The 135,134-nt window shown below is 47.9% G+C and overlaps 3 protein-coding genes, 3 long non-coding RNA genes and 1 pseudogene across 8 annotated transcripts; 4 read left to right on the forward strand and 3 right to left on the reverse strand.

Moving 5' to 3' along the window:
• The first annotated feature begins 241 nt into the window (after positions 1 to 241).
• Positions 242 to 59,764, forward strand: SIN3A (SIN3 transcription regulator family member A). Its single transcript, XM_030576752.1, is given in 23 exon segments — positions 242 to 346; positions 20,705 to 20,929; positions 23,651 to 23,829; positions 26,853 to 26,957; positions 27,541 to 27,817; positions 30,799 to 31,010; positions 31,012 to 31,048; positions 31,705 to 31,857; positions 32,182 to 32,340; positions 34,078 to 34,167; positions 35,825 to 35,864; positions 35,867 to 35,942; positions 39,646 to 39,856; positions 41,546 to 41,662; positions 42,991 to 43,229; positions 46,153 to 46,336; positions 46,897 to 47,470; positions 49,202 to 49,371; positions 51,691 to 51,864; positions 53,128 to 53,220; positions 53,617 to 53,711; positions 54,299 to 54,506; positions 56,966 to 59,764. Coding segments are annotated over 22 exon segments (3,813 nt in total). The 5' UTR covers positions 242 to 346; positions 20,705 to 20,740; the 3' UTR covers positions 57,197 to 59,764.
• Positions 59,765 to 68,021: 8,257 nt separating this feature from the next.
• On the forward strand, positions 68,022 to 72,343 carry LOC115658226. The gene is made up of 4 exons (XR_004002209.1): positions 68,022 to 68,178; positions 68,591 to 68,879; positions 70,409 to 71,426; positions 71,540 to 72,343. It is a non-coding gene; the product is annotated as an uncharacterized LOC115658226 (long non-coding RNA).
• Positions 72,344 to 78,507: 6,164 nt separating this feature from the next.
• LOC115658606 lies at positions 78,508 to 81,928 on the forward strand. Of its 3 annotated transcripts, none has more exons than XR_004002355.1 (3): positions 78,508 to 78,547; positions 79,473 to 79,570; positions 80,121 to 81,928. It is a non-coding gene; the product is annotated as an uncharacterized LOC115658606 (long non-coding RNA). The 3 variants fall into 3 exon arrangements; XR_004002356.1 differs by lacking the exon at positions 78,508 to 78,547 and having other exon boundaries at positions 79,311 to 79,570; positions 80,121 to 80,251; positions 80,351 to 81,928; XR_004002354.1 differs by lacking the exon at positions 78,508 to 78,547 and having other exon boundaries at positions 79,311 to 79,570.
• On the reverse strand, positions 81,743 to 84,902 carry LOC115658607. The gene is made up of 4 exons (XR_004002357.1): positions 84,827 to 84,902; positions 84,241 to 84,309; positions 83,476 to 83,534; positions 81,743 to 81,829 (listed from the first exon to the last, which is right to left on the reverse strand). It is a non-coding gene; the product is annotated as an uncharacterized LOC115658607 (long non-coding RNA).
• A 2,605-nt stretch (positions 84,903 to 87,507) lies between these two features.
• Positions 87,508 to 97,512, reverse strand: LOC115658808 (maestro heat-like repeat-containing protein family member 1). Its single transcript, XM_030578262.1, has 16 exons — positions 97,276 to 97,512; positions 96,998 to 97,114; positions 96,666 to 96,791; positions 95,753 to 95,899; positions 94,720 to 94,800; positions 93,936 to 94,015; positions 93,327 to 93,465; positions 92,485 to 92,580; positions 91,862 to 91,966; positions 91,613 to 91,739; positions 91,129 to 91,223; positions 90,739 to 90,888; positions 89,885 to 90,039; positions 88,475 to 88,631; positions 88,219 to 88,385; positions 87,508 to 87,571 (listed from the first exon to the last, which is right to left on the reverse strand). The coding sequence occupies exons 1-16, from the start codon at positions 97,510 to 97,512 to the stop codon at positions 87,508 to 87,510; spliced, it is 2,043 nt and encodes a 680-aa protein (XP_030434122.1).
• A 3,058-nt stretch (positions 97,513 to 100,570) lies between these two features.
• Positions 100,571 to 110,741, reverse strand: LOC115658605 (maestro heat-like repeat-containing protein family member 1). Its single transcript, XM_030577809.1, has 12 exons — positions 110,722 to 110,741; positions 107,281 to 107,352; positions 105,836 to 105,889; positions 105,630 to 105,704; positions 105,141 to 105,248; positions 104,231 to 104,319; positions 102,997 to 103,077; positions 102,506 to 102,572; positions 102,271 to 102,384; positions 101,861 to 101,934; positions 101,444 to 101,566; positions 100,571 to 100,893 (listed from the first exon to the last, which is right to left on the reverse strand). The coding sequence occupies exons 3-12, from the start codon at positions 105,879 to 105,881 to the stop codon at positions 100,672 to 100,674; spliced, it is 999 nt and encodes a 332-aa protein (XP_030433669.1). The 5' UTR covers positions 105,882 to 105,889; positions 107,281 to 107,352; positions 110,722 to 110,741; the 3' UTR covers positions 100,571 to 100,671.
• An 8,377-nt stretch (positions 110,742 to 119,118) lies between these two features.
• Positions 119,119 to 135,089, forward strand: LOC115658809 (annotated as a pseudogene).
• The last annotated feature ends 45 nt before the right edge of the window (positions 135,090 to 135,134 follow it).

The following is a 135,134-nucleotide window of genomic DNA, read 5'->3' on the forward strand; positions in this document are numbered from 1 at the left end:
CATTTTACCCCCCCCCCCGGAGCCGACCATCCCTCGTATCCGCCCAGGCCCAGCCGCCCCTCACCCCCTCCAGTGCCCGAACTGAGCAGCCGCCGCCCCCGCCGGGAGGAGGAGGAGGGGCCCAGGGACCCCCCACCCTGCCCGGAGCAGCCGCCGGGGCCGGGGCGCCCTCCCACAGCCCGGCATCGCCAGGGACCGTCCCTCTCGAGTAGCCGGGGCGGGAGCAGCCGCCGCCGACCCCGCCAGCGGCGGGAGGAGGGGCCCGAGGGCCGCCCCCGCGTGACGAGAAGGGGCCCGGACAGCCCCGGTGGGGCGCGATCCCCCTGGGCACAGGGGCGGCTTTGAGGTGAGCGCCGAGGGGTCGGGCGGTGTGACAGTCCCGCCGGGCGCCGCGGGGGGCGGGTCTATCCTTTCCCTTCTCGCTCTCCGTATGGGGTGGGGACTCGCGCCGGTGGCCCGCGCGCTTCGGGCGCCACCGTGGGAGTGGAGCGAGACCAGCCACCCAGGTTGCGTCTCCCCGGGGGTTCCCTGCCCTGGCGAGCGGGCGATTCCCTACAGCGGGCTCCCGCGTGCCCTGGACACAGGTAACCCCCCACTCCCGGGTGCAGAATGTACAGGCAGCCCCCTCCCCCGGCGAGCGTAGCGTACAAGTAGCCGCCCCCACCCTCTGTCCCGGTCGGATTGTCTTCCCGGGCTCGGGATTAGCGGAGATGAGCTTCCCGAGCCCTTTCCGTCCCTTCGGATCGCTCGCATTGCACATGCAGCCGCCTCCTTGTCCAGGGCGTCGGTGCAGCGGACAGGGGCCCGCCTCCCTTTCCGCAACAAACTCCCTTCCTCTAAGAACCGAGTGCTTGGAGTATAAGCCGCACTTCGAGAGCCCGCGGGCTGCATCGCACTCAGCCCACCCCGTCGTTCCTTTACCGGGGTCCATCCCCGGTACCGAGTGCATTGCACACAGGCCCCGCCCCCGTCCCTGGGACACCCCCTTCCTCTCGGTACTGGACGCGTTCCACGCAGGCTCCTCCCTCTCCCCTTTTCTGCTCTCACTCCGGTGCTGGGAGGGTGGCACCCAGCCTCCTCCTCCGCGCCCGTCCGTCAATGCTGGCATTGCACACAGGCTCCGCCTCTGGGGACCCCGCCTTCCCCGGTAGATTGCACACAGTTAGCTCCGCCCATTCCGCTTCTCCGTTCGTGCCGGTCCTGGGTGGATTGTACACAGCCTGCTCCCCTGTGTGCTTCGCTTATGGGGGCGTTGCATTTAGACTCCTACCTCGCTCCGATCCCTTACGGGAGACTCGCGGTCAGCGGGTCCATTACATACAGCGCCCTTATTGGGGACCCACTTCTTATGGTCGGTCAGTCTCAGCTAGTTGCACGGAGCACTATTGACCCATGCAGCGGTTGCGTTCGTCTGGCGGTTCTCCTCGGTTGTATCCCACACGCTCCGGGGTAGCTGACTGGATTTGATCCCTGCAGCGAGGCAGCGGTGTTCGGAGGTCTCCTTCCTTAACTCTTAGCAGGATGGGTAACTGGACGTTAAGCACTAGGTCTGGCTGACGGAAGTAAGCTCAGTCAGCAAAGGCCAGTGACTTGGGACAGCCTGTCTTCCACGTGGCCGCGATGTGTGTCTGGAGGATGCCTAGAGCACATCCGTACCTCCAGCCGAGTTAGAGCTGTGTTGTCCACTGGGGCTCCTGCAGGCTCACTCGGTTATTTAAGGGCATCGGGGTGTAGTCGGGGCTGGGGTGTGTGTGGGGTTGTTTTGCATTTTTGGGAGAGAAGTGAAGACTGTCTAGTGATCCTTCTTTATACTGCAAAGTACCCGATCACGGGGGAAGGGCAACCAGTCATCTCGCATAGTAAAGTATGGCTGGAGCTTCTGCATTAATCATCAGCCTCTTGTGCCTGTGTAGTCTGTCCTTAAACGCTCCATGCATGTGCAGAGCTAGCTAGGAGATAATCAGGCAGAGTGAGCATGCTGAACTGCAGAAGATGGACAGAGTTACTACAGACTATTCCTGAGTGGTTGTAAAATATCCAGTGTGTAATACTTCAGTTTGGAGAATTTAAATCTCTTGTTACATTTCTGTGGTAATCAGAAACCTCAGGTTTTTACAGATTAAAAAAAAATACAGGCTGCCTTTTAGTACATCACTCTCACTTGATTCCTCATTGTACACTGCATATTGTTTACAAATGCTAAGGAACAGAGAGCTAAATAAAACACATTTGAGGTGTGGAAATAAACTGAACTGAGTTGCCTTAGTGTGGATGAGCAGCTGAAAATGATGACATCAATGGGGTTTGTGCAGATTTTTCACAGAATTTAACTAAAATCTTCAGATTTCTTCCTTCAGCCCACCTTGTTCATCACCATATTAATAGTGTAAATGGGGTAGTCAATTTTTTTTTTTGTCACAGTAAAGTCAAGGTCCAGCCTCTGGAGAAGAAACTACTAATAAAAAAGTAAATAAAAAGATTTGGGGGTCTGTTCAAAAGCTCCTGGTGGTCTGGATTTGTCCTGCAGTCCACTTATTGATTACCCCTAGTGTACAGTAACTGTTTCAAGGATTTCGTGTATTATTTTAAAATCTAAAAACAATATTTTACGTTTACCACAGTTCCTAACAATAAATATACATGGTTAAGTGCCTCTTTGTCTTATTCTGCTGCTCCTTTTTGGTTTTGGACACCTCATCACTTATGAGTAACTGGCCTATTCTGCTTTCACTCTTTATACCCAGTCTGAAGGGACACATAGATTTATTAGAATTTCCAGATTGCTTTTGAAAGAACTCCTCTTGAATGACTGTTGCAGTATTTCTATCTAGAAACTGCAAAGCTATGCATAAGAATCCTGTGCAGAATAACAGAGGCATGTAGGAGTCTGAGAATTACTCTTATAGTATTCTGCTTCTAGCATTAGTTTTTGAAATATTTAAATCAAGAACTGGCATTCTTCTCTACATGTGCACTTCTCAGTCTTTAAACTTACCAGTGGCCTTCACTGAGTGTTTTAGTTTCAGTGTCTTTGGTTGTTTTTTGTTTTTTTTTTTTAACTCCTTTGCTTACTTACATCAATAGAAACTGCATTAGGGTTTTACTTGGGGTTGTAGGTAACTGGGAAGGTATTCTCATAAACTGTAGAAGCATTAATATATTTTGTATTTGTCAAATGCCAGATTCCTTCCTTGAATCTGGGCCAATGAAACATAGACGGCAGAGTGTTTTTATAGTATTACCTATATAGATTTGACATCAGTACGTGCACCAATATAAACTGGTATCTGCTTAAGATATGTCTGCTGTATCAGAGCAAGATATATTTTGTTTGCACCACTGAAACTGTGTGTAAAACTGACAAACACTTGTTTAAATTGGAGCTGCTTGAGTGACCAAAAGCATCATGAGGAATGTGTGAGCTTTTTGATTACCATCTTTTTCTGAAAAACTGCAATCCAGAACTAGAACTTAGTCTAAGTATATTAGATGAGTGGGGTTTATTTCATAGAGCTGTGTTAGGCACAGTACCAACTGGAAGGGGTCAAAAATTATTTAATATAAGTATAGACTTACCTGTATTTAAATACAATTTTCAGCTATGGCTTGTTTAGTGTCTGCTGTAAGTGAACAAACTTATTTAAAAGAACACTATGTACAATGAAGCACTTTTTGAATTAATATCTAATTAAAGAATAGATGTTTAAGGTGGCCTTGTGGTTGTGTTCTGTACAGCTTTGCCTTGGCCCAGGCCCAGGTTTGATTTGGGGACTCTTCTTCTCTGTGCCAATTGTTTGAGCCAGCGATTATGCATCAAGTATGCCCCTCAGCTCCTCACCCCAGTCTTGCAGTGTGTTCTGGGTTCATGCCGCCAGCCTGCATGTCCTCAGCTCCCCACCCAGAGAGCAGGGTTTCCCCAGATGCCTGCTCACATGGAAGGGAGTCCAGGGGGACAGAGAGAATCTGAGTCTTTCAGAGTGAAGAAGCCTCCTCAGGTGCTGGCTTGTATGAGGGGCAAATGCCCCCAGATCCTCTCATACAAATACCAGGTGAGAATGTGGGGCTGAAAGGCTCACTACCAGCCCACCTAAGTATCACCAGTATTGAGTGATGGAGACCATTTTGGCCACAATCAGAGCTACAGTTTGATTCCCTAGGTCTGCTCAAAAAAAAGTTGGTAGAATCTGCGAACTTTAAGAAATGCTTCTTCCTTTCCACCCCCAGGGTTCTATGTCTTGAGAACTTCTTGCTTGGATGACCCCAAATTTAGATCACTAACACTACCCTGCATCCCCTTGAGGCATACTAAATTTCAAAATAATATGAGTAAGCATGTGGATTTTAGAGCATTGGAAGTCAGCAGAAATGAGTTTTCAGCCTTAACTATAGCAGAGCTGTTTTTCTGCAATAATAAGGGCTGCAGTATGGAGGGGGAAAAGGTGTGTGGTTAGAAAATGATTGTGTCCTCAAGAGTGTGATTGGGATTCAGTGGACTCTGTGTGCAAGGGTGTAAAGAAACTTTCAATACACTGAAAGGTAAAGTGTAAAAGAAAACTGATGCGGTAAAATAGAAAACTATTAAATAATACTCTATTAATGAAAATGTTTTAGGAAATTGAGTACTACCTTAAATCAGTGTCTAGTAGTAAGATTTTAGTGTAACAAAGATGCCCAAAAAAATCACCTCTGGTTGAACTGAGGAATTATCTGAAACTTGAAGTGGCATATAGGTAGCTTATCCATTAGTTGCGTATCATCTCAGTGCAAATCTGTGAATTCCAGATGTCCTCAGCAAGGATGATGGCACTTCAGACTCCATCTTAGCTTTCACAGAGCAGGCTTTAGGATAAAGTGGCACTGGTAAGGTGTGTTTTTTCCATTCCTACCATGAGTGACTTTAATTGGCCCTTTTGTGGGTTCAGTATTATTGATCTTGTGGTTAAGGCACTGCATTGGATCTCAGGAGATTGCAGCTCAATTCTTGGCCCTGCCACAGACCTCCTGTGTGACTTTGGGCAAGTCACTTAATCTTTCTCAACTTTTCAGTACAAATGGGGATAAATGCTTTCCTATTTAATGGGGCTGTTGTGAAGCTAAATTTGTTAATTGTCATGCACTCACTGGTGGAACTGATTATACACACCTAGATGGCATCTAGATTCACTAACAATTAGACACAATTTTGCTAGCTGGAAGAACAGTCCTGGCTGTCTCTAATCTCATACTGCTTGGACAGAGGTACAGGCCTGACTTCCCAAACAACATTGGGTTTAGTTAAAATATTGGTTTTCAGTGAAATAGTGTGGAGACTGTTGTCTACTGCCACCACTGGAGACAAGTATTGAAAAAATAAGAGTAATATTAAGGAAACTGAAATTGTTATTAAATGGTGGTAGAGCTATACATTTGCCAGCGTCTGCCTTGAACAGCATATGGATACAGTGCCACTATAACAAAATACCACAGACAGTGAACTATGGACAACTCAAATTAAGAAATACTAGACTGACTGGCGTTCATGAAGGCATGTAAAGAGTAGAGAAATACAGGATGTTTTTCACGTTGGATTACAATATGCAATGGATAGATCTCTTCAGATTTACTTTGCCTGCTGTTATGATGTGTCATTCATGATCAGGCCAGTCAGGGAGCAATCAGTACAGGCCTTGTTGAACATGTAGGTCTTGGAATGAGAAATATTGTGTTGAAATTGGCACACAAACCAGTTTAACTTCGAGGATTTATAAATCGTTTTCTGTCCAGATTCTAGTTTTGGTCTTCTCCAGTATTGGAAAACTTTTATGGTTGTTAAAGCCAGAGCAAAAAATGGAGGCCTATAATATGTATTTGTCTGTCTGGATGGGGTTGTGCTTGTGGTTGCACATTTGTATCTTTTTCCTCCCTGTTGCTGCATTTTTAGGTATTCTGAGCACTAATGATGGAAGAAATGTTCTTGTAGAAATTGGACACCGTGAAGGTGGGGAAATCTATTTCTTATGTGAAGTTTTGATTCACTTCATGTTTTTACAAATTATTGCCATGTAATTAACAGCTGCCGCTGTGACAATGTGTAAATTAATGCCTCACCACCACTCATCTCAACCCAGACATTGAAAGGGAGGATGAGAAGAGTGGGGTTTAAGATTGCCCTAGCTGCATCTAATCTCAGGTTTAGCTAAGATTCATATCTGCATAATGGATGGGCTGCCAGCACTTCACCTTGCTATCAATTCTCAGCGTTTCAAGGAGTTCATTTAATGTCTCTTCAGTATCATATTAGGTACATATATGGTTCCCACTTCCACAGTATCTGAGTGCCTCACAATCTTCAATAAATATTTGTTCTAGCATGAGGTGGGCAAACTTTTTGGCCTGAGGGCCGCATCTGGGTGGGGAAATTGCATGCAGGGCCAGGGCATGTGGTTGGGGTGTGGGAGGGGGTGCGGTGTGCAGGAAGGGGCTGAGGGCAAGGGGTTGGGGCAGAGGAGGGGTGCAGGATGTATGAGGGGGCTCAGGGCATGGGGTTGGGGTGCGGGATGCAGCAGGGGGCTCAGGGCATGGGGTTGGGGTGCGGGATGCAGCAGAGGGCTCAGGGCAGGGGGTTGGGTGCAGGAGGGGTGTGAGGTGCAGCAGGGGCCTCAGGGCAGGGGGTTGGGGTTCAGATGGGATGCGGCAGGGGGCTCAGGGTAGCTAGTTGGAGTGCAGGGTGCAGGAGGGGTTCGGGCTCTGGCCTTGTACTGCTTACCTGGAGCAGCTCCGAGGTGGTAGCAGCACACCAGAGCCAGGGAAGGCTCCCTGCCTGCCTGTCCTGGCCCTGTGCCGTACCGCTCCGCACCGCTCCCGGAAGTGGCTGGCACCACATCCCTGTGGCCCCTGCAGCGCACGGAGCCCTCTGCCCTCCCCTTTCCCCCCTCCTCCCCCCCGGCCTTGGGCCTGCGCTGCTACAGGAGTGGCAATCCCACAGGCCAGATCCAAAGCCCTGAGGGGCCGGATCTGGCCCACGGGCTGTAGTTTGCCCACCCCTGTTCTAGCAACACTCCTGTGAGGTAGGTCAGTGCTGCTTTTCCCATTATTCAAATAGAGAACTGAGGCACAGAGCAAATAACTAGCCCACTGTCACATAGAAAGTCTCTGATGGAGCAGGAAATTTGAGTGCAGGTCTTCTGAGTCCCACACACTAGCTAAGATTTGTTTCCCTCCCTCTACCTACCTCTCTTTCCATAGTCCAAATGAGAAGAAACTTTTAGTTTCTCAGGCTATTTTACTTTCTCAGGTAAAATATGTCCCTGTCTGACCCCCCTCACCTCCTCTCTCCCCAACTTTTCTGTCCCTTTTCTCTCTCCCCTCTACCCCCAATCCCATTTGATCTCTTGTTCCGCAATCCTTTTATTTCTGCTAATGTTTTAAATCACCGAACCTCCTTTCTTTTGTCTTTTGGATGCGTGCGTGTGTATAGATTTCTAAGCTCCACTTGTTTTCTCTTCATATTGGGTCCGCTTCTCATTTGGAGACCCTTTTCTCTCCCTCCCCTCCCTTCATTAAATCAGGTTTACCAACCTCATTCAGGCCAAGTCTATACTACACACTTACTTACTTCAGTATAACTGCATCACTCAGGGATGTGGATTTTTCACACCTCATAGTGACGTAGTTAACCTCCCAAGTTGACAGCGCTATGTTGGTGGGAGAGCTTCTCCTGCCAACATAGCTACCACCTCTCATGGAGGTAGAGTTATTAAGCCAATGGGAGAGCTCTCTCAGGTCGGCTTAGCGCTTCTAGTGAAGACTCTATATAGCGGTGGAGGTGTGGTGATGCAAGTTTGTAGTGTAGACCTGCCCTCAGTTCTGTATAGTGTCTAACATTTAAAAAAACAAAGTAATAATAGAAGTATCAGTGTTGTACATATTATAGTTATAAATCTGTATAAAACCTTTTAGGACCATATGTTAAAACTTCAGACAGCTTGTGAAAAGATGGGAATATATTGAGCTCTCCCATTTGTAAAAAAGGAGACAGTCTAGGGATACATGTACAGTATTGACTACACAGTTTGCATAGCCTTTCTCAGAAATCTCTTATACCTTTGGGGATTGAGATCTTTCTCTGTGATCACTGTTCCATGATTAGTTCTTGAAAAAGGAACTCATCTGCTAAAAGATTCCTTGTCCTGACAGGTGTTCAAATAGAAGACCTTTAAAAATTACGTTATTCTCATTACCATATTGCTCTTTTTCCATTTTGTGTTTAACAACTTATCTCAAATCTGTAGAGCTGGAAACCCGTGCTCAGATCATCTGAAAGCTTGGAATGACCAATATTAGTTTCTAATTCTGCAGGTTTTTGAGATCTCAGCTGGTAAAATGTTGGCATTGAAGTCTTCAGCAGTGGGTGAAGAAGCAGGATGATGATCGGGCTCTCCTGTCTCCATTCCCATGAGGAGTTGAAGTTAGAAACCACTTTTCCTATTTTTACTCCTAATTTTCAGTGGTTGAGGTCTGAGGCCCCTGTTCTGCAAGCTCAGTTCCAATCCCCCTGATTTGTTCTCTGCCTTTCTGTGTCAGCGTTGCTGCTCTTGCCCATAATGTTCCTTCAGGAGATGCCCTTGGTACCTGAATGGAACTAATGTGCGTCTGTTCAGTTTCATTTTGCTAGTCCTATTGAGCTGTGTGAAGGGTTGAAAGTGTGACAGACAAGAGAAGCCAGGTGTGGCACAGTGCTGCTAAAGAGAAAGGAAAGACGCTTTCTTTGTTCCTACCCTCACTTCAGCAGCAGAAGATACTGCCTTTGTGCATACTTCTCCTGCTCTGCATGTCCCATAAATAGTAGTAAGCAAAACTAATCAGCTGGGGAAGCACTGCGGGCAGGAACGACAGAGGTATGCTCTTCTTGTGGTCTTTTCCTGGATGGGGAATTTTAAAAAGTTTGTGGAAGGGAGGAGGATTTCATATCTTCTTGTAAAAGCCTAAACATAGCAAGATAGACTACAACATACTCAAATTGAAGATATTAAGGCTCTTTGGCTTTGAGTTGTGGAAAGAAAGAGTCTGTTTGATCAGTGGTTGCCATGTGTACTGGATCAAGTGACCTTTAAAGACCAGTAAGTTACCAGTTCTGCTGTCCTAGTCACTGTAACTTAATTTCTTTTAATGAAGTAATAAGAGTTCCTACCATCTTCTGGTTAAGTCCTACTGAGTATTCAACAAATTTAAAATTAGAGTTACTGGTATGTTGCACAGCTGACCGACTTCAGGGATTTAGAATTTCTAGAACTCTTACCTGTAAGCAGGTGCTTGAGTAAATGCTATGTTTTGGATATAGAGTCCAGACACAATCTGGGTTAATCTATTTCTTTGTCCTTTTAGTCTACAGTAGAGGCTTAGTATTAGATAAAAGCCTTTTTAGTACATTGGAAATATAAATAAAAATAATATAGTATTTATGTTTTAGCATCCTGAATCAGTGCGTTGTCCTTGATCTTTGAATCCTTGATACTCTGTCTAGGTACTTAAATGGGTCACAATCATTACACATGTATCCTCAAAACAACGTGTGTGCTTTCCCCTTTCACAAGGACATGGAGAGATGCTAGAACAGCCCTCCTCAAGGCAAATGCATACATTTTACAGGCTGTCTAAAAGATGGCACAAGTGCTGGGTTTTTGCCCTGTTATTGACTCTGCATTCATGTCTTCAACTAAGTGTACCTGCCTCTTGGAAGAGTCAGTGGCTTTGAAGTACCTGTGTGTCTGAAATTTGGAATTTACAGATTCCTCAGTGATGCCTCCCTGGTCTTGGTCACACAATCTTCTTTCCTTCCTTACCAATCACTTTATGGATATGGATGGGAGAGCCTTCTAGTAAAGCTCTTGGAGGGAGGATTTTCAGCAAAGCAGGAGCTCATTGCATCTCCCTTTTAATGGGGAAAAGTTGTTTGGGGAAGCACTAGATCAAGCCTTCAGGATCTCAGTGTTGAAAATAAAGTAACTCCAGAGCCCAAGAGACCATATTTGTCTTCTCACACTAGAGACTGGTTGGCATAATGAAGATCTCCACCCAAGCCTTGCTATAGGCCAGCATTCCAGAGATGGTACCTGACCAGAGCCCCTTGAGCCTGTCCCTCTCTCTCTCTGAAACAGACTTCAGCAGAATAGAGGTTCACCTGAGTGCTCTCTGATTTCTGCATGTTACTCTGTGGACTTTTGTACCTTTCACATTGCAGAAAAGTTTTTTCCCTGGCCATTGGCTCAATCTCCACAGAGTGTAGCGGTGGTGGAGTCACAAAGGAAACATCATATTCTTCCATATCTGGATGGCTGGCAGGTGAAGGTCTTCCTCTGCTAGGAACAAGGGAAGCTGTCCAGGAATCAACAAGTCTGTTGATGTGGCTGGGATTTATGATCAGATACAAAAGAGCAAAACCTGGTCCCATGTCAGCAGCTGAGTTAATATGGTGGTAGGAATGGGTCTTCCATCACAGAAAAGAGTACAGATGGCAAGACAGCTTAGCAGAGCAGATCAGAGCATCCTTCAGCATCTGAGCCAAGAAGATTTTTTCCTTAATTGATCTAGCTCTGTAGATCAGGAAGCATTTTGGTTCACAAGCTGCTCTTTCAGTGGTGACCAAAGCAATGGAGTGGGGACTACATGTGAGGATTTAGCATCCCTTGGAGCTCAGGCAGCCCTTGCAGTTATGGGAGAGATGTAACTAAACTCGAAGTTGGAGGTCACTTCAGGACCTGTGATTTGGGGTAATGACTGATGCCAGCCTCAAGGGTTGGGGAACCACCTTGCAGTCCTATTCGTCCCACATGGGAGAGATCTCTGCATATGAACTGGCTGGAGCTTAGAGCAGTCAGAGTAGTGTGTGCTGGTCTCCAAGGAGTAATCTGTGTTGCCTGAATTGCCAGCAAGCAGGTTGGTGCCAGGAGTGGAAAGCTGTCTCAGGCTGTAGTTATTTTTGTATATTGGGCAGAACGCAATTTGTTGCTCACTAAAGAGGTCCGTATGGCATGGTCCCTCAACATTTAGTCTGAGCTGCCGGAAATTCCATCTGAGGGATTGGTTGCTTAGGACAGGGTTTTTTCCATCTAGTCTGCCCTCTTTGGGATGAGTGTCCCGTCAATGTCTTGTTAGCAACAGCAAGTTTCCAAAACTATGCACCTGGATCAAGGAATCTTAAGCTTTTCTCCATAAATGGATCAGGCCTTCTGCTGTATCTTCCTTCCTCCTCCCTCTCATCTCAGTAAAGAGGCAGTTGTCCCAGAGTGAGAACTTAATCTTGTCCTCCACTTTCTTTGGGTATTGTTTAATACCAGTGTTTTTGCTTTGAAGGAGATTTTTGCATCACACTCAGCTGTCCAGTTAACTAGCAGAGTTCGTGTTTGAAATGATTATTGTGATGCAGCTGGGATTTTATTGTATTGTATTATGATGCCTAGAGTCCCGTACAGATTATTTTTAAATTTAAATATAAATAAATAATTGCTTTTGAACATGATGAGGGCATTGAAGTTCTCTTTGCATAGGTCTAAAGACCTATGCAAAGGGGAAATCCTTTTTATGGCTTCCAAAGGGGCTAGAAAAGATGACACAGCCTCTAGATCTTTAATGCATGTGAATAATCATTTTTCTATTAAGGAAACTTTAATTTGCAGATGGATTCCCTTGCTCTCTCCCCTTTGAGTGAAGGTTTATTTCATGAGGCATAGCCACTTCTTGGGCCAAGAGGAAGTTTGTGGATGAGCTCTGACAAGCAGCAATCTGGAGTTTTGGTCCACGTGCTCACACACTAACCTTCATTCTGTAATGGTGAATCTGTGGGTGTGACCTTTGGATATAGGGGTGTGAGCTGCTCTCAGACATGAGGTATCCCAATCTCCCAGATAGTGAGCTTGCATGGTATATCCCAATCCAAAATATGGGACCTCCCATCATAGAAATGAGGCTTTTGGTATTCTCTTGTAAACTCACTTTCTGCACAAGAGTACCACCAGTCTGGAAGCTCAGCCTAGTCTGAGTTCTAATTGGGTTATTGTCAGTTTTCATACTTCATTATACACCGCTACCTCGATATAATGCCACCCAATATAACACACATTTGGATATAACATGGTAAAGCAGTGCTCAGAGGGGGCTGCTCATTCCGGTGGATCAAAGCAAGTTCAATATAACATGGTTTCACCTATAACATGGTAAGATTTTTTGGCTCCCAAGGACAGTGTTATATCGAGGTAGAGGTGTATTAGCGTTAGATGATGAGTAAGCATTCAGCTAGAGAACAGAGGCAGCTACAGTGCTTGCAGGGGAATGGAGGTGCCAAAGCTTCATCTCTGCTATCTATTACTAACGGTATGTCTGCGCTACAAAATTAGGTCGATTTACTAGAAGTCGTTTTTTTAGAAATTGATTTGATACAGTCAATTGTGTGTCCCCACTAAGCACATTAAGTCGACAGTGTGCATCCACAGTACCGAGGCTAGCATCGAGTTTCGGAGAGTTTCACTGTGGTAGCTATCCCACAGTTCCCGCAGTCTTCGCCACCCATTGGCATTCTGGGTGAGCCTGATGGGGCAAAAACATGGTCACAGGTGGCTCTCGGTACATGTCGTCAGGCCCCCTTCCCTCCCTCCAGGAAAGCAATGGCAAAAAATCATTTCTTGCCTTTTTTCCTGGGTTACCCGTGCAGACCACATACCACGGCAAGCATGGAGCCTGCTCAGCTCACTGTCACCATATGTCTCCTGGATGCTCATAGACTCATAGACTTTAGGGTCAGAAGGGACCAATGTGATCATCTAGTCTGACCTCCTGCACAAAGCAGGCCACAGAACCCTACCCATCCACTTCTATAACAACCCCCTAATCTATGTCTGAGCTATTGAAGTCTTCAAATTGTGGTTTTAATACCTCAAGCTGCAGAGAATCCACCAGCAAGTGACCCATGCCCCACGCTGCAGAGGAAGGCGAAAAACCTCCAGGGCCTCTGCCAATCTGCCCCGGAGGAAAATTCCTTCCCGATCCCAAATATGGCGATCAGCTAAACCCTGAGCATGTGGGCAAGACTCACCAGCCAGCACTCCGGAAAGAATTCTCTGCAGTAACTCAGATCCCATCCCATCCAACATCCCATCACCGACCACTGGGCATACTTATCTGCTGATCATCAAAGATCAATTGCCAAATTAAGCTATCCCATCATACCATCCCTTCCATAAATGTATCAAGCTTAGTCTTAAAGCCAGATGTCTTTTGCCCCCACTACTCCCCTTGGAAGGCTGTTCCAGAACTTCACTCCTCTAATGGTTAGAAACCTTCGTCTAATTTCAAGTCTAAACTTCCTAGTGTCCAGTTTATACCCATTTGTTCTTTTGTCTACATTGGTACTAAGTTTAAATAATTCCTCTCCCTCCCTAATATTAATCCCTCTGATATATTTATAAAGAGCAAGCATATCCCCCCTCAGCCTTCTTTTGGCTAGACTAAACAAGCCAAGCTCTTTGAGTCTCCTTTCATATGACAGATTTTCCATTCCTCGGATCATCCTAGTAGTCCATTTCTGAACCTGTTCCAGTTTGAATTCATCCTTCTTAAACATGGGAGACCAGAACTGCACACAGTATTCCAGGTGAGGTCTCACCAGTGCCTTATATAACGGTACTAACACCTCCTTATCTTTGCTGGAAATACCTCGCCTGATGCATCCTAAAACCACATTAGCTTTTTTAACGGCCATATCACATTGGCGGCTCATAGTCATCCTGTGATCAACCAATACTCCAAGGTCCTTCTCCTCCTCTGTTGCTTCCAACTGGTGTGTCCCCAATGTATATCTAAAATTCTTATTATTAATCCTAAGTGCATAACCTTGCACTTTTCACTATTAAATTTCATCCTATTACTATTACTCCAGTTTACAAGGTCATCCAGATCTTCCTGTATGATATCCCGGTCCTTCTCTGTGTTAGCAATACCCCCCAGCTTTGTGTCATCCGCAAACTTTATTAGCACATTCCTGCTTTTTGTGCCAAGGTCAGTAATAAAAGGTTAAATAAGATTGGTCCCAAAACTGATCCTTGAGGAACTCCACTAGTAACCTCCTTCCAGCCTGACAGTTCACCCTTCAGTACGACCCATTGGAGTCTCCCCTTTAACCAGTTCCTTATCCACCTTTCAATTTTCATATTGTTCCCCATCTTTTCTAATTTAACTAATAATTCCCCGTGTGGAACCATATCAAATGCCTTACTGAAATAGAGGTAAATTAGGTCTACTGCGTTTCCTTTGTCTAAATAATCTGTCACCTTCTCAAAGAAGGAGATCAGGTTGGTTTGGCACAATCTACCTTTAGTAAAACCATGTTGTAATTTGTCCCAATTACCATTGACCTCAATGTCCTTAACTACTTTCTCCTTCAAAATTTTTTCTAAGACCTTACATACTACAGATGTCAAACTAACAGGCCTATAGTTACTCGGATCACTTTTTTCCCCTTTCTTAAAGATAGGAACTATGTTAGCAATTCTCCAGTCGTACGGTACAACCCCTGAGTTTACAGATTCATTAAAAATTCTTGCTAATGGGCTTGCAATTTCATACGCCAGTTCCTTTAATATTCTTGGATGAAGATTGTCTGGGCCCTCCGATTTTGTCCCATTAAGCTGTTCAAGTTTGGCTTCTACCTCAGACGTGGTAATATCCACCTCCATATCCTTATTCCCGTTTGTCATCCTTCCATTATCCCTAAGCTCCTCATTAGCCTTATTAAAGACTGAGGCAAAGTACTTATTTAGATATTGGGCCATGCCTAGGTTATCCTTAACCTCCTTTCTATCCTCAGTGTTTAGCAGTCCCACTTCTTCTTTCTTTGTTTTCTTCCTATTTATATGGCTATAGAACCTTTTACTATTGGTTTTAATTCCCTTTGCAAGGTCCAAGTCTACTTGGCTTTTAGCCTTTTTCACTTTATCCCTACATGTTCTGACCTCACTAAGGTAGCTTTCCTTGCTAATCCCACCCTTCTTCCACTCCTTGTAGGCTTTCTGCTTTTTCTTAATCACCTCTCTGAGATGCTTGCTCATCCAGCTTGGTCTACAACTCCTGCCTATGGTTTTTTCCCCCTTTCTTGGGATGCAGGCTTCTGATAGTTTCTGCAGCTGCGACTTAAAGCATTTCCAGGCCTCCTCCGCATTTAGATTCACAAGTTCTTCAGTCCAATCCACTTCCCTAACTAATTTCCTTAATTCTTTAAAGTTAGCTCTTAGTCAAAAACCCTAGTCCCAGATCTATTTTTGTTTATCCTTCCATCTAGTTTGAACTGAATTAGCTCATGATCACTCGAACCAAGGTTGTCCCCAACAACCATTTCTTCTATGAGATCCTCACTACTCACCAAAACCAAATCTAAAATGGCATCCCCTCTTGTTGGTTCTTCAACTACTTGGTGAAGAAATCCATCTGCTATCACATCCAGAAAAATGTGAGCCGTATTATTTTTGCTTGCACTTGTCCTCCAGTCTATATCTGGGAAGTTAAAGTCTCCCATGATCACACATTTCCCACACAGCAGCATCCCCTTGCCTTGCCAACGGCAGACGGTGCAATACGACTGTTAACCGTCGTCCCATGGGTGCTCCTGACTGACCTCGGTTAGGTTGGTTGGGGGTGCCTGAACAAAAATGGGAATGACTCCAGGTCATTCTCTTCTTTAAGTTTCTTCTAATGGAGATTCAGTCTGGAATATCATGCCAGTTGGAGGCTTCTGCCTCAGACTGCTCTCCCAGTCAGCAGCACCACACGGTTGCACCTACCCCTTGCTCTCATGGCTCATGAAGCCTGGACTGTAGTAAGGAGCAGTTCGACTATAGGCTGAGCATATGCATAATGGTGGTAGAATGTGCCTTTGGACATTTAAAAGCCCGCTGGCACAGCTTACTGACTCCGTTAGACCTCAGTGAAACCAATATTCCCATCTTTATTACTGCTTGCTGTGTGCTCCACAATATCTGTGAGAGTAAGGAAGAGATGTTTATGGCAGGGTGGGAGGTTGAGGGAAATTGCCTGGCCGCTGATTACACATAGCAAGACACAAGGGAGGTTAGAAGAGCACAGCAGGGCATGCTGTACATGAGAGAAGCTTTGAAAACCAGTTTCATGACTGGCCAGGTACGGTGTGAATGTTCTGTTTGTTTCTCCTTGATGAAAACCTGCCCGTTGGTTCACTCTACTTCCTTGTAAGCCAATTGCCCTCCCCTACCCCCTTTGATCTCCACCTGCAGAGGCAATAAAGTCGTTGTTTCAAATTCATGCATTCTTTATTAATTCGTCACACAAATGAGGGGATAACTGCCAAGGTAGCCCAGGAGGAGTAGGGGAGGAGGGAAGCACAGGGGTGGGTTTGTTGAGCTGCATGCCATTCCAGGGGGTGCCCCTACATCATAGAAGCGGCATGTCTGGGGCTCTGACCTGGAGCGGCCGTTTGCCACTCTGGTTATTTGGTAGGCTTCACGTGGCTTGCCTGAGCTCCTTAAGTTTCACGCAGCACTGTTGCGGGTCCCTGTTATTGCCTCTGTCCTTCATGCCTTTGGAGTTTTTTTTTTCCAAATATTCCAGCATTTCATCTTTTGGAACGGAGTTCTGATGGCACGGATTCGTCTCCCTGAACAGCGATCAGATCCAGCACCTCTCGTTTGCTCCATGCTGGAGCACTTTTGTGATTCTGGGACTCCATGGTCACCTGTGCTGATGAGCTCTGCATGGTCACCTGTGCTGATCAGCTCACCACACTGGCCAAACAGGAAATGAAATTCAAAAGTTTGCAGGGCTCTTCCTGTCTACCTGGCTAGTGCGTCTGAGTTGAGAGTGTTGTCCAGAGCGGTCACAATGGAGCACTCTGGGATAGGTCCACATTGCGTCCACATTACCCCAAATTCGACCCAGTAAGGTCGATTTCAGCGCTAATCCCCTCAGGGAGGAGTACAGAAATCAATTTTAAGAGCCCTTTAAGTCAACAAAAATGGCTTCGTCGTGTGGACAGGTGCAGGATTAAATCGATCTAACACTGCTAAATTCTACCTAAACTCGTAGTGTAGACCAGGGCTAAGAGAGTGAGGAGGAAAAGCCCTTTTCAGGTTGGACGGGCTGCCTACATACAGTGCTGAACAATTATTGTTTACTCTGGTATGCAAGGCAGCTATCTAGCTTATAGCATGCAGCTTCTGTGTGTAATTTGTGCAAAAGTGGCCTTTGATCTTTAGTGAAAATTAAGAGCAAACAGGGCCTGGTTTTAAGTTTACATCCAAAACATCCACATACAGTTTACTGTGTGGAACTTCATTATCTGCTTTGGGTAGCTAAAGGGTTGAGTTGACCCCATAAGAATTTTAAACTGGTCTACCAGGCAGTCTAGGAATTCCAGACTTGATGGTTAGACGACTAAGCCAACCTTGCCAGCAGATGACTTGTAGCTGTTTACTACAGTCTCGCAAAGGTGCATGGATGAGTTAATCTATAATCTGAGATCTTCTGTTGCTCCTTGGAAGAAAAGGCTGACCTTGTAGTCCCAGGTAGAATTGTAATCCTCATAACAGGTAAGTGTGTAAGACTCTTCTAGCAGTTATTTGGCCTTGCACAGCCTTTTATGCAGCTTAGCATCTACTTTAAACCTTGACTAGCCCAGCAAAAGTGAAAAATGGAATGTGTTTCTTTGGGTGAAGACACACAAACAGCAGAGCTTTGTTAGACGTGCATATTATATTAGATGGTCTCTGCAACTGTATCTTTCGCTTCAGTGTTTCTGTATTCTGGAATTATACCCCTGTGCACGTTATACATTAGGCCTGTTATAGCTGGCTCACTTGCTACTTGGCTGCAAACTGTGAATTTGGATTGAAAAGTTTCATGCCTGGTTTGTTGGGGAGAAGTGGGAGGAGAGAGAGCATTAACTTTATAACTGCTGGAAGTGCTTTTGTGGTGGTTGCATTACTATAGTATGCTACTGCTCTGTTAAAGGGGTAAGGAGTGAACTAAGCCTAGAGAGACTAACAATGTAAGAAGGGGAGGGGACAGAACAAAAATTAGGTGGGCACATAGGGACTTTTCTCTCAGCTGCTCCATATCCCTGAGCACACATTGTAAGTGAGTGCTATCAAGGCTTTGATTTGACTTGACTTAGGCCTGGTCTACACTACAACGTTAGGTTGACATCAGGCAGCTTACACCCGCCTAACTCTGTAAGCATCTAAAAATGTAGCTCCTACCAATACAAGTAGCCCAGTACATCAACTTAGTAACTCCACCTCTGCGAGAGGCGTCGCACTTAGGTCAATGTAGTTAGGGCGCCCTATTGTCCGTGTAGACACTGTGTTACTTACATTGCCTGTTGGCTATCAGCCCAGCAAGGGCTCACAGCTGGAGTCTCCTCCTATTCCTCAGGAGGGGGACTCCAGCTGTCACTGCCCACATGGTTAAGTCAGCAGAAGCTCCTGGTAAGGATGCACACCACCGACAGAAGGAGCAAGGTGTGGACGTAAACCACCGCTTTAATTACTGCAGCGGCTATATGTTGACTTAACATGTCGACTTAATTTTGTAGGGTAGACATGCCCTTATTATCACCATGTTGATGTGAAATCCTAGATGGGGCTTTTATCAAAAATACATGACCAAATTCTGCTGTTTTACTTGTTTAGATTCCAGCTATGCTATCTATAAAATATTTTTTTTACTAAGCTAAAATGTTTCTAAACCCTAGGAGGGTAACAGTAAATGAAATCATGGGGCAGATGCTGGAATCATTTGCAGAGGTCAGACCAAAAACAGCAGATAAAACCAGAAAAATCAACTCTGTTTCTCCTGGATTTTTGCCTTTCTGTTCTCCAGATGTCACTGTGGTCTGGTAGACTCAGAACCCTGTGAATTAGGTTTTAGTAATTTCCTCCTCCTCATTTCAGAGCTTATTGATCAGTATCAGAAGGCCCCTCACAATAGATATGGTAGGTTCCTGATGAGAGATTCTCTTCTGAGAGAGGGTGCAAGCTTTACAGAACAACTTCAACGAGTAAAAAAGTGAGATCCTGCAAGAAGGGGAGAGAGAGAAGAAAAATTGAAGGAGAAAAGAGGATCCAGGAAAAGCAGTAAGAAGTTATACAATTAGTCTGTACCTCCAAAGGCTTTCTTAAATACTAAGAACCTATGTGTGGACTCTTAATTCACCATTTGTTGTGCATGTACTTCTTATACATACATATATTGATGGTCACTGTTTGTCATCTGGTTGGCTAATTAAGCACTCAAACTGAAGAGTTAGTATAACTTCACAACTTAGAATTTTTTTGGAAGCTGATTGAAGTGAGCTGTGAAGGTTGTTGGTTTATGGGTGTTTTTGTGTGTGAGTGGGGGGGGAGGAGGGGGAGGTGTTGAGCCCAGTTACATCTGCTGGGGGACCGCTTCTGTTAGGTTCCTTGCTAGGAGTGAATCGTTCATTAATTACACTGAAACTGGCAAGGCTATATATTTGCTTAGGAAAGACCTAGGTGTATTCCAGACTGCAGAGAAAAGAGAGTTTCGCTCTTTAGGATGTGGTGCTGGATTGGACAGAGAGATTGAATGTGCTCAAACACACTCAGTGGTTGTATGAAGAATAAATAACTTCTCAGGAGTGGCATTAACTATCACCACCTAGAAGGCAGCAGTTGTTGAATATCCGGGCTGGAAAGGAAAGTTCATGCAATTAAAGTGAAGTATTTACAGAATTTGAAGGGGTGGGAGGGCAGAATAGTGACCCAAATTTAGAGTGAATTAGGGAAACACTATCTGGATTAGAGCAGGAGCATATGTCTTTTGAATGTGTTTTGCAGGAAGATCTTGAGGGAGCTGCACGTGGGTTGTTCATCATTGTCGTCTGATGTCCTGAGGAAACATTGGGGCCAATTTTTGACACTTAGCGACACTGGTGATCTGCAGTGACACCGGGGGCTGGGTAAAACTTACTGGAGAGGGATGTGGAATCAAAACTAAATTTACTAGCAAGTCTGCAGGTTTTTCTTTTTCTTCTGGATTTACTACTAACTTTATTTCAGTGTGTAAAATCAGAACGAACCTGATTTTGGTCCCTACATGATTTAGAATTAAATTTCCTACCCTCTCCCAAAGCTTCTTGAAACCCCTTCCCACAGGGCTGACTAGCATCCTACCTGGGCTGTTGCTGCTGCAGGTTCACAGCTGACATATACTGAAAGTGTAAAACTCATAGTAAGCACTTCAGTGGATAGCTGATGGCCTTTTAAGATTCACCACCACAGTGAAAGAAACAGTTGAAGTTCTGTTGCCAGAAACTCCTCAACCATCTCCAGTCTCTGTTGTATGGAAACGTGTCTTTGTTCAGAATCTACATGTGTTAACAATGTTCAAATTAGAAATGTACTTCAGTTTGTTGAAGAAATTATCAACTTCTACTTTCAGCCTGAATATTTGAATTTTAAAACAGGCTATTATCTAAAAAAATGCAATTTTACTCTTTTACCTGAAAAAATTAATCCTGATTCCAAACGCACATCCCCCCTCACAAAAAATTATCCAAGAAATAATTAAGTTAAATGGATGCCCAGAAACGTGCCTTACTTATGCTATGCCTCCTGTTGATGAGCTCAACATCATATTCATTAAGGGAGAATGATTAATCATTTGTTTGTTAATTGAACTGTTTTAGCAGGTTTTGTAGTGCTTCCCTGAGCATGAGTTCAGAATGAAGCGGCGATTGGATGAGCAGGAGTCACCGGTGTACACGTCACAGCAGAGACGTATCACCAGCAGCACAGAAGCTTTCCAACACCAGCACCGTGTGCTTGCCCCAGCACCTCCTGTATATGAGGCGGTTTCGGAGACCATGCAGTCTGCCACTGGAATTCAGTACTCCGTAACGCCCAGCTACCAGGTATGTTCACTTCTTACATAGTGTGAACCAGAGAATAATTCAATCTCATGTGAACAGCAATGACCATACAATGCAAGATGCATGTTTAATAATCTATGGTGGGGTTCTACATGTGACAGGAATTATTTTTTTGCCAACAATGGCCTCTTAATTTAAGACCTCAATTTAACAGTATATTTAAGCATGTGCCTGATTTTAAGCACTTGCTTTAAATCCCATGATTTTAGTGGCAGCTGATCACAAGCTCAAAATTAGGTATGTGCTTAAGTACCTTGTTAAGGCCTAAATTGGGTACCCTTGTGTCCTGATCTCTGAATTATCTCCTATTCAGAAATAGGCCAGTAAATGGGTTTTTTTCCCCCTTTTAAGTAGGATAGTTTGTCCTGCAGCCAGTCAGCCTTTTGCTGTGATCTTTTCAGCTCATAAACTCAGGAAGACTGGATTGAATCAATACCTGGATAGGAGACTTCCAGGGAAAATCCAGGTACAGCGGGAAGTGATGCAGGTGATTGGTTAGATGACATTCTTCCTTTTGGGCTCCTGACTTTGTGCTTATTAAAGGAACATTGCCAATTTGAAAATCATGTCATCTGAAAAATTTGTAGTACTTAATCTAATAGCATGTAAGATTTCTGTAAATGAAACACTAGAGAGAAGTATTTGTCCTCTATTTTTCCCAGTGTTTGTTTAGTTTTTGCCAGCACTCTATCATCCTTGCCTTGGTTTTGTTGCTGGTCAGTTGCACTTCCCATCTCATGCACTGGCTTGGGGAGCAACTCATGTGCACCGGCTACCCCAGGCTCTTCAAAAAGATGTTCACTACTAACAGCAACATCAGGCAGGCATGTACTCAGAGATGGGGATAGAGGTCTGGAGAGTTGGCCCAGGTAAGTTTAATGTTGCTCTCAGGCCTTCTTAAGAGTCTTCTAAATGTGAATGAGGGACCAAAAAACCTTGCTTGTTTTTGTTTTGTTTGAAGCAGGTGCTCTATTAAAAAAACTGGATTCTTTTAAATTTAAAAAAAAGCAAGCTAACTATTCATTAAAGAATTTTTAAATTGAACTCTTTTTGCATGTTTATGATGTATAAAGGAGGCTGAAAAGCGCATGTTCAAAAGAGTTTGTTCTGCTTGTCTTTCCGGATTTTTCTAAAGGTAATCATCAAGTTTGGGTCTTCCCACGTTTTTGCTGGAGGATCTCTGGGGGGTCCAAAGGATATTAATTGAGAGTTCTAACACCTAAGTTGAAGAACTGTGGTGCTGAATCTTTAACAAGGACTTTCTGTATCCAAAATGTTTGTCATTGTGCCATTAAATAGGTGGTAATAGTCAAACTCTGGTTTTGTTTCTGTATCATAGAATCAGAATTTAAGGGCAGAAGGGACCACCAGATCATCTAGTCTGACCTTCTGTATCTCACAGGCCGTCAGCCCTACCCAGTGCATGCACGCTAAACACAACAACTGAAATGAGACCAAAGTTATTGCAGCCCACAGGAGACTAGAACGTTGTGATCCATGGACAGAGAATAGGAGGGACCTAGGTGCACCAATGCCTGTGGGCCCCTAATATGGCAGGGAAATGCTTAAGTGAGAGAGACCCAGAAAATACTGGCAAGCGACCCACACTTGCACGCTGCAGAGGAAGGTGAAAACCCCCCAAGGTCACTGCCATTCTGCCCTGGGAGAAAATTCCTTCCTGACCACACATTCGGTGATCAGATGGACCTTGAGCATGTGAACAAGAATCAGCCAGCCAAGTAGCTGAGAGGGAATACTTAGTGCCACCTTTGGAGCCCTGGCCACTTGCCAAATGTCCCATCTCCAGCCATGACCATCTCTGATATGTCAAAGGAACGAGATAAAAAAAACCTGCCAGAATACATGTGAGGAAGAGAATACTTCTTGCCAGTGGCTAGCTGAAACCCTGAAGTGTGAGCTTTTTAGGAATGTAAAACATAAACCAAATGTTAGCCTTGGGGCTGTTGACCCCCTACCATCAAAAGTAACCCCGATCATACAATTGCACTGATAAATTTGTCCAAATCTGCCTGAAAATCGGTGTCCCGTCACTAGTCCTCCAGTCACCAGAGAGCTTTTCAGGCTGGACAAGACCTGAATTTCTATCATAAACGCAGAGAGGGTTCCCACCTTTTGTACTTCTGAAAAAAATCTTCAAGGCCTTTGTAAATCAGAGAAAATGAAAGAGAGCAGCCATTTTTTTTTCCCTTTCTGCAGGTCATGGTTAAAGAGCCCAAAATGTATTTAATGAATAAGTCTGTTAGTCTTGGTGATATGGTGAAAGTACAGACTTGGTGACATTCTGCCAATTCAAAATTGTAGTTTTGTATTTTTTCATCCAGAGATATTGAAGCATTTATTTATAAATAGCTAAAGTGCACAGCTGCCCAAGGAATTGGATAAAGGTTATTATACCCATTTTACAGATAGTCACCAGATGAAATTCATGCAGCATCTGTGCATTCAGGAATGGATAGGATTTGAGGTTGCTTTTAAACTAGCTTCACAATAAGCAGTAGTTGTTTCACCACAGAAGTGGATGCATTTCAGTACTGTGAGGGTTGCGCCCTGATGAAAGGCGCAGTGTAAGTCCATGTCCTCATTGAAGCATGAATTGTTAGTGTACACAGTTTTTCCAGTGGAGAATTTCCAAGAACAGATAAAGCCCTAACCCCCAGCTGCTTTCTTATCTTCCTTCCCCAGGTGTCGGCTGTGCCACAGAGCTCAGGCAGTCATGGTCCTGCTATAGCGACCGTCCATAGCGGACATCATCACACCACACCAGTGCAGCCTCATGGAAGCCAGGTGGTGCAGAGTCATGCTCACCCGACCCCTCCAGCAGCACCAGTGCAGGGGCAGCAGCAGTTCCAGAGGCTTAAGGTAACACCAAGCTCCAATTTATCATTCTGTAAAATGGGTGTTTTGAAGGGCAACATCTGCTTAGTTGGTGGTGGTTTCATCTGCACAGGTGTCTGATCTAACTGGATGAGATATCTCAGGTAATAGTTACTGATTTTGTAATAATGTTTTTGTAATGAAGGGTGGTTAGACTAGGTTTATGGATGACTTGGTGGGTGTTGGAACTTGGCCTTTGGCATGGTGTTCAGAACAAACCCAAGGAGTCTGGCATTAGCATTATGCCTAGGTAATACAGAGTTCCATGTAGTCTGTGCTGTACCAATGTTCGTCAGCAAAACCCCTGACGTCTGTGACCTGGTAAACTCTGTGGTTAGCTTCAGTTTGTGTAGCAGCAGCCTAAATGAATGGAAAAATCACATTTATTGAATGTCAAAAGTAAGTATTGAAGTACTGTATATTCATTCAATAAAATCTTTAAAGCTATCGACTTCTGTTTGTGTTGTGCTGCTGCAGAGCAGGCAGCAGTTTCTGAGGCCTGTGCCAGAAGTTTGGGGGTAATCTGGGGCCCTTGGCTATTGCATATGTAATACAGGCCTCCCAGAAGAGCCAGTTGGACTGCCTGTTAAAAGCTTTCCTGATGAGCCACAGAAGCTGGAATTCATGACTTGAAAGCTGGCCCTATACACTGTTTTAGTATTTCAGTATGAAGAAGGGGGTTTAGACTGTGTAAGCCAAAGACTCCCCCTCCTGCCTCCGTTAATGCATTTTCTTTTCAAATGCTGCAGCAAAATCATGAAATCTGGAATTCTAATCAACAGGTTTGGGGAGGAAAGAAGGGGGGCCAAGGGGCTTTAATGCAGAGCCCATGTGTGAAAAGGTTAAGCTACCACAGCATCTAGAAGCTTTTCTGAATGTGTTGCTTTTCGTGGGTGGGTGTGGAGGAGATGCTTGGGAGTGAGCAAGGCTCTGTTTATACTGTTTGCAATAATTTCCCTTAAACACTCTCCCCCCCCCCCACCCCAATAACACATTGAAGTGTTTAAATTCAGATCAGCTGTAGTAAGAATACATGTATATGATTCTATGTCTATTTCTTACTCCTCTCTTTTGGAAAACATATTGAAGTTTCTTTCGTTGCTCCCACATTTTAAAACAGTAAACACAGCAATAGAGTGCTTACTTTCCAGGGGACCTACTTTCCCATATTCTGCGATCGGATTCTGCTCCTTTTGAAATCAATGGCACAAACATCTGATGGTTCAGATCAGACTTTAGATGATATGGGTTAAAACTCTTTTAATTAGCTTTTAATTAACTTCAGTATTTCACATACAATAGAACAGGAACAAGTCCAGTGACAGTTTCAGATATTATTCCAGAGGGCTTCTATTGCATGTAGAGCTTTCATACCTCCAGACAATCTGGTAATAAGCAAAGTGGAGGATGAATGGTTCTTACAATATATTCATTTGTAGCCTGACTTTCAGACATAAGAAGCAGCCAGAATTCTCACTGAGGGCTGTGGTTGCTCAAACAGCACCTCCTGAAAATCAGACACATGGGCATGGATGTCATAACCTTAGTCCCAGATTGGACCTTAGCGTCCAAAATATGGGGGTTAGCATGAAAACCTCCAAGCTTAGCTACCAGCTTGGACCTGGTACTTGCTGCCACCACCCAAAAAATTAGAGTGTTTTGGGGCACTCTGGTCCCCCTGAAAAACCTTCCCTGGGGACCCCAAGACCCAAATCCCTTGAGTCTCACAACAAAGGGAAATAATCCTTTTTCCCTTCCCCCCTCCAGGTGCTCCTGGAGAGATACACAGACACAAGCTCTGTGAATCCAAACAGAGTGACTCCCCCTCTCCGTTTCCAGTTCTGGAAACAAAAGCACTTTCCTATTCCCCCAGAGGGAATGCAAAATCAGGCTAGCAAATCCAACACACACACAGATCTCCCCTGATTTCTTCCTCCACCAATTCCCTGGTGAGTACAGACTCAATTTCCCTGAAGTAAAGAAAAACTTCAACAGGTCTTAAAAGAAGCTTTATATAAAAAGAAAAAAAATACATACAAATGGTTTCTCTGTATTAAGGTGACACAATACAGGGTCAATTGCTTAAAAGAATATTGAATAAACAGCCTTATTCAAAAAGAATACAAATCAAAGCACTCCAGCACTTATATTCATGCAAATACCAAAGAAAAGAAACCATATAACTTACTATCTGATCTCTTTGTCCTTACACTTAGAAACAGAAGATTAGAAAACAGAACTACTTCTCCAAAGCTCAGAGAAAGCAGGCAGACAGAAAACCAAGACTTAGACACAAACTTCCCTCCACCCAGAGTTGAAAAAATACGGTTTCCTGATGGTCCTCTGGTCAGGTGCTTTAGGGAAAGAGACATTAACCCTTAGCTATCTGTTTATGACAATGGACCCTTCATAAATAGAAACTAAATTTCCACATGGTCTTCTTGCTGTTTGAGGTAACTCAGAGGTTAACATCCATGGTTAGCATTTTTTCAAAGCCTTATGAGCCAAATTGAAATGTCTGGCTCTTTTTTTTTTTTTTTTTTTAAAGTGCAAGTATGTACCTGGCAGGACTAGTACGTGGAATTTCCTTTTAGGGTCTCCCACCATGTTTATTTTTAGACTTCAATAATAATTTCCACAAAAAATGTAGGAAAAAATAATGCATGTCCAGCTCTGAGTTTTTACTAACAATCACCCAGCCAGTGATGAAATGGTTACTTTGAAGTGTGTTCACTGGGACTATTTCTGCTGATGCATACATTTGCATCATCACAGAAAAATACCAAGATCTTTCCAGTGTGAGCCAGAAATAGAATGTGACTGTGTCAAATGGTCAGGGAGCACTGATTTATAAAACTAGCCAATGTTATGACCTGGCTGCTACCTGATTACCTACTCTTAGTGGCTTACTGTAGGCAGGTGCCTTTTTCAAATGTGTGTTCATGCGCAAGAGTGGGCACCCACTTTTCTCTGAGGTATATTTTTAGCTCCTTTATTTTGCTCACAGGTGGGAGGATGCACTGTCTTATCTTGACCAGGTGAAGCTGCAGTTTGGTAGTCAGCCTCAGGTCTACAATGATTTCCTGGATATAATGAAGGAATTTAAGTCTCAAAGGTAACAACTTATGTTCTGCTTTCCTCATATTAGAGTATGCGTGTGCGTGCGCATGTGTGTGGGGAGATGCGAGCAAAGAGATGGTTAGCACTTTCCACTTGGGAGATTATCCATCTCTTGATAATCTCTAGAGTCCTTTTCCTCCTGTTTGTTCCATCCGTGCTGCTGGTTGGAAAGTCCTGGGAAGTGCAGTGTTGATCAGTATTTTCCATTCTGGAGCCCAAGCGGATCCTTTCATTTGTGCCAAATCTCTGCTGAGAGAGTTGTAAGAACTGAACCTGTGAACTCCAGCTGATTCATTTGGTTGTCTGCTTGCCAGTAGCTGCAGAGCGGTCAGACTTGTGACCAAATCACATTTAGTTAGTGATATATGGACAAATAAAATTGTTCTTACGTTACAGCCAAGTTAAATAATACATGAATAATAATCAGTTTTGTCTGGTTTCCTGGCTTTGTTGCAGGCTAATGATGGCTAGATAAAAATTTGAGTGGAAAGTAAAGTTCTGTTGTGTGGAGTTCCTGATTTGCCAGTGAGAGCCCTTTGCAAGATCTCTGACCTTTCTATCTTCTTGTTTCTTTTCAGTATTGACACTCCAGGGGTGATCAGCCGCGTGTCTCAGCTCTTCAAAGGTCACCCTGACTTGATCATGGGCTTCAATACCTTCTTGCCACCTGGCTACAAAATTGAGGTGCAGACTAATGATATGGTGAATGTGACAACACCAGGGCAGGTTCACCAGATCCCCACTCATGGCCTCCAGCCGCAGCCGCAGCCTCAGCATCAATCCCAGCCTTCAGCACAGTCAACCCCAACTCCAGCACAGCCTGCACCACAGCCACCACCTGCCAAAATCAGCAAGGTGAGAGACTTCGGATACCACAGGCAGAGTGAAACACCTAGTCCCTCTTTAGAAATGGTAGGGAACTAAAGATTGCAAAAGGCTTAACATTTCTTCAAAGGAAATGTAAAAACTGAAATATCTGTAAAATCACTTCTGCAGCTTTTTCACATCCATGAAAACTACAGTAAACATGTACCAGTTTGGCTCCGCAGCAGCAGCTGTGAGTGTGCATGTGAATGATGGTCTCCATGAGTGATCATCCTATCTCTGGAGAGCGGTCAGATTGCCTGGTGATATAATATGAGTGTGAAAATAATCACTCAACTGCCAGCACAATGAAAAGGACCACATGTGAATATAAATGATTCAACAGAATTGTTCAGGAAATTGCTGACTTTGGAGAAGTCTTAGGATGTACAGTAAATTTTAGGTGGAATCTGAAGTGATGGATTTGGTCCAAAACTTCAGAAACTCCTTTTTTTTATTTTAGTTTTGGAGCAGGCAAATTCAGGTATGAAGTGGTGACTCCATTTTTGTTACTGTAGCATCTCAAAACCCTAGTTTGTGCTCCTTGCCTAAATAGTCTCTTTGGCTCCAGCTTAGTTTCCTTTCTTAAAAGCTTTTACTTTAAAAAAGAAAAGAAAAAACTCACTAATTAGTTTGGAAATATTGCTTTGATTGAAAAATGAACTTGCTATCCAAAATCAATAAATTATTTCAAACCTCTCCATTGGAGACTACTAAAGGAGATGCAAGCCAATGTTATGCACTTATTTGGGGGAAGAAAGATACACAGAGTCTCTAACAAAATGTGGTAGAGGCCACTATCCGAGGATGGTCTGGTAGGCCCAGAATAAGTGCCTTTTTAGTTAGCTTAGTTGCACTTGATATGGAGCCCTGATAAAACATTAGATAAGCATTGAACAGTGAGGACTTCTTGATATTCCCCTGCAGTCTTTTTGTTTTCTGCTAAGAAACAGAAACCTTGATGGAAGGGTTGTCAGCTGTATGAAACTCTCATGTAGAATTTTCCATGTTGTTTGCAGTGTTGTAGCTGTGTTGGTCCCCAGATATCAGAGAAACAAGGTGGGTGAAATAATATCTTTATTGGACCAACTTCTGCTGGTGGAAGGGACAAGCTTTTCAGCTTCACAGAACTCTCATATGACCCGAGGAAGAGAACTCTATGAAGCTTGAAAGCTTGTCCCTTCCACCAACAGAAAGTGGTCCAATAAAAGATACTACCTTACTCACCTTTGTATCTGTCATGTAGAATTTTAACAGTTGGGGTAATTAACCACTGGAACAATTTGCCTAGGGACATGGTGGATTCTTCTTCTCTTGAAGTCTTTTTAATCAAGTTTGGGTGTCTTTCTAAACACGCACTCTAGCTCAACCAGAAATTATGGACTTAATGCAGGAGTCACTGGTGAAATCCTATGTCCTGTGTTATGCTGGAAGCCAGACTAGATGACCATAACCTTCCCTTTCTCCAACACTGTTAGCATGCAGCAGGATTCTCTGACAATTAATAGACCCTCAGAGTGATGAACTAATGGTAGTTCTCTTCTACCTTTATATAAAAATGGCACACCCAAAATACATGAAGAGAACATTAAGGTTGGTTGCAAAGTCAAGCATTCAAAAGTTAGAAAGTCTCAGATTTCAAGTCCCTGCTCCAAAGCGTGGAAGCCCTAGAGCGTCTCAATGAAATTGTTGTAAGCGTTTGTTTTAGCATTGGCAAAACATGCTGTTCCTTGATCTCCTCAGAACTAGCTGAACTGTTTATGCTGAAACTTCAGCCTGAGGCAGATGCTAGGCATAAGAAACTTGAGCTTGAAGGGTTAGTTTGGCAAAGTTATAAGCGACTGAAAACAAGGTGCTATAATGGCAGGCTTAGGGCAACCTTAGTCTCCAAAATATAGCTTTGATGCATATTGGAAGGCAGTGGAGGGTGAAGTATTTTCAGTTGCAATGAAAATTACCAGCTCCAAGTTGGCGCTAGACCCTTCTGTGATTTTTGTTGAGCCTCCCACTAAAGGGTAGCGACCAAATTTTAAAATCCTAAACTGATTTTCATATTTGGTAGTGTCAGTTTTGTGACTTCTAACTGAATATTGGAAAAGGAAAGTATCTTCAGATGCAGTTGCCTGGCTTTATGGAGTACAGGATACCTTCATAATGGAGACCATAACTAGCCACCATGGAGCAATCTAAGTCTGTGCAGTTTGGTTCCTGTTAATTTGAAATATGAAGAGACAAAAATGGCTCAGCTAAAATTGAGTTGCTCTGTAATATCAATATATGTTTCCTCACTGCTTGAAAGGTGAGGTATTACTTGGTAAACCAGAGAATGCTTTGTATCAGCTCTTTAGATGATTGTCATATCCTAAGTTAGTTTTCCTTTGTTTTAATTATATGTATTTATTCAGTACATCTGTTAATATTCAGAATCAGTTTTTGAAAATAAAAATAAAATTCCATCCAGGATCAACTATTAGGAAATTTTCTTGTGTGGATGAGCTGCTTATTGTTAAGATAGACAACGTTCACTTAGTTTTAGTGTTAGTCCCTTTCCTCTTCCATTTCCATCAGTGTAAAAAAAAAAATTTGCTGTAACACTCCCAGCTGTGGAGTTAAGTACACCAAGAAATGATCATGCCACAAATCCTAGTGCTAAAACATATGGGTGAGGCTATTTCACTGGGCATTAGTATCATCAGGGTATGTCCAGCCTACTCAGCCTCTCCATTGGTCAAATCAAAGTATCTTGGGTAGACTGAGAGCTTCCATCTCAGAGACACCCTGTGCATGGTGCTTTGCTGTTGGCATCAGTTGTGGGAACATCTCCACCACTGCCCCCACCAGGTTATTGTGCGCAACTGACTTTTGTTGAGTTCTAATACTACTTGTTCTCTTCCTAGGATTTGATCTGAATGAAATAAACTACTGCAACACAAATCTCTTAAGACAAAACTAAGTGTCCCTTTTCTTCTCAGCCATCGCAATTGCAGGCACATACGCCAGCCAGCCAGCAGACTCCCCCAATTCCTCCATATGCATCACCACGCTCTCCACCTGTGCAGCCTCATACACCTGTGACAATCTCTCTTGGAACCACACCATCCCTGCAGAACAATCAGCCGGTTGAGTTTAATCATGCCATCAACTATGTCAACAAGATCAAGAATCGGTTCCAGGGACAGCCAGACATATAAGGCCTTCCTGGAGATCCTCCACACGTATCAGGTTTGTGGAACGCTGTATACATGCACTACCCATGCAGGTGCTTTTGAGTGTGTATAAATGTGTGTGTTATGCCTTATCATAGAAAATTAACTTACATCTGTATTGTGTATTTGAAGGGGCTATGCGGAAGATTGACATACTTAGGGATTTCAAGTAGTAAACAGTTAGCTTGGGGAGGGGCTAGGGGGAACTTGTGAATTTCAAACCAGTTTAACTTTGCATGAGTTAACAGTGCCAAATCAGCATTTCCCTGTAGCTACAATTATCTGAAATAGTGAGCAGTATTTTTAAACGCAAACGTTGTATGAACCTGGGACATAGAGGGGTGATGCATATAATGCATCTACATACAGTAATGTGAAGGAGAGAGAACAAGCTAGGCGGCATCGATACCCTGTCAGTTAATGATTTCCCCCTGAGCATTTGGAATGACTCTTTGTTTTCAGAGGAGCTGCCAGCCACCATCCTCAATTTTTCTTTCGGTTGCGATTTTCCAGTTAGCAATACAGGAGCAACAAACATAAACTCAGCTCAGGGATGAATGTTTTGAGTTGCATTAAGTATTGCTCCCTAGAGAAAGAAAAGCAGAAACTAGGGAAAGCAGCTGTAATGGTTCTTGTTTCCTTTGCTCTCACACACCCCCGTTCCTGTGACAGAAAGAGCAGCGGAATGCCAAGGAGGCAGGTGGTAACTACACACCAGCTTTGACAGAGCAGGAGGTGTATGCACAGGTGGCACGCCTCTTCAAGAACCAGGAGGATTTACTCTCTGAGTTTGGGCAGTTCCTGCCAGATGCTAACAGCTCTGTGGTGAGTTCAACCTTGCTAATTAGTTGGTAGAAAGCTGGCTATGCAAGAAAACTGAGTTCAGAAAAGTGCACTGCTTTCCTATTTGCTAAGTGTATTTTCAAACAGTCTTTCATTGCACATGTGGAAAAGAGGGCAAGGAATACAGCCTCTGACAAATCTTTAAATGTGACTCCTGTGCCTCAAAGACCTGTTCTAGGACTATAATCACTGCTGTAAAATACACTGCTCAGCTAGAGCTAAGGTGATGGGGTTTCACAGGCACCTTTGCCCCAGCACCAGAAGTTCACATCACTAATAGTCTTGTGGATTTTTTTTTTAAATAAGTTGTTAAGCAAGACAACTGCAGAGAAAGTGGAGTCGGTGAGAAATGACCATGGTGGAACAGTCAAGAAACCCCAGCTCAACAACAAGCAACAAAGACCCAACCAAAATGGCTGTCAAATCAGACGGCACTCAGGAACTGGAGGAACCCCACCAGTGAAGGTGAGAACATGCATAGTTCACAGCTTTTCTCCAGGAAGTAATGGTAATGAGTGAAAACTGAGGACACAGAATAGAATGCACTTTACGTACTTGTTTGTATTGAGGCGCACAGTCCATGTTATGACTAGTTTGAGGGTGAAGGAGACCTGCCCAGGCTTCTGGTTAGACCCTTTAAGTACAGGATTTAGTAGTATCCATACAAAGAGGGCTAGAGACTTAGATGCAGCATATGTGAGCGTGGCAGTAGTTACCAGTGGAGAAAGAGGAACAGTGCTAGGTTTCTTCTCATATGTTGCTAGAGAATACACAGTGATATGTTTATTGATTATATTGTTTTATTTAATGAAGCAGCATTTGGAGGGAGTAGATAGGGAGAAGCCTCAGGAAATTTGACTAAGTGACAGGTTGTCTAAAAAGCTTGCAGTGCTGTTCTCAAGGCATTTGGGGAAGTAAAAGAGGGGACGAGTTACTGTGCATCACAGGGGCTGCATTAAATCGAAACTCAATGCAGGCTCTTGTCTGTTCTTCCCATGATAAAGGTAATTTGAGAGTTCTGATGAGTCTGTGCTCTGTTAGCCAAACCAGAGTTTCTGGCTGGATAAGGCTTTGCAATGAAACAGAAATGGCAAAGTGGTCTAGTGTTTGGGTAGTGAGGTTGTAAGGGTCAAGTTGGCCTCTTTTCTCCCTGTGCTGGTAGTCTTATCCAGTGATCCCAGACCTCTGCATTTTTCTTTGTAAAGGAAAGGAACAGCATCCATCTCTCTAGTAATTTAATCTCACTTGCCTCCAGAATGACGGAGCAAATAATAATAATGGTCCGCTTCCAGCAATCCTCCGAGAATGAGATGTGCATCTGTGGGAGGGAGGGATCCTTGAAGACCCTGGGAACAAACAAAAGAAGAGAGCAAAGAAATGCAGAAACTATGGGGAGGTGCAGGATTGGAGTGGGAGAGATTCTGGCAGAAATCAAAAGGAGTTTGTCGTTGTTGTTGTTGTTGAGTACAGAACTAATATATTGAGGTATATTCTGTTCAATGACTCTTGCAAGTGACTTGATGATTAAACATTATTTGAAGTTTTGCTGCTAGTGAAAAATAAAGCCCCCCCCCCAATGAAATAGGAATGTGGGGAAAGCAATTATTCAAAGTTCAGGGGAAACAAAGAGGGGAGCAAAGTGAATATTTTAATTTTGGGATACCCGTAGAAACTCAAATATAATTCTCCTAAAAACTTGATGTTGACTGCTCTATTTGAAAGTATAATACATTCTCGCTATAACAAACCTGTTGGGATCCAAGCCTTTTGTTCATTAGCCAGGCGTTTGTTATAGCAAAAAGACAATCAAAATGAATGGGGGCTGGGGCTCCGGGCTTTCAGCCCCAAGTGATGGGGCTGAGACTCTGGATTTCAGCCCGAGTAGAGGGGAGGTGAGGTAGGGGCCCACTGCTTAGTTTCTGCCCTTGGGCTCAACATATGAGGCTGGATAAAAACTGTGCAGGCATATGCAAAATGTTTTTGTTTTGTTTTGAATACAGTACAGTATTGTACTGCACTTGGGCTCCAAGAACCAGGTTCGTGATAGCCAAAGGTTTGTAATAATGAAGGGTATTATAGCAATGGTGTACTGTACATGGGATGTCAGGGAAGTTAAAACACATGCCCTGGCATGATAGATGTGCAAAACTTTGTTACTGCATATTTTAATCTTTTTTGTGGTTTTACTTTTGCTTTTTGCAGAAGAAACCAAAGCTGCTTGGTTTAAAGGACCAGTCATTGGCAGAAGCCAGCAAACATGGAGTGGGGACAGAATCTCTGTTCTTCGAGAAGGTGAGTAATGAAATTCTGAATAGACAGTTTTGCGCATCTGATTCATGCTCAGAGCAAATTGGTTTTCCAGTGTGAGTATACACAGCGAAGTTTGGTGGTGTCTCCAGAATGACACTTCTGTCATCTTTTAACTACGTGTGCCATCAGCTGGTCTTTACATCTGATATATATTAATTTTTAAAAATCTGTGCATGTCCCTGCCCCTAAAGTCCATCTCTGGCTCTTCAGCTGTCTTTGATCCACAGCTTTATCCTCTCTGGGAAGGTAGAGTTAGCAGCAGAGCATAATTGTTGAGGGTTGTTGCTACTAACTCTCATGGAAGACAAAAATCTGCAAGAAAAGGCTTTTTTGTTCATGGTTCACATTTATCTCCTGTCACTCCAGGCCCCCTATGCTACTGGTGACATGACTGGCCTACCTTGTGTTGATACTGCCACTCTTTCCATTCCCTTCCCCTGTCCAACTGCATGAAATGTGGGAACTTTGCTTAAATGAGTCAGTTGCATTGTAAGCTACATTTTCCTGAGTGGTAACATACCATGTTGTGGAGTTGTTACCTATTTCTTGCCACATCTCCTGCCACACGGACTAGACTGAGGCAGGTAGGCAGTATGGGATGTCTCCAAGTAGCCCCTTGTCCTCTTCCCTGATGTGTCCGCAATTTTCCCTCTCCTCCATTGCATGGAGCAGAGCATGTAACCCCAGGTAAATGATCATTTTAACTTTATATCCATGTGCTAGTGACACCATCCTGGCTCCTGGGACACGGCCCAGTTTTCAGGCCAGGTAATGATAACCAAAAGCCTACATGTTGCTTGGAAAATACTGAGGTGTTAACCTGAGTAAATGTAGAAATCCTTGCAATACAGTCTGAATCACAACGATGAATAACCTGATGATGCTGCTGCTCTATTTGATGTGTAGATGCAAATCGTTCTTATGTGAGAAGGTAATAGTGTTCTAAAGAATCTGATTCAGCTGTGTCTGACTGAGAAGAGGAGGGTTACAAACACCACTTTGTGGTGATAATGCAAGCTGAAAAGTCAGTTGTGACTATTGTAGCATGGATTACTGTTTGTTAGTCTACAGTGAATTGTTCTGTTGCCTGGACTTGCCGTTTGCCCTAGTGGGTAGAGGATTACCTGTGTCACATCTGGTTCTAGAAGCAGAACAGCAGACAGCTTGTTGTAGTCCCTGCTTGCAGTGTTCTATGACCCAGTTTTGACTGAGACTCTTCTCAGTGGTCCGATATTTTACTCTTCTCCTTATGGGTGGACACAAACATCTTGATTGCTTACCTCTTTTGGGTGTAGGAGGGTGTCCACTAGGAGAATGGCATCCTTGGATCAGTCGTCATTCTTGCCTCATGGTCTGTGCAAGTGAGAACCAGAGACCCAGTTTAACTTTTATGTTCTGTTCTGTTCTATAGAGGTTCTTATACCTTACCTGTTCACAGTAGTAGTGCATGGGCAGGGGAAATGTATTTAAATGCAATTGCATAAAACTCCCAAGTCTAAAAGAAAGTGTCTGTCTGATTTCTGGCTGTGTGAGTAACCTCATCTGTTCAGGATAACACTTGAGAGCACACTATTGAGTTTAGGTTGCACTCATTCTTAACTCTGTATTGACTGTTTTCTTCCTCCCATATATATGGAAGGTCCGCAAGGCTCTACGTAGCACGGAGGCATATGAAAATTTCTTCGCTGCCTGGTTATTTTTAATCAGGAGGTGATCTCCCGGGCTGAGCTTGTGCAGCTGGTTTCTCCGTTCTTGGGGTAAGTGGAGGATGGGCAAATCCATTTCTGTATGTGGTCAGTGCTTGGAGGTGGGTGATGTTAGGGGATCTAGTCTGTTTTGTTCAGGTTCTGGAAGGAAATGCTGACTTGCCATGGCTATTTAAAAGAAAAGAACATTCAATTGGTTCTGTTGCCCAGCACTCCAAAGCTTCAATAGTTTGACTGGACATCTGATTTCCTGAGCTACCTACAGCACAAAGGGTGTGTGCACCAGAGATGGAACGTTAGTGTGACTAGTTTATCTGTGTGCCCTGCTGCTTGCTTAATTCTTTTCAAAAAATAACTGGTAGGGAGTTGCCCTTACAGCAGTGAACTAATACCAGTTCACCTCTGAGATCCAAATGTGTCACCTCTGAGGTTCCTGTCTTCTCCAGCCCTGCCTGAACACTTTGTATTATGAATGTAGGTTGCAAGGTGCCACATGCTATTAGCAGGCCTATAGATAAAAGGAACACTAATTGTACTTCAAGATCCTTATAAGTATTTTATAAATTCAAAGTGCATTAGATTTTAGATTCTTCTCCTTGGCTGTCCTTCATTGAAGCAAAAGAACAGTCATTCTTATTCTGTTTTTTTCTTGCACATTGTCACGTGATTTGATGACTGCCATTTTTCCCTTTCTGGTGAAAATTCCTGGTAGAGGCAGCTTTGTGGCTTCCTAGAGACTCAAAGAATGAAATGACAGCTGAGAGGAGTGCAGAATTGGGGCTGTTATTACTTGCCCTTTTGCTCTTCTTCAGAAGATCAAACAATGGTGTCCTAGCAGCCTCTTGCTTTGCGATTTGTGAAATATTTCCCCCAGTAAATATAGTAATTTTGTCCAAACTTTATGATACAGAGCATACCCATCTAGTTCAGTCCCCAGTCTTGTTACAATGGTTCACAATCAAGCTGCAAGAGATATGAGAGGGGTCCCAAAGATATCAGTCCTGGGTCCGGTTCTATTCAGTATCTTCATAAATGATTTTGAAAATGGCAGTGTGTGTGCACTTATAAAGTTTGTGGAAGATACCAACTGGGAGGGGTTGCGAGCTTTTTTGAGGACAGGATTAGACTTCAAAATGATCTTGACAAACTGAAGAAGTGGTTAGAAATAAACAGGATGAAATTTAATAAAGACAAATGCAAAGTACTACACTTTGGAAGAAATAATCAATTGCACAAATATAAAATGGGAAAGGACTGCTGAGGAAGGAGTACTCTCTGAGTATACTTTTCCAACCAGTTGCGCACCCACCTTTTACTAGGTTCGTCTAAGCGTGTGTTCCCTAGTGTGTTTATGAGAAGGTCATGTGTGACGTATCAAAAGCTTTATTAAAGTCAAGATGCATCACATCTACTGCTTCCCCCCCCTTCCACAAGGCTTGTTGCCCTGTCAAAGAAGGATATTAAGTATGTTTGACATGATTTGTTCTTGACATATCCCATGTTGACTGTACTATTACCTTCTTTTCTTCTAGGTACTTACAAATTGATTGTTTGATTTGCTCCATTATCTTTCTGGGGACAGACGTTAAGATGACTGGTCTGTAATTCCTTGGATTGTCCTTATTCCACTTTTTACAGATAGTTATGATATTTGCCCTTTTTGAGCCCTCTGGAATCTCACCTGTCCTCCATGAGTTCTCAAAGATAATCACTAATGGCTCAGAGATCTCTTCAGCCAGTTTCTTAAGTATTCTAGGATGTATTTCATCAGGCCCTGGTCACTTGAAGACCTCTAACTTGTTTAAGTAATTCTAAACTTTTCTTTTCCTATTTTAGCCTCAGATCCTAGACCATTTATACTGACATTCATTGTGTTAGTTGTCCAAGCACTGCCAACTTTTTTGGTGATAACTAAAATGAAAAAGGCATTTAACACTTCGGCCATTGCTGTGTTTTCTGTTAGTGTATTTCCCTCCTCATTAATGGGCCTGTCCTTGGTCTTCCTCTTGCTTCTAATGCATTTTGTAAAATGTTTTCTTGTTACTCTTCATGCCTCTAGTTAGTTAATCTTGTTTTGTGCCTCGGCCTTTCTAATTTTGTCCCTATGTGCTTGTGTTGTGGTGTGACTTAGTTTTCACTTTCTGCGTGCTTTGTTCTGAGTTTCAGTATGTTGAAGATCTCCTGGTTAAGCCAGGGTGGTCTCTTACCATCCATCCATCCTTTTCCTATGCATTAGTATGGTTTGCTCTTGTACCCTTATAAGGTCTCTTTAAAAAAACTGTCAGTTCTCTTGAACTCCCTGAGACTTGTTTCCGACAGAATCTACCTACTAATTCTGTGAGTTTTCTAAAGTCTGCCTACTTGAAGTCTATTGTCATAAACTCTTGTTTCATTATCATTTTGCACCCAAGCTGCATTCCACCTTCAAATTCTCAATCAGTTCCTCTCTTAGACTCAAATCTAGACTAGCCTGTCCTTTTAGTCACTTTCTTCACCATCTATAATAAAAAAGGTGTTTCCTGTGCATTCCAAGAACTCGCTGGATAATCTGTGCCCTGCTTCATTATTTTCTCAACAGGTGGTTGGGTAGTTGAAGTCCCCCATCACTACCAAGCCTTGTGTTTTGGATAATTTTATTAATTGTTTAAAAAAAAAAAAAAAAGGCTTATCCACCTATTCTTCCTGGTTTGATGGTCTATAGTGGACACCTACCATGACATCACCCTTGTTTTTCTTACCCTTTTTTATCTTACCCAGAGGCTTTGAACAAGTTTGCCTCTCACTTCTATCTCATCCTCAGTGCAAGTGCATACAGCTTTAATATACAAGGCAAGCCTTTCTCTGTGTTTTTCCCCTGCGTGTCCTTTCCAAACAAGCTTATCTTTCTGTACCAATGGTCCAGTTATGTGAATTATCCCACCAAGTTTCTGTGATGCCAGTTATGTCATAACTGTGATTATTCACTAGTATTCTAGTTCTTCCTGTATTGGTTTTAGATTCTAATAAAGTCTTCAGAGAGTAAGATTATTTTCACAAGCAGAATCCTTTTCAGTTACCAACATCTATCTGCTTGCATGTCAGCTTGTATTTCTAAATCTTCCACCTAATCATGCAACACCCAACTGAAGCTTTGGTGGTGTGAGGCTCACTCTTCAAAGGTGGAATTTTTTCTTCAGTGGAGTCTGAGAATCCATGTTCAACTTCTTTACCCCTTTCCAATCAGGAAAGTAATGATCTGTTTTAAGGCTGAGTGCCCAAGTGGGTGAGAAACCAGCCAGCTGGCTTTCATATCTAACCTAAATGGTCAGAGATTTCAGTTTGAAAATGTTGTCAGAGTGCTCCTGGCAAGTCTTGCCTGCTCTGGGAGAAACTGCCGACCCCAGTTCCTCATATGAACAAAGCCTTTGAGATGAGTGAGGATGAGGCAGAAGAAAAGGGTTGATCTCAGACATCATGGCAACAGGCTCCCAGGTGGGAAGGCATTTGCCATCAAAAAATTAGCCTTCAAGATGAATAGAGGCAGGAGCGATCCAAAGAAAAGCAGACTGACTTTCTGCACTGGCATCCACTTACCAGGCCACCTCAAACTGGAATTGAGTGCCAAGAGTCTTCTATCTCCAGATGTGACTTCCAAGGGCCGTCTGTGGACTGTCTCTCTCAAGTGGCAGCTCTGACCCCAATACGTTAGAGACTGGTATTTGATTTCTAAGTGCTACAGTTTTCAGGGCTTTCTTGTATGTTTCTTTTCCCGTAGGAAATTCCCAGAACTGTTCACTTGGTTTAAAAACTTTCTGGGTTACAAAGAGTCTGTCCACATGGAGACCTTTCCAAAAGAACGGGCTACAGAGGGGATTGCCATGGAGATAGACTATGCTTCTTGTAAGAGACTGGGCTCCAGCTACCGAGCCTTGCCCAAGAGTTACCAGCAGCCCAAATGCACCGGGCGGACTCCGCTATGTAAAGAGGTAAGGCACTCTAGCCAGAGGAATTGCATGCTGGAGGAAGCCCCTCTCCAGTCTGCTAGGACTGAGTGGTAGGTGGTAGAAAGGAGCAATAAGGGGAGTTGACTGCATAACTCTGGTATGCTGAAGAGTTGTAAAGTCATGCACTCAGAAGTTAGGAAATGCTAAAGCTTGCCAGTGTAACCTTAAATTTGCCCCCGTGTGCATATGCATTATGATACAGTCTTTAATTTCGTCATCACATACTATTTTTTCTGCAGAACCCCTCCTCATTTAGTAGTAGTGCCGCTACCAGCTGTGTGTGTGTGAGAACAGATTCCTCATAAATTGAGAATTCCATAATGTTTTCCTTAGTTTCAGTTGTGGTGTGTATGTACATCAGAAAAACTTTATGGGAGTTTCAGAATACATAAAAGAATCTCTTTATTTTATAGAGACTTCACAGATCAACAAGCAAAGTTTCATTTTCTGGTCTCCTGGCAGGAGGTGCTTCAGAGTCAGGGAGTGTGCCCAGTCCTTGCTGTGCTCTATAGTGACATTTTTTTAGATCAGTGCAGAAGTGGTGCTGACTACTACTGTGTACCTATCAGCTGAGGAAAGCTAGTGGTTCTGATATGGGTGGGACAGAGACTTTTACAGGAGGTCAGCTAAGTTCCCAGTGGTTTATAAGAGGAATTAAGAGGATTCGCTGAAGAAGAGGGAAGCCCCAGAGCACAGCTAAATGTCTTGCCTAGATGGCTGTGGAAGTCTTTGCCACCATAAACGTTGCCACAAGATTCCATTTGAGGGATAGGCAGGGCTTTTCTTATGATGCCATGGAGTTAAAAAAGGCAGGATGTAGCTGACCAGTGACCTGCAAATGGAAGTGCTGTTTTTGTTGTAGGTGATAAGCATTTAGTTGGACTAATGGTAGGCTAGCTTAAAATAACATGGTGAAAACCAATTGAATCATTTGAAATCTTACTGTAACAAGTCTCTAAAGGATGCCTTATGTGGTACCATAACAAACCCTGCCTTGCAGGTGTTCAGTGATTCAGCCTCTCACGCTTCAGGGTCTGTGAAAACGGGCCAAAGTTTTCAAACTTGCTTAGCTGAAATTGGTCTCCCAATCTGTATTTTGGCACCTTGGCCTTCTTTTTTCAGAGGTTCTGAGAAACCCCAGTTCCCGCTGAAGTCGGTTGAAGTTCAGTTGCTCAGGACCTTTGAGAATGAGGCCAAGGTGCCAACGAATGGATTTAAGCACCTGACTAGGCTTATATCTATATTTCAATATAAAGTCCCTACAAAAAGCCATAGGCACTTTATGCTTACAGTAACCCAGTGAGACCACCCAGCATCATTAAACAATCATGTTCACAGAACAGATTTAACTCAGCCAGCCAATAAATCCAAAGCAGCAGAAAAACTGCTTTCACTCTTCCCTTAGACTTTCCTAGGAGAAAAACCTCTAGCTTTCCCCCAGACAATGTCAAATCAGTGGCTTTTGCAGCATGCCCAGAAGGTCGAGTTTTGGCTATAAGGTGTCCTGTGGTACGTACAGGAGAGAATGTTCACCAAGGAAAAGAGACAATGGATGAAGGGAATCTGAGATTCCTTGTCAGAGGAACACGTGATAATATAATTTGAGTGTCTGCTTCTCTGATGGCTCAGAGAAAAGATCCATCAGTCTTCTGCTTTTCTCCTTCACCTAAGGTTTTGAATGATACTTGGGTCTCCTTCCCTTCCTGGTCTGAGGATTCTACCTTTGTTAGCTCCAAGAAGACACAATACGAAGAACACATCTACAGATGTGAGGATGAGCGTTTTGAGGTAGAATACTTCCAATATCATTTCTTAGAAAGCCTGGGATTCTATGAACTGATTACCTACATGGTATACTACTGCTTAAATACTGATGCCCAGAATCGTTTTTTTCTGGGTGACCCATGTCTCACATGGTTATAGGATCATAGTAATAAAAATGTAGGGCTGGAAATGACCTCAAGAAGTCATCAAGTCTAGCCCCCTGCACCGAGTGGACCAAGTAAACCTAGACCATCCCTGACAGAAGTTTGTCCAACCTGTTCTTAAAAACCTCCAATGATGGGGAGTTCAGTCTTCCTTGGAAGCCTATTCCAGTGCTTAACTACCCTTATAATTAGAAAGTCTTCCTAATATCTAACCTAAATCTCCCTTGCTGCAGATTAAGTCCATTACTAGTTGTCCTGCCTTTGTTGGACATGGTTATGCTTCTAACTAGGGACTGTTCAGCCTTGATGAATACAAGAAGCAAAATCCAAGTAACTGCTTCTGATCACCAGCTCCTTCCCCTCCATCCCACTGACTTTTATTGTGGTCGATAGCTTTGGCACAGCTTTCTTTCTCTTATGTTTAGGTTATTCCAAATGAACTGTTCAATGGCAGGTGCATAAGTGATGCTTCCTTTTATTAGCCAAGTGGTACATAGAGGGTGAAATATATTTCTGTGTTAAAAGTCTGAAAAATGACATTCACAGAGTGTTAAATGATTGACATTCCAAATGGAAGTCAGCACAGCAATTATTTGACTATGCTAAGATTTATCACTTCCTTTTATAGTAATGCTGTCAATTGTGTACTGCCCACCCATGGAAAATCTTCTTATTTCCTGAAGGAAGCATTTTGGTAGCCTGTAACTTCTTGTGGAAAAATGCAATAGTGTATAGGAAGCAGATGAAATATAGGTAGATTAGAAGAACCAAATGTAGAAATATTAAACCATTTCTCAAGTGCCTCCTGTTTTACATGTAGAGCATTACAGAAGTGTTAAGTTCTTGTGTTGGTTCACTTAAACATTAGGGGAAGTCTACACTTAAAACACTGCAGCTGTGCTGATGCAGTGCTTAAGTGAAGAAACTCCTATACCAACGGGAGAGCTTCTCCCATCAGCTTAGTTAATCCGCCTCCCCAAGACATGATAGCTGTGTCAATGGGAGAAGCTCTCCTGTTGACATGACACTGTCTACACAGGGGATTAGGTCAATGTAACTGCATTGCTCAGTGTGGATTTTTCACACCCCTGAGCAACATAATTACACCAATATAGGTCTGTAGTGTAGACTCAACCTTTATTTCCAGAAAGTAATATTGTACCATGGCTAATGCATCTTCCCTTTCAGCTGGATGTGGTCTTGGAGACTAACCTGGCAACAATCAGAGTCTTAGAGGCAATCCAAAAGAAACTCTCCCGTTTGTCTGCTGAGGAGCAAGCCAAATTCCGGCTGGACAACACTCTGGGTGGCACGTCGGAGGTGATCCACCGCAAGGCGCTGCAGAGGATATATGCTGACAAAGCGGCTGACATCATAGACGGTTTGAGGAAAAACCCATCTGTTGCCGTTCCTATTGTGCTGAAAAGGTACTTTCCAGGTTTCAGCATTATTGTGTTTGGGTAAAACTCATTGTATGCTAGGCACTATCCAAACGTATAATACACGTAAAGGCTTCAGTTCAGGAAAGCATACAGTCTGAGAAATGCAGATGCTCTTTATGTTATAATAAGTTGTTGCGTTTCATAGTACCCAGCTACTAGTGTACCCCACATATAAAATGTCAACCTCTGGGGAAGGTGAGGAGGAGGAGTTTTTCAGTATTTTAAATGATTGCTTCTTGTAAGAGCTAGTCTGTAGCTACACAAGAGGAGAGGTTATTGACTTAGCCCTGAATAACACTCAGATACTGAATCAAGAAATAACTATGGTCAAACCATTGAGTGGTAGCGATCACAATATATAACCGTCCAGCATCCTTGGTGGAAGGGATTATACCAGAAATTAGCACTGTGCGATGAGACTTAGGAAAGTGGAAGCTATGTGAAAAGTTGGACAGTTTTACAATCTTTAAAGCATAGGTTCCTGATCTATAGACTACAGGTCGTCAGTGTGGTCTTGAATAGAAAGAGAGGTGGTTGACAGAATCTTCTTCTACATCCTCAGTCTCTCCTATGAACTGAAGCAAATACTGTATATTGAAAAAACTAACAAATCCCCCACCTAGCTGGAGTTCTGTGTTGTGGTCACCCTATCCCAAGAAGGATGTCTTGGTAATAAAGGGCTCAGAAATGAGCATGGTGGGGGGAGATGAGGCATGGAAAGATTGTGAGAAGTGATTGCTGGTAATGAGATTATTCCGGTTTGAGAGATGATGGTATCAGAGGCGTTTTTGCAGAGGCGTACAAAATCTGCTTGCTGCTGCTATTTACCTTTTCATATACAGACAAGGGGATGTGGAAATGTGAAAATGAAAGGCAGGAAATGTGAAATGGATGAAAGGAAGAGCTCTTCTCTAGTACAATCTGTGTAGGGCTTTTTCTCTTGTGCCTTAGACCCTTAGCACAAGGCTTTCACAACTTCCCTAGCTCTTCCTTTTTTTTACCCCTTGAGGGCAGCGATGGTAGAGCGGAGTAAGAGCCAAGCCCCCTAGTGGTCACCACGTGTTACTCCTGAGTTTAAGTGCTGTCTTCCACCCAGTTCCTTGTTGAGCATGGCCAGTGAGATGGAGAGATGAGTTGTAAAGAGAAGGTGGAAATTGAACTGTTCAAAGAATGTGCGGAATGTGCCCCTACTAAACTGGCTGAAGGGAACAGTCCATAAGTGAATGGAAACTAACCTTTGTGGTGTTTATAGTTTCTCTGTCCTCCTGGCTGGTTCTGGATTTATACAGCAAGAGGCTACAACAGTGTTTTGATGGAACCATGTCATCGTACATTTCCACTTTCCAGATACATCTCTAACAACGTAGACCAAAGGATAATTAGAAATAAAAGTAATTCCCTTTAGCATTGTAGTTGTGGATTGTCAGATCTTTGTTATGGTGGCTCCCTAATGTCCCTGGCAGAATTGGGGCCCTGTTATACAAATGCCGAAAGAGAATTCCTGTCTGGAAGGGCTTGCTTTTATGTTGCATCACGCTGAGGACCTCTGCAGTCTCCAGCAGGTTCTTTACTGAGGCAGGACATAATGTGAGAACTAGATGTAAAGAAACGAGAGATGAAAGGAGAGGGGTAAGACTGTGAGGATGTGGTCTTAGACACCAAGGTATGGACATGGTATAAAAACTAGATTAGAGGAGGGATATGGTTTTGAGAAGGGACTGCCAAGTAAGAGCTACTTCTGGGATCTGTGTGCTTCTAGACTCCTGGAATGTTCAGCAATTTTATCTCTGCAAAGTTCCCATGTCTCATCAAAAGTACTAGGTTGCCTAGATGTAAATTGTGATTCCTTAATCCTCAGTGAAGAGAGAGCTGGCTTTTCCATTATGTCAAGATGTGAGAGGTGGAGGGATGATCAAGTTGGTTACAGTGCACTCTTTGTGAAGTGACGGAATCAACTTCTTTCTTCTCGGCCAGGTATAAGCTGTCTGAGAGGTTCAGAGTTTTGTGTATGCCTGTGTTGCATGGGGTGAAAAGAATATCTAGTTACAGGATCTTAACAAGTATCAGAAGTTTTGAGAGATCTGAAATGTCTGGCAAGTGGTTAAACCCATGTATTAAATAAATTATGGGATGTCACAAGTACCAGGGACTCTTTGGGTCAACTGGTTACAACAGCTAAGATTTCTGTTATTTGTATCTCCTCACAAAGCAGAATTCTGGGATATTGACAGTGAACCCAGACCCAGTCCTGGGATTCTGTAAAGAGGTATACAGGGGGGGAAAAAATAAATTTGGCTTATGTTCTGTTGAATGCCCTCATCACCCTGGTTAGTGGGGTATAGCCATGCATTTGTGGCCTATTTAACCTTCTGTAAAATAACATCGCCTCAAACCCAATCTAAAGATTCATGGCCATTTCTGGAGAATTTTGCTATGCACGTTGTACCTCATTTGAACTCCTCCTGAAACTTTCTGCTGTTTCAGTGGGCGATGGGCACTGCCTCCAGCTTGTCTTGTCTAGGTCAGGGGTAGGCAACCTATGGCACGCATGCTGAATGCGGCACGCCAGCTTATTTTCAGTAGCACTCACAGTGCCCAGGTCCTAGCTACCGGTCCAGGGGGCTCTGCATTTTAATTTTAAATTAAGCTTCGTAAACATTTAAAAAACCTTATTTATTTTACATACGAGAATAGTTTAGTTATATATTATAGACTTACAGAAAGAGACCTTCTAAAAACGTTAAAATGTATTACTGGCACGCAAAACCTTAAATCAGAATGAAAAATGAAGACTCGGCACGCCACTTCTGAACGGTTGCCGACCCGTGGTCTAGGTTTTTATCCTACACCCATCAATGTGGTATCTTAGCATCTCTTAGTGCCTCTTCTGTTTTTTGTTGCTGATAAGATTAAAAATGAAAGAGGAAGAGTGGCGAGAAGCCCAGAGAGGATTCAACAAAGTCTGGAGGGAGCAGAATGAGAAATATTACCTGAAATCCCTGGATCACCAGGGCATCAACTTCAAACAGAATGACACCAAGGTCCTGAGGTCAAAGAGCCTCCTCAATGAAATTGAGAGCATCTATGATGAGGTAAGGTGGTCACTGATAATGTCATTTTATCAGCTGTCTGGCTCTGAGCATGTGCTGTCACCTCCTCTCCACCGCCACCCCTCCTTGTTTGCCGGGCTTTATATTAATGATATAGCATTTGTATCCCTCTAGGCCATTCATGGTCACCAGTTTCAGGGGGAAGGAGAGAATGCAGGCTTCTTGCCTAGTCATGGTAGGTAGTGGTGGCTGCTGCTGCAGAGTGACTGAGTTAGCACTTGAGGGAACTGATAACTTACCTTTTGGCAAAAGAGAACCTGCTGTGGTAAGAGCCACAGGTTTGGGAAGGGAGGAGATATGACAGAAGGAGATGTGGAGTGTGTGCGTGCACGTATGTAATATATGTAGGCCCTTGACATCAGAACTTGGGCTGTTGTGATGGATAATGTGAACTGTGGTCCTTCCCCCATAGGGCTTGGGATTGTAATGAGAGAGGAAATCCAGTTCACTGCCAGTGCTTTGTACAAGAGGGTCTTAAAGATGTGGTAAGCTGCATATGTGAGACTCACCCATGCTCTGTGTATTTGTTCTTCCTCCCTCAGAGGCAAGAGCAGGCATCAGAAGATAATGCTGGAGTTCCCATAGGCCCACACCTGTCACTAGCCTATGAGGACAAGCAAATCCTGGAGGATGCTGCTTCTCTTATCATTCACCACGTGAAACGGCAGACAGGAATTCAGAAAGAGGACAAGTACAAAATCAAGCAGATCATGTACCATTTCATTCCGGACCTGCTGTTTGCTCAGCGGGGCGAGCTCTCGGATGTAGAGGAGGAAGAAGAGGAGGAAATGGATGTGGATGAAGCCACTGGGGCTGCGAAAAAGCACAATGGAGTTGGAGGCAGCCCCCCTAAAGCCAAGCTGCTGTTCAGCAACACAGCGGCCCAGAAGCTACGGGGGGTGGATGAAGTGTATAACCTCTTCTGTGTCAACAACAATTGGTACATCTTCATGCGGCTTCACCAGATCCTATGCTTGCGGCTGCTGAGGATTTGCACCCAGGCCGAGCGGCAAATCGAAGAGGAGAACCGGGAAAGGGAGTGGGAGCGGGAAGTGCTAGGCATAAAACGAGACAAGAGTGACAGCCCAGCAATTCAGCTGCGACTGAAAGAGCCCAGTGAGTGTTCTCTTACATTGGTCTGAGTAGGGAAGGGCAATTGTGACAGGTGCTTAAATTTGCAGTGTGTGGATCTGGTACTTGATCTGTTTCCTGGTGTCTTGAGGAATCTGTGTTCCTCCCCCTCACCTGCCTTTAGGTCTTGTCTCTGTAAAATCTGGTACCTGCATTTTGGTAGTTTCCAAAAGGTGAAACGTAAGACTACTGGTGGGCACTGAATGTAGCCCAGAATGTTATCCAGGAGGAGATCTCTAGACCTGAACCTGGGACTTGGAGCATCCTACTTCTTGGGGCTGTGGGGGAGAGGCATGGTATTTTGTCTTGCTTTACCACTCCTTGCCAGCTGAATTTCTTAATTTTGGATTGTGCTCTTTTTCTACCTCAGGAATTTACAAGTTGGATAAAAATCTTCTCTGGCCTCAAGCTTGTTATAAAATGTCTCAGTGGAGGAGTCAGCCCCTGGCAATTGACAGTCAGTCAGTTTTGGCTCTGGTATTAAAAAGTGTGGGTCCTTTTAAAATGGTGTTCAAATGATTTACTGACTAAAGAAAGCAGGGCAGGGCAAACCCAAGTCTAGGCAGTCATATGTAGACCAGTAAAGAGCCTCCTTGATCTTCCATTTTCTGTTACAATGTTAGTGTGATCTGAGTGGTCTCAGGAAATGTATGTATTTAGAATTCTCCAAGGGATGGTTTCCTCAGTGGTGATAATGCTACAATACTAAACTGCCTATGCCTACCTGTTTCCTGCCAGCTAAAACTGGAGTAAAGTAGCTAATTTGGATTAAAGCGAAGGACGACGTGTGGACAGTGTCTGTTGGCCTTGAGGGATGTAGAGGTGTTTGAACCTGTAACAATTAAAAAACAAAACAAAAAACAGAAAACACACAGAACTTCTCAAATTCCCTTTAAAATGGCATTGTACCTTAACCAGTATTTTCAAAAACTTTATTTTCATCTTCCATTGATGCCTGTGCCACAGCGATGATTGTTAGTTGAAAACTGGGTGTACCCTGAATGGCTTTTTTCATTTTCCTTCCCATTTTGCTGTGTTTCTGCTGCAGCCCACAAAACCTTTTAGAAGCTACATTGGCACATTCAGCTTGGAAAGGCGGTAACTGCCCATGTAGCTTGCTGGATAAGATGCAGGAGAAACAGGAGACCTGGGTTCTAGTCCGAGCTCCGCTACTTAGTTACTATGTGACCTTGGGCAAGTTGCTTCCCCCAACCCCGTTGGTCTCTGTTCTACATTCTTCAAGATGGAGACTCATTGGTTATGTGTCTGAATGGTGCCAAGCACAGAGGGGTCCCAAATATAGTTTGGGACCTCTGGGTGCTACTGAAATACAAGTTAAGAATAATGTGCAATGGGTATATTTCTAAGAGCCTTATGACATATCTGCTTTCATATCTTTTTGGTGAGGTCTCTGCTGTAATGGTGTGCATAATGGTGTTTTGGTAGTAAGAACCTCTTTAGTTCTGAGAATTTTATCACCTCTGCCCTCCTCCGTGAGGTCTCTGACAGGTTACAGACCTGGTATTAATTTGAAAAGCTCTTACTCAAAGTCTTACAACGTTGTCTCTCATTTTATAGACCATTCTGATAATTCATCAGTTTACCTGAGACCTTCAGCATGTGGCCCTTTTGCTCCCAGAACTCATAGTGGGCCTGTAGGAACTGCCTTTGAGGGGTGTTACAATGTAGTTCATGTTGCACCTTCTCTTCCTCTAGTGGATATTGAGGTGGAGGATTACTACCCAGCTTTCCTGGATATGGTGCGGAACCTGCTAGATGGCAACATGGATTCATCCCAGTATGAGGACTCTCTGCGTGAGATGTTCACCATTCATGCCTACATTGCCTTTACCATGGACAAGCTGATCCAGAGCATTGTTAGACAGGTAACTTGCAGCATACTGCCAGGGGAAGGGAAGGGTGGTGTCCAGGTGATAAAAAGGAAGTAGCTGGAGCTCTCCCCAGGGTTTAAAGGAAGCTTGGGAATATTGAATGTACTTGCGTGATGTATTTCAGAGTGGAGGAGAGAACAGCAGGGGTTTCCTCCTGTGTCTCTAACATATTTCTGGAGATGGGGGAGGATAAGTGTTAGTGTATTTAAGTGATGAGGCTCAACAAGGAGTGTACAGATATTTAGGTTACCCAGCTACCTGTGGTGCTTTGTCTTCCCTCTTCAGCTTCTTCAAAGGTACATGTATCTGGCATAACAACACTTCCCCAAGTAATGTTGCTTTAACAAAGAAATTACTACATTAAGTGTGCTTAACACTATTTAAAATGCCCGTTTTTGAAGATTTGTAAACCTATAAAAAGCAAAAAGATGGAATATTCAGAGAGAGAGAAAATTTTGTTTAAAATACATGTCTGTCTTGAGGGCAGGAATAACATGAGCCCAAAGGATTTTTTTCAGACTGTAGCATGTGACTGAAATCATAAGAACATAAGAATGGCCATACTGGGTCAGACCAAAGGTCCATCTATCCCATTATCCTGTCTTCCGACAGTGGCCAATGCCAGGTGCTTCAGAGGGAATGAACAGAACCAGGTCCTCATCAAGTGATCCAATAATCAGGGGGATTATAGTAAAGCTCCTCATTCAGAAACATAGTGCCGCTCGCACTGTGTTGTAATAAGTGGTCCACCTAGAGTGTGACTGTAATACATTCCTCAGGTATGTTCAAGCGTCATTCTTAAGGCAGGTTTCAGAGGAGTAGCAGCATTAGTCTGTATCAGTAAAGTCCTTGGAGTCCTTGTGGCATCTTAGAGACAAACCAATTTATTTGGGCATAAGCTTTCGTGGGCTATAACCCATTTCATCAGATGCATGGAGTGGAAAATACAGTAAGCAGGTGTAAATATACAGCACATTAAAAGATGGGAGTTGCCTGACCAAGTGCAGACTGACCTCAGTTATCCAAGAGGTGCCTAGTATCAGATGGGCCCACATTTGAAGTGTTCTCTTGCTCTTAGAAAACCTGAAGCATCTGTAAACACAAGAACCCAAACTGTCAGAACTCCTGGAAAAGGTTCTGTATTTCTTTTGAATAACTTCCTTCAGGATTTCTCACACGCTGGCTGGCTCTTAAAGCTGATATATTGGGTGATTTCAGCTGCTAGTTGTCACTTGAACTCTGTAAGCCCAAGTGTCAACTCTCATATGCTGGCTACCTTGATGATCCCATTTCTATGGAGAATTATTAAGCACAAATTAGAGTCTGAAGACAGGGCTAAAATCAAGTTCTTAGTTTCAGTTTTGACAGGAAATTGGCAGTCAACTGGCTCGTTATTTAAATTTGGGAATATAATTAATAATTAGAATTGGATTTAATTATTTTTCATTTCCCCTCCACCAACAACCAACTAATCAACCTTTGGATTTGGTGTAGTGATTTCATGGCAAGAGAACTGCCTAACAAGCCCTTCCCACGTACTTCAATGGTCTGAATCTTTGCCAGCTGTCAGGCGTTTCCTTCATAATGCTCACGTAACGGTTATTAATCCGTAGTTACTTTGTATGTGTAACTGTACTTTGCCAACATCGTTATTTATTTAAAGGACACGATGTTTGCAATGGGTGTAGTAGTAATTCACAGTAGAAGAGGCTACTATGTTCGTAACCTAAATAATTGGGTTTTTTAGTTTTAATACTTAGATGGCTAGAATTTTATTTATTTATTTATTTATTTATTTTATTTATTGCTGTGGTTTGACCAGACAGAGGTTTGAAGCAGAAATTTTTAAGGGTATGGTCATTTCTAATCTGCATTGATGGACATATTCTTTAGCTGGTTCCGAGATTTGCATGATGCAGAGTGGAGAAGAACTGGAAATCTGACCAATTCTGCAGGGGAGTTAAAATAGTTTGCCTCTCATCAGTTATAGCTTTTGACATAAGTGTTTGCACGCAAACATGCAATTCTAGAAGTGCAGGCAAATGATGTAGGCTCAGCCTTGCTTATTTTGATCAATGTCAAACTCTGCTTGATGCCATATGGAGAAGTTTATTTTGGAGATTTTCTTAGTGTTCTGTTTTGTCTACGGCCTGACTGCAGAAGGCAGGTTGTCCATACTGCACATTAGTGCAAAGCCCTCTGACTGACTTGAGTTGGGGAAAGGGGCCTACTGCAGTATACAGTACGCTGAGTCCAGAGGCATTTAAAACCCTCTTCCCTAAGTCCTCTCCTCCATGTCCTTCCTGCTCCCAGCTTCAGCACATAGTGAGTGATGAGATCTGCGTGCAGGTGACCGACCTTTACCTGTCGGAGAATAGCAACGGAGCTACCGGAGGTTTGTTGTCCTCACAGTCATCTCGGGCCCTTGGGGAGGCCGCGTACCAGCGCAAAGCCGAGCAGCTCATGTCAGACGAGAACTGTTTCAAGGTAAGAACCATATCTGCTTGCACAGATGCTTGGAGGAGGACTTGTGGAGGAGCTTGCAGAGTGAGGAGGGGGAAGTACGAAGGCTCGCAGAGAAAGAATGGGCTCAGCTTTTCATTTTATGTAACTATCCAAATATGTCAAGGACCTCTGGACACCTGTGCACTCTGCAGCTGTCCTAGAGCTTGACAGGACGACTTGATTGTCCCTTCTAGCCTGGCGGAGCTGCTGAGGACCTGCTGTGTGACTGTCGGTCTTAATAGAGCCCTTGGCGGGGCTGACATAAATCCAGACAGGAACTGTAGAACGAACAGAAAAAAACAGATAAATATTTCTAAAAAGAGCTCCTCGGAAATGGGACGTTTGCAAGGAAAATGGAAAAATACGTATCCTGAAGTAAAGCTGAAATTTCTCCCTGTGTTTCTCAGTGTCCCAAAGCCAGAGTAATACTGGATTGATTGATTGCTGTCATTAGGCTTTTAATCTCTCTCCCTCCCTCCCTTCTCTGGGGTGGGTCACGAGCTTTCCACCTTTTTTCTCCATCTCATCCATTGTAGACTGTAACGGTCTCTTACTAATATTTGTCACCTATGCATTAAATAAACCTGACTCTCAGTTCAAATCAAATTCATACTTCTCTTCACTGTGAAATCAGAAGCGGCCAGGCCCATCTTTAACTAGTGAAATTCATTGATAATGGCTTTGATATTTATAGGGTATCTCTATTTTCCCATTGAGAGTCTCAAAATAAGCAGGAAAGCAAATAATTGAAACTGTACAAATTGATCAGAAAACAGCCTGCTGCTAAAAGATGTCCAGCTCCTTGCTTTGCCTTTATAAATATCCCAATTTCGAGCAAACTTTGTGGGTAACAGAGAGATTTTGTCTGATCGTTAATAAAATTCCAGTTGTTCACTGCAGCAGTTCATGCTTTTCTCTTCCACCTCTCTTTAAGTATGTCATGGTTCTCTATCCAGGAATTCTCTTCTGCCCATATAAGTAGAATAATTTCTTTATCCTTTTACCCTCTGTTAGATTAGCTTCTTAGTGATCTAGAACTTTCCACTCATTGTCAAAACTCCTTCTGTGTTCACATTGTATAACTGGGGCTAGTATCCCCCCGTTGTTCCCAGCAAAGTGGAAGGCACAGGATTATGCTGGATAGTTGCATGAAGTTCATTGGATTCTCCCCTTTTCCCTGGTAGAAAGGGATTTATTTTTCTGAATAATTTGTTACTAAGTCCCCTTCCGCATTCTGCTTTGTAGCTGATGTTCATTCAGAGCAGAGGCCAGGTCCAATTAACCATCGAGCTGCTGGACACTGAAGAGGAGAACTCGGATGACCCTGTAGAGGCAGAGGTAAGAGCCGATTGTCCTCGGAGTTCAGCTGCAGCTATTAAGCATGTAAAGTTTAAACGGGGGTATAACTGGATGAAGATGGCAGAGCTGTCAGTGTTACAGATGCTATAGTTTATGAGCTGCTTCCAGTCCTACAGGGCACATTCATTAAGTGACACAGTGCACTCAATGAATTGGGTTGAACAAGCCTTGTTGGCATCTCTTATTAACAATTTCAAAAAACAGACAGTACAGGTGCATGTCCGTCCATGGGGGGAGAGTGAGTGGGACCTGTGTGAAATATATGGAGTCTCAAAAGATTGCTTTTCCTTCATCCACTTCCAACCAAACCCCTTCAGAGTTGGTTTTGATTTGGCAGATGTCGGTTAACCCCTTGTGTTTTGTGCCCAATTTCAGCGTTGGTCAGACTATGTAGAGCGGTACGTCAACTCTGATTCTACCTCTCCCGAACTTCGGGAACACCTGGCTCAGAAGCCGGTTTTCCTGCCAAGGTGAGTGAACAAGCTGTGGCTGTGAATAGTGACACACAGGCCAGAAGTACCCATGTCAGCAGAGGGAGAAAGATCTTACTCCATCACAGTGTTGGCTGTTGCAGTCTCTTGTTTGTTTTTAGTACTCTGCCACTTTAGAAGACTTTAACCTGGGAGTAGCACATAGAGACACAGTGCTGCTGTTTATTCCAAGAGCCCACCCTGGGCTCCTGCTCTCCAATGACTGAGAGAGGGCATAGGCCACAGGCAGCAGGGAGATCAGAGGTTTGGGGAGTCACCAGCCCCCGTTTTTGGCAGTTCTGCCTTTGCTTAAAGAAGCCCACTAGCTGCGTGCGGAAGGTGCTGAGTCTAGTGCTTTTCACTAGCAGGGAGTTGGTTGCAAAATAGCAGCCACTCTCTGTAAACAGCTGAGGTCAGTGAAGTTGGCTTATGATAGGCACATGAGCCTAAACAACTTTAATTTGTGACCATTCCACTCTGAGCAACACTTTTTGGGTTCTGAAGAGCTGGCCTGGAGCCACCAGATACGTCCAGCCTAGTGGGCAGAGGATGAGCACTAATCCCAGCAGGGATTCTCTGGTTTACAGGAATCTGAGGCGGATCCGTAAGTGTCAGCGTGGTCGGGAGCAGCAGGAAAAGGAAGGGAAGGAGGGAAACAGTAAGAAGTCCATGGAGAATGTGGAGAGCTTGGACAAGCTGGAGTGTAAATTCAAACTGAACTCCTATAAGATGGTGTACGTGATCAAATCGGAGGATTACATGTACAGGAGGACGGCTCTGCTGCGTGCTCAGCAGGTAGGAGTTGAGTGAAGGGAATGGGATGAGCAGCTGGTGTTTCCCTGAACCTCTTGCTCCCAAAGGGCTTCTGGGGAGAGTCAGATAACGTTTCTGGGGTGGGAGGGGCGTTGTTCTCCTGTAACATTTAACACTCTTCCTATTGCTTTGAGGATGGGACATGACATGGTTTCGTCCACTGGACTCTGTAAACTTCCTCTGAATGCTCCTGAGATGTAACCCTTCCTTTCCTCCTCCTCCTCCATTTCCCAAACTCGCCTGTTAGAGTAGGCAGCTGTTAGCATCCTTTTACTCATCAGTTCCTTGCCTAGGGGCACCTCAGATTGGTTGCTAACCCGCTTGTCAGGGTTGGCCTAAAAAGGGAGATAGCAAAGAACTGAAAAGCTGACACATGTTCTGACGTTGCCCTCCAAGCTCATCTCATCGAGGAGCTGTGCCTTGTCCCTGCAGTCACTGAGAGTGGGAGTCTAGGGTTGCTCCTGGCCGGCGGAGCACTACAAACGAATATACCAGCTGCTTGAAAGCGCTGGGTCTGTGACTAGGATAGCCGCAGTGATGTCATAATTACAGAAAGGTCCAGAGTGGATCAAAATTGGAAGACTTTTTGTTTTAATTAAATAAAATTCCTTTTTAAAATTTTTTGTTACTTATAAGTTTTTCTTTTTAAAAATGAGCTAGTTTAAAATGAAATCAGAATTTAATACAAAATATGTTGAGGCCTAAACTTAGAAGATTATAATAAGATATTTAAATAACAAATAAATATGCTGAATCCATGACCCTCTCTTAAAAAACAACAACAACAACAAAAAACACTTTGAATTAAAGGCTTCTTTTCTATATAAAGAAAGAGTCAGGAAAAGCATCGAACTTTTGAGGTCAAGTTTCAAAAATATGGTACAATTGGTTAACCTAGATAATTTAGGAGATTGTCATCTTTTCAAGAGACATAGGCGAGACTGGAAATTTAAGCCCCAGTTACTTTCACTTAGGCATATTTTGAAAATTTTCCCAGACCAGCCCGAAATGATCAGTTTAATTCACTGACTACAATTAATCCCTCTATTTAATAAATTGTCAGTGTGAAGCATCTTTTGATAAGAGACGTTTGTGTCTAAAACATTTAAGGTTGTCTTGTCTAATACAAATGCATTTTATATACTGTTTTGTTTGTTTAAATTCCAGTTACTATTCTAAAGCAGATTGACACAAAATCTGAGCAAAAAGTTAATTATCTAGTAAATAAGCAATATATCAGTCACCATTTTCTAACATACTAAAAGTGTTTGGTTAATAAGAATCTGAAAATATTAAGCTATATAATTGCTTAAATGTATATAGTTATGGTGTACACTTCTAGGTAACACACAGATGTACCGAATCTACCATAAAGTGTCTATTTAGTTGTAAGTCAAAGAGTTTTAATGGTTATATCAACTAGTGAGTGCATCTTACTTTAAAAAATAGCTGAAATACAAATGGAAAAGCTGATTTAAATCAGTCTACCCTGGAAATGTCGCAATGCATTTTCCCAGGACTCAGAAGTTCTGGTTCTAACAGAATAGCACAGCTATCGGAATATGTATAGTAGTTACTGGGGCTTACCACTGTAATTAAGTCAGTGTTAAACTTCAACTAACCCTTTTTATAAATTACTCATAACTTTACTCAGATTCCTTTTTGGTTTGCAATTTCTTAGGCTCTGTTTCAATCCCAAAATAACTTTATTTTAGTGGGGTGGCGTGTGCATGCACGCATGTGCTGTGAGAGGTTGGGAACAAATATATCCATCTCAGCATCCCTCTCTTCTAATCCAGCTGGAATTTTTGCATGCACGTGAGACTATTCCTGTATTGTTTTTTATAAACACCTGCATTGAAGGCTGACTACAGTCTTGCATCACCTGACATTGCCATTAATCAGGGAAAAGATAGGAGAAGCTTAGCATTATTGCAGCATTAGGGTAAAATCAAGCAGTCACGTCAAACTCCTGGAAGTTACTTCTATTGAATTCTGTTCTGATGCACATGTATTTTTGTGTGTCCCTGTTTTGATCATTAACACAGGGTTGAATCCATGTAATAAAATATACAGGATAGACACTGTGGCAGAGTTAACGTTATAGTTCAGAGTTCAAATTCAAAAATCATCAAATGTTTGTTGATGACTTCTGAGCACTTGATTTCACAGACTTAATTTTCATTAACACTAGGCTTTTGGGGATTCTCAGTTGGGGAATAAGGATGGTTGTGCCTGCTTGTTCAGACACTGCCTCCTCCACTGCCTTTCCCTTGGTCAGTCGGCAAGGTCAGTGTTTGTATTGTCAGTTCCCCAGCAGAGCTAAACATCCCAAATCTGTTGGCCTAGGGAAGTGGATTTGTGTTTGCTTTTTAAGTGTTTTGTGATCCTGAATGTTGGTGGCTGTAGCCTTTTATTTTTTGTCTCTCCCGTTTCTGTAGTCCCATGAAAGAGTGAGCAAGCGGCTGCACCAGCGGTTCCAAGCCTGGGTGGACAAATGGACCAAGGAGCATGTGACCCGTGAAATGTCAGCTGAGACAAACAAGTGGCTAATGGGAGAAGGGTTGGAGGGTTTGGTGCCCTGTACCACTACCTGTGATACAGAGACCCTGCACTTTGTGAGCATTAACAAGTACCGTGTCAAATACGGCACAATATTCAAGACAGCGTAAAATCACTGAGTGAGGGAAGATCACGTGGTGTATGTATGTGTGTGTGTATCAAGGAAACGAGGAAGATGCCTTTCTCCCTTCACTGTGTATCTCTGTAACATGGCCAGTTGACTAGTGCGAAGCTGGTACAGTCTGACACCAGCGGGATTCGGTTTAGGAAAAAGAATCTCTACAAACCTAAGCTGGAACTGTTGCCATCAGACCTCTGACTTCAGCGTGCACTGTGGAGGGAAGGGCCCTTTCCAGAACTGAGTGATCCTAGAGAAATGCAGCTAGCTCGTATGCACCAGCAGTTTTGAGACTGACTCCTCAATGGCCTGAGCTTCAAGGGAAGAGAACTGGATGTTGCATACATCCTGACCCGGAGTGGTGCATTTAAAGTTACATGCTCAGATGTCGTGAAACCCAGAGGTGCCTATCACAACTGGATTCTCCTCTGTTAGGCTGCTGCAGGTTTGCCAGGATCTCACCGGGGGTCACCCATCTGTGCAGTCTGGCTGTTGAGAACACCATCTCCTGGATCTGACCCTCGACTCCTCCCTCCTTCACCCTGCTGGACTCCTGATTCAGCCAGTTCAGATTGGTCTGTCTTTTCTAGTGCCAGTGGGATTGTTTTGTACCTGCTTCTTTACTAGTCTTTCCTAGTGCCATGCACCAGCTTTTCACATACATACGCACACACAGCAGAAACAACACAATTTTAACATGTTCCCTTTCCTTTTTGTAAATAAATGTACATATTGTCAAATTTTTTTTTGTTTTTTATTAAAGGAAGTTTGCTTGATGTGCTAGCATAACTGTACCAGCTTCTTGTGTACCATAGTACCGGGTGGCTTGAGAGTTAGTACCTACAAACAGACCTATGGAGACATTTATTACACTTTTTACCAAAGGGAGTTATCATTGTAGTGCTTTTGTGTGGAAACTTTTCTCTCCTTTCTTTTGTAAATAAAAATATGTCTTAGTTCTTATTGAGGAAGACACTTGCTCACCCACGGCCCTGTTCCTGTTCTGAAAGGCACCATGCAGCATGCAGTTTGCACTGTGCAGAGGAGACATTTGACCATTTTATTATTGGCTTCACAATCTGAGAGGAGACGGCGGAGGCAATGTGTGTGTTTTGTGGTGAACATGACCATGTTCTAAGCAGCCTGTTAAGATATATAAATATATATTATATAACTTTTATTTTTTTTTATTATTTTTTTTTGGGTGGGTAATTTTTATCCACCTGGTCTTCCAGCTCAGAGAACCTTCGCTTTTGGGAAGTGTTGCTGAGCTACCTAGCTGGGGATGATTGTGCTTATGTATTTTCCCTCTCAGTATTGGAAAAAACATCCTAAGTACCAAACCAGTATTTCACTAGAGCTGCTTTGTGTGTGTATGTGTGTGTGTGGGGGGGGGGGGGGGCAAGGCGGGTAGGCTGTGTGATGCATTTCATTAGTGAAATCCACAAATGGGATATATATTTTTTTAAGTATAAAAGTTTAGTGCTGGCAGATATTTAAGCATTGGAAAATTTTGGTTTTCAGACAAGTTGGCATGGACTTCGTAAGCCACAACAGACCCAACTGCACTGTCTCTCCTCCTCAAAGGAGGTATCTTTTCCTGCACAAAACAATGCTGCCAGTTGTGCCTGAACAGCTTCCGTTGTCTCAGCTGGAGAGCTGTGAATGCAGCTTTGCTGCTTTTCAAAGTCCACTTCTGAAATCTGTTCCAGGGATTTCAAGACAGCTGGTTTCCCCTTCAGAACTGAGTTCTCTTCCCTTCCCGGGCAGAGAGATGGAGAAGTTGGGGAGAGAGAGAGCGGGGGGAGGGCAATCGCTCCAGCCTTTGTGCAGCCTGGGAGAGCAGAGTGGTGAAAATGCATGGCCTATAACGGTCGCTAGTCATTGGCAGCCAATGTACAGAGAGTAGTTTCAGCCATGGTGATGAATGAGAGCCTCCTATGGAGAGAGGAAAAGAGAGTAAAGAGCCCGAGGGGGAGTTTTCAGAGTTTGCCAGCAATAAGTTACCTGTCCCGTTTCTCCTCCTTTTGCTGTGTTCAGACAGGAAGGGGGTTTTATTGTGTCCTCTTCCATTTCAAAGGTTTTACACACACTCCCCTGTGCCTCACCCCACCCTCAGGTGTTTCTTCTCAATGTATGTTAAAACTGATCTGGAAATGGAAGTCTGGATGATTTAGACTTTACCAGCTTGGAAGTAACAGCTGCTGCTGCTTTGTGGGTGTTTTGTCCAAGAGTCTGTGCCTGCATGTTCTTTGAGCGGAATGGGGTTAACATGGCGGGATTCCTGCTGTTCAAGGTACCCAGGAAAAAAACCCAATAAAACAAGGAGATCTCCTCCTGCAGCAGGGTTTTCACCTACAGCTTTCATCCCTCCCAATGTCTGACTTCTGAGCTCCAAGCTCTGATCCCAGCCTGTACAATAGCAAAGATTTCTTTTTACTTTAAATTGCTTTTTGTATTCTGTAATGTGATCCTTGGCCACCTATCCATGTGATGATTTCTATACAAATGTTGTAAACTTGACTGTAGTGCAGTATTTCCATTAAAATATCAGGGCTAATCATTGTGTACAGATTTTTCTTCCTTCTTGATCATACACAATGAGATTTTGGCACACGCTCTCCAGAGGGAAGGGAGGAAGATGCATCTGACGGAATCACTCCTTTAATAAAAACAGAATTAGAGGTGGTGGGAGAAGATAGTAGACCTGAAAGTTTGATCTCTGTTTAGGACACTCACAAATGACCAATGTTTGACTTCCCCTTTAATTTATCTGCTAGCCTATCGCCTCTGGATTCCAGACACTAATTTGTTAGCAATTCCCAGTTCCTATTCAGAGGTGTGAAACTCCTTTTTATTTTGTAGCAGTTGCAACATTTTGTGGTGGCTGAGAGACAATTAGCCACTTCTTCCCCTGGAGTTGGGAGGTCATCCCAGCTGCTATAGATCAGAACAAATAAGGAAGTTATCAGCCCTGTAAATTTCAGCTCCACTAAAGCTGCTGGGGGAAGGGGTTGCCCCCCTCCCACCCCTTGAGTCAGTCTGGGAAATGGGATAATACAATTTACCAGCCAGTGGAAATGTCCAACCCCCCCCACCCCCAACTCTCTCCCTCCGTCCTGTTAGCAGCAGGGCTGAAATAACAAATCAATCCTTTTTGGTTCCTTAACACATTAACAGTTGTCTTTAGCCTGATTCTTTGTTGATTTAGAGATGTCTTCAGCACTCCCTTTGCCTACATCCAGTGCTTCGAGGTTGAGGTCTATCAAATCCACAGTCATGGTGTTTAGGCCACTAAACACGCAGCCACCCTGACGTGAACCTTGAATTTTTTTAGCCTCAGTGGTAACACTGCACTTTATATTGCTCAGTATTTTGTGGAACAGTTTAATAGTTTTTGCTCCCTGCTTTCTGTCTCTTCCTGTTGGGTGAGCAAGCCCCAACTACCAGAAAAGCTCAACCAGCTGTCATTGGGTATCCCAAGCCACATGCTAAGGAGCACCAAATACAGACTGTAAGTTCATTAATAATGAATGGGGGATCCGAGATGCAAATAGTGGCAATGTCTGAAGGTGCTCTAAGGTACTGGATAGCCTGACTGGTTTTCAACAGTGCTTTGAGCCTCCCTTTGAACTCATCCCTTTTGGACTCTGAACTGGGGGATGTCAGCAAGCAAGGGTCATACACCACAACGATCCCTTCTGGCCTTGGAATCTCATCTGACTGCCTGTATTACCCAGAACTTCCCGTAACACGTTCCTTTGGAACTGCAGCTTCAAAAAAAAAAAAATCCAAAAAAGATGCGTGTGTAGAAGTGCAGCCCACAGGCTTCAGTTCAGCTGAGTCATTCGTCCATCTCCTCCCGTTCTTTGAGTTTGGGACACTGCCCCACATGCATGTCTGTAAAGCTAGGCCCTTGCAGTACTTTCAAGGAAGCCAGAACATCTGGCGAGTGCTGTCTTGACTCAGTGATGCTGCCAAGCGCGTTTTGTGTGGCCAGACCAGGAGCACTGCAGCGTGTGCAGCTTCCTTCGCCAGCAGGTGGTGACAGGTCAGCAAAGGTTTGTGACTTCAGGGTAGTCATTATGTGTCTCCAGGCAAGTTCTTGCTTGTCTCTGTAAGGGCTGCCACATCTTACTGAAGGCTGAAAATTTGAGGAACGCTTTGCCTCTGATGCTTAAAGCTGCAGCGCTTTCAAGGAATCTCTTGTTCCTTCCCGTCTCAGGCAAAACCAGATTTCTGTATCTAGGTCAAGCAAAACAGCTGCTTGTAAACCACCGCATTTGCCTTTGCACTCTGTGATGTCCCTGGCATGATGGATTAGTAGCATGGTACTTGAGGCAGTTAATCCTGCCATTGTCTGGTAATCAGAGCAGTTTCACCAAGGGGTGTTTTCAAACCTCTCACTCTTAGCTTCCAGGAATTTGACGTTTCGGCCTGTAAGTGGTCCCGTCTTTGACACATGTGGAGACTCTTCCCAGTTGGGTGGTAGAGAATCTGTTGGAAGTACATGTTCCCAAGGCAGCTATAGCACCTCTCTCCTTAGCTGCTTTCTGGAAGATGTCCCAAATGAAACCTAGTCTCTCTGGATTCCCCTAAGAAGTGGCTGTGTAGTAGAAGCAATTTATTGGTCTTCCAGGAGCATGTTTACAAAACATCACCTCCACAACTGCAACCCCACCTTTGTATCTTCACATCCAACCAGCAGAACTTGCATGGAGGGAGTTGGTTTTGTATTGTCTAAGCATTATTAAAAGTCTGCCTTGTGTGCATTTACCCCATTTTGGACCTGGATGGTGCAGACACCGTATTCTCATTCTAGATCAATGGTTCCCAAACTTTAACGACCTGTGAACCCCTTTCACTAAAATGACAAGTCTCGCAAAGCCCCTCCTCAAAAGGAATATTTCCAGGGATTTTCTCCTTTACTTGAGTATAAATTATAAAAACAGTGAACTTGGAAACATAAAATTTGTTTTTATGACATGCTCATTACACACTTTATTATTACCGTATTTTCATTACATTATAAAAATGGCAACACTCTTCCAAGATCTTACTTTCATAGCTTGTATCACTTTGAATAAACCTGTTATAAGACAAGGCTCCTGTGTTTCATGCTGTTTCACATCTGATACTCCCTGATGAAGGTATTTAAGAAGCCACCTCAAAGAGTTACTCCTACACATGGATTCAGGTCTTGAGCAGTCCAGGCAAACAATGCATGTTAGAACAAAGCTTAAACTTGTTCTTCCTAATACTTTTAAAAACAATACTACCTGCCTATTTAATTTTAAAAACAGCAAAATATATCTACCTCCCTTTCCATTTCTTATAAGGAGTTCTGAAGTTTAAATCTTCTCAGTGTGATAAATATGCTTGCTCTGATCTGCTTAGTTCTTGGAAGTCCCTAGGGACAGCTCTGTCCGCCACTAGAGAATTTTTTCCTGAGAACCCCTTGTAACATTTCACGAACCCCAGTTTGGGAACCATTATACTAGATTAATTCATCAACACTGCTGCTGTACATCTGATGTGTACCGTGTAGTCTGCTGAAGAGCAGATTCGATACGAGCTATTGCTTCACTCTTTTCTTCCCTAAGCTCTCCTACTGAGAGGTGAACAAGAGAAGTTAGTTCTTGCTTGAGTCCAATAGCTTGGTGCATTGTTCAAGGATCTCCTATATAAAGATGCTACTGTTCATCTATCTACATCCTTACAAGGCCCCCATCAGTGCAGTATTTGGATGCCTGTTTCTGCCCAAGCTGCATAACCTCGCTGCCTGTTTACACAACACAGGCATCTCTCGCCGTCTTTAATGTAGAGGAGGTAGGAGTTTGATTTCAGGTTTTGGATGAGGACAAAATGGAGACCTGATTACATGCCAGGCATCTGCTCGTGGTGAGGCTGAACATGATGACGTTGTCTTTTGGATTTGCGGTGTTAGCCTCTGCTGCAGGTTGCCGAGCTCTACTGTCCAAGAAAGGAAGCTCATCTTGGGCTCATGTAATTCTAATCTCTTCTCCCCCACCTCTGCACCCCCACAGGGCTGCCTGCTGGAGGTGAATTCTCACTGAGCGATACCCTCCATGCAGCCTGCATGTAGCTCAGAGGTAGGTTCTAGGGAAGACTGTTGAAGGGCCAGAAAAGGCCATGCCTGACTGCTGCTGCTTGGCAGGCCACTAGCCTTTTCTCCCAAGCCTTGGTTCCCAGAGGGTATACATAGCAGCCCTCTGTGCCCTTGGCCACAATCTCTTGTTTTTCTGTTAGGCTCCACCCAGAGGTAATGGATTGCAGAGGGCAAACTCGAGAGGTTCTGGACTCCTGGGACCTGAATCTTAATATTTTTCCACCAGAGGCAGGTCGGGGAAATACCCTTGTCTCCAGGGTTCCCTATGTAGTTCCCCAAGAAGTCGCTGGTCATCAGTGGGTGTCCCTAATAGCCCAGTTGAGGAGTTGGAGCTTCCATCCTCTTCCCCTCTGTGGAGGAGGAGAAGATGGAAAAGTCCTAGACATACAAAAGGGAGCCCTAGAGGTGAGTGAGTCTGACCGCCCGTTCATTCTGTATGGGGCAAACGGAGCTCACAGGCTGTGCTTGGCTGGCAGGTGTATGAGTAAGGCCTGTGGAGCCAAAGAAAGGCTCCTGTCCTTGAGATCAGAGCTGGGGTAGATCTTGGTGGGAGTGAGACCCCTCCCTTCTGGAACTCCACAAGGTAGTAACCTGGGCATCCTCCTTTCTCACAGGTCTCTGCAAGTGTGGTCGGCAACCTAGGGCATTTTGGATGGCACACGGGGCGTGCTGAGTCCCGCTCCCAGTCCCACTCAGCACCTGCTGCTGGCCTGGGGGAAGGAACCCCAGGCTGGCAGTGGGCTGTGACCCCAGCTGGGGACTGAAACCCCAGAAGGGGGCAGGCGGAGACACCCAGCCCACCACCGAAACCTCAGAGCTCGGCGGGCTGACCCACTCAGCCTGTCGCCGCTCTGGGGTTTTGGCTGCTGGCCCCTTGTGAGCTAGTGTCCCGCTGCAGCCCCACTCACCTTGCTGCTGGTGTGAGTTCCAGCTCAGGCCCCCTGCCAGACAGGGTCCAGGCCTCCAGCCCTACCAGCCGCCAGCTCCACTCTCCTCAGCTGCCAATCTGCAGTTCCAGCCGGTTAACAACTGGTTACTCAGAAGCCTGTCTGCAGCTTAAAATATCCAAATACGTGCCCCCAGACACTGGAAAACTCAGCAAGGAAAAGCAAGGGCAAGGATCACACTAAACTGATAAGATCTGCATTTTAATTTAATTTTAAATAAAGCTTCTGAAACATTTTGAAAACTTTGTTTACTTTACATATAACAATTAGTTTGGTTATATATTATAGACTTATAAAGAGACCTTCTAAAAAATGTTAAAATGTATTACTGGCATGCAGGGCCAGCTCCAGGCATCAGCTTAGCAAGCAGGTGCTCAAGGCGGCCACTCTGGAGCGGGGCAGCACGTTCATGTATTCGTCGGCAATTCAGCGGAGGGTCCTTTACTCCCGCTCAGAGCAAAGGACCTCCCGCTGAATTGCTGCGGAGCACGATTGCCGCTTTTTTTCTTTGGTTGGGGCAGCAAAACCCCTGGAGCCGGCCCTGCTGGGACGCACAGCCTTAAATTAGAGTGTCTACGTCAGCGGTAGGCAACCTTTCAGACGTGGTGTGCCAAGTCTTCATTTATTCACTCTAATTGAAGGTTTTGCGTGCCGGTAATACGTTTTAATGTTTTTTAGAAGGTCTTTCTCTACAAGTCTATATATTATATAACTAAACTATTGTATTGTAAAATAAACAAGATTTTCAAAATGTTTAAGAAGCTTCATTTAAAATTAAATTAAAATGTTGATCTTACGCCAGCAGCCCGCTCAGCCTGCTGCTGGTCTGGGGTTCTGTTCACCTAGGCCGACAGTGGGCTGAGTGGGGCCTGCGGCTGGGACCCCAGCTGGGAAGGGTCTGGCAGCCAGAACCCCAGACCTGCAGCGGGCTGTGCGGGGCCAGCAACCGGGACCCCAGACCAGCAGCGTGCTGAGTGGCTCAGCCCACTGCCGCACAGGGGTCCCGGCCCTGCCCACATACAGTGGGTACCTACCTTCTCCCTGGTTCTGGCCCATTCTCTTCCTCTCTCTGCACTGAGCTGAGCATGGGAGTGGACTGAGCACAGGGATGGGGGTGAAGGGTCTGGCCAGGAGCTAAAATGAAGGAGGGGGCTCAGGGTTGGGGCAGGAGGTTTGGGTGTGGGGGCACTTACCTGGGCAGCTCCCATTTGGTGTGAGAGGTGCAGGTGGGAATGTGAGTAGGGGTGCAGGAGCTCCCTTTTGGTGCTCAGCGTGGGGGTGGGGATGTGCGGAGTGCATGGGATGTGGGGGGTGCAGGTGTCAGGGTAGGGGGGCTGGGTATGTGTGGGGGTGCAGGTGTCATAACTTTATTCCCCGATCTGGACCTTAGCGTCCAAAATACGGGGGTTAGCATGAAAACCTCCAAGCTTAGTCACCAGCTTGGACCTGGTACCTGCTGCCACCACCCAAAAAATTAGAGTGTTTTGGGGCACTCTGGTCCCACTGAAAAACCTTCCCTGGGGACCCCAAGACCCAAATCCCTTGAGTCTCACAACAAAGGGAAATAATCCTTTTTCCCTCCCCCCCTCCAGGTGCTCCTGGAGAGATACACAAACACAAGCTCTGTGAATCCAAACAGAGTGACTCCCCCTCTCCGTTCCCGGTCCTGGAACAAAAAGGACTTTCCTATTCCCCCAGAGGGAATGCAAAATCAGGCTAGCCAATTCAACACACACCGATCTCCCCTGATTTCTTCCTCCCACCAATTCCCTGGTGAGTACAGACTCAATTTCCATGAAGTAAAGAAAAACTCCAACAGGTCTTAAAAGAAAGCTTTACATAAAAAAGAAAGAAAAAATACAAATGGTCTCTCTGTATTAAGATGATACAATACAGGGTCGATTGCTTAAAAGAATATTGAATAAACAGCCTTATTCAAAAAGAATACAAATCAAAGCACTCCAGCACTTATATTCATGCAAATACCAAAGAAAAGAAACCATATAACTTACTATCTGATCTCTTTGTCCTTACACTTAGAAACAGAAGATTAGAAAACAGAACTACTTCTCCAAAGCTCAGAGGAAGCAGGCAGCCAGAAAACAAAGACCTCAGACACACAATTCCCTCCACCCAAAGTTGAAAAAAATCCGGTTTTCTGATTGGTCCTCTGGTCAGGTGCTTTAGGTGAAAGAGACATTAACCCTTAGCTATCTGTTTATGACAGCAGGTGTCAGGGCTGGGGTCATGGGTGGGGGGTGAAGGAGTCAACGGGCTGGGTGGTACAGGGCTCAGGGAAGGGGCCTGGGGTGTGTGTGGGGGTGCAGGGCTCAGGGCAGAGGACTGGGGGGGGGGTGTGGGGGGCGGTCAGGGCTCAAGGCAGAAGGCTGGGTTACTGCCCCCCCGAACTCCCAACCCCTCCCGCTCCTTGTCCTGACTACCCCCTCCTAGGAACCCACCCGCTATCTAAGCCTCCCTGCCCCTTGTCCCCTGCTTGTCCCCCTAGGACCTTACCCCCTACCTGTCCCCTGACTGCCCCAATCCTTATCCACACCCCCGCACCCAGACAGAACCTCCTGGACTCTTATGTCCCATCCAACTGCTCCCCGCTCCCTGACAGGACCCACCCCAGAACTCTGGACCCAAACAACCCCCCTGCTCCCTGCCTGCCCCAACCCCTCTCCACACCCTACCTCCTGACAGCCCCCCCCCCCACCTCCCGACTCACCCAACCTCCCCAGCTCCTTGTCTCCTGACCACCCCGTCTAGAGACCCCCCTGCTCTCTTTGCTCGCTCTGCCCTGACCCCTATCCACCCCCTAACAGACCCCGGGACTCCCATGCCCCATCCACCCCTCCTGCTCCCTAAGTGCCCCCTCCAGAGACCCCGCCCCTAACAACCGCCCCCGGGATCCCCCCCACCCTGCTGCCTGTCCCTTGACTGTCCCCACCCCTTACCCAACCGCCAGCTCCGGCCCCTTTACCACGAGGCTCCCCACTCATCCGGAGCCCGGCCGCCGCGCGCGCGCAGCCCCGCCCCGCCCCTCAGAGCGCTGTGCGCGCGGCGGCCGGGCTCCGGATGAGCGGGGAGGCGTCTCTCGCCAAACGCTGCCCCGCGGGAGCGCGCAGCTCGCCCCTCAGAGCGCTGTGCGCGCGGCGGCCGGGCTCCGGATGAGCGGGGAGCGTCTCTCGCCAAACGCTGCCCAGCGGGAGCGCGCAGCCCGCCCCTCAGAGCGCTGTGCGCGCGGCGGTAGGGCTCCGGATGAGCGGGGAGCGTCTCTCGCCAAACGCTGCGCCGCGGGAGCGCGCAGCTCGCCCTCAGAGCGCTGTGCGCGCGGCGGCCGGGCTCCGGATGAGCGGGGAGCGTCTCTCGCCAAACGCTGCGCCGCGGGAGCGCGCAGCTCGCCCTCAGAGCGCTGTGCGCGCGGCGGCCGGGCTCCGGATGAGCGGGGAGCGTCTCTCGCCAAACGCTGCCCCGCGGGAGCGCGCAGCCCGCCCCTCAGAGCGCTGTGCGCGCGGCGGCCGGGCTCCGGATGAGCGGGGAGCGTCTCTCGCCAAACGCTGCCCAGCGGGAGCGCGCAGCTCGCCCTCAGAGCGCTGTGCGCGCGGCGGCAGGGCCCCAGGGGAAGGCGGAGGAGGGGCCGGCAGCTTGCTGCGCTTGGCCGGCGCACCCTGCAGCTTGCCGCCTGGGCAGGATTTTAAATAAAAAACGGGCTCGCGTGCCATAGGCTGCCGACCCCTGGTCTACATGAAGACTGGCACAGCACTGCTGAAAGGTTGCCGACCCCTGCTATATGGGGACATCCGTTGGCAGCCTGCCCATTACTCCTGGGGTGGCTCCCTCTGCTGGACTGTTGCAGCATTGCATCCTGACCCAATTTTACTCTGAGCATCTCCAGTGAGTATGCGTCCATCTAGGCTATGTGAGCTGCCCTTTTACACCCCACCGTCCATAGGCTTCCCTCATCCACACAGCAGCGTGGTGCAGCCCATATGATCAGCCTGCCTCTGCGAGCAGAGCATCGAAGTAGCTAGAGCTGCAGGAAAAGCTGCTCCTGAATTTCTCTCCACCTGAATCTTTGTTTGCAAAGAAGGAAATGAGTAACAAAACATGAGTTTGCAACATGCACTTGTCTTTAAAAAGCAGCCAACTGCATTGGTTGTAAATAGGGAGGGACGGGGCATCAGGAAATGTGGTGAGAGGAAGCTACTATGGATGTGGATCTTTGCAAGTCTCTATTTTGGGAGTGAACAGGTGCAAAAGAATATATAAGCCTGATTTTGTATGATGTTTCCTTCTCCTTTGCTAGGCTCGAGTATGGAGCAGCAATTGCTGTGAGGATAGGCCCTGAGAACCCAACACTCATCCCACAGCTGCTGGGCCCAGTAATTTTGGGGACTGACTCTCCATCCAGCTCCTTCCCCTCCTCTGCCTGGATGGATTGGGGGTGGGGAGCACCTTGAAGGACAGAAATACAAGTGGTGGCTGGTGCCCTGCTTGCTGTTAAATAACCAGCTCTGCCTGCCTGCCTCCACTGGGATACATGATGGACAACTGAAGCCAGTGAAGAGCAGGAGGCTTGGACTGCCCGCCATGCTGTAAGTCCCAGCTGAGGGGTATTGCTGTGCAGGGAGAAGGGGTAGGGGAAAATTGGGGAGTGGTTCTAGGGGCAGGGGGCAACAGCCACATCGCACAGTGGCTGGGAACCAGAACCCAGTTGGAGTAACCTGCAGAGTGTAGGAGGAGGGAGAAAACCCTCGGTGCTGGTTCTGGGGTATCTTCTCCCCAGCCATAGTTTGAACCTCCTTGCCCCGTGAGGTGTTGCCTTCCTGGGCCGGGCAGGAGCCATGGCTGGTCAGCAGGGTCTGGGAGTCAGAAGTGAGTCATTCCTGGCAGGCAGGGGGCAGTGGCAAGCAGAAAGGGAGTGGACTCCACAAGAGGGAGGGAAACAAGCTCCTATTGGAGACCCAGATGCCAGAGGAGACTTTCCCCCTACTCCCACACGAGCTGCAGTGCCACCGGCAGGAACTCTGAGCAGCCCCAGCCAAGTGTGAGGCTGGGGTTTGCTCTGAGCCTTATCTGGAGCTAACTCTGCAGAATCCAGCCTGGCATATGCCAAGAAGTTGTGTTGCAGACCCAGCAGTAACCATCTCTCCCAAGGATTGCTGCCAGCCCCTGCAAGTGGCAGCTCCAAGAGCTCCTGCACGCACAGAGCAGCTGACCCCCACCTCAGTCTCAGCTATGCTTATGGGGATACGAAATTCTAGCTCTGAGCCTCCCTGCCTTCAACAGCTGATCATGCCACAAAGGGCTGCGCCAGAGCTGAGGAAACAGAGCCAGGTGCTGAGGAAACACATCCCAGGGCTGGAGTGTGCAGTCCAACCCCTCCCGCACATCACGGGCATTAGTTCTGTCAGAGGCTGACCCTGCCAGCTGCTCAGTAGGCAGAACCCAGCCAGGTGCTGAGCAGGTATCCCAGGCCTGGTGCTTAAATACCTGTAGAGGCAGCAGTCAGACCAAGAAGGGTGGGCAGGGGTTGGCCTAGAGTCGCAGGCTGAACTGCAGGCCACAAGCAGAGCCAGTGTCACTTCTCACAGCCCCAATGCACAGAGCAAGAGAGGACTAAGGCTGCTTCAGCCAGAATTTCCTTCACTCTGGCTGCAGGGCCTGGGCTTGCCCAACATGTGACTCTGGCTGTCAGAAAACTCCCCCGCTCCCTTCAAAACCGATTCTCCCCTCTCCCCATCACTGCCAAGGACTAACTGCGGGGATCAACTCTTGCTTAGGGAGGGGGAATTTAAGCTCTTTACATTAGCTCTGTAGAGAAGCAAGCTCCTAACCAGCAAGGTCAGTAATAATGGCAAGAGGCAACAGTTTATTTAAGCTGAACAAATTCTTTAGAAGAGGCCGGGTGGGGAGTAAACAGAAGCCTAAATTGCAGCAGGTAGCATGTAAGCAGGAAAGTCGAAGTGCTGAGATGGCTTGTGAAGAGCAAATAACTGAAGGGATATAGACAAACACTAAAAAACACTTTATGGAGGTCAGAAGCCTGTGAGCAGTTAAAGATGACAAGGACACTGCTGAGAAGCTAATATTTTTGTGTGTTCATCTTCTGCCTTTATCACAGAGGCTGTTGGCGAGAGATCTGTCCCAGACCGGTTCTCTTCTAGTAACAGAGGTACCATCGGGGCTTGAGAGAGCAGCAGAGGCGGTCCTGGACCAAGCTGATAATTTACAAAGTAACCCCTACTCCCACTTCTTCGAGCTGGACTTCATCCTGCTCTTAGTAGTATAAAGGCGCTACTGTCAGTCAACGCCTAACCCCACCCCTTGACCCCTTAACCCATGCCAACCTATCACCAGATGTCCTGCCCCATGTGACCCCTCTAAGAGCTCCTCCCACTGCCCTCTACCAATCAGGATGGGTTTTGCCCCCATAGGACTACCCTGAGAGGAGATGTAACCAATCGGGGGAGTTCAGGGCAGGGTGATCCATCTGGAAGTGGTTCTTGTGACCCCTCTAAGAACTCCTCCCACCACCCTCTACCAATCAGGTCGGGTTTCAGCTGTTGGGGACCACCCCTGAGAGGAGATTTGACCAATGAGGAGGAAGTCCGGGGTGGGGTGATCCATCCGGAAGTGGTTTGTGTGACCCCTCTAAGAACTCTTCCCATTGCCCTCTATCAATTGTGATGGGTTTTGGCCACATAAGTCCACCCCAAGAGCAGATTTGACCAAAATAGGGCAGGTTCTGGAACTGGGTGAACTGCCCAGAAGAGGGTGGTGTGACTCCTCGAAGAACTCTTTCCAGTGCCCTCTGCCAATCAGCGCACAGAACCATCAACCCATAAGTTCCAGTGTCAGGCAGAAGAGGCCGTCTGTTACCACGAACGTGTGTTTTAGAAATCGCGGAAACATGGACTCCTTCACCACCCCTATGAGAACTTCGGACTTTGTTTTAGCCCCGAGAGTCTTCGACCATACCACGGAGAAAGTGCTACATCAGCGACAGTTCCGAGGAGGAGGTGGGAGCGACTGAGGATACGCTGTTGATGGATACGCCGGGACCCAAACCGAAACCCAACTGCTTGTGAGACACCCCGCCGGAGGAGGAAGGTGAGGTGAACGGAAAAGACTTTGCACAGGTAATGAATGATTAAGAAGTGACGGATGATGATGGGTTTAATGGGTTAGGAACCAGGGATTGTGTGAATCTTAAAAATAAGCAGTGGGAACTTGTTTGAAAATCTCTCAACAGCTTTCTAGAGGCCCTGGACAGCATTGCATCAAGCAGCAAAGCTGAACTGGGCCCACCTTGTTTTTGCTCAACGCCGATACAAATTGTTGAAGAGGACTCCGAGGATGACAGCTATGAGTTTAAGATGAGGCGTGGCATGGAGCTATCTGAGCCAGTGCCACGTTGTGAGCGTAAAAAAGTCATGTGGACTATTGTACAGGCTGCTGTTTATGCTGTCCTTAAACACTGCCTTAGGGAAAAGCTTTTGAAAATTGTGAGGGCTGTGTCATAGATGCGCCAGCCCAATGGCACCATGACTGTGTGACTTGGACTTCAGTGGATATAGACTGCAAGCTCCGGGCCTGTGTGCTGAGCTGTGTTTGGAAAGCTTATGAAACACTGTTATTGCCATAGGTTATGCTATGCAATGTCTGTGTCTGCCCCAAGAACATTTAGCGCAAGGAGTGACCTTGTTAAATGCTGTGCAATTCAGTGGAGACCCTGACCGTGTTTTAAAGAAAATGACCAAACTGGAAGATGCCTGCTTACAGCATTATATTGACCGTCTAGTCTGCACAAAAAGTACAGAACCCCACTTAAGAAAAAGACTATTTGTAAGAAATCTAAAAGGATTAAGTTAGAGAATGGTGAGGGTAACTGTAAAAATTTTTTTTTTTAAAACATTGAAAAGGACTTTGTGACTATCCGTGTTTCTATTAGAACGTCTCTGGCCCTTAAGTGAGCTAAAAGTTTTAATGAAGCATCTTAGTTTGTTTTCAAGGAGCTGTATGTCTTAATAAAAAATAAATAGTTTGTGAAAATGTAGCTCTTGTGTTTTTATGTAAAAGAGAACCATTACAGCAAAACCTGAACTGTATGTTGTGGGAGGGGAAAAATCCTAAAAATGTGTTTACAATAAAACAACAAACAAAAGAACCCCAGAAGAAAACAACCAACCAACCAACCCCTAGGGATGGTTCAGATGTGTTTGAGTACAATAGAGCTGATTTATCCTGTTGAACTGAATGGTTTTAATCACAGCCACACTGAATAGCCAAGGTGACTGCGATTACTCACCCTTGTTGTCATAGGGTTAAATTTGATGGGTGTGCATCCACGGTAAGGGAGTGGGTGGGTGAGGATGGTGAATTCTGATTAATAGGAAATGAAAGAAAACCTCAGGAATTGGCAGATGCGATTAGACAGTTTAAATATGACCCCTGGAGTTGGTAGAACGCTACTGGACAGTTTAAATATGGAATGTGGAATGTTATGGGTCATTCTTTCTAGAACCCACCCACCCCTACACCCCAAACTTTAAGCATGAAAGACAAGTTTTTAAAAAACAAGCCCTAAGACATTCATTGATATCTGCAAAGGGCCCCCACTTGGAAATATTTAATACTATAAGAAGGCCCTACAGAAAAACGTATTTTAACTAAAAGAAAAAAAATGCCCAGTGTGCAGACAACTTGAGTCCCCCACCTCAGATCGCAAAGGGATGCGAGAGGAGGGCTGCCTAAAGTCCTTAATATCTGTTATTTCAGAGCTGTGGTGATTAAATTAACTTGCTAACTATTATTTTGAAATGTGTTTGAAACGAAGAGTTAGGACGGTATAAAAACCTCAGGTATTTTGGAGACTGTTTTTTTCAACAGAAACTCTCTCGAAATGCTGCTAGATTGCAAGAGGAGGAGCTTTAGTGTGTTTATAAAGCTGCGGTTTTTGTATGTGTGAGAGGGGATCTGTGCAAGACATAAGTGTGGGTTTTTTAAAAAGTATTGGTTGCAAACTTGGTTTGATGTGTTTATAAAGCTGCTGGGGTTTTGTGTATGTGTGCGGGATAGGGGGTCTGTGCATTACATAGGTGTGATGGTTTGGATCACAGAACCCCCCGGGAGCTGCCACCTGATGTGTCCAGACTACTTCTAGCCCTGCTTTCCCTGCCAGCTCAGTACTCCAGCACCCTGTCTTGCTGAGCAGACGCTTCTGTCTGCTCAAGCAAAGACCCAGGGTCTGAATTACTTGCCCCAAAGCTGCAGGTTGACCTGAAGCAGCTCACAGAAGTGTTCCTGTCTTTAACACTCAGATGCCCAACTCCCAATGGAGTCCAAACCCAAATAAATCCGTTTTACCCTGTATAAAGCTTATACAGGTAAACTCATAAATTGTTTGCCCTCCATAACACTGATAGAGAGAGATGCACAGTTGTTTGCTCCCCCAGGCATTAATACATTATCTGAGTTATTAATAAGTAAAAAGTGATTTTATTAAATACAGAAAGTAGGATTTAAGTCAGGGTCGTCAACCTATGGCACGCGTGCCAAAGACGGCACGCAGCCAATTTTTAATGGCACTCTGGAGCCTGCCGGGACTCCAGCATGCCATTAAAAAATCCTGCCCAGCCCGACCTGCTTGTCCTCTACCCTCCACTCCCCCTGCAGGGGCAGGGAGCAGAAGCATAGCTGTGCACACAGAGCGGGCAAATGGCCCCACTCTCCGGGCAGGGCAGCCGCGGGGTCTGTACTCCCGGGCCGGAGCGCTGGTCTGAGCACAGCAAGCTGCTGGCCCCTGCCCCACCTTCTCCCCTTCCCTGGAGCCCTGCTACCGCGCACAGCGCTCTGGGGGTTGGGGCTGCGCACTTCTGTGGGGCAGCATTTGGCTCCGCAGGGAGGCAGACACACTTCCCGCTCAACTGGAGCTCTGCCGCCCACGCGCAGCGCTCTGAGGGGTGGGGCTGTGTGCTCCCGCAGAGCAGAGTGTCTAGCTCTGTGTGGAGCCTCATGGTAAGGGGTCCAGGGGTGGGGGCAGTCGGGACGGGGGGGTTGGATGGGAGGTGGGTGGTTCGGGGCAGGGGTCTCTGGAGGGGGCACTTGGGGAGCAGAGGGGGTTGGATGGGGCATGGGTGTCCCAGGGTCTGTTAGGGGGGGGGGGTGGATAGGGGTCAGGGCAGTCAGGGGACTAGGAGCAAGGAGCGTACTGGGGGGGCAGTTAGGATGGGGTCTCTGGAGGGGGTGGTCAGGGGACAAGGAGCGGGGGGGTGGATGAGTTGGGAGTTCTGGGGGTCCTGTCAGGGAGCGGTTGGATGGAGCATGGGAGTCCCGGGGGTCTGGCTGGGGATGGGGCTGTGGATAAGGGTCAGGGCAGTCAGGGGATAGTAGGGGGTAGGGTCCAGTCCAGGGACAAGGAACAGGGAGGTTTAGATAGGCGGTGGTGTCCTGGGAGGCAGGTGGGGGCAGGGATTCCAGGAGGGGTAGTCAGAGACAAGGAGCAGCAGGGTTGGGAGCTCTTAGGGGGGCAGTCACCCAGCCCTCTCCCCTGAGCCCTGACACCCCCCCACACACTGCCCTCTGCCCTGCAAACACCCCAGGCCCCTGCCCTGAGCCCTGTACCTACACACTCAGCCCTCTGCTTGACTCCATCTCCCCCCACCCCCAACAACTCTAGCCCTGTCTCTGCAACCCCCACACATACCCAAGCTCCCCTCTGCCTGACATCTGCACCCCCACATACCCAGCCCCAGCCTCACCCTCTGCCCCAGCCTCTGAATCCGGGCCGCTGGCCCCATAAGGCCTGCTGCTGGTCTGGGTTCTGGCTGCTGGACCCTTGCCAGCCAGGGTCCTGGCCGCAGGCCTCGCTCAGCCCGCTGCTGGCCTAGGTGAACAGAACCCCAGACCAGGAGCGGGCAGAGCGGGCCGGCAGCATAAGATCAACATTTTAATTTCAATTTTAAATGAAGCTTCTTAAACATTTTGGAAAACCTTGTTTATTTTACAATACAACACTAGTTTAGTTATATAATAATATGACTTGTAGAGAGAGACCTTCTAAAAAACATTAAAATGTATTACTGGCACCTGAAACCTCAAATTAGAGTGATAAAATGAAGACTTGGCACACCACTTCTGAAAGGTTGCTGACCCCTGATTTAAGTGGTTCCAAGTAGTAACAGACAGAACAAAATAAGTCATCAAGCAAAATAAATAAAATGCGTAAATCTATGTCTAAACAAACTGAATACAGATAAGATCCTTGCCAGTTCCAGAATGCTCCCTGTTACAGACTAATCTCATTTTAGTCCGGGTCAAGCAATCACTCACACTCCTTGCACACTCTCCTTTGTTCCCGTTTCTTTCAAGTATCCTGGGGAGTGGGGAGGGCTCTCTCTTTAGCCAGCTGAAGACAAAATGGAGGGATCTCTCCCAGGGGTTCAATAGACTTTCTCTTCTGGGTGGAGGACCCCCTTCCTCACTCCTATGCAAAGGCCAGCTCCAGATGGACTTTTGGAGTCACCTGGGAAAGTCACATGTCCATGCATGACTCACAGTTTTTACAGGTAGCTCCATTGTTTACATGCTACCTTTGAATGTCCTCAAGTAGACTTCTTGTGGCTTGGAGCATTCCAAGATCCATTATCCTTTAAGTGTTGCTTGATTGGGTACTTAATTTCAACATTCCTTTCTTCAGGAACAGACCAATGCTCTGCTAAGGTTATTTAGAAATCAATCCAGTACACAGCCAATGTTCATAACATTCATAACTTGGATAACAAAAATGGTACATGCATATGAATAGGAATAAAAAGACAAGTCAGCAAAAATACTACCTCATTAGCCCACGCAGGCTACCACATTTACAAATCATGGTCCTACACTCTGCCATGCACCCTCCCGATCTTAATTCCCGTATCTCTGACAAACCCTGGGCAGCACCGACCCAAGGAGACCCTTAGGAACATGATTTGGAAGGAGCTGGTGAATTTAGGGGAGGATATGAGAAAATATGATCGCCAGCCCCTCAGCATCCTGATTAATGCTTTGTCTCAGGTCATGTGGAAAACAGAGTTTATGCAGGGAGCTCCCCCACAACTACTGCCCCAGTATGGAGGGCATCCCCCACACCTACTCCCTGTCAAAGCCAGATCCCTATCCCCTCTTCTGAGGTGAGGCTCGGGAGATTGACGATCAGTAGGGGTGCCTGTTCCCCATAGGCCTCCCTAGCTGATTGCAAGATGTCAGTGTGACGTATGGAGGAGACCCACTGTGAGGGCTACAGTGAACAGTGGGGAACCCAGGTCTGTTAGCCCAATTGCTACCGGATAGGATCTTCAAAGGGAGACCTACCACTAAACAGATTCAGCTCAACGGGTATGAGGGAGAAACTGTCTCCCATGGTTTATCTCTGAGGAGTGGCGATTTCCCTGTTAGAAAGCCATCCTAAAATCTCCCAGTGTTTGTTCTGTTAAGAGTCATGTAGTCTGTGACAAGAGGACTTCTCCGAAGGAGGTTCAAATCCACTTAGAGGGCATGAATATCTCTCACATTGCACCTCTAAGTGCTCCCCTTGATTGGAACTAGCCATAAGGGTTGGGATGAATGGGTACCTAGGGGTAAGTCTCACTGTTCCTTCGAGATTATCCAGGAAGAGGGGTCTGTTATTGTCTATGTTGGTAAAGCAACGTGTGGTGGTAAGGACAAGATGTAATATTGTGTTGGTTAATGGACCATTGGATCCAACCCACAGTGCCTTACATAAATTGTTGTTTCTGTAATGTACCACCATTGTGAGTTGTGATATTAAGTTTACTGTGCCTATATGGACTATACAACATTTAAATGCCGATCCTGAGCTCTTCAAGGAGGTTGCATCCCCCATTTCACTGGGAATGGTCTCATTGCCATGAAGGTAAGAACGCAGGCCATCACTTCTGGTGTGCTTGGGTGGAGCCCAGTGCAACAGGTCTTTTGAATCTCATGCTTCACCCCATTGTGGTGATCACTGGTTTCCAAATTATACAAGCGATTGGTCTGGTTCTGCTGATGAATGGATACAACGACTGATGCAGCAGCTGCAATGGATGGAAGATCAGAGCCGGTACCATGGTGTAAGGTTGTGATGGGGATACTCGCTCAGCACAAGCACCCCAATCCACGGATGTTCTTGGGGAACCAGGGTGCAGTATCCAGCCTGACTCATGAAAGACACACACACCCCTCCACCAGCCTCTGCTTAAACCAAGACCCATCAGAGGAAAAAACTTGCAGAGAGCAGTGAAGGACGGATGGGAGACACACCTAGACCCCTCTGACAAGGGTGACAAGACTAAGACATCGCCATTAGCATATAGAATGAAGAACAGAGACAAGTCCCTTAGCCTCATCTGCATGAAAGATGGGACAGGGAGACATCTCAATTTGCATACAGAATGGAGAACAGAGAACCGCACTGAACTCTGGGACCAGAAAAAGCAGGGATGCACTGCATCATGGGAATCTCTGCTCCAGATGTTAATGAACCTATGCCTGCCCACACCCAGCTCAGCAGTCATGAGACCAATTCTAGTAAGGAATCCTTGACTGATGTCCAAATACTGAAGCAGCCTAGTTGCACTGTCAGCTTCCTGGAAGAAAACATCACCCATAGCCAAGAGTGATCAGCTCCTATTGTCTAGCCCAGGGGTCGGCAACCTGTCAGAAGTGGTGTGTTGAGTCTTCATTTATTCACTTTAATTTAAGGTTTTGTGTGCCAGACATACATCTTAATGTTTTTAGAAGGTCTCTTTCTATAAATCTATAATATATAACTAAGCTATTGTTGTATGTAAGTAAATAAGGTTTTTAAAATGTTTAAGAAGCTTCATTTAAAATTAAATTAAAATGCAGAGCCCCCCCAGAGCAGTGGCCAGGACCTGGGCAGTGTGAGTGCCACTGAAAATCAGCTCATGTGCTGACTTTGGCACATGTGCCATAGATTGCCTACCCCTGGTCTAACCTAAAGAAAACCCTTGAATCATCAGTTTACCTAGAAACAAATCTAGTGTTCTCTCTTGAATCGTTGTATTTTCTCTACAAAAACCCCTACTCACCCTTCAGCAAACGTTCTGATGCATAGACCCAAGCTTTGCATCAGTTCCACTGGGACTCCGTCTCCTGACTGATCGTGCTGGGGGCTCTGCCTGTCTCCTGCCCTCAGGACCCTGAACTACCACCATCACCTGGGAACCCTGACTAATTCAAGCTTCAGGGAGTGGTGAGATCCCCTTCTCTCTCTCTCTCTCTCTCTCTCTCTCTCTCTCTCTTCCTTAGGTATAACCTTTAATTATGTATGTTATGTTGCTTTAGCTCTCCTTGTGTAGTGATCTCTAGTATTCAATAAATAACTTGTATGGTTCAGCTGGTTGCTTCTCTCTTCTTTCTTTTATGTTATTAGCTTCCCCCATTCACTCTACAGCAACACTTCTTTTACCTAAGCTAAGATCCCTGCAGAGCTCAAAATACTGTGGGGTTTGCTCATCAAGTACATTACCGCCAGTACAATTGTGATGTGAGAGTGAGGATAGGGATGTGCTGAATCTGGGACACATAAGGGTAACAGTTTGAAAGGGCTGCTTGACCCAGTCCATGGAGCCACGGGCATAGAAGGAGATGCAGCTTGAAAGTGCTGCTTCATCCAGCCCTAGATTCCCTCCATCCAATACAATTTCTTGGTGTTGTCCGGCTGTGTCCTTTGTAAAACAGGCTGGCAGAAAATTGTGTGGCGAGAGTGTCATCGCTGTAACTGAGCACCGATTCTAGAAAGGCCCTGTAAGGGTAACAGTTGAGGCAGTCTCCCAGCGTGAATCCAAATGATAGAAAATAGAGGCTACTGGGGTAATTCACCAGGCTCACCCGCGGCATCCTTTGCGAGTTCAGTTCCGTCTCCTTTTACAGTCTTGCAACACAGGTACAGCAGTGTGTTGTTAAATCCAAATCATCTATGCCATTCCCTGCTATAAAAAAGTCAATGGGGCAGACTCCGTAAATGGCCAATAGAGGCAGCATCTCAGTGTAGATGCTTTTCTTGATGCTGGGCTGCGTAGGGGTTATTTGAAACAAGTCTAGTTCAGATTTGATGCACTCTTCAGACCCGCAGCGAACAAAAGTCCATGTTGATTAAAATCTCTCTCTTTTACCAGGCAGAGACCATCTCCTCTTTCGCCCAGGCTTCCTCTTGGCCGGCCCTGCGTGTCAAAGCCCTTCTTTAAAAGGGTTTTGAGGGACCTGTGTGTCACGGGTATGAGGCATTTCTCTTTCTCCTTCTCCTTTTAATGTACATCATCCCCGATCCTTGCTGTGAGGCTGTATTCCCCACCTTCTCCAGAACAGCGCGGGAGACATGACCTACCAACCACATCTTTAGCTATGTTTTGAGCAGTAGTTTTTACATGGGGTTTAATAATCTTTAGCCCCCTCCTCAAAAGCGGTACGGCCTTTTAAAAGAGGCAACGAAATATTCCACCCACACCAGCCCCGTACATCACGAGAGCCCCATGATATCCAGGAAGGGCGTATCCAGCCTGGGCTTTGTAATAGTTCCTGTAGATGGTGGGGTGGTTGTAATTTTTTAAGATCGCCATAATAGTGTTTAGTTTTTTAGAAACCTCGCTCTCTCTGCGGATGCAGATGCAGCTTGACGATCACGTTGCCGAAGCAAAATGAGATGCGTTTGTTCTGATCTGTCTTTATTTCAGTGGTGATGGTGTCGATGTGGTGTTTACTGACAAGGACGTAATGAGGCTTATGGTAGATAATGGTGATAAACTCGTTGTTCCTTCCTTGGACAGGACGCAGCGTAACAGGGGAAAAGAAAATTCCCCCGGAAATTGGTGTTCTACAATATCCGTGTACAGATACAAGGAGGTTAAAAGCCCCTGTGATGTCTGCTAAGAAGGGGAATTTTTGGACGCTGCACTTGGTACCGTCTTTCACTAACACAAGTATGGAGGGGGACACATTCATATTGACACATTTAAATAAGTTTTATTAATCACCTGGTTAACATAATCTTTTACAGCCGCCTGTAAAAATGGACGCCATTACCCCTACTATAAGGGAGTCTGACTTGGTTCATTCTTCCAATGGGTAAGTTCTCAAAGGCCTCTAGAAAGGCATTGTTGACCTGTGAGAGATTTTTCAGAAAAGAAACAGTGTAAGCACCCCCACTGCTTGTTTTAGATTGATGCAATCCCCGGTTAGTTCCTAACCCCATTACATCCCATCCTCAACTGTCCCTTCTTAATCATTCATTTACCTGAGTGACGTCTTTTCCATTCTCCTTGTCTGCCGGTGACTCTTCCAAGCCATGATCGTCTTCCGCCTCTACAGGGGTGGACAATGAGAGGCCGTCACACTCATCGGGGTGCCTCACGAGAGGTTGGGTTTCGGGGTCGCGTTCCTGCGTATCCATGAACGGTTGAGTCAAAGGACCCCATTGGAACTGCTGCTGATGTAGCGTTTTCTCCACACAAGTCCAAAGGTGCTTGAGGCTAAAACAAAGTCTTCAAGTTCTCACGGGAGTGGTAAAGGAGTCCATGTTTCCATGATTTCTAAAACACGCATTCTTGGTAAAATATGGCCTCTTCTGCCAGGCGCTGGGAGTTATGGGGTGATGGTGCTGTGCTCTGACTGGCAGAGAGCACTGGGAGGAGTTCTTAGAGGGGTCACACCACTCTCTTCTGGGCGGTTCACCCCGTCCCAGAACCTGCCCTATTTTGGTCAAATCTGCTCTCAGGCCGGTCCTGTGCAGCCGAAACCCATCGTGATTGGTAGAGGGCGATGAGAGGAGTTCTCAAAGGGGTCATACGAACCACTCGCAGACGGGCCACCCTTCCCCCGAGTTCTTCCCTATTGGTCAAATCTCCTCTGGGGATGGTCCCCAACAGCTGAAAACCTGCCTGATCGGTAGAGGGTGATGGGAGGAGTTCCTAAAGGAGTCACAGGAACCACTTCTGGATGGGTCACCCTGCCCCAAACTCCTTCCCGATTGGTCAAATCTCCTCTTGGGGCGGAGCTACGGGGGAAGCAACCTATCCTGATTGGTAGAGAGCAGTTGGAGGAGTTCTCAGAGGGGTCACAATGCACATCTTGCTTCCAGTCATGTGGCCGCCTTGACCACGGAAGTAATATCTCCATGGGGTGGGACTTCTGTGACAGGTGGGCAGGGTTTAAAGGGTCAAGGGGTGGGTTAGGTTGATTGATGGTAGGGCCCTTCCTCCTCATTGGTAGAGGGAGGTGGGAGGAGTTGTTAGAGGGGTCACATGACCCACTTCTGAACAGGTCACCCAGCCCCGGAACTCCCCTGATTGGTCAAATCGTCTCTCAGGGGGCTTCTACGAGGACGAAACCCATCCAGATCGAAGAAGTGTGTGTGGTGGGGTTACTTTGTAAATTATCAGCTTGGTCCAGGACTGCCTCTGCTGCTCTCTCAAGTCCCAGTGGTACCTCTGTTTCTAGACGAGAACCGATCTGAGACAGGATCTCTCTCCAACAGCCTCTGTGATAAAGGTAGAAGATGCATACACAAAAATATTAGCTTCTCAGCAATGTCCTTGTTGTCTTTAATTGCTCTCTTGAATCCACTCGTTCTTTCACAGGCTTCTGTGTTTGTCTATATCCCTTCAGTTAGTTGCTCTTCACAAGCCATCTTAGCCATTTAAGGAGCTCAAACTCTCCCTCCCTAAGCAAGAGCTGGCCCCCTGCAGTTTATCCTCTGCCATGATGGGGGGAGGGGAAGAATCGTTTTTTAGAGGGAGCTGGGGAGTTTTCTGACAGCCAGGGTCACATGTTGGGTGAGCTCTGGCCCTGCAGCCAGAGTGAAGGAAATTCTGGCTGCAGCAGCCTTAGTCCTCTCTTGCTCTGTGGACTGGGGTTGTGAGAAGTGACACTGGCTCTGTTTGCGGCCTGCAGTTCAGCCTGAGACTATACGCCAGGGGTCCCCAACGTGGTGCCTGCGGGCGCATCTAAATGCATCTGTGTTCTGGCCGGTGGTGGAGTATCTACAGAAATGACACCGATTTTCCACGGCATTTTGGCGGCGCCGCCTCTCAATGACGTCGCTTGCCGCCGACAAGTGATGTCATCGAGAGGCGTCACCGCTGAAATGTTGCAGAAATTCAGAGGAATTTTGGCAAATACTCCACCGCCGTCACGGTCCTTCATCTGGTGCCTGACACACAAAAAGTTTGGGGACACTGCTCTACGCCAACCCCTGCCCACCCTTCTTGGGCTGACTGCCGCCTCTGCAGGTATTTAAGCACCAGGCCTGGGATACCTGCTCAGCACCTGGCTGGGTTCTGCCTACTGAGCAGCTGGCAGGGTCAGCCTCTGACAGAACTAATGTCTGTGATGCGCTGAAGGGGTTGGACTGCACACTCCAGCCCTGGGATGTGTTTCCTCAACAGCTGGCTCTGTTTCCTCAGCACTGGCGCAGCCCTTTGTGGCATGATCAGCTGTTGAAGGCAGGGTGGCTCAAAGCTAGTGTATCCCCATAAGCATAGCTGGGGCTGGGACAGGGTGGGGGTCAGCTGCTCTGTGCGTGCAAGAGCTCTCAGAGCTGCCACTTGCAGGGGGCTGGCAGCAATCCTTGGGAAAGATGGTTAGTGCTGGGTCTGCAACACGACCTCCTGGCATATACCAGGCTGGGTTCTGCAGAGTTAGCACCAAATAAGGCTCGGATCAATCCCAGCCTCACACTTGGCTGGGGCTGCTCAGAGTCCCTGCTGGCGGCATCGCAGCTCGTGAGGGAGTGGGGGAAAGTCTCCTCTAAGCATCTGGGTCTCCCATGGGAGGTTGTTTCCCTCTCTTGTGGAGTCCACCCCATCTCTGCTTGCCACTGCCCCCTGCCTGCCAGGAATGACTCACTTCTGACTCCCAGACCCTGCTGACCAGCCATGGCTCCTGCCCGGGCCAGGAAGGCAACACCTCATGGGGCAGGGAGGTTCAAACTATGGCTGGGGAGAGGATACCCCAGAGCCAGCACCGAGGGTTTTCTCCCTCCTCCTACACTCTGCTGGTCACTCCAACTGGGTACTGGTTCCAAGCCACCGTGCGGTGTGGCTGCTGCCCCCTGCCCCTAGAACCACTCCCCAATTTCCCCCCACCCCTCCTCCCTGAACAGCAATACCCTCAGCTGGGACTTACAGCAGGGCGGGGGTCCAAGCCTCCTGCTCTTCTCTGGCTTCAATTCTCCATCATGTGTCCTAAGGGAAGCAGGCGGGCCTGGTTATTTAACAGCATGCAGGGCACCAGCCCCCTACCTGTATTTCTGTCCTTCAAGGTTCCCCCACCCCCAGTCCATCCGAGCAGAGGAGGGGAAGGAGCTGGGTAGAGGGTCAGTCCCCAAGATTATTGGGATCATTTTGCCTTTGGCCTCGTGCCACACAAAGGCTAGGAGGGAGGTATTGTGCACACAGGACCCACAGGGAGTTGGCATGAAGCACAGTGTGACAGAGCTGCTGCCCTGGCTCTTTGCCTGCATGGCTAGTGATAGCTGGGGTGGGCAGGGCTGGGGCTTCCTGTGAATTTCTGCCCTCTCTGTACAGGCTGCAGGGGGACCTGGCTGGGGCCAGTGCCTCGGGCGGGAGAAGGGGGGAACCAGGGTGAGACCTTTGGGAGGCAGGATCTCTCCCTCGGGCCTGCTCCTGCTGCAGGTGCTGGGCTTGCCCAGGGCCAGGACAGAGAGGACCCTCTGGCCACAGAGCCCTCCCGCATCTGGCTGCAGGGAGTCTTGGTTCCTGCTTTGTCCCAGGGAGGTGGGAAGGTGTGTGTGGGAGGAGGTGGGTGTGGTTGTGTGCAGGCAGAGGCGGCCAGCCCCTCCCACCGTCGGCAGTGTGCATGTAGCACTGGGCCCTGGGCTCATGGGGCAGAGAGGGATAATAGGAAGTAGAGCTCCAGCTCTTATCTTACCTATCAGCTGCTGGGCAGCTGCTGCTCTCAGGCAGCCCTCTTGCTCAGCCTCCCTGGGCAGTCCTGGAGCTGGGAAGCCAAGAACCCAGTTAGTCCCAAGCCACACATCCTCCCCAGGCTGAGGGGAGCTGCCTGCTAGGGAGGTAAGGAACCCTTGGCTGCCAGAGCCCTCTCCCCCTTGACTCCTCCCATGAGACAGAGCTGACTTGTAGCGGAGCCATCCGCAAGGGCGGGGGATGGGGCTGAGTCAGTGGGGGGCTCCCTGGATCCAGGGCCGGCTCCAGGCACCAGCCAACCAAGCACATTTTTGGGGCGGCACCTTGTAAAGGGTGGCCATTCTTGGGGCAGGCAAGGGGCACTCAGGTTTGGGGGGGTTTTGGGTTCAGCAGGGAAGGGTTTTTTTGTTGTTGTTTTTGTTTCCGGGGTGTGCGCCGCGCTCAGGGGTGGGTCAGTGGGGCGGTGCTCTTTTTTTTGCTTGGGGTGGCAAAAAAGTTAGAGTTGGCCCTGCCTGGAGCAGTGAAATCCTCTGTGTCTAGGTTCTCCCGCTTCCCAGTCCTGCAGGGCCCACGCCCCAGAGCTCACTCACCAGGGTCCTGCAGGCTTCGCTCAGGAAGGTGGGGACTGGTGGGGGCTGCTCCCTCGGCCAGCTGGCTCCGCACGAGCGGTGCGCAGGGGCTGGTAGCTCAGGAAGGGTGCGCAGTGCAGCAATGCCACCCTGCACGCCTGCCGGAGAGGACGAGAAGGGAGCTGGGTGAGTTTCCCTGAGCGCAACGGGCTGCCAACTCGCAGGCTCTGCATGGCTTGGGGAGACTCCGCTGTGCCGGAGCAGCAAGGAGCCAGCTCTTTGCAGAACCTCGTCTGGCCTGACAGTTGTTCCCCAGGGCCCCATGGGCCCCATCTCCAGCTTGGCTGGGTTGAGGGGAGCCAGGCCTGAGTGCTGGGGCCAGAGAAGGACACTCCTGGAGCAGGGAAGGGACCATTCCCTGGGGGTTCCTGTTGGTGGTTAACAGCACTGTCCGGTGTCCCAACGTACTTGGCCTCCCCTCAATCCCAGGCACTACTAGGGGCTGCTACCCGGCAGAGGGGAGATTGCTGCAGGAGGCTGGTCATTCCCAGGTAGGCGCTAACATACAAGTGAGGGCAGGGCAGCAGCAATGGAGAACCAGTCGGTCTCAGTGACCTGCCCTTCCCTCAGGCCCTGCTTGGGTTAGGTCACTTGCTAGAGGCCAGAGATAGACCTGGCCTGGCCACTAAACAGGGCAGGCTGTAAAATGGAGCCACGGTCTCGGAGAGGCTGACTGGGCTGGGCAGGGAGGCTGGAGGTGCCTGTGGGGAATGGAAGAGGAGAAGGAAACCTCACAGATCTCCCCCACAGCTACACTCTGAGGACTGGCAGAGCTCTGTGGGGGGTGGGGGAGGGATGAGTGGGGGAGTCCTGGGTGCCACAGGGCAGCACTGAAGAGATCTGGGGCTGGGAGGGGGAGTTTGCACCACCCTTGCCATGTTGTTAGAATGCCCCCAGCAGCCACCCCTGCCCATATGAGCCATCAGCTGCACTCACCTGGGCCACCTGGGGATCCCCAGTCTTGTAGGTGGATGAGCAGCGTCCCCATGCTCTTCTCCACTTCAGCCCCAAAGAGGGATGACCTCTTGGAAACAAATTTGCTGAGGTGGCCAAAGAGCTCTATGGAGGCCCGCCTCAGGCTGCTGTTCTCCTGCAGACATGGGGTTCAGGGTGGTTAGGGGGAGAGGCTCAGGCCCTCACATGCTCTGGGAATCAGCCTGGCAGCTAGCAGAGCCCGGAGAGGTTTCAGCTAGTTCAAACTGACAGGACAATTCTCTGCAAACTCCTCTCCTTCTTGCTGGGCCCCAGGGCTGCCGAACAATTGTGGGCCCAGGGCCCAAGAATGATTCTATCCCTGCCTCCCCTGGCAGAGGAACTGAGCTGCCCCACAAATCCAGGAATGTGCCTACATCGGACACTGAGCCCCCTCCGTGTGAGGCAGGTCCTGAGCATCTCCTCCTGGGGAGTGTCCTATAGCACCCTGGGGCCTGCCCTGCTTGGTACTTACATCCTCAAAAAAGTTCTCGCCTGCATGGCCAGCGGGACGGCAACATGCGCCTTCAGAGGCACCTTGGGGTCCCGCAGCATCCAGCAGAGCCCTTCCGTTGCATCCAGAATGGCGCAGGGGTCGCAGGATTGGCATACGGCGTGGACAAAGCTCGCCAGAATCTGTTCTTGCTTTTTTCTGACCTGCAGAGAAGGGGTTGGACGCCGCTCGGTGAGTAACAATCTGTCAGCCTGAGTGTAATCACAGTCCTGTCAAGTCAGCCTACAGCCCAGTCTTCTCCATAGGAGCCATAGGGTGAGGAGAAGGGGAACCAGGAGCTTCCTACCCAGCCACCTCTGCCTAATATCTTGCCATTCCAGACCCACCTTGTCCGGGAACGCGGTCACTGCATTCCTGAGGCCATGCAGGGCTCTGCCCACCAATGTGGCATGTTGCTGTCCTGCGTCTGCTGCAGCATGGCCTTCAGCACCTGCTTCCGCATGGCCTTGGGCTCATTCTCCATCAGCAGGGGGCCTGCCGAGGAACTAAAGGGAAGGAATAGGAGCTGTCAGAGAGGGCTGGGCGAGGCCAGTGGGTCCTAGCCTGGCGGGAGCAAGGGGAAGGGAGTATGATCAGGGCCCAGGAGGTGACTTAGATCCCTACGACTGCTGTTCACGAGGGGCTGGCTTCAGCTGAGCTAACAGAAGTGATATGTGCAGGGGAGAGCGCTCCCTCTGGTTCCAGTGGGGTGCTTCCCAAACCCCACCCCAGATCCCCCAGCAGAGGGATTAATTTACAAGCAATACACCACCAGGACCGTTTCTCATTGGCTGACCAGCTATTGGCCCCTGTTCCATCATCTTCTTGGCCTGGTTAACCCTTCCCCCTGGTCCTCCAGTCTCACCTCTGCGAACAGGGCGGTGCAGGCCATGCGTTCACCCTCCTGGCTGGCCTGGAGGCTGGGAAGGAGAAGCTGTGGGATGCTTTTCAGGGCCAGGTTTGGGTGGCTCACTATGGCTCTGGGAGAGAACAAGAGCTCGTGTGACATGTGCATGACAACCCTGCACATGCCGGAATCCGGCCCGGTCCCGACCACCCCCTCCATCTCTGTCCCACTGCGAGAACGTGACTCCTCCAGCCTCTGTCCTCACCTGCTAAGGAGAGTGAACCCTCGGGCTGGCCTCCTCCAGCAGCTGCCAGCCTTGCTCCTGGTCCATTAGTTCCACAGCTGGCTGACTGCCCCTGAGGCGCAGCACCCGCGCCAGGCCTGCACGGCCATGCTGAGAAGAGAAGGAGGCAGGAGATGGTGATGCGGGGATGCCCTGCTCTCTGGGTGGGGTGAGGGGGAGGACTCCCTTGCTGCAGCACTGAAGGATCAGGGTGGGAATAGATGCTGCCCCACTTCTGCCTTTGGTTCTCCCCCCCGCAACTGTGGGGGCAGGGGTGTGTGTCTGCAGATGTGACCTTCGCTCTCCTCCGAAGATGTGAAAATTGCCCCTCCCCCCAGGAAACTGACCCTGGGGAGAAAAGTCCAGACAGTGCCCCCTGCTGTTCTGAGCCCTGCCCCCTAGGGCCCATTGCAGAAAAGGGATGAAGTGGCTCAGTGACAGGCCCGGCCTGTCCTGTCCAAAGCCTTCAAAGCAGAGAGTAAATAGAGACAGCAGCCAGCTCTGCCCTGCTCCCCAGCTCTGCTCCCCCCTCATCACCCTGCTGAGCTGCCCACTCTGAGGAGCTCTCTGGCTCCCTGAGTATCCGGGGGCAGCTCTGCCTGCTCCTCGGCACAAGAAACCTGACTGATCTGAACCCTCGGTCCCCGAAGGTGTTGGGGGTCCCTGGACAACGAGGGTAAAGCAGGAAGCTTCCCCCTCCTAGGGGCTAGCACAGACACTATGTGGTGTGCTGCGATCCATCAGCCCCCGCACATTACCTGCGTGGACTGGTGTCACTGCGCTGGTCCTGCTGGACTCCTAAGAGGTGTTGTGCGGGGGGTTGGCAATGGCAAGGAAGCAAGAGGCGAACAGATCGTCCTCGCGTCCCTCCAGGGTGTCTGCTTGCCCCAAGGCCCCCGATCAGCTCCCACAGGCCGTATGTGGTCTGGAAGTGAAAAGATACAGTCAGAAGACGGTGGCCGTGCACAGAATGGAGCCAGGAAAGGGGGCTGAATGCCAGTGATGGGAACTTACCGCCGGGGGCAGCCGGGCTGACTGGGGGCAGCTCCTGTCCTGGGTCTGTCCAGGGTTAGCCCAGCCCTTCTCCGGGCTGTCGTACAGCAGGATATGCAGTACCTCCTTGGTCAGCACGGGATCTGCACCCAGGAACCTCCAGATGGCCTTGATGTGGCTGTGACGGACAGGGGGATGGCAGGTCCAAGGAGTTAACACAGAGGACGGGCCTAGCTGGGACACACTGGGGATGACACCCTCTGAGGGGCGACGGGCCAGAAGCAGCAGGTTGAGCCTGCTGGTGGCTGACCTCAAGGCCCTTCAGGCCCTGGCCAGTCCTAAGGGGTTCATACCCTCCTGCCTAGGCACTGCCAAGGGGTGCTGTGTCACAGCAAGGGCTGGGTGGAGGTGGCCAGACTTACTTCTCCCAGCTGGGGGACCCCCTCCCTCCCTTGCTGCCTTCTCCTGATGGGAACCAGAGGGGCTGGGGTTAGAGCCCCCATGGGGGAAAGCAGTGACTCCAGGCTCAGGGGTGGGGGCTGGTGTGAGGAGGTGCCCACCCTTGAGGGGGGGCAGGGCTCGGTGCTGGGCTGGATCTCCTGCGCTGGGGGGGCAGAGAATGTGGTGCTGTGGGCAAGAAGAGCAGGAGCTCCTTCCCCATGGGGCAGGGGGCGGGGAGTTCAGGAGGAACAAGGCTCCAGTTCTGGCCACGCCATGGCTCTGGGATGGGGGGGGTGTTGGAGAAGGCTGTAAAATGGGCTCTGTGCTTGTCAGCTCTGGGCAGGATGCAAGGAAGGCGCTGCTGGCCCTGGGGAACCTGACAGGCTAGTGAATCAGAGAAGACCAGCCTCTAGGGGTAGGATGAGGTGTCTAAAAGCGTGCGGGGATGGGGAAGGGACCAGGCTGGGATTCCAGGGGGGAGAGGGCATTTCCCAGCTGGGGGGAGGGGGTGCCCCTGTGGGACATGCTCAGTGTAGGGGCACCTGTGGGGAACGATGCAGTTAGGCTGGCCCCTCTCCTGCCTCAGCCTGGAGAGATGACCTGCTGGGAGCAGGGGGCCATGCTGACGGGTGACCCTGCTCACATGGGGTCTCTCCTGGTCTGTGTTGTGGTGAGGGGCCCTGGAAGACTGTTCTGGCCTCCAGCCAGCTAAGCCATTGCACAGCCAAACTGGAAGAGGGTGGACTGGTTAGCAGTGCACAGAACCAAGTGGGGGAGGGTGACAGCTGTGTTAGGAATAGCTCTGAGGCCCTCCAAGGGACAGGGAGGCTAATGGCGACCGCATGCCGGGCAAGGGCTGTTCCCTGGGGGCCTGTGTGCAAGGGGAGGATCTGTGCTGCATCTAACCATGGTGCTGTGGAGTGACCCCATTAAGGGGGGCTCGGAGGCTGGAGTGGGGGGTTCTATCCTTTCCGAAGGGCCGGCACTCACTGTTTGTAAGGCCAGGGCATCTTCAGGAGGATGTTGACTGCGGTCTTAGTGTGCTGCCTAGCCAGTAGGTGGAGGATGTCTCTTGTCCCATCACTCAGCCGCACCCCCCGGGGTGGGCTCAGTGTGTAGGAAAGAGCGGCTTGGAGATCCTGCACCTGTGGAAGCAAAGCAGGGGCTGAGACCCTACCCCCGCTGTGGGTGGCTGGCAGGCAAAGGCCAGGAGGAGCTGGTCAGGCTCAGAAACAGGTCAACGGTCCCATGGCCTGGTGAAGGCCGTGGATAAACTCTCCTAGCGAGCGACCAAGCCGAGGGGGGTTCTGGGTTTGGTACCTTGAAGCATCCACCTGTGATCCAGCTCTGTAGCACTAAGGGCCCATTGGAGGGACATAGGGCCAGTGGTAAGGCAGATCACCAGCCTGCAGAGGGCGCGCTGAGGGATATCCCGGCTGTACCTCCCCTTGTGACAGCACACCTGGGCTGCTTCAGCACCAGAGTGGGATCTAAGTGTCTGGGATGCATTTCCATGCCCTATGTCAATCTGTGTCCACTAGGCAAAGAGTCAGTGACACTGAGGACCCCACTGCAGGCTCTGTTCCCCCAGCTGAGGGATGGGGTCTGGAAATAGGGCACATTTCCCAGAGAGTGAGCCAGGCAAGCCAGACTTCTGGGATCGAAGCCTACAAAGGATTACAGGGCCGTGCCTAGTGTCCGCCCGGCAGACAGGGCATGATGGGTCCCATTGATCAGTGGTGGTGAGAACGGACGTCTCCCCTCCACATCCTCCCTCAGGCCCCAGGAATTCTAGGCATGGGGCAAGATGGAGCTGCCCAAGATGTCCAATGCCCAGCCGTTACTTGGCCCTGTAGCTCTGATTTTTGCTGTCTCAGCACCGCCTCCATGACGCCTGCCAGCTGCTCAGCACACTCCCCCTTCTCCAGCAGGCCCACCAGCAGGGTGAAGCTGAAGGGCATGAGGTCACGGGACTGCAGGTGTTCCACGATGAGCTGCAGGGAAAGGCACAGGCCGAGTGTGAGCAGCGAGCCGCGGCCTGGGGAGGTGGGTTTGCTCTTCAGGGAAACGGGGACAGAGGCACTGGCAGCCTGTGCCCAGGGCTATGTGAGTAGGCACTGGAACTATACCCAGGAATTTCCATCTGCTGGCTCCTCATCGAGGGAAGCAGACAATAACCCCCGCCCTTTCCCATATGCGTGTCTGTCTCTCCAGCCGCAGTCTCTTTTACTCACCATAGCAACATGGGCAGGGCTCTCTCTGCAGCTGGCATCCTTCTGCGCCTTGCTCAGTACAGTCACCACCGCCCCTGTCTTGCTGTACACGACGGCTGCACGAGAAACCAGCAGCACTCAGGCAGAGCTCTCGGGCCAGATTCTTCCCCCTCCCCATCGAGCCAGGGCAGAGGTGCCAAAGAGCCAGACTCCGGCCGCAGCTGGGGTGAGCTCTCAGCTGGCTCCTGGGCCAATTGCCCACCTATCACCCTGATGTAGAAGGTGTGGTAGGGTGGGGTGAGATCAGGGGAGGTCCCAGATGATCCCAGGCATCTGATGAAGGGCAAATGCCAGGTTAGCCCAGTAGACACCAACCCACTTCTGCTCTGTCCCCCCTGGTCAGGGCTGCGATGAAGGCGCCATGTTCTCTCTGCAGCCCTGCTCGCTAGGTAACGGCCGGGGCTGTGAAGGCTGAGAAGTGGCGACTGCTTGTACTCCATCTTACCTTTGCAAGGCGTGAAGAGCCAGTAGAGAGCCTGAGATGCCCAGTATCGGGTGGCCTCCTCAGCATCGAAGGCCTGGCTTGTCAGCAGCCCAGCCATGTAGCCCTGCTCTGTCATGGGTTTCAGGTCCTAATGGGGCACCGAACAGAAAATCAGGGCATGTGTTGGGGCGAGCCCAGCTCTGTCTGTATCATCTTCCCTCCCTCTATGTGAGTGCTGGGGGGGGGGGCAGCAGGGTGTGCGCTGCTCACCTCGGTGATGGCCTTGAATTGATAAAACATGAAGAGCCGGGCGCTGGCTCTCACAGCTCGTGTCCTCTCCTGGGCCCGGGGAGAGGAGATCCATGGCTGCAAGTGCTGGGGAGCAGGGAGAAAGCCGTGTGAGTGGCAGCAATGCTGGGGCAACCCCCAGAAACTGCTTCCCACCCCAGCAGGGAGAGGACAGGGAGCATTTAACCCCTTCTCCTCTGCATCCCGACACTGGAACTCAGTGCTCCTCTCCTGTCTGGGGCGCGTTGGGACAGGCCTGAGGGTCTTGGGCTCAGGGCTTTGAGGATTCTCCCCATTGATTCTGTGGGGTCTCAGGGCTGTTTCCTTCAGGGGCACAGGAGTGCCAACCCAAATTTAGGAGGCCAAAGGGACACTCCCTGGAGCAAGACTAGGATTGTCTTGCTTGATCCCAGGGTTGGATGTATGCCCTGTGGGGACTGGCTAGTTCACAGCAGCTGGGAGGCCTGTTCAGCCCCCCGCGCCCCCCCCCACCTGGGATCAACTGGAGCCTTCTCTCTTGTGGTTCGGGTAGAACCTGAGCAGCCGGCCCATCCCCAGATGGCCAGTGCAAATGGGTCCCTCGCCCTCGCCCCTCCTTATCATACCAGAAACAGATGCAGTAGCGTGGTGGGAGTCAGGTGCTGTTCCAGGAATGTCTGCAGCACATGATCCAGGCCCTCCCAGGGCAGTTCTTGGAGAGACTAGAGCAGAGAGAAGCAGGGAAGTAAATAGCAAGGGAGGTGGGGTGCATGAGGCAGGGGGATGAGTGGATCCCTCCTGTCTGGAGTCAGATGCTGTTGATATTCAGGGTCCCTTTACCCAGGTGATACTGATTCCCCTGCACATAGACGTGGGTCTCACCTGGACCATGGGCTGCCCTTTCCCAAAGAATCCTTCTTCCCACCTGGGCTCTCCAACCAACACATGTACTGTGCTGGGCTCTGGAGGGAAGGCCTCCTCCCTCCCCTTCTGGAGGGGTCCCAGCTGCCCCCAACACCCCGCTGGCTTGCCATGGGCTGAGCTGTTCATCCCCGCTCCAGCTAATCTCTGTTTCTGTGGCAGGGCGAGTCATGGCCTGGCCGTGTAGCTGTCCCGAATCCATGCTTTTGCTCCCTCTGCACCATATGCTATTTAATGCTCTGGGCCAGAACCTCAGCTGGTGTAAACTGGGTGTAGGTTCTAGCTCCCTGTGCCAAGAAGCCAGGGTAATTCTATACAGTCTCACAGACACTCACCTCTACAGCTGTCCTTCCTGCCAACCCAACTGCAGAGTTAACTGCATAGCCACTTGTCACCAGCCCTTTGGAAAATAAACCGAAGGGCTGGATTCGGCTAGACATGTAGCTCTCTGCATTGGGCCAGGGTCCAGCTACTGAGCAAGGGGGTGGCTGAGTTTCCCAACCAAGGATGCAGGTGGAAGTTGGAGCTTTGTCTATGCCTCACTAACCTCTGCCCGGATAGCGGAGCTTTCTGCCACCTTAGTCCCTCTCAGCTTCGCCAGGGTTGGACGCTGAATCATGGAGCTGGTGATACAAGTGCTGATGGTCTCAGCCACCTGCTCCTTAGACAGGTGAGGCTGGAATTTCCTGATTGGAAGGAATGGAGCAGACGGGGCCATTAGAACGGAGACAGGTCCCAGCATGAGTCAGGTTGAGTTTGATGGCAGGAGGAACAGCTCCCACCCTAATCAGCAGAGCTCCAGGAGCCACCAGCTAGGGAATGGTCCTGTCTGGAAATGCCTATACCCCCTCGGCCCGGCAGGGGCTCTGCTGGGGAAGCTGCTCTCCGGGGATGATCCTGGGCCCTGCTCTGCGGCTGCACCCATTCACAGCACTTCATGCTGACGGGAGGGTCTCCCTTTTTCCAGGCAATATGCAGAGATGGGGGTTGGATAAAGTGACCCGGAGGCCGAGGAGGATATAGCACATTAGGGAGCCATCAGGGAGAAGCATCCTCTGGTTCTTATTGCAGCTTGTCCCTCCCTCACTTACTCTCTCTCCATCTGCCCCTCCCCGGCTGCTGAGCTCCGCAGGTGAGTCAGGCCCTATGGACATACCCTATGTATGAGACAGCCAGCAGGGCACACTTGTGGTCGGGGCTCTGCAGCCGGGCGCGGTCCTTGCCTCTGAGGATCTCCTGCAGCACAAAGCAGAGAGTCAAAGGCAAAAGAATTCAGGGAAGCCCGGTTACTCAGCAAGACATGGAATCTCCAAACGCTGTTTGATGCCCCTACCGAACCTCAGTCCCAGCGTGCAGTGCACTGGGGCACGGAGCTGGGAAGATGGCCTGGGAGCGACCATGTGGCCAGAATGCACCTATTTCGCCATTCCTGACGGCACATCTGGGAACTTCAGCATCTGTCACGGAGCAGGGAAGGGGGAACTGGGTGGAGGCGATATTGTGAATGGGAGCATTAGAGTCCTGAACAGCTGAGGTCAAATATTTTCCTGCAAACCAAGGGAGGGCTGCACCTGTTAACTCCTCAGGAACATGTCCCAGAGTGAAAACCCTTGGAGTTAATCCCCAGGGCACTTTCTGGGTGCCGGGCAGATACCTCAGAAGTGGGATGGGAATTGTCCCAGGTGTAAGCAGCATGAATCTGATAATGGAAAATAGTGTCATCTAAATCCTTGGGCTGGAATCGCACCAGAAGAATCTGGCATCAGCACTGGCTTTGCAGTGCACAATGTAGAGCCCTAGGCACCCGGTAGCAAACACAGCGCATGGCCTTCAACGCTGGATACTCTAGCATGTGCATCTGACCTAGGGACCCCTCCCAGGACCCCAGCGTGCTCACTCACCAGCAGGGGGGACAGCACAGTGTATGTGTCCTGGCTCACCAAGGGAATCCTGCTCACTTGGGTGACAGCTTCACCCACCAGCACGAGGCTTCTCACAAACGCAGATCTCACCAGCGGGTCCTGGGCTCGCAGGCAGGAGGAGGAGAGAACAATGAGGGAACAGCCACAGACAATAGAGAGCTGAGACACAAGGCTACAGGGCAAGTCTCTACAAGGGAGCTGCTGTCCTAGGCTGGATTGCCGTCACGCCTAAGGGGAAGGACCTGGCTTGCCAAGTGGAACATCTTTGTATTCCCTAGGGGAACACCTCTGGAGATGGGTGCAAGGAATGGACTGATTTCCAGAGGTGCTGAGCACTTGCAGTTCCCAGAGCTGTCAATGGGCCTGCAGCTGTTCAGCTCCCCTGACAGGTCGTAATTATCTGATCTAGAATAGAAATCTGCTGCTCTCTGCAGTTGGCTGGGCTCTCTCTACCAAGGTGTCCATTCTCCAAGGAAAAATTCAGTTAAACCAAACTAGCATCCCCTCTCCTTTTCACTAGGACGCACATATAGGCATTGGGTGTAGGACTAAACATCGGCCTCAAACCTCCCATGGTAAGAAAACAACCTAGAGTTATCTCAAAAATCCCCCTTCAGCACCAGAACCTGTCAACTGGGCTAGGGGCCTGAATCCTTCAATGCGCCTTTTGTGCCCAGCTACCCCACTGACTGCAGTGTGTGGGGAAACAGGGCCTAAATCTTTCTCTTCTCATCCCTGGGTGCAGCACAAGCCTAGAGGCACCAAAGAGGGTACAGTCATCTCTGGGACAATAGCACCAAGTGATGCTCAGTTACACTCTAACAAGGCCCAGGTGGGAGTCCTTCCATTAGCTTCCATGGGCCTGGAATCAGAGAAGAAGCTAATCGAGATGGGGGAGTCCCAGAGAATGGTGCTGTTCTCATGTCTCCTGCCCCTCCTGGGGCAAAGGGCCAGCCCTTGCAGCTGAGTTTATGCAAAGACATAGCTCTGTGCTGGTGTGTGCAGCCTGGGTAGGTGCTGCGTGGGCGGTCAGGGGAGGGCTCTGACTTACATGTGGGCTCAGAAAATAGTGTTTTCGCATGGGAGTCAGGATCTTGTAGCCTATGGTCTCTAGGATGAGGTCTGTGGGGACTGAGTGGACCACGTGCCCATAGGTGAGGAGCAGGAGGCTTCTCAGCTGCTCGATGGAAGCTGGCTCCTGAGAATTGCAAAGGAAAGAGTGAGGAGAAGGGATGGCCTCCAGCTGCTCCTAACTCACAAATGGGGCCAGGGGAGGATTTTTCACCCAGCTGGCTTAGCAACCAAATGCTGCTCTGCTGAGCTGAATTGCCTGGACTCTGAGGCCCTTCCCAGATCCCCAGGATTCGGGGGTTGAGGTGACCCGGCAGCTGAAGGGGACGCACGAGCAGCTGCTTTAATTCAGCCTAGCTCCAGAGATGTCACTGGGACTACAGTGGACTGCACTGGCCCAGAGAGTTACTGGGAAGGTGATGGTGGTGGTGTGGGAGGGGAGAAGAGGGGAGGGGGGAATGTCAGACATGCCAGCCCTTGTGAGTCTGCCAGGAAGGTCTGTGAAATAGCCCAGTTCAGGGGAAGACCAAGGGTCTGTTCTGCTGAGAAACGTGTCAGCCGGAGCTGATGGCATGGCAGTGTCTTTTGGGTCCTCTCTGAGCCTTCTTTATGGGGCTGCGTGGAGCATCTCTGAGCTCCCCAGGAGATACCCTGGAGAGCTTATACAACAGCACCCACCTTCCCCCCTGGATCCACCCCATTGTGCTGTGATTGCAGCTCAATGGAGGAGTAAGGAAAGGGCTCCCTCCATGGAGGCTGAGCCACTGGCTTGGAAATTCAGCTCTTTGCTGAATAGGCTTCTGGGAAGCAGGGTCCTCCCTGGCAGGTCCCTTTACCTGCAAAGGCTGGTGAAGGGATGGATGAAAGAGCAGAGACGCTAGGTGGGACTGTACCTCCAGAGAGCCAGCAGCAGAAGGCTGGAGCTGCACCCTGCTGACGACCTCTTCCCAGTGCTCCAGGATGGTAAAAATCTCATATAGATGTTGCCTGGCACACAGCCCAAGTGCTCGGGCGAATCCCTGAGAGACAGGAAGATGGAGGTTAGAAATGCTAAGCAACAAGCCAAGGGGCCAGGATGGGCTCTCAAAGTCATTGTCGTGGGCATGGGTTAAGGAAGATCTTTTCGATCCACTGGACCTTGTCCAAGGTAGAACATACACATGTAGCATCAGGGGATTGACAAGGAATGAGGGATCACCTGACAGTGGAGGAGCAAAGACCTCACCTCTCTTTCCTCTTCTTCTTTGAAATTGACCATCTCCACCAGACGCCATAGCTGGGGCTTGATGCTCTCTTCTGGAGAAAACATCAGCACGGTGCCCCAGCACTTGTAGAGAAAGCTCTGTGAAAGAGACACCATCATGCTGGATGCATTGGGCATGGCCTGGCGTGCACAGAGCTCACTGGATATAGTTGTCTGTTTCACTGGCCCCAAGCTGCCACTGGGTAGCGACTGCTGTTCTGAACTAGGCACTGAACCCCAATTCCTTCCAGGACACTGACCTTGTCACTGGGCCGCTTATCGCTGTGGGCCAGCTGGCGCCTGATACTAGTGATGAAATAGCCCAGCCAGGTATGGTCCGAGATGAGGAAGAGAAGGTCTTCGAGGAACTGCCAGGGAAAGAAGAGCCAGTTAGAAACGAGAGGTGCCAAGAAACTGGTCCTCTCAATAGCTCCAGCCAGGAATCCACCATAGCTGGGAGGGGAGAGGAAGAAGGAGCGTGCACTGTCACCCCCCATGTCTCTCGTAATGCTTGTGAATCCTTGTGAGCTGCCCCTGGTGCGTCTCCAATTTTATCTGCTAGGCTCAGCCGCTTCCTCTGTCCCCCAATGCAGTGCTGCTGAGAGGCCTCTTAATTCTGCCTCAGCGTGGGGGGGGCTGGACTAGAAGACCTCTTGAGTTCCTTTCCAGCCCTCCATTTCTCTGACCCTTACCTGCAGCAGCTGCTGCTCCCACTCCCTCTGGCAGAAGCAGGTCTTGTGATCTGGAAGAGATGGGCAGGTCAGTTTCTTTTGTGTTTAGACCCTTCTACTGGGGAGCAGCCTGCAACCTGGCTCTTGTTTGGTGGGGGGTGGGGAGGAGCTGCCAACTCATGGACCCCCAGGGGACCCATGTCTCTTTGCAAATCACTGATGGACAACAATGCTCCTCAGACCCAGATCCCTTGATGTGAAATACCCAGGAGTTCTGCTTGCCAAGATCCTTCCCCAGGGGTGAGGGATCAGATGAAGGTTAGATATGGTCCTGGAAAGGATCCTTCCTGTCTAGGCACGGGAGGCTGGGCTAGATGAACCAGGGATATGATCCTGACATGATCCTCTCTGATTCCAGCATCACAGCATCATATTATCCTGGATTCAGAGGGAGCCCCTGGCCTCTCCCTCTCTAGCCCAGCACCACAGTGTCCCCTCCCTTAGCTCCTGCAAGAGGAGACACTCCCCCCTCACCTTCCACGTAGAGGAGCATCTCCGTTGTGTAATTATCCCAGAATCGGCCAGAGGCAGCCTGGAACATGCTCATCAGCTGGAAGAGGAGGAACATGGCTGCCCTTCTGACCTGCACTGTCATGGATGAAGACGCACCGAGCACCTGGCGGACAAAGAGGCAGAGGTGGTTGTAGCCCTCCCTTGCAAGGCAGTGTGAGAAGGGAGCTCCCTACAGGTGCAGGGGGAGAGCTCAGTGATGGAGGGAAGGAGACAACAGAGAGGTGGAGTTGACAACCAGGACAGGATTGAGATGAATGTTTCAATTGATTGGGGACACTCCATGGAGCAGCTCTTGGCTCCTTCCATCCTCTCACTCCTGGGCTGGCTCTAGTTCAGATGAAGGGAGACAGGCTTATCCAGAGGCCATCAGGCAGCTGTTGGGTCAGATCCTGGGCCTAGGTTAGAGCAGCACAGGGGGAGCATGAAGCAGCCCGAAAGAGGCAGCTGGGCCATAGAGGGAATCCCCAGCTGTCCCTTGGTAAGGGAGGATGCTGGAGGCCAGGGGGCAGGAGGGGACCTGCACAACAGTCCCTAAGGGCTCATTCCAGCTGGCTTATATTGGTGCCGTCTGAGGGCTGCACTAACTAGTGCTGGGGGACCTGGTCCAGCCCCAGGATCAGGGGAGCCAGGAAGGTGGCTGGCTCAGAAAGCTCGCTGGTTCTGTTAAATGCCAAGAGGTGCTGGGTCGATGTGCAATGACCAAGAGGAATGTGATGAGCCATCTCCTCTGGGGGCTGCGGGGAGAAGAGCCACCACTACGCATTGCAAGCCAGCTCCAGGAGCAGCCCCTTCCCACTAAGCATAAAAAAACCTCCTGACTGCGGGTTACTCACCAGCAGCCGAGCCAGCAGCTCCTGGAGTAGAGTGGCCCTGGGGCTTGACCGACACCCTGTGAACAGAAAGGGGAGACACCCCATCAGGCTCTGGAAGGATCTTTTGCATTTGTCTCTGAGCTCTACCTGTGCCTTGACGGCTGGCTGTGTCCTTGCAGTGAGCTGGAACCAGAGCCGAGAGCTGATCCCCACCCCCACCTAGGGGCAGACACCTCTTGCTACAGAAGGACTAAGAGCGGGTGGATAAAATACTAGGACTCACCTTTGTTCACCTTGCCACACCTCCTGTCCAAGAGCAGCCTGCCTTCCTCCTGCATCCTCTTTACCACCCTGACCGAGGTCTGCAGGAGGAGAGGCAGGGCTGGCGCATGGGCTGCTGGGCTCAGCTGAAGGAGCAGCCCAGGCCATAAAACCTGCAGAGCAGAGAAAAGCCATCTCAGTACGGACATATCCTCTTCCTGCACCAGCTCTCTCTTTCCTACACTAGACGGCACCCCTGGCCTCGCCGCTGCCAGCCAGATCTCTCTACCCAGCCTGAACCATGCAGCGATCCCCGCCCCCTCCCCCTTCACACCTGTCAGTGTCTGCCTCCAGCACCAAATCAAGTGACACATGACTGAGCCCCGCCTTTTGCTGAGTGGAGCATCATCATTGCCAGCACCGTATTTCCTAACTCCAGTCCCACTTGGACAGGCTGTGTTCTCACGGCGTGAACGCAATACACCAGCTTGATCAATAAAGAGGAGACTAGGAAAACCAATACCATCAAGTGAAACCATGACAGGCGCTCAGGGAGGTTTGAGCTCTGACCTTCACATCCCCACGCAGGCCTGCGCCACTTGAACCACAGATGCAATTGCTGTCTGCTGTGTGGACAAGAGGGGGACTTAACACACACTGTGCCACAGGGTCACACAACTCTTTGCTGGACAGTATAGAATAGTGGAGAGCAGGAACTCCCGGGGGTCTCTCCCCACCTGTAGTAACTAAAGCACATGTCTTTGGCAGGCTCAGTCTGAACGACAGTGTAGCTGAGGGCACAATACTTGGGTTTGCCTTATTAGAAATGTGGCTTCCAGTCTCAGCTCTGCCTGAAGTGACTTTGCACAACGTGGCTGTTAATTTGTTCAGTGTGGGGAGGGGCTGGCTAATACCTGACTGCTTAGGCTTGTGTTCTGAGGCCTGGGTCAGTAGTCAGGTCTCTGCAGTGTGTGGAAAGCTAAGCAGTAGTCAGCAAAGATGAGATTTGGATGTAGTGTCTCCCAGCTCAGTGGATTCTCCCTTCGGCACCAGGGTAGTGTGGGTGAGAGGCAGGAAGTCCTGGGCTAGGGTTGGCTTTTGCAAAACAAGAATGTAATGGTCTGTATAGACCCCACCCTGTACCAGCCAGGAAAAAGTTAACAGAGGGACCAATGAAGAGGGACTGAGCTATGGAAGCTGCAGAAGCAGCATGACTGGCCACAGGAGATGCTAGAGCGGAAGAGCCCTTGTGATTCCAAAACCTGGCATGCAGGGGCACTCAGCTGGTGAGTGTTCCCTGTTCCAAAGAACCAGGTCTGGCTCGGATCCAGGGTCCATTTTACCCAACCCCATGATGTTCTGGAGCGGGGAGGCTCAGGTAAATAAGTCTGGTTGCGGCCTGTCTCATGGAAAAGTTTAGACCCAGAGAGGCCTGCGTCCAATGGAGAGGGGCAGAGTCACTTACATTGGCCATTCTGGGGGAGTCACCCAGGGACTGCAGGGTGCTGGAGCAGAGCTGGCGGACCTCAAGCTCCATGGTGTGCCTCCCGTCTGCTGCCTCCTGATGGTGAGAAATAAAGGAGACACCAGGGAGATATAGATTCAGTGGAGACCTCCGTTGCACGGTACCTATAGTGGGCATGGCAGGGGGTGCAAATGGGGCTTGAAGGGAAAAGGCAGAACCCTGGCTGTGATTGTGCCATAACCAGCCCAGGGTCTGTGTGGAGCCAGTTCTAGGATCCACCCCTCTGTGTAGTGAAAACCAGACCCATCATGGCTTAGTCTCCTGTAGGGTGGATGATCACGGTGGGATGAGAGAAGGAGGAAGCCAGGGGTCCTGCCCTCCCAGTGCAAGGGACAGAGCCCAGATGGCAGCTGAGAGAGGGATCAGAGAGAATGGGCTGGAAGGTAAAAACACTGTATTCCATTTGTCATCATCTTCCATCAGTAGACGGAGGGTGCCGTCCCCAGTTCTATCTGCTTCCCAAGCCCTATTTGGTGCCCATCACCTGCCCGTCCCCGTCTGCAGCTGCCTCTCATTCCCTATCTCTTGATCCCATGTTCTGCCCTGTTCACGGACCCCCATCACTAAAATCTCTGTGGATTCTTACCGTGCTGTCGAGGGGCAGGGTGCATTGACGCACCAAGAAGTCAATTAAGGGTCTTGAATCAGATTTCTCCAAGAGCCCATGCGCTCCCGTGGTGCGTATAAAATAAGCAAGGGCTTCTCTGACCTGCCAGACCCAGACAGAAACAGAAATGATTTGCACACAGTGTAGAGGGACCTTGTCCCTTCCCAGTCCAGGCTGGGATCCTTTCTCAGCTAGGTGTTTGGTGAAATACTGCTAGGCAGCCCAGAGATGGCACTGCAGGTGGAGCCCTGCTGGGATTCTTTCCCCCACCTTTTGCCCTATACTATGGAGCACTGATGGGTCATGTGTTTCGATGCACAGGCTCCCGGGCAGGGTCTGCACTGGCAGGCAGACATTCACTAGCTTTGGACGCGTTGGCCATGGTTCCAGACTCACCCGTATGCTTGTGCTCTGCAGGATTGGCCCCAGGGCTATGAACAGCTTCTCTGTGTGCTGTGACATTTCGGAAACTGTAAGAGACACAGACACCGGCTTGGCAGGGCTGATGTTAAACCAGGGTGTGCAGGGACCTGAGATTTCAGGCACCTTAGAGCAACCTCAGTGTCCCTACATGACCCTCCTGGAGGTTACCCCTGCAGGTAACCAGCTGCATCTGCCCACGTTCGCAGTTCCAGCAGTGATTTTCCTCTCTCATTGTCGCAGCATCGGCTGAGGGGCTGCAGGACTTGGCTTGTCTACTGCAGACAGGTACAAATGAGCCCAATGAGGCCCAGTGCTAAGCGCTGCTAATTGCACAAGAGGCCATAACACATCAAAAGACAAGGCCTCGCTGTGGGGTCACTTACTGTTGGATCGGACTATCTGGTCCAGAATGCAGAGACTGGCACAGGTCTCCTCTTCCTCGTCCTTCTTCAGCCTCCTGAACAGGAACACAAGCAGCTCCAGCAGGAAGAAGCGAGCTGCAGGAAGAGGAGTGAATCATAATGGGGTGAAGGGGAAGGGAGTATAGTTCTGTGCCTGGGCTCTGAAATTCCACAGGCTGGGATCTCCTTCTCTGGGAAAGGGGAATAGGTTTCTTACCCAGATGGACCAGAGAGTCCAGGGCCTCTCTCCGCTCCTCCAGGTGCTCACTGGGGAGATGACACACCTAAGGGAAGAAAGCAACACCAGCAAAGGTAAACTAGATCCAGTGTCTCTCAGGCCAAGCCCTGGGATGGCAGAGTGAAGGGATGAGGGTGGAGAGGCAAATTCTAATTGCCATCTAAAGAACAGGCCAGCAAGCTGGATCAGTCTATGAGTGAGGCCGAGGCTTTGGGGGCTGTGGCTCATGTAGAAGCAGAGTCTGACGGGTCAGGAACCGAAGATGTGGAGCGTTGGAACAAGGTGCGGGATGCTGATGTTCCCGGTCACAGGGGTTGGGGTGGGTGGGAGGAAAAGAAACCAAAGGAGAGTTCTCCAGGATCCATCCCCCAGTGGGAACAGGATGAGGCAGGGACAGCTCTTCCCACAGCCTACCCAGTTTAAGCCAGTGGGCCCCGGCATTTTGCCTGAGTGATCCCAGCATCTCTTACCATGGAGTGGAGTGCTGGGAAGAGGATGCCAATGTCCTTCCTCAGGGCAGCCTCATCCATATCCCTCACGCAAGCAAAGCCCTGTGCAAGAGAAGAGAGGCAGGACATGGCGATGACGTGTCAGGCAGACAAGCCCGAATGTGCAGAGTCTTCATCAGCAGCTGGGTAACCACAACCCAGACTTGGAAGGAATAAAGTTATGGCCCTGGTGGAGAGCAGCTTCCAGCTGGTGCCAGACTCTCCCTTCTCTGGGAGGGGCATTTGACCCCTTTGTTTGCACTAGCCTAGTATCACTGATGGTTGGTTCAACGGGACAGTTGTACCTGGTGCCAGCTGGGGTGGTGTGTGCTAACAGGATGGCAGGGATGGCGGGGCCTGGTTTGGAAGAGTGGGGGCTGCCCTGATTATTTATCACTACTGATGTTATGGCAGTGCCCAGAGGCTCCAGTCAGGATCAGGCCCTGTTGCACTGGGTGCAGCACAATGCAGAGAGAGACAATCTGTGTCCTGAAGGGCTGACAGTCTAGAGACCCACACAGACAGATCAGGGATGGGGAGACAGCATCCAAGGGCTCCCCACTGCCTCCATGCTGGAGTGAAACCACGTGGGAGCTTGGAAGGGAGAGTTTAATATCCCTTCATGCGGTCTTACCAGGGGCCAAGGATCTGGCCCATTGTCTCTGCCTGCTCACTTCCTACAATGGTCACTTCCAGAGTGTACCAGGGAGGGATACTCCTGCTTTCTGGCCTTGGGCCAGCCACTTCTCCTCCCGGAGCCTTGCTCTCCACAGGTCTAGGCTGGGCTAAGAGCTAACCCTGCCGTGGGCCCAGAGAGAGATGAGTGCGCGGGACACTCTGGGGAGAGGTGAAGCTCAGGACAATGGTTATTATTTCTCTCCCTCGTTCCCCAGTGCAGCCCATTGCTGACCAGCCAGCAAAGCAGAAAGAAAGCAGAGCCAGGTGCTGGAAATGGAGTCACCTCTCTCCTCCCGTCTGCAACACCTGCCCTGGCAAGGGGGGTCAGAGCATGTTCTCTAGGGCCAGAGAATGGCAGTGAATCTGGGAGCAAGCGGATGGGGAAAGGGGGTCAGAACCTTAGAGGGTCAGTGTGTTGTGGAGAAGGCAGTAGGGGGCGGGAGTCCAGGCTGAGTTGGTGATGGAGGGAACCTTGTACTGTCTGTGCCATGGACACTTCCCCAGTGTGCTGTGGATTTCCCGTTCTCTCCTCACTCACTCTGGTCTTCCTTGGCCTTTCCTTCTCCTCCTCCTTGCTGATTGGGGTGAGCTGTCCCCTGGGTGATGAATAGGCCTTTCGCTTGGTGCCTAAAATGAACAGAAGGAAACTAAGTTTGCTCTTAAGCAAAGTAAGCAGTCATGGGATTAGAGGGAAGGTCCTCTCATGGGCTGTAGCTGGTTAAAAGACAGGAAACAAAGGGTAAGAATCTATTTTCAGTATTCACAATGAGGTAAATTGTGGAGTCCCCAAAGATGTGTACTGGGGCCTTTGCTGTTCAGGGGTAAAATGGTGAGGTGGTAAAATCTGTGGATGACACAAAATTACTCACCATAGTTAAGTCCCAGGCAGACTGCAAAGAGTTACAAAGAGATCTCACTAAACTGGGTGACTGGGCAACAAAATGGCAGATGAAATTCAGTGTGGATGAGTGCAAAGTAACACACATTGGAAAACATACCAAATGACGGGATTTAAATTAGCTGTTACCACTCAAGAACGAGATCTTGGAGTCACTGTGGATAGTTCTCCATAAACATCCACTCAATATGCAGCGGCAGTCAAAAGAACTAGCAACATGTTGGGAATCATTATGAGGAGCCAGTGGGGAGCTGAGCTGGTAGAGGGAGCTGCCTAGTAGGTCAATTTCCCCTTTACTGGCACCCAGGCTGCCCAGTGGCGATTCCAGTGCTGCCCTATGGCAGCAGGGCTTTAGCCCAGCGTGGGATGGCATGGAGGCTGGCTTGTAAGGTGGAGCCCAGGGCAGTGGCTTATGTGCATGTGCAGAGAAGGGCACAGAGCCTGGGTGGAGTCTCTTCTTGCCCTCTCAGCACTGGGGTTTTGCTGTCACTGTGGCTGCTTTCCCATCCCCCCCTTTATTCCTGGCACTCGGTACTGGGCATGGGCCTACCTGGATCATGAGGCTCCGCACAGAAAGTGCTGGAGGGGCTGCCCGCTCCTGCAGCCAGGGTTTGTGGCGCTTGGTCTTGTTTTTGGGCCACCTTCTGCTCCTCTGTGTCTGTGGATACAGACAGACCGTGAGTTAATTTCCCACAATCATGGTCACTGATAGAATGTCCTAGGGGCCACAGGGACGTATAGCTGTGTGGGAACTGTCTGCAACTTATGGAACCCCTGGCGAGGGATTTCCACCAATCACTGCCCGGACAGTGTCATGTTATTTAACACTGAGATCAGGCATTTCCCCTTCTAGTGCCTTTACACAAACATTACCCACACCTTCCAGACCCCAGTGAAGGTTGTGAGTCTTGTTAGCCCCATTATGAAGCTAGGGAAACTGAGGCACTGAATTATCCTGTGTGCACTGGGATGGAACTTCCTGATGGGACTGCAATAGAAATGTGATGATTTGTCACAGCGAAAGGCTGTTGACTCCTACCTGGGATGGAAGAGTCAGTGGGGCCTGGCTGGCTGGAGTCCAGATTTGTCCTGTCTGTTTGGAAAGGTGTCCGTCCTGTAATTTAGAAGGGCAGTGGTGCGGTGAGGTGCCATGTGACTGAGTCTCTGTAAGGGCAATAGGAATCAGAAGGGAACTGGGGTAAATCTGTGCCATGGGGGACGCTCCCAGGCAGAATTCCTACTCACCAATAGTCTGAGTAAGTCTTTGGTAGACACGGTCCAAAAGCCCCATCTTGACTCCTAAGACAAGAACCAATGTAAACAGATCTCAGGAGTTTCTCTTCTACTGCACAGACCTCAGAAGATTCACTAGGGTGACCAGACAGCAAATGTGAAAAATCGGGGCAGGGGGTGGGGGTGGGGGGCGATAGGAGCCTATACAAGAAAAAGACCCCAAAATTGGGACTGTCCCTATAAAATCGGGACATCTGGTCACCCTAACATTCACACCTCACTCTTGGGAGGCCAAGCTAGCGCTCTGGTGCCCGGTGCTCTGCACTGCCATGTGGAATGAGACCCAGGCTCAATTCTATGTGCTGGTCTGCGGCTCCCAAGATGGCTGGAATTGCTCCAGGTGGGGGGAAGCTCCATTTACATGGGGAGGCTCTCTGCTTGACTAGGGACTTTGAAGGGGATTCCATTGGATTCCCCTCAGCCAGAAGGATGTAACTCATGAGCTGGAGAACCCCAAGGAAATAGAGACATTGCAAGCCTCAGATGGAGGTAGATGCATGGAGCTGCAGCACTGAAATGTGGAATCCCCCTTCTTTGGGGATAAAACCTTTTTGGTACCTCTCCTCTTCCTTGGGATTCAGCAAGGCGGCTCTATCACCTAGACCATTTGGTTCCATGAGGCATTTGAGCTTATGAGGTATGTTCTGACCAAGAAGTTACCTATTCTGGCCCACCTCACTGCACAGCCACCAAACCAGCAGTGCTTGAGACAGCATCTGATTATGACTCACAAAGCCATTTGTGATATACATATGAAAAATATGGGCATCTCACTCATGAAAAATGCGCTGGTATCTGTTTCCAGGAATGGAATGAGTGTGGCTCAGTAGCACCCACAGTTCCAGCCACAGCCGTGGTCACTTGACACACAATCAACCAGTTACAGATCACAATGATAGTTTGCACAAGTAGTCACTGCAACTGCTTGGATAATTGCTGCAACCGTGCACACGAGTTAATAAGCAGTTGTGGACATCCTTCTGAATTCTGAGTTTAATGAGACATTTACTCTCATAATAACAGTTGTGATTCTCTAATATAGCACCCCATGTTAATATACCATTGTTCATCCAGAAGGATCCCATGGGAATTATACTGCTTGCACAAGCTAGAACTAAACATTATGTTAATTTGTGTCATTATATAATGCCCGCATCTATAATTTTCACTCCACGCATCTGAAGAAGTGGGTTTTTTACCCACGAAAGCTTATGCCTAAATAAATCTGTTAGTCTTTAAGGTGCCACTGGACTCCTTGTTGTTTTTGTGTATACAGACTAACATGGCTACCCCCGATACTAAACATTATGTTGATTCTGTAAAAGACATTGCAGATGAACAGCAGCTTTGGCCTCGGAAAGGAATTCTGTCCGTGTATCACGCCGCTTTCTGCCTACCTGGACCAGGAGACTCAGTGTCAAGTGGGTTGCCATCTGTGGCTGACACTGAAGTCTCTTGCACTGCTGTGCCTGTCAATAGAAGAGAAGGGTTAAATTTCTCCATTAAAGGTCTCTGGTTGAATGCCCAGGGGAATGATCTGAATGATAGTGCTGAGGGGAGGGGAGTTTTTGGTACCCAAAGCAGCAGGGCCAGTCCTCTTTTGACACTTCAGTGAAGCTGATTTCACTGAGTAACAAATACAGTCACACCTGGGTCACCAAAGAACTTTCTCGGTTACAGAGAACATCTGTGTGACCCAGAAAGGAGTGATTCTCTAAAGAGAGGCAAAGCCACCCCAGTTCTCTCTCTCACTGTCACAGGTTGGTGCCAACAATCACAGCCCCCAACTCCCACACAGTGCTTGATGGGGTCTCACAGGGCCGACCTTAGGATTTATGGTGCCCTAGGCGAGATTATTAAACTGGTGCCCCTGTGCCTGATCTGCTCTTAGCAACACAAACATAAGCTTATAGTATTGGAAAACTTGCCACATTCACATTATTAAAACCAGTTTAACTTAATTAAACACACTGTAATGCTGATGGACTACCACTAAAGAAGCAGCACTATAGAAAAAATTCTGATATGACAGAATGATGCAAATAATATATATTTTTTAATTTATCAAAATTTTATTGGAAATTTCTATGAAGAGGTATTGAAACAAAGATTTGTTTTTAATTAAAAGCAATCTTTCTGGCTTTTTTGGCTGCAAAATCAGTAATAATGTCATCATATGACAAAGACAAAGTCGCGTCTTGTTCGATCGCAAGAATAGCAAGACCAGTCAAGCGTTCCTGACTCATTGTAGAGCGGAGATGGTTTTTAATGAGCTTTAGTTTTGAGAAACTCCATATTCCTGATGCTACTGTTACAGGAATTGTCAGTAGAATACGAGTGGCAATGTACACATTAGGATATATGTCAACAAGTTTGCGAGTATGAATAAATTGTACAATGTCCATCACCGATTTTGCATGTGGCAACATTGATGACAGTGTACTCAATTCTTCGTACAGTTCAAGTCCATTTAAATCAAAACTATCACCGTGCTTCAGGAGGCTCTCTAGATTCTTGCACTTTGTCATTAGTTGCTCTTGTTTTCCTATTTTGTTGAATTTAGTTATGTTATACAAAAATCCAAACTGTTCATGGTGTACTTGCAAGGTATTAAACCTTTCATCAACAGCAGATACTGCTTTATCCATCACAACATTAAAAAATTCAACCTCAAATTTCTTTTCTGGATCGTCTATGGGCATGACCTGCTGTACAGATTCTTCACAAAGAAGTGTCCCTGGCCTTTTTAACTCATATTAACTATGTATTTACTTTATGAAAGTTGGAGAAAACATTGTGAAAACGTAAAACATTGGCTGCCCAACTTCTGGGCTGGCAAAAGTTATACTGACTCACAAGGAAAAAAAAAGCAGGAGAATCTTAGTACAACAGATGGTCACTCTATACCAGGGGTCGGCAACCTCTCAGAAGTGGTGTGCCAAGTTCACTGTAATTTAAGGTTTCTCGTGCCAGTGATACATTTTAATGTTTGTAGAAGGTTTCTCCCTATGTCTATATTATATAAATAAACTATTGTTATTATCTGAGGTCTTGGCCACCAGTCCTGCTCAGGCCACTGCCAGCTGAGTAAATGAAACCCCAAACCGGCAGCGGGCTGGTGGCTGGAACCCTAGACAAGGATCCCAGGCTCTGCTCAGCCCGCTGCTGGTCTGGGGTTATGACCACCAACTCCTGCCAGCCAGGATCCCGGCCGCCAACCCCCCCTCAGCCCGCTACCAGCCTGGGATTCTGCTCACCTAGGCTGGCAGGAGGCAGAGTGGCGCTGGCGGCTGAGCTCCTGACTGGCAAGGGGCCGGCAGCCGGAACCCCGGAGTAGCAGTAGGCTGAGTGCTGCTGGCACCCCAAACTGGCAGCAGACTGAGCCACTCAACCCCCCACCGGCCCTGCTCAGTCCACCACCAGCCCACTCAGCCCGCTGCCGGCTGAGTGAATGGAACCCTAGGCTGACAGCAGGTTGAGTAGTTCAACTGGCCTGCTCAGCCCACTGCCAGCCTGGGATTCCTTGGGGGTCCCCAGGCCAACAGCAGGTGCTGAGTGGGGCCGATGGCTGGTATTCCAGCTGGCAATAGGGCAGCAGCCGGAACCCCAGAGCAGTGATGGGCTGAGCCGCTCAGCCTGCTGCTGCATACCATCAAAAATCAGCTCACCTGCACCTTTGACACGTGTGCCGTAGGTTGCCGACCCCTGCTTTATACACTAGTAAGGAGATGAGCATATTACAGTCGTTGGAGGGCTCTTATCAGGAGTAACAGGCTATAGGAAAGTCAGTCAACATTTTTTATTTCTCTGATGAAAACTGGCCCACTCCCTGCCTCAAACCAAACCTGTCACTAATAATTGTCAACAACTCAATTTTCTGTTTTTGGCTAAGATATTGATTTTAAAAAAAAATATTGAAATTGGATTCAGGATTGTTAGCAAGAATTTTTGGCAAACAAAGTTGTTAAATGACAATCTAAATGGCAACACAGTACTGCTTTCATGCTTGGCTCACCCCCAAAAGCTGCAGTAGAGGAGGAGATAGGTGGAAAACTGCAGGATCCCAAACTCCACCTCTTGGGGTGCAGAGTGGCAACAGCAGCAGCAAACCCTCAGGTCCAATCACACGCCAATGGGCACCACCACCAGCCTTATGGACCATGGTGAAGTTAGCACAGCATCTGATCTCAGGGACAGGGCACCCATGGAGCCACAGCAGCTCATCCTGCCCTGTGCAGCTCCCCCCGGATGAGATGGATCACTGGCAGCTGCCAGCCTGGGGGAGAGGCGCTCCCCAGCTAGGGTGGCCAGATCCAGATGTCCTGATTTTATAGGGCCAGTCCCAATATTTGGGGCTTTGTCTTATATAGGCACCAATTACCCCCACCTAGAGTGACCAGACAGAAAGTGTGTAAAATCAGGACAGGGATGAGTGGGGGTGGGGGTGTAAAAGGAGCCTATATAAGAAAAAGACCCCAAAATTGGGACTGTCTCTATAAAATAGGGATATCTGCTCACCCTACCCCTATCCTGATTTTTCACACATCTGGCTAACCCCATCCAAACCCTGTGTGACATTCCAATTCTGGCTGCCTGCCCAGGAAGTGAGTTACTTTCACTTTCATTCCTCAGCAGGCAGCCAGCCAGCCTCCTCCCCCCACATACCCCCAGCACCTCACCCAACCCAGCCGTGACGGAGGGGAGGGAGGAGAGAGAGAGGGGTGCTCCTGGGGAGGAGGGAGAAAGGAGGGGGTGCTCCGTGGGGCAGGGGGGAGAAGAATGGCTGTTATGGGAGACAACAAAGGATACTGGTTCCAGAGCCACAGAGCCTGCCTCACCTGACCTCAGCCAGGGGGAAAGAGTCACACTCACAGGTGAGCTCCTTCCCCAACCCCCACCCCCTGCCCTTCCCAGAGACCCCAGCAGCCAATCCCATTCCTCAGACTGTGCTGCATTCGGCTCTCTTTAGGACCCAGCAGCCCTGCTTCTACACTGTCTGGGCTGCCTGGAGAGTGGTGCCCCAGGCAGAGTGAGGCCCTACGCGGCTGCCTATTCTGCCTATGCCTAAGGACGGCCCTGGGGTCTCAGCAGTGCAGGGGGTCTCAGCTTGCAGCAAACACAACTTGGAGGATTTAGAAATCTTGTACGTGCAGTGCCTGGGAGGGAGAACTGCAGGGAGATATGGAGACTCCAAGAGGCTCTCCTCATTCAGGCAGTGCCAGGGCTGCCCAGAGGGGGGGGCAAGTGGGGCAATTTGCCCCAGGCCCCGGGCCCAGCAGGGGACCCCACGAAAGTTTATCGGGGGCCCTGGAGCGGGGTCCTTCACTCGCTCCAAGGGCCCCAGAAAACTTTCGCAGCACCTGGGCCCCCAGAGCTTCTTCTGCTCCCTGTCTTCGCCAGCGGGGGGTGTTCCGCTCCGGGGAGGAAGGACTCCACACTGCCGAATTACCGCTGAAGCAGGACCCGCCTCCGAAGTGCAGCCGGGTCTTCGGCGGTAATTCGGCGGCGGTGGGGGACCTTCCGTTCTGGGACCCGCCGCCGAAGTGCCTCAAAGACCCACAGTGGTTTACCCTGCCGCCAAATTACCGCCAAAGACCCGGCTGCACTTCGGCGGTGGGTCCAGCTTCGCCGGTAATTCGGTGGCAGGGGGTCCCCGCTGCAGGTCTTCCGGGCACATTGGCTGGGGGTCCTGGACTGGAAGGATCCCCTGCCACCAAATTACTGCTGAAGAGGGGGCCCCCCGCCGCCGAAGACCCCAGGACCCCGGAATCCTCTGGGCGGCCCTGGGCAGTGCAGACCACAAGGCCTGTGGAAAAGTCGAATGGAAGGCACAAGCAGAACCTCATGGGAAGGAGGGGGCCGACCCACTGGAAGGAGTTGGCAAAGGGCAGGTATAGCCTATAGATAGCACTCTACCAAATTTATGGTCCATTCTGATCAATTTCATGGCCATAGGATTTGAAAATCAATTTCAGGTTTTCAGATGTTTACCTCTGAAATGTCACAATGTTGTAGTGGGGGTTCTGCCCCAAAAGGGAGTTGTGGAGGAGCCGCAAAACTGTTGTAGGAGGGTTGTGAGATTGCCACCCTCACTTCTGCACTGCCTTCCGAGGAACAGGTGTATGTACCTGGAAGGGGGTCTGATCTCCCCCGTGAGGGCGGCTGTGCAGGGGAAGTGCCAGTTCCCTCCCTCCCCAGCCCAGAGGGGACTAGCAGCTAGAGCCAGGGCCATGGTAGGAGCCTGCCCTTCCCCACCCCTCCAATAGCTAGATTTCAGGGAGAAGGTCTGATTTCATGGTCCATGACTTTTTCGTGGCTGTGAATTTGGCCTACCTATGGGATGGTTTAGGTTAAGAAATAAGTAGAAAATAGGTTTCGGGCCTGAGTTGGCTCAAGTGTAGAAGAGTTTAGAAAACTGAAGTTGTTAGCGTGAGGAAAGTTAGCAATAAGTTAGGGATCCTGTTATAGAACGTAAGAGTTAGCAAGCACATGGCCTGGGGTTATGCTACTGTTTGGCTATAACTGGCTTAAGCAGGGTTTTGAATGAGTGTTTTTGAGAACTGTGACTGTTTTATTAAAATGTTATGTATACTAATAGCATGGGAAGGATATTGGTGCAGATGTTAATGTAAACCACATGTAATGTAGAGAGTCAATAAGGAGGCGATGGAAATATAAGCAGTGTAAGGCGTAGTTGCATGTTCAATAGTCTGAGAATAGCTTCTACTGGGAGTTGTTTTGTTAATTCGGTGAGCGCTCCAATCAACACCCCAAGGTACCGTTCTGTCCCAGGGCTCTAAGGCTGTACTTCATGCTGTTGTCCGTGCACTGATCCCGCACTGATCCACAATCCAACACTCAGTGATGACAGTGTAGGTGGTAACTGCACACCTGTTTGCTCAACGAATCATTTTATTTTGGAATGAAGTTTGGTTTTATCATTCATAGTGTCGCCTAAATTCATTTTCTGAAACCGACCTAGATGCTTGAACCTGAGTTTTGTTGCAGCCTTATCTGTAACAACTTACTACGAATTGGAAACATTTTAGCATCAAGGTTACAGAATGTTACGTAGGGAACGGGGTGAATCTGAGGAGTCTGTACCCCTGTTTCCTACTTACCTGAAGCAGCAGGCTCAGATAGGGAAGGGCTGCAACATCCAGTGGCTGCCGTAGCCTCATTCCCCTGGTCGGTGGCTGTGGAAAAGTGCAAAGGGGAGGGGGCGTCATTTCTCCTTTCCGTGCCACTGATAGAAACCGCAGGGGGTGAGGTAGACAATACGGCTGTGTGGAGAACTGAGGACACTGCAGGGCACCTCTGGAGAGGAACTGCCACCAGTCACAGCCCAGAGCCTTTATATTGCACACCCATCTCCAAAGCATTTGACAAACACCTCACCCCACAGGTAGGGAGCTGAGATAACATGGGCAGGGGCAATAGGGGCCGGGGGGTGGGAATTTGTGGAGAATCTGCCCCAAATTCTTTTCTAACCAGCAGGATTCCATTAGAGGCCAGAACTTCCCCAGCTCTGCTTGTCCCCGCTACTCTAGTTAATAAGAGATCTCCCGCAGGAGACAAGGAGAGTGCAGACAAGGCTGGGATGGTAGTGCTGCATTGGGGTCGCATCAGAGAATTCCCTGCCAGTCCAGAAGGGCTAGTAATGTCTAGGGGTTTAAATAAAGCTGAAATGTTCCAAGGAACCTTGGAGAAAACAAACCTCCTCCATCAGGAGACCCTGACTCCCCAAGCACATGGAGATTCCATGCAGATTCCCAGCAGTCCCCTGCAGGTAGCTCTGGAGAGGACAGCAAAGGAGGGAGAGGAGATTCCATTCCTGGGGAGAATTCCTACTCACCTCCAGACCGGACCAGCAGTCGGCAGAGGTAGCCGTAAAGATCCATATTGGCTCCTAAGACAAGAACCAACATGAATGAGTCCCTGAGGCTTTCTTCCCATGACACAGACCCCACCATACTCACACATGCTTCTAGATGGGCCAAGGAGACCCAGACTTAGGTTTTTTGCTGCCTGCCTGGCTGGAGAGACAAGACCACTATGAGGTGGCGAGACCTCAACATTGATGTAAACATTTTTATGAATAGCATTATTATAACTTATGTTTATAATGTTAGGTCATTACAGACATGTTTGTGCCTTTACTGAACATTCAAATATACATTTATCACCAGGATGCTTGAAAATATGAGTAGCCCAGTTTTAGTTAGCTAGGTTATAAAATGTTCACGCTAATCAAAGAAATTGCAGAAGGCTTCAGCTTTCTGTCATCCAGAAATGAGCAAATGTCCAGAAAATAACATCTCCTTAACCATAAACCTGTTTATGTCCTGCAAGAGTATCTGTACAAACTTTCAAAGGCAACTGTCCTCATTTTAATTTGCTTTAACTTTTATACTATTTTCTTTTTGGGCTCTGTTTAAAATGTGTGTCGATTATTGGCATTTGTGCTTTGTATAAAATATTTAATAGAAGTTGAATTGCTATAACAAACCACTTGTAACTCTAAGGAATTCGGGTCAACAATCAAAGCACCCAAAAGAGTGTTTTATCTACACCAGAGCATCCCCTCTTCTATAAGCTGCCAATTTAGTATAGATCTAATCCTTTAACTCAATAAAACACGTTATAAAGAAAAATGTTTTAGGAAAGATCTGGCCCTGTAGAAGGTGAGGATGTTATTTATGTTGGATATTCCAAAATGAATTTAGAGCTGGGCTAGGGCAGGGGAGGAATAGCTCAGTGGTTTGACCACTGGCCTGCTAAACACAGAGCTGTGAGGTCAATCCTTGAGGGGGCTATTTAGGGATCTGGAACAAAATTCAAGACTTGGTCCTGCTAGTTAAAGCAGAGGACTAGACTCTATGACCTTTCAGGGTCCCTTCTAGTTCTATGAGATAAGTATATCTCCATATATGTTAGCACAATAAATCCAGGCCACAAAGTGCACTCTACCAGCCCCTCTTTGCAACAAAACCCTCTGCTTGGGTCTTTCAAATTTTAGAGAAAAATGTGTGTAGTTGAGAAAAAGTTTTGTAGAAAGCTTTAGTTGATTTCTAAAATATTGAAATGGCAAACTGTTTTGGACGGCATATTTGCAAAGTATTTTAACTGAATGAAAAGCATCTAATATGGTTTTCTAATATCCTTGCTACAGGTGATAAAATGTATTATGTGCTAACATGAAATCAAATGACCTTGCTCAGCTGATTACCAATATAAGAAGACATTTAAGTCTAGACTATTTATTATATTAATGAGAAATTAATTCGTTACTAGTAGAGCTCCAGCCACTCCTTCCCCCAACTCAGAAAGATAAGAAGAATCATCTCTCCAATAATTGTTCTAAAGAATCAACAACTTCTTCAATCACTATTTAAGCTAAAGACTTGCTAAGAATGATGTGATTTTCAAAGAGTGCTTCAAGAACTAAAAACCTTCTCATAAAGAACAGGCATGTTTGGACTTTTTAAAAACAGAATTTCATTTCCTGCTGAACCCTAATGAAACTGAAGAAATATCTCAGAAAATGAACTGAATAAGAGGAGTTAAAAGACTAAATTTGAAGCTGTTTTGAGAGTCTTCGCCACATAAACAAAGGAACTATAACTATCAAGAAAGACTTACAGCCCTAACACATATACCCATTAACAAACCACCTACACATAAGATGAAGAGGCTCCATGAATGTACGGAGGCAAAGAAAGGTTGAGAAAGGTATGTTTTTCTAAAATTACATGGAAATAGGGAAGAGGCGAGTATAAAAACTCTAAGTGAGCAACCTACACATGCTCTGCTACCCTACTCAAACTCAACTCATCCTCTCCCTCTCTACAAGCAAACTGACATAGACAGAAGAGAGAAGCCTCGGGAAGAAACCAGCCCAAGGAAACCTCCCCAAAACTTCAGTATGTGTTGGTAAGAGAAGTTAACTAAAACTCTGCCAAGAGATTAGAGTTATAAACTCTTGTAACAGTTTTGTTGTGATATGGAAATATTGTTGTAATTTAAGATGTTGAACAGTTTCTCCTGTGAACCACTAAATGGTTCGACCATGCATTTGGGAAAGAGACAAGGGCTAAAAGTTGAGAAACAGAGAAATCGTGGGATTTAACTGTATTTAAGATTCTAAATATTTTGTTCATTGGCCAGTCTCTAGACAGCTCCTTAAATGGTTTCTTCTAACTCAGTAATTTTACTACTTTCTTCTGTTTCCGAGGATTTAGGTAAAATTGCTTACTTGTCCCATCTAGATAAACAGTCTAGTTATTAATAGGATCCGTCTGCTCGTAAAATTATTTTGCCCATCCATAATCAGTCTTAGTCAGGAGCGGTGCCAGGGTTTTTGGCAAAATAGGTGAGGGTCCTTCCACGCTCCCAATCGGCAGCAATTCGGCGGCAGGGGGGTCCTTCCGCGCTCCTGGTCTTCAGGGCACTTCAGCGGCGGGTCCTGGAGCGAGTGAAAGACCCGCCGCCGAATTGCCGCCGAAGACCCGGAGCACGGAAGGACCCCCCACCGCCGAATTGCTGCTGAAGGCGGCAAAATGCAGTTCCCCAAATCCTGGCACCCTAGGCGACTGCCTAGGTCACCTAAATGGAAGCACTGGCCCTGGTCTTAGTATCTATGACTCACAATAATTTTGGGAAATAAGACCTTGGTTTCAACTTACCAAAAGAAAAGCGCCCCATCAAAGGCAGGGCTGCTCACAAAGGTGTCATCTGTTAAAAGTGCTCCAGAGAGAAGCACACAGATGAGACTGAACAGAAATCAGCCTTCTCTCATTTGTGTTCTTTCTTTTGCTGTTTTGTTTAGTGTTTTCTTTTCTTTAATAATCAAATAGCCGTGGTTAATAACAGTGATTCTTTTGCTTGGCTCTAATCCTGGTGTCCCCTAAGGTACGTAAAAGAGCCCCTGTGACTAAAACAGTGGAGTCACCCTCTGAATGGTCAGAAAAAGAGATAGGAAGAGCTAGTCTAGCATTGCTTGTTTCTATTTTTACTAAGTTTTGGGATAAAATTACTTGACATCCAACACTATTTAAAATGACCCCTTACCACCCCACACCGAGTTCACAGTAGCATGGACTGGTTTAAATCAGAGCGAGTCAAATCAATGATTTCCACTGTGATTTAAATCAGCAAGCAGAGATATCTTGATTGAAATCAGAGATTTTAACCTGGTTTTCCATTTTTACTGTTTAGATATTTACTTAAAGAAATGCTGCTTCTCGGAGCTTGGTATAATTTCGTCCTTCTCTTTCCTAACCCTGAGGATACGCTAGGAAAGGTCCCTCGCCTCTGGGCTGGGATGGTCGAGCCACAGAAGAATGTTGATGTCTCACATATAATTGCAGATGACAGTGAAGATGTGGATTCCTCTGCGAGTTCTATGTAAACAGGTGCTATATGCTCCAAAAAATGCTCCCAACTGTCTGAAAAGCAGAGCCCAGACAGCCGTGTGCTCCCTCCTCCAGCTCCCAAAGCACACTGAGCCACAGCTGCCTACCCCCTTGGTGACACAGGGCCTACCCCCTTTGTGACACAGGGTCACTGCTGACATCACAGAGGCAAGGTGGGCTGGGGCTGTCTGGCTAGGGCCCTTGAGGTTTGCATCCCCCAGACTGGATTAAGGGAAGATTGGTCTTGGCTATTGATGGGAATTTTAATCCAAGGGAGCCCCGGGGTCTCCTCACAAAACCTGTCTGTATAATGTGTCATGAGAAAAGGAGATTCAACCACAAGGTGCACAATCATTCTGCGTCAGTCCACTCCAGTATCTTGCCTCTTGCAGCAGCAAAGGGGAAGGTGAAATCCCCACAATGCACCTGGCCAGCTTTGCTGTTCTCTGCCATATGGGTAAAAAAATTCCTTCCTCAGCCCTCAGGGACCATCGAATCCCTGAAGCATGAGACTGGACTGGGCGTCTGTCTCAGCATGAGGTGCTCCAATTGCTAGTCCAGACACAGCTGCATCGGTGCCCTGGGCCGAGAGAATAAAAGGGCTGAGAAGATTCTTTCCTAAGGATACACACTGACACTAAATCCCATTCCTAAAGGCTGCAATAAAAGGCAGTCAGAGAGCAGGACTCATGGGTATTTCTTGAGTCCCAACAGCATTCTGGAGGCTGTACAACAAAGGGGAGGGCAGCAAATCTCTTGCTTGGTTTATTTGATTTCCCATTGTCCTGAGCAGTATCTTGTATAAGGTGGAACTTGAAGGAAGAGAGGGAAGTTTGGGGCAGGAACAGAGGAGAATAATGTTAGCCTGAAGAGCAGCATGGCAGGGAATTGGCAAGGGAGAACCAGGGAAGGACACAAAGGGACTGGCTGGGGGACTGGCTGGGGGAATGAGCCTGGAGAGCTAGATGGGGACAAAGTTTGCGAAGACTCAAGAAGGAGCTGCACTCGGGTGCTGAATGGAGCTGAGCGAATCACTGACTTTTCAGTTTGGAGGCCAGTCGGAGAATTAAATATATATATGGTTGGATTTTTAAAACAAAACATTCCCTTTTTGTGTGTGGCTGAAAGGATTTCCTGAATTCACACGTGGCTTGGGTGGCCCTGAGAGATGCAATTTAGGGGAATTTGCTAGCTCTAGTGTAGGACCTGCGAGGGAGCCAGGGGAGGGATGAGAATGGACTGGTCTGATGGGTGAGATGATTTTACAGCGGGCTCTGAAGGGGAATGAGAGGAGATATGGGGGGAGGGCAGAGTTAATGGGATGGGTGAGCAAGGCCTGGAGCAGGTGGGCTGGAGAGGACGAGGGGGATTGTAGAGACATGGTAAAGGAAGGAATGTTCAGGAAGGACAGGCAGAGCAGAAAAGGTGGGGGAGTTGCATTATATGTAAGAGAGCAGTATGACTGCTTCAGAGCTCCAGTATGAAACTGCAGAAAAACCTGAGAGTCTCTGGATTAAATTTAGAAGTGTGAGCAACAAGGGTGATGTCGTGGTGGGAGTCTGCTATAGACCACCAGACCAGGGAGCGATGAGGTGGATGAGGCTTTCTTCCGGCAACTAACAGAAGTTACTGGATCGCAGGCCCTGGTTCTCATGGGAGACTTCAATCACCCTGATATATGCTGTGAGAGCAATAAAGCGGTGCCCAGACAATCCAGGATGTTTTTGGAAAGCGTAGGGGACAATTTTCTGGTGCAAGTGCTGGAGGAACCAACTAGGGGCAGAGCTCTTCTTGACCTGCTGCTCACAGACTGGGAAGAATTAGTAGAGGAAGCAAAAGTGGATGTCAACATGGGAGGCAGTGACCATGAGATGGTCGAGTTCAGGATCCTGACTGCCGTGTACCCGAGACCCCGAGGAGGGCCTGAGCTTCCCCACGACCGGTACCCGGAGGAGCCCATGGTCTGGGACCCCCAGAGAACGCTTGGCAAGGACCAGGTACCCAGAGAGGGGGAGGTCGGAAGTGGCCTGGGGGTAGCCGACCCTGGTTTGGCTCCTGAAGAGCCTGAACCCATGTCAGTGTGTGCGGCCAGGATCCCCACTGACCGCAGCGGGTCTTGACCGCTGCTAGGGTCCCGGGCTGGAACGCAGTGGAGTGGGAGGGCCTGCGTTCCCCCTGCCCCCCGTAACCGGGTGGCAGCCTCCCCCACTTCCCGCCTATTGCCACTGCTCTGTCCTGATCCAGAGGGCCAGGGCTAACTAGACTTGTGTTTGGTGCCCCACCCTGCCAAGGGCCTGGGCTGATACTGTGTTTGCTCAGCCCCTGCTAGAGGCCTGAGCTTGAACTGCTACTGCCCCGCCCCGCCAAGGGCTGGGGCTTATTTACTTTGAGAGCCCCAACCCCAGCTAGAGGGCCGGGGCTCTACCTTGTTTGCAGACCCTGTACCCCCCTCAACACCTGCGGAGGGGCTAGGCCTACCCGGACTGCAGCGTGCTAGGAGGTGCCCTGGCTCCCTCCCGTGCCTGAGAGGGACGAGCCCCGACACGACCGGCTTACAGGGCCCTGGACTGGAACCTGGAGTAGAGGGCGGGCCCGGGTTCCTCCAAACCTCCCAACTCCTGATCAGACACAGGAGGAGTTGACCCAGACTGTGGGTTCCACCAGAGGGGAAGCTCTCTGAGGACAGCAAATCTGCCAATAAGCACAGGACCCACCAAGGTAGAGGAGGAACTTTATCACAGTAGAAAGAACAGTAAATAACAGTGAAACTCTGCTGATCTTAAACACAAAAAGAAGCTTACAAGAGGTGCAAGACTGGACAGATGACCAGGCAGGAGTATAAAAATATTGCTCAGGCATGCAGGAGTGAAATCAGGAAGGCCAAATCACACTTGGAGTTGCAGCTAGCAAGAGATGTGAAGAGTAACAAGAAGGGTTTCTTCAGGTATGTTAGCAACAAGAAGAAAGTCAGGGAAAGTGTGGGCCCCTTACTGAATGAGGGAGGCAACCTAGTGACAGAGGATATGGAAAAAGCTAATGTACTCAGTGTTTGGTTTGTTTTTTTTGCCTCTGTCTTCACGAACAAGGTCAGCTCCCAGACTACTGCAGTGGGCAGCACACCATGGGGAGGAGGTGACCAGCCCTCTGTGGAGAAAGAAGTGATTCAGGACTATTTAGAAAAGCTGAACGAGCACAAGTCCACGGAGCCGGATGCGTTGCATCTGAGAGTGCAAAAGGAGTTGGCGGAGGTGACTGTAGAGCCATTCGCCATTATCTTTGAAAACTCATGGCGATCGGGGGAGGTCCCGGATGACTGGAAAAAGACTAGTGTAGTGCCTATCTTTAAAAAAGGGAAGAGAGGAGGATCTGGGGAACTACAGGTCAGTCAGCCTCACCTCAGTCCCTAGAAAAATTATGGAGCAGGTCCTCAAGGAATCAATTCTGAAGCACTTAGAGGAGAGGAAAGTGATCAGGAACAGTCAACATGGATTCCCCAAGGGCAAATCATGCCTGACTAAGCTAATTGCCTTCTATGATGAAATAACTGTCTCTGTGGATAGGGGAAAGCAGTGAATGTGTTCCTCCTTGACTTTAGCAAAGCTTTTGCTACGGTCTCCCACAGTGTTCTTGCTGGCAAATTAAAGAAGTATGGGATGGATGGATGAATGGACTATAAGGTGGATAGAAAGCTGGCTAGATCATCGGGCTCAAGAGGTAGTGATCAATGGGTCCATGACCATGTCTAGTTGGAAGCTGATATCAAGCGGAGTGCGCCCAAGGGTCGGTCCTGGGCCAGTTTTGTTCAGTATCTTCTATTGATCTGGAGGATGGCGTGGATTGCACCCTTAGCAGATTTGCAGATTACACTAAACTGGGAGGAGTGGTAGATAATCTTGAGGGTAGGGATAGGATACAGAGGGACCTAGAGAAATTAGAGGATTGGACCAAAAGAAATCTGATGAGGTTCAAGAAGGAAAGTGCAGAGTCCTGCACTTAGGATGGAAGAATCCATGCACTGCTACAGACTAGGGACTGAATGGCTAGGCAGCAGTTCTACAGAAAAAGGAGCTGGGGGTTACAGTGGACGAGAAGTGGATATAGTCAACAGTGTGGCCTTGTTGCCAAGAGGGCTAACAGCATTTTGGGCTGTGTAAATAGGGGTACTGCCAACAGATGGAGGCACATGATCGTTCCCCTCTATTCGACATTGGTGAGGCCTCATCTGGAGTACCGTGTCCAGTTTTGGGCCCCACACTACAAGAGCGATGTGGAAAAATTGGAAAGAGTCAGCAAAGAGCAACAAAAATGATTAGGGACTGGAGGAGAACATGATTATGAGGAGAGGCTGAGGGAACTGGGATTGTTTAGACTGCAGAAGAGAAGAATGAGGGGGGATTTGATAGCTGCTTTCAACTACCTGAAAGGGGGTTCCAAAGAGGATGGATCTAGACTGTTTTCAGTGGTAGCAGATGACAGAACAAGGACTAATGGTCTCAAGTTGCAGTGGGGGAGGTTTAGGTTGGATATTAGGAAAAACTTTTTCACTAGGAGGGTAGTGAAGCATTGGAATGGGTTACCTAGGGAGGTTGTAGAATCTCCTAAGAGGATTTTAAGGTCAGGCTTGACACAGCCCTGGCTGGGATGATTTAGTTGGGGATTGGTCCTGCCTTGAGCATGGGGTTGGACTAGATGACCTCCTGAGGTCTCTTCCAACCCTGATATTCTATGACTGGTGAGATTGGGCAGCAGCCTGGATGTGGGGTGGGGGGGGGAGGCGGAGAAGGAGGGGCAGAGTTGTAGCTGACTCCAAGGTTGAGACTGTGGGGTTGATGGATTGGGGGTGGCTGTGGGGCTGGCACTAGGTGGGGGAAGGTGTGAGGCAGCTGTGCAATGCAGCTCTCCCAAGGGCTAGTATAAGTTGGGGGCAGAGAGGCAGTCATAGCCTGGAAGGTTTTTGTATTCTGTTTAATGGAATATATTGGCCTAGAGATTGAAAGGTGTTAACATGACCTGCCACTGTACAGCGCTAAACAGTGAAACAAGGCTTGGATTTTGGAACACACAGACACTGGTCTGCTCAGTCCGCAGCAAACACCCTGTTAAAAATCTTTGTAACCTTTTATTAAAGGCACAGAACAAGAAGGAAACAGTTCACACATTTGAAATATAGCGTATTGAGTGAGGCTTTTGTTTCAACAATATTCTTTTGCTATAGAGTTTTTAGAAGGGACAAGCCCTGTCTGAAGGTCTCTTTGATGGTATTAAAGATGGTAATAGCTGTCCCTTGTTTTTCCCTTTGTTATTTTGTTTTTTTGTTGCTTTGTTTGTTTTTTTGGTAGAGAGGAGTTAACTGAGATGGGCTGGATCTGTGTTGCAGAGGGATGCTGTTTCTGAAAGACAGAATAAGTCAAAAACACGCAAAAAGGGGAAGATTGAAAAACTTTCCCTTACAGCTTTACTGCTGGCAAACTAAAGGCATAGCACACGTTCCGATTAGCCGCTCTGAGACCTGACAAACTTGTACCAGCATTGGGTTGCTTAGAACATTGCTTTTTGCTGCCTCTTTAGTCACAGGATCACAGCAGTGCTGCAAAATATGCAGGCTTGGCCAGCTCAGCCAGACTCTTCTTAAACAGAAGGCAAAAGGAGAGGGAGAGGAAAGAGGAGAAATAGGAGGGAAGAAAATGACACACAAAGGTGGGGGTGACAGCAGGAACCAAAGTCTTACTTCCCCGGTGGTGTTTGGGATTTGGCCGGATCCAGTGGAGGTGGCCATGTCATCTGGGTCCCTCTCTCTCAGGCCTGGTCTGGACAAGATATGTCTCAGCATCAGGATCAAGATCATGAAGGCCCAAGAGCGTTCCGGTGGATCCTGAGGTCCCTAGGAGATGGTGGATGTGGCAGCCATGCAGTGAAGCTCACTTCTTCCTGTCCACCCATCTCCCAGCTAGTAGAGCACTTCATTCCCCGAAGGTCTTTTTTCTAATGGACTCCAAAGGGAGCGATGAGTGGAATAGTCCTTCCCCTTATTATTTTGTCCACCAATTAGACCTCATTTCCGACACACCAATTTTGGTCCCTTGATTTCCAGTCCCACAGTTCTCTTGTTGACCAGGCATGATCTTAACACTGTCCTTGAGTTAGTAGTTGGCCTTTCTGTTTGGGCTCACTCGGTCTGTCTCCCTTTCCTCAACATTCCTGTTATGAGTTATTGGACCATTTGATCAATTTTTTATGCACTTACCCAAAGTTAAGCTTACAGTCGGGGTAGGCATATGAGACTCAGATTATTACACCAGGCTACACTAGCCTGGCTGGATAATAACATGGTGGCTTGTCTTGCTCTCTCCCCCTTGAGCCATTTCTTTATCCCTTCTCCTCTCTATGATTTTGATTCTCCCTTCATCTCCCCCCACACTCCCATTCTTTTCTTCTCTTCCTGCATCTCCTCCAACCCTTTGCCCTGGGGCCGGTGGGCACTTCCCCTGAGTTTCCCCAGCTCACCTTCCCGCCAGGCTTCCTTGTTTTCTCTCTCTTTCCCCGCCTCTTTCTTTCCTTCTGTCCATTTTTGGCTCTTCCTCCCCCAACCCACTTGCTCCCCATTTCCCATGGGTGTCTTTCCCTAGTGTCTGTCTCTGCTCCCTGCATCCTCTCCCTGCTTTTTCCTACCCACATAGGTACACACCCATGTACTTTCTCTCTGTATCCACACACTCACACGGAGTGACTGAGGGAGAGTTTAATTTAGACTGAATCAAAGCTCTTGACTCTCCTAAGGAAAAGCTGCCAAACTCTAGGATGGTCCCTGGCTCTGGCTTTCTGATCATCTCAATGTTCATTTGTAAGAAGAGTAGCTTGTCCCCCAACCCCAGGCAGTATTGTCAGGGGCATCTGCTCTTCCAGTATGTCACCGAGGAGCAGTTTAGTGGCCAAGAGAGATGCAAAGGCTGTCTAGAATTCTTCAGTGGATGCATATTTTCACTGGGCATTCCAGGGAGTCAGTCAAAGGGGTGAGAAGCAATATGGCTGCTGCTAAGTCTCTTTGATATGTGTGTGAGGAAAGTTCCTCTCTCTTTACAGTCTCTCCAACAAGCATTACCAAGCGTTCATCATTCAAAGTGCTTTAGCAAGGTGGGTGAGGAGTATAATCTCCCTTTTACAAATGAGGAAACTGAGGCACAGAGGGGGAGGTCAATGTTCTCAAAAGCAGCTATTGATTTTTGGGTGCCTTCATTTCTTGTGCCCAACTGAGGACACCTGGGAGCTGATTTTCAGTGGGGCTGTGGAGCTAGTGCTCCCATTGTCTTCAACTGAATTTGGGGCTAGAGCTGGCATGGACGTTAAAGGCCTCTGCATGGAGAGCCCGGCCTTCTGCAGTGCTCTGGGTATGTGCAGGGCTTGAGGGTGGGCCTTGAGGCTTTGTTCCCTCTTCGCCCCCTACCAGGATGATGTGGAGGTATCTCAGCTAGGGTCTCCTCATGGAGATTTCCTCCCCCAGAGCTTTTTACCATGTATTTCACCATAGGGGTGGGATGACTTAGCCATAGAATCCCAAGAAACTGCATCCTGAAAACAATTCAGGTCAGATCAAAACCCTCATTGGACAAAGGATCATGGTACAGTAGGAGTGAATGGAGAGAATAAGCAACAGTGCTGTGGAACTTTCTGTACTCGACTACTTTCTGGAAGCCAAATACTGCAACATGGGAAGTTCACAGGGCCCAAATTCTTCTCTTACAGAGCTGTATCTTTAAATGACTTCCCTTGCCTGATTTCTAGCTCCATAATAGCCCATGCTTATTAAAATCTTAGGGGACAATGTGAATGCCTGTTGAGCACATTTGCAGAAGTGGAGATAGAGAGTGTGTATTTTAATACATGATTGAGTTCAAGCTTCTCTGGTTGCTCACACTTCTGGATGATCAGAACTGTTCTGATCATCAGAAGTCCCAAGGAAGGCCCCGATCTTACAAGCTGATCATTGCGAGTGGCTCACTGCACCTAGGATGAAGCTCACCGAAGACTCTGCAGGCGTTCCACCTACAGTGGGCTGCTAGCAGGGTTTGAGCCTGAGAGTGTTTTAAAGGAGGTCCCCTCTCTACCTACGATTCATTTACAATGCAGCTGATGTAACAGTGACAACATAGTCGTGTGAGTAAAACTATTTGAAGGTGTAAAATTGCCATGCAACGGGGTCAGAGTCAGTAAAGACCCAGTGCTATCGCAAATTACAATGGATTAATCATCTCTTTTGCGTGCAGGGATGACTATAGAGTAGCTTCATCCAGTGCTAATATGCTGTAACCTTTGCTTGCAAAGGGTTTTTGTAAAGCTTTGAATGGGGGCTCCTATCATTTAAATAGAAAAGAACAAAAGGGAAACATTGTTATTAAGAAGATGGTGATCAATTGTTCTCCATATCCACAAGAAATAATGGACTTAATTTGAAGCAAGGAAGATTTAGGATGGACATCAGGAAAAAATTCTAATTATAAGGATAGTTAAGCTCTGGAACAGGTTACCTAGAGAGGTTGTGGAATCCCCATCATTGGAGGTTTTTAAGAACACCTTGGACAAAGACCTGTCAGGGATGGTCTTCTAGGTTTACTTGATCCTATCTCAGCACAGGAGGCTGGGCTAGAGGTCACTTCTAGTACCTTTCTATGATGGGTGATTTGTGGGAACAAAGAAAATCTCCTGGCTTGGCACTTGTGGTAGTGAAAATATACAAGGCAGATACAGGTGTTCTGCTGCCAATGGTGACCACATGCCACGCTGGCACCCAGGATTATTGTCAGGCTAATAAGAAACAGGATTGTTAGTTTTTTAAAAACATTGGGTTTTTTTAAACTGAATGTTTCTGCAATGGTGAACCACTGGGTTAAAACCAAGCGTGACAAAGTTTAGCCTTCATCAGGAGATTGGGAGACAGATCCTCATACTTTGGGGTGATTGGCTTATTGCATATCATCTTTACTGCAGGCTTTTCGGGGACACCTGCCCCTGGTGTCTCTCTCCTGCTTCCAGACCCCTCAGCGAATCCCACATGATGAGCTGTCAGACAAGAATTCAGACCTGCAAAAGTTGGGGATTCCTTTGGACCCCCGTAAGTACCAGCCTTAGAGGAACAAAGTGATGAGAATTGATTTTTAACTGACATTTATTTAATGAGGAAGTGATGTGAAGTCGCTATTGTTTTTCCCCTTGAGGGACACAATGAGCTCTGTGTGTGAGATTCCATTTTTACTTCCCAGGTCCTGCAGATTAATCAGTAGTACTGTGCGCAACACCTGTGTGTATACAGCTGTTTTTTTCTACACCTAAAGATATCTTTAGCACTTGAACGTCAGGTTACTTGTGTGCTTATTAGCTAATCCTCACAAACCCTTGATGATATAGGAGAGAAGATATCTAATCCTCCCTGTTTTATATTTGAGAAGAAACTGAGGGATGGCGACATTAACTGAGGCCTTGTGGCAAGTCAGTGTCAGAGGCAGGACTAGACTGCAAGCTGGGCACTCTGAAATCTCTTTACTCAGCCATCTACCTCGCTCTTTTTGGATTCTTTCAGCTACTGTTTAGGACTTGGATTTTGATTTATGCGTTGGGCCTATCGGCAAATCTCCAGGCAGAACAGAAGGCCTGTGATAATGCTGGGGCAGTTAAAGGAGGTACCATAAATATCTGTTTCTTGGCTGTTTTGTAATTTGTTATAAAATAAACTCCAGACTAAAACTTGACCCAAGAACTCTGGGAGCTAATGATCTGTCTCTATCCATCCTTAGCCCCTCTCCAACTTGACTCCCATGACAGCAGTCCCTGTGGAATCCTTCATGTTAGACTATGGAGGTGCAGGGAGTGGATCTTTGAGACTTGGCCTTCATGAAATAGGGTTGATTTCATCTCTTTTCTCCCCTTCTGAGACCTTTTCCTGCCTGGTGGTTAGTTTCTCTATCCCTGCAGTCACAATCTCTGGTCTCACTCCATGCTGGTAATGTGAGGCCCCCTTTGTGTGCCCCTTCTGCTTCCAGCATGGCAGCTCCTTTGTTCTGATTTCTCTGAGAGAGCAGGTCAAACTATTGCTAGACAGCTGGCTGAGATGCCCTTGCTCTTTGGGACCTGGGTGGAATGTATGGGCTTCTCAATCCAGTTCCTAGACAAATGGGTGTCTGTACTGTAAAAGTGCCCTAAACTTTCCCCCCTTGATGGATGACTGATGGAAGAGCCATGGAGAACAAACTGCCATGGGTGTTCCTGGTGGGTCTGGCTTGATGTGCATGGGTGGAGGCAGAGCATGGAGTGCTTGTACTGCTGCTGACCATACCCTATCATACCTGATCTATACAGAGCAGATCTCTGTCTATGGGCCTGTCAATTGAGCATCTTTCACTCTTATGAAGAAATGAAAGCAAGCCCTGGAGGGATTGTCTCCTGTGTGTGTTTGTACATTAGTGTCTGTACATACTACGTGGTTTCCCCACAACCTCCTTAGAGATTCTACTGAGGCTGTAGTGTCTTGTGCATGTTAACCTTTCATCGGGAAATGCTTAATCATGAATGGCTCAACATCAGTTCAGAAGTGTATGTACCTGTCTCTTTCAGGTGGTGGACCTGCTGGTTTAAAGTGGAACTTAGCATCCCCAGAGAACGGGTGGGGAAAGAAGTGCATCTCCTGTGGGAAAGCGATGGGGAAGGGATGGTGTGGAGGGATGCGCAGCCAGTTCAGGTAAGAGGAAGTGCGTGTGCCAATGCTATATCTTTATTAGAAATATGTCATAAGCAGTGCTGCAATCAATGCTGTTTCCATGACATGTCCTCTGCCTCAACCCTTTATAACCGGGCTGTAGGAATCCTTGCCCTTTGTTACACGGTTTGAATCAGACTGGATTTTATTTCCTCTAATTATATAGCGCTTCCCTATTTTGTGAGGTTTGTAATGCAATATTCCTGACCACTGGTCTGTGGTATGGAATACCCATGGGATTGGTATTAACACTGGGGTTGCAGCAGCTCTATAGGAGAAGCTGACCCTCTCCATGATGTTTCAGTGTCTGTTTGATGGGGCATGGAGACATGTCCTAGGGAGTTTGAGCAAAATCTTCACTCAGCAGGGTGCTGCAAATGGTCTTTGTACTATTCCATAGGCAAACAGTGAGCACAGTCTCAGTACACACAACTCCATGGTAATCTGCCATGTGTCAAAAGGGGCCCCTCTGCTGGTATGTATCAACAAGCCATGGGTTAGTGATTCTGTACTGATGCAGAATGGCAGCCATTCCCATTGAACCTGTGTTAACATCTCTGACGTGAGTGTGTCATGGAGCTATTTTAATGTCCCTCCTCCCTGTCGTGACACACAGGGTTTGACTAAGAAGGGGAGAAGACCAGCTATATCCTGACAGACAGCCTCAAGGAGGCGGAAGCTCACAGGTGAGCACTGATGCTTGCTGAAATTCAGAGAAACCCCCACCCTGCACTGGTTGGAGGGGCTATGAGGTACTCTTGGCACAGTCACACCACACAGGGAAAGTGCCCAGGCCTCTCTGTTCAGAGCTGTGAAGACCAGTGATGCAGCATTGTCACCTACTGGCTGCTCAGCTCATGAGGTAACATCAAGCTGGATTACAATGACAAGGTTTATTGATTGCTGTGCTTCAGGGTGTGAGTTGCTCACTAGCTAGAATCAGGAAGACATTTGTCCCACATGGGATAGTGGGATTGCACAGTTAGGTAGGTGTAGTATGTCTGTCTCTGAAGCACTGACCACCATAAGAGACAGGAAACCAAACTAGAGGGGCCATTGGTCTGGCCTGGTCTGACCGTTCCTGTGCTTTTGACAGATCTTGTTTCCCAGTCTCTATGCAGAGAACACAGTGAGTTGCTCATTGATCTCTGGTGACAATCTGTTTCCATTTTTCTCATTTCTACAGTCTGACTTGTCTACGTGGAAGTTGCCTGCAATGGTCTCTTTGGGGCTGGAAAAGGCAGCCTGATTGCACCTCCTGACCCTGACAAGAAGTTCACCCTGCACAAGGCGGAGCTTGTGGTCTTCAACATGGATGTCCATGAGCTGCCTGGTAGATTTTGAGATACTAGTGGACATGGCCAAGGTAAATACTTTAGTCCTCTGTCTCTTTTATTCTCCAGCTCCTCTACCTCCCTCCCTCCTCCTTTTTTCATGACTTTCCTTTGGTTTGACCTCCTTCCCCCAGCTCTCCAGCCTCTACCAAAAAGACCTGAAGGAGTAAGTATTTGCCATTGTAGCTTGTGTAGACCCGGAAGTGTCTCCTTTGTCTCATCTTGCCAGTTAACATCTGCAGCCTCTGAGTTCCAGAAAAAGTAAAATGCGTATAGTAGGGAAGGAAACACCCCCTTTGTGTCTGTATTGCCTCAGGCTACACGTGTCATTGGTAGAGCGGTGGGAAGTTGGTAGGACACGGCTAATGGGCTGTCCACATGTGCAGCAGTTCAGCGTGCTATCCATCGTATAGACTCTCAGCCTGTCCAGTATAAGAGTTGCTGAGCTAAGTGCCTCTCTTCTCACTCTTGCCCTCCCTCAGTTCCTCGGGGAGGAAAACCAGCGGAGCTTCCAGACGCTCTATGTGGCCAATCAGATGGTTAACCTGCTTGATGTGTCAGAATCCTCTACCTTCCCTGCGGTGCGTCACCTCGCCTCTTCCATCTTCAGGCAGAAAAATGGCGAGAGCCAGCACACCATCCATGCCATGGGCCACAGCCACATCGATTCTGGTAAGAATGGGTCCAGGGGATACATGCTACTGAAAGGCCTGTGGTTAGTAGGGCTGGCCAGTGACGTTGAGTGCTGACACAGGGGAGCAATTCTCAGGCGAGCAAGCACTGAGTGTTCTGTAGAAGTGATGCTCTGAGCCTCTAGAGAAGGGACAGGGACATCTCAGCTCTCAGCTACAAATGTTTGTAGCCATATCGGCCTGGCTGGAGATGGTGACTTACCACAGGGGTTTTCCCTAGTCAAGCTATTGTGGGAAAAGGAAGTGAGGAGGTAGCCAGGACAGGCAGCAGCCCTGTGAGCTGAGACTCTTCAGGACTTACAGCCATGCTTCAATCCATTGACATTTTAAATAGTGTGATTTTTCCCATGTCTTCACACCCTGCAGTGGTCGATCCTTTTAAGGCAGCACAGCTTGGATCCCAGATGAGCAGAGCCCTACCGAATTCACAGTCCATCTTTTATGATCATGAAATTCACACATTTTAAAAATCTTGATTGTCACAATTTCAGATATTTAAATCTTTAATTTCACGGAGTTGTAACAAAGCATGAATATGCATGGAAAAAGAGCAAAATACAAAAATGTAAAGCCCTTAGGTCCATGTTTCTCAACTAGGGTCCCAACCCAAAAGGGGGTTGCAAAACTTTGTAGGGCTAGTTGCGGTATTGCCACTCTTACTTCTGTGTTCCCTTCAGAGCTGGGTAGCTGGAGCATGGCGGCTGCTGGACGATGCCGAGCTCTGAAGGCAGTGCCGCACCAGGAGCAGCGCAGCCTTCAGACCTGGATTCATGACCAGCAGCCGCTTCTCTCTGGCCACCCAGCTCTAAAGGCAGTGCCACCAGCAGCAACAGGTAGAAGTAAAGGTGGCAATACCATACTATGCCATCCTTACTTCTGTGTTGCTGCTGGCAACGGCACTGCATTCAGACCTTGGTGCCTGGCAAGCAGCTGCCGCGCTCCAACCACCCAGCTCTGAAGGCAGCATAGAAGTAGGGTAGCAATACTGCAACCCCTATACAATAGGCTTGAGACCCTCTTTTGGGTTGGGAGCCCCCCATTTGAGAAATGCTATGTACTTGTATATACTTTTACCCTATAGTATAAAAATATAGTACAGGGTAAAAGTACACAAAACATCAGATTTTACAGGGGAAACCAGATTTCATGGTCTGTGACACGTTTTTTCACAGCTGTGATGAGGCTCAGTTGTGTCTTTCCAGCCAGGGGAAGGCAGCACAGAATGGGCATTGGCAGGCGGCAAGCTGTATGTGTGTATAAAATAATGGCCATTTAAAATGGAAAGGCCATGTGGCCACAGTGAGCTCAACCTGCTTCTGTCCCTGCAGCCTGGCTGTGGCCATACGAGGAGTCTATCCGCAAGTGTGCTCGCAGCTGGATGACCCTTGTACGCCTGATGGAGAAGAACCCGGAGTTCACATTTGTCTGCTCGCAGGTGAGTTGTCATCTTCTGCTCCCAGGTGGGCAGCAAAACTCTTGGAGCAATGAGAGGAGGAAGGTTAGTGCATGTTTTAAGGAGCATGGTAAGTGGCTGGGAGGGGGGCTGCTATGCAAGGGACTTCTCTATCCCTGGTCTCCAAGTTGCTTCTACCATGCTCCCAAGCCCAGGTGCAGATTTCAGCCAAGCCTCCTGCCTGGTAGCAGAGAGCTGTCCTGCCAGGTCTGGGACCAGTCTTATTTGCACTGAGCTCCAATGCCTGCTAAAAATTCAGGTTTGCCGTTGCTGAGAGTCAGAAGCTTTAGACAAATTGGATAATCTCTAAAATAGTCTCCGGGTGCTTTATGGCTCTGTCGTCTTTGCAGGCCCAGCAGTTTGAGTGGGTGAGGAACTGGTATCCTGGGCTGTACGCTCAGATTCAGGACTACGCCAAAGAAGGACGGTTCATACCTGTTGGTGGCACCTGGGTAGAAATGGTAAGATCACAGCAGCCCTTCTGCATCGCCCTCTGAGTCTGTCTCTAACAGATCAGTTACTGAGTCTCAGATGCCTTCTCTTAACATCTTCTTCTGCTCAGACCCTCAAGTGGAATCATGAGGGGGGTTTTGGAACCCAGCCCCTAGCCTGGGGAGCCCTCCCCTCTGGAAACGTAACCTTAACCCTACCATTTGGAATACTAATGGTACTTGAAGACTACTACCCCTTAGAACCCTTATCCTAGCTCAGGGACCCCTACCCTTTGGGACATTAATCCAAGGCGTTGGGGCCTAACACAGTGACTCCTACCCTTTGGAAACCTAAATGTATCCTGGAGAACCCTATACTCTGAAACCCTAACCTTCACCGGGGGAATCCTATGCATTGGAAACCTAAATATAGTGTGGGAGTTGGAACTCTAATGCTACCTTGGGAATCCCAACCCTAGCTTGGGGAGTTGCACCATCTTGAATCCTAACGCTTGCTTGGGCAGCCCTGTTATCCTGGGTTTTCAGAACCCACAGCTCTGGAGTGGTAACTTCACTGTTTTATTCCTGACACTGCCAGGAGAGAATCAGTGGGGACACAGCTCTTCTATCTGATAAATAATTGGCATGAACAAGAGTGCTTTTACCTAAACTACTTTTTTATTAGGTCTGAAGTGCGCACACACACCCCAATGCTTCAGCAGTAGGGCTAGAGCATTCCAAACATTTATATTTCCCCAAAGTCTGAAATGGTTTCGAGTGATCACCAGCCAGCCTTCTGGGGGCCCTTCTGGGGAGCTGATGGGGAGTTTAGGTGTCGGCTCCTTGACTGAAGAAAAGCTTCCTCTGGCTAGTTAGAAAGCATGCTTTCTAACTAAACTCTTTATAGATTTTTCTCCAGACAAAGCACATAACTAATAATAGCCTCTAATAGGCTAACAGTTTCCCTTGCAACAGCCAATAACAATTCATTATTCTCTGTATAAGCAAAGCAGCTTCAGCAAAAAAATCTGAGAAACCCAGACAACCAGAATCAGGGTCAGTTTTCCGTGTTTCCCTCCCTCACACACCTTCTCATGAATCTGGCCTTTCACTTTCTGTCCCAGCTAGTGAAACTGCAGCTTGCAGTTTCTTTTTTGTTCCATCTGCCTAAGCAAGGCCAGATTATTCCTATCTGGTGTCCTCGCTTCCAGTGTATGGGGGCTTAAGTGCACAAAAAGGCTGCCAGTTATATCGCCTCCAGTTCTCTCACAATAGCCCTATCCTGGGAACCCTAACCCTTGCTTGGGGAGTCCTCTCCCTGAGAACCCTAACCCTTGCTTGGGGAGTGTTGTCCATTGAAACTCTAATCCTAGCTAGAACCCTAACTTGGCAAGCCTTACCTGTTGGAACCCTAACCAGGGGAGGCCTACCCTCTAGAACTCAAAATAGAGGAGCCCTACCCATTGGAACCCTAACCTAAGGTGGTAGAGTCCTACCCTGTGGAATCTGAACCCTAATCCTGGCAATCCTACCTTCTGGAACCCTAACCCTAGTTTGGGGAGCTCTAACCTCTGGAAACCTAACACTAGCCAGAGTGTCCTATCGATTGGGAATCTAACCCAAACTTGGGGAGCCTTGCCCTCTGGAACCGAACTCTAGCTGCAGGAGTCGTATCCATGTGAACCCTAGCCCCAAGCCTTGGGAACCCAACCCTCTGAAACCATAGCACTAGCTTGGGGTGTCCTACCAACTAGAATCCTAGCCCTATTCCAGGGAGTCCTACCCTCTGTACCCCTAATTGTAGATTAGGCAACCTTATACCCTAGAACCATGACCCAGTAGCACCCTCAGCTGTATTGTGAACACAGCTCTTCCCTTTCCCCAGTCTCTCTTACCCTCCCCCCATCCCTCTGGAGGGTGTGTCAAGTCCATACATGACTGTAGTGTCTCAGCTGGGAGCTGTATGGATTAGGCCTGCCATGGGTGCATGCTACTGGGGTGGACACTCTCCTTTTTCCGCTGGCAAGCGGGGCAGGAGATCAGCATAGAATTCTTCAGGGCTGCCATTGTCTCCCAGGACGGGAATCTTCCCAGTGGCGAATCAATGGTGCGTCAGTTCCTGCAGGGACAGCGTTTTTTTCCAGTAGCAGTTTGGGAAGCTTTGCTTGGAGGTATGTGTTCCTCCTCGGTGGATCCTCTGTGTTCCTCTCTGTGGGGGTGGAGAAGTGATCCATGTGGTCCCTTCCAGAGCTGATATTCCCGGTGTCTCTGCTTCATTCTTGGTGGGACATGCTCACTTTGGAGTGTCTATCTAAGGTATGTCTGTAGCCCATCACTGTGGTATTTGAGTTTTCTATCTCTCTTGGATCTATCTTCAGGTGTCCCTGTGGGGAAGGGCAGTGCTGCTATTCTCACTGTATAGATGAGGAAACCTGAGGCACAGACCGGCCCAGTGACTCATCCAAGGTCACACATGAAGTCTGTGGCAGAGCAGGGACTTTATTCCAGGTCTCACAGGTCCTAAACTAGTGCTTGAACTGACTGGATCATCTACAAGAAATTCCAGCTGGAGCCTGCTGGGCCCTTGGATATATAGTGCAGCGTACCTCTTCCTACCCCCAGTATGTAAGGCCTTGGTTAGTTCATATAGCACCCCCTACCTAGCAATATTTCCTCCAGGCTGAGGGGCCCTGTGGAGGGCATTAGGGCCATAGTGATACGTGGCTGACTATAATGGGATATCCAGAATTTGAGCCTGTTCCCATCTCTGCCCTAGAGATGTGTGGGGAGATAGGTGGACCCAGCTACATTGTCTGAGAGACATCTGAGCAGGTGATGGGATTGTGTTTTTCTCTCTCTCTCTCTCGCACGTTCTGTTTTCTGCTCCCAGTTCTGGTTGCCAGACACCTTTGGATACTCGGCCCAGCTGCCCCATTTGATGCGTGGCTGTGGGATACGATGGTTCCTCACTCAGAAACTCAGCTGGAGCCTGGTGAACACCTTCCCGGTGAGCTGGCCTTTCCTGTTGTGGGGGGCATGCACGTGTGTGTGGAAATCTGCCCAGTGGGCTTGCGTGTGATCAATCTTCCTACTAGCGGAACTGTTCCTTCGGCTCTCTGGGCATAGGCCCTGTCATAACTATAAAGGGAAGGGTAATAGCCCTCCTGTGTACAATACTGTAAT

Source organism: Gopherus evgoodei, chromosome 10 (assembly GCF_007399415.2).
Source record: "Gopherus evgoodei ecotype Sinaloan lineage chromosome 10, rGopEvg1_v1.p, whole genome shotgun sequence".
Taxonomy (NCBI): Eukaryota; Metazoa; Chordata; order Testudines; family Testudinidae; genus Gopherus; species Gopherus evgoodei.

What these genes read in the sequence shown, in the direction of transcription:
- LOC115658808 (XM_030578262.1), bottom strand. Translation starts at nt 97,512, where the DNA reads ATGGGGGGTGACAGTGCACGCTCCTTCTTCCTCTCCCCTCCCAGCTAT. An exon ending in GCTCCGCTATCCGGGCAGAG is followed by an intron (nt 92,581 to 93,326) that starts GTTAGTGAGGCA and finishes TCTCTGCTCTAG; the next exon opens with TCTCTCCAAGAACTGCCCTG. An exon ending in AGTGACACCAGTCCACGCAG is followed by an intron (nt 87,572 to 88,218) that starts GTAATGTGCGGG and finishes TTCTCTTCTCAG; the next exon opens with CATGGCCGTGCAGGCCTGGC.
- LOC115658605 (XM_030577809.1), bottom strand. Translation starts at nt 105,881, where the DNA reads ATGGGGCTTTTGGACCGTGTCTACCAAAGACTTACTCAGACTATTG. An exon ending in TGCGGAGCCTCATGATCCAG is followed by an intron (nt 104,320 to 105,140) that starts GTAGGCCCATGC and finishes TGTTCATTTTAG; the next exon opens with GCACCAAGCGAAAGGCCTAT. An exon ending in CCAGATAGTCCGATCCAACA is followed by an intron (nt 101,935 to 102,270) that starts GTAAGTGACCCC and finishes TGTCTCTTACAG; the next exon opens with TTTCCGAAATGTCACAGCAC.